General features: G+C 41.6%; 2 protein-coding genes across 2 annotated transcripts; one reads left to right on the forward strand and one right to left on the reverse strand.

The window, feature by feature from the left end:
- Positions 1-32,914: 32,914 nt before the first annotated feature.
- Positions 32,915-87,917, reverse strand: LOC126234692 (transcriptional adapter 3-B). The gene is made up of 2 exons (XM_049943432.1): positions 87,785-87,917; positions 32,915-35,163 (listed from the first exon to the last, which is right to left on the reverse strand). Exon 2 carries the CDS (start codon positions 35,043-35,045, stop codon positions 33,633-33,635), a length of 1,413 nt encoding a protein of 470 aa, XP_049799389.1. The 5' UTR covers positions 35,046-35,163; positions 87,785-87,917; the 3' UTR covers positions 32,915-33,632.
- LOC126235414 (proline-rich protein 2-like) lies at positions 84,843-95,377 on the forward strand. Its single transcript, XM_049944135.1, has 2 exons — positions 84,843-84,912; positions 94,746-95,377. The coding sequence occupies exons 1-2, from the start codon at positions 84,843-84,845 to the stop codon at positions 95,375-95,377; spliced, it is 702 nt and encodes a 233-aa protein (XP_049800092.1).
- Positions 95,378-144,179: the final 48,802 nt, after the last annotated feature.

The raw sequence follows: 144,179 nt of genomic DNA on the forward strand, positions 1-144,179 counted from the left end.
CTTTCTCCTCTGGCACTCTTGACAGTGCGACATATAGTGACAGACACTCCTAAATAAACCTGGCCAGAAAAATCTCTTGCAGATTCTATCGTATGTCTTAATAAGTCTGAAATGTCCAGCCTCAGGTGTGTCATGGAGTTTCTGTAGAACATTTAAGCGCTTGTTTTTCTTGCAAAGTAATCCATTAACTACCTTAAATTGTCCTTTCACATCCTGTGACCGATTTAAGGCAAGCATAATTTGAGATATCTTGGTGTCCTTCTCCTGCTCAGCAGAGAGATCCTGGAGTGCAGAGAGACGGTCACTATCTTCATCAAAGTCTTGATGGTCTTGCACAGGGTTTCTTGAGAGACAGTCGACATTTTGGTGTTTTCTTCCACTTTTGTACACTATGGTAATGTCATACTCTTGAAGACATAGTGCCCACCTGGCGAGCCGTCCTGTTGGATCCTTAAGAACTGTCAACCAACAAAGTGAATGATGGTCTGTAACAACTGTGAATGGCATTCCATAGAGATACTGTCGAAATTTGCACATGGCCCAGATCACAGCAAGACATTCTCTTTCTGTAGTTGAGTAGTTTCTCTTGGCTTTTGTAAGTGTCCTGTTTTCCATCCGAAATCTGCACGAGAACAGCACGGATCCCATACCCCCTGGCATCTGTGTGTAGTTCTGTAGGTGCTCTCTCATCATAGAGACCAAATACAGAATCAGTCGTCAGAACTTCTCACAGCACACCTAAAGAATCTTGTTGAGCACCACCCCAGATAAATTTAGCATGAGCTTTTAACAACTCTTGGAGTGGCCTGGCTTTCATACAAAAGTCTTTGCTACAATGACGGTAATAAGAACATAATCCAAGGAAGCTTCTCACATCTCTAATACTTTTAGGAATAGGAAATTCCGTTATAGATCTCATCTTTTCTGATTCTGGCCACACACCTTCGTTTGACACAAGGTGTCCAAGTATTTTGATTTCTTTTGCTCCAAAGAGACACTTTCTTGGATTAAGTTTCAGTCTGCCTTGTTGGAGACACTTAAGAACAGCCCTCAGTCTTTTTATATGTTCATCAAATGACTCTGAGAACACTATAATGTCATCTAAATAACAAAGACACATCTTCCACAACAGGTGCCTTAGAAGATTACCCATCATCCATTCAAAAGTTGTGGTGCATTACACAAACCAAACGGCATTACCTTAAACTCATACAGGCGATCAGGGGTGATGAATGCAATTTTCTCACGATCAGCCTCATCTACTTCAATTTGCCAGTATCCCGAGTACATGTCCATGGTTGAGAAAAACTTGGCCCCCTTCAGACAATCTAGTGTATCGTCAATTTGTGGAAGAGGGTAAACGTCCTTTTTATTTATCTTATTAAGCTTCCTGTAATCAACACAAAAGCATCAACTGCCATCCTTCTTCCTGACGAGGAGCACTGGTGACGACCATGGGCTCTGTGAAGGCTGAATGATGTCATTCATCATTTTCTCTAGCTCATCTTGAATTATTTGACGTTCTGTTGCTGACACACGGTATGCTCTCTGGCTTATTGGTTGATGGTCTCCAGTGCTAATTTGGTGCTTCACCATCGATTTATCTAATTTGCTCTTCACCTGTGAATTGAAGCATTCAGAGAACTCTTGAAGAATGGCAAGTAGCTTCTTCTGTTGTTCCTTAGTGAGATCTGGTGATAGTCGAGCTAGAAGATCTTGTCTCATAGTGGTAGCGCTAATTTCGCCCACAGACTCGGCATGGGAGGTTTCTATGACGCTCAGCTGTTCTTCAGTTAACAGCTCAGCATTTGCTTGGAAGGATCTGCAGTTCTTAGCGACAGTTAACTATCCACAATTCACCGAATCTGTTCTTAAACGAGACAACAGAGGCTGGGATGACCAAGTTATTCTTCAGTGGTATGCTTTTCTTACATTCCACTACAAGATCCAAGGGTTGACATGACATGTGACAGTTACCTTTCTAGGTGCTGACTGCAGAAATGATCACTTCATCCAGCACACAGAATCTCCACACACTCGGATGCAGATCTTCCTGATCACAGTATCTCATCTCGTTTAGCATAATCTTCAAGTGACCACAACCTATAAATGTCTGAAGAACTTTCAGAAAGTCCCAACAGAGAATGACGTCATGACTACACTCTTGTAAGACATGAATTCTAAGGGCTGTGTATGGCCACTTGTACCCACACGAATGGTACATCTTCCTGTAGGTTTTCCATATTTCCCATTAGCCACCTTCAGCGGAAATGTTTTGTTGTTGATGAATATGGTTTTCTACAACTGGCGACGGTACTTCTCCAAAATGACTGAATATGATGCTCCAGAGTCCACAAGAGCTAGGGCTGGTTGGCGATCCATGAGGATATCGACGTAGTTTCCTGCCATTTTTGTAGTGATCGACGGCGGAGGATTTTTCTCTCCAGCCGCCTCACCTCCAAGGAAGGTTTCATTGGCTAGGTGACTGGTTGGAGCTTCTAAACGGAGACCTCGATAGGCGTGTTGGGGAGAGTCCTCTCCAGCGGCTAGCTTGCGGCGATGGTGACCTACGTCGTCCTGCATCCACATCTTCTTGTTCACCTTCGTCGCCCCGGAGCTGGCATCAGCTAAGATCAGTCTGCTGTCTTCTGGCGTGGGTGTCATCAAATATCCTCCACCTTTCTTGACAATAGCGCACCACATGTCCCAGTCGTCCACAGTGGAAACATACTGGTTGGTTATCCTGGGTCCTATAGACATCAGTCTTCCTTGGTGACCAAACAGGTTCCTCAAGCGGCATTGTAGGAATGTAACTCCGCCTGGGTCTCGCCTTTTTCACCGTTTTAAAGGGAAATGAAGGACGAGAGATTAGGTTCAATGTCTGTTCCACTTCCTCCCTTATGACCTCTTGAATCATCTCAGTGTTTTGCTTGCCGTGCAATCCAAGTGCCTTCTGAACTTCGTCTCTCACTATCTGACGAAGAACACTTGTGAAATCAGTTGCTTCCTTCATCACAGACATCAATACGATGTTTGGAAGCCGTTCAGGCTTCTTGCATGTAATTCTTTTTTGATGCATTGTCTTAATATACTGGCACCATTTTATGAAGTTGTCTGTTGTCGAAACCTCATTCAGGAGTAGGGCTTGATACATGTCCTCAGCAACACCCTTCGTGAAATGTGCAGCCTTGTCTTCCTCCTTCATTCTAGGATCCATTATTTTACACAGCTCCAAGACATCTTGAATGTAGGATGCTGTAGTTTCTCCTGGGTGCTGTGCCCTGCACTTTAATTTATCTTCAGCCTTGCACTTCTGTCATTGTGTGTCACCAAAATATTTGCGCAGTTCTGCCTGGAATATTTCCCAGCTTTTGAACTTCTCCTCGTTGTTCTCATACCATTGCTTCGCAGTGCCCTCCAAGTAGGAAAATACGTTAGCCCAACGCACAGTGTCATCCCATTTGTTATATTTGGCTATGCACTCATATACCTTCAGCCACTTGTTTGGATCTTGGCCATCATCATCATCAGAGAACCCGGAAGGATGTCTCATGTGGTGGCACACAGTTGCTGTCCTCGTAACGTCATAACGTCTTCTTCTGTCTCCGATAGATTGCCATCTATTGAATATGGCTCGAACTCGGGTTTCTCGCCACATAAACGTCGGGGGCCACTGTGTCGTCGATAATGTGCACTATCACAAGTCCCAATAACCAATGCCTACGCCAGAATAATGTCATGTAGAAGAAGGTGTAATTAGATGAATGGCGAACAATAACTTCACTTGTTGTTGTTGTTGTTGTTGTTGTGGTGGTGGTGTTCAGTCCTGAGACTGCTACTTTATCCTGTGCAAGTTTCATCATCTCCCAGTACCTATTGCAACCTACATCCTTCTGAATCTGCTTAGTGTATTCATCTATTGGTCTCCCTCTACGATTTTTACCCTCCACACTGCCCTCCAATACTAAATTGGTGATCCCTTGATGCCTCAGAACAACTGATCCCTTCTTCTGATCAAGTTGTACCACAAACTCCTGTTCTTCCCAATTCTATTCAATACCTTCTCATTAGTTATGTGATCTACCAATCTAATCTTCAGCATTCTTCTGTAGCACAACATTTTGAAAGCTCCTATTCTCTTAACGAAGGTTGTTTCAGCACTTTCACAGACAAGAGCACAGAGCAAACTGCCTTCGGCCAGAACACATATAGTATATATACAGCTACGGAACATTCCAGTACCATGATTCATGACATTTGTGGATACTTCTAGAATGTACTCGAACTGAATATAGAAATTAAAATTGTACAGTCCAGGTGAGTTTCGAACTCACAACCCTCCATGCAACAGTTTAGTATCATAACCACTACACCACACTGCTGCTGAGCTTTTTCTGCGACAATATGAAAGAGCTGTTGTACATATGGTGAAGGTACTTCAATTTTTTTTTCCTTTAAGGAGATCAAAATTAGCTAGGATTGGCAAAGTTTAATGAGGATAAACTTTTAAAGGTTCTTTGTTGCAAGTTTATGTATTAATTATTCATTTCAAGATGGTCCTTTTTCATTTCAAGATGTAATTTTTTTTCATGTAATAAATTTGTCAATAAGGATTGATATGTATTAGTGTGGTTCTATACTCATATATTCAATGTAGTTTATACAATAAGTGTGATAATGTTTTGTTCTAACAGTATGTGATTATTTTATTGAAGGTAGGAACAGTCAGGAAGGCTAGAAATACGAATAGGCACCTCCCTTCCAAATAAAATCATCCATGGTTGCCATCCCATCATGTATACAGAATACAGGATATCAAATTAAACAGCTTTCAAGCACCTAATTTCTAAACTGTTATTTTATTTGGCTACCAGTTTTGGCAATTTACTACGCGATCTTCAGGCCCCCTGATGAGTGTAGGAAGATTCCAACCTCAGTTCCAGTCAAAATAGGGGTCAGCATTCAATACCAGTATCTGTACCTTTCTGCTTGATACAGCGATCACTTTAACCACAATCTGCCGACTCAGATGATCCTGTACCGAACAGCCAAATCCCACAACAATCTCTGTAAAGATGGACATACAGAGACTATACAACGTAGGTTCATGCAGAGTCTTGTTCCTGTCCTGTAATAGGTATGACTAAGCAATACTTCTCCATTCAACATAAAGTAATTCTTACAGAAATTCCAGACAGATAAAACAGTTGTGTATTTTCTCGGTGTATCAGTGGTGTACTAGTTTCAGGATATTCTTAGCGCAGCCTTCATAACATAAGTAATGATGGTAGTGATAATCATAATATTAATATAGTACATTTCAAGATTGCATGGAAGCATATAAATCTCCGTATTCACCCCACACAAAATTTTTGTATGTGTGCAATACTGAGTTTTCAAAGTGGTAATAGTGAATGTTTTTACTCAATGTGTTTACAGATAATGAGTGTGTTGGTTGACCAAATGTCTGTTGGTTGACTAACTGTCCAGTTAATTCCATTGTGTACACTGTTTTGATAAAATGTTTGTGAAATATTTCATTACAGGTGACTATAATTCATATGACATTCAATAAACTCTTCAGAACATGTAAATTCAACATTCTGACCAACTGTGAATCATCTAGGATTAATTCACAGATGATGAATGTGTTGGTTGACTAATTGTACAGTTGATTCCAATGTGTACACTGTTTTGGTAAAATGTGTGTGAAATATTTCATTACAGGTGACTAATTTTTATAACAATCAATAAACTTTTCAGAACATTTAAATTCAACATTTCTGACCAGCTATGAATCATCTAGGATTAACTAGAATGAATCTATGAATTTAGTTTCAACTGTGAAGATATAACTCCTTCAGCGACATGAATGTTTGATCTTGAGATCTGCTCCCACACATCTAAGTTTTTCTTTGAATGCATAAACATGCATCATTATTGTTCTGGCATAACCATAAGCAGTGGAATGAAGATGAAGAATGGAAAACCAGAGAAGCCGCTGAGAATATGTCATCCAATAGCCACTGACAAGGACCAAGCCATGCCAGGAGCGTCCCCTGCAAGAAGTAAATATAAGCGCTGCTCCTGCCAGCCTCAGTCACTCAGATTGGCTCCATGTACAGACAATAGCAGTATTAGTGACATGTGTCAACTTCCAGGAACATTACACATAGCCAAGGACTCTCAATTATACTGCATGTCACCCCTCACTTGCAACTACACTTGTAAATCTCAAAGTTACGTATTGTCAACCTGCTTTATAGAAAAAAACTACTAATATTATTTTGTTGAATTGTTGTATAGCATTCTGAAAATGCAGCATCCTTTAGAGGCCCCATAAGCAATTAGTGGGCAAGACCCAACAATTGACAACAAGGTGTTGCAAACGACCTCCATGCTGATGGCCACGGGCTTCTGTGGTTTTTTTTTTCTTTTTTTTCCTTTGCAGGGGCACACATTGCTTTAACAATTTCTTGTTGTTTTTGCTAATAAGTTTTTTCAGGTGGGTGTTGCCAAAATTTTCTTTGCTTTTTTTTTGTCTGTTTGTTACACAAATGGCCACATCACCTGTCCCTCCCCTTGCTCAGTCGCTGCAGCCGCAAGCGTTAGAAGTCATACAGCTAATGCAGATGTTTCAGTTCCAGACTTAACAAATCTCCACATTACTCAACACCATGCACCAGCTACTAGCCAATGCTGCGCACCCGCCAGAACAAGCACCACCTACTACAGCTACTATAACACCTTTTCAACAGTTTTGTGGACAAGGTGAGGAATGGCTGGAGCGGTTGCCCCAGTTTGAAGTGTATGTCATAGTACACAATGTTACAGGTACTATGAAACTTCCCTATCTACTATCCACGGTGAGAAGTGCAGTGTTCAGATTAATTCAAAAACTCTTTCCTAACACCACTCTGAGTGATCTTGTGTACGTACAACAATGTTATAGACTCACTAACAAGCTATTATGACCAACAAGCAAATGTGGTGGCAGCTACATATCAATTCTTGAATTGCAAAAAATGGTCAGAACAAACTTATCACAAGTGGGTAACAGATTTGCAGGGTATGACAAGGAAAGGCAAAATTCAGATGTGCTTGTGGGCTATATATTCAGATATTATGTTGCATGATGTGATTGTGTACAATGTACCTGGTGTCAAAATCAGAGAACAAATTTTGAAACAGTCCCATCCATCATTTCAGCAGGTAGTGCAAATACTAGACCAGTACAATTCCAATGCCTTGTCGGCTCATACATCTGAGCAGCCAGCTATTTGCTGGGTTGAGTCCCTTGTTTGTGATCACCCCATTCTGCACCGGTGGCTTGCGCTAGCCAAGCCGAGTAAACAACATCTGCCCACGCCATATAAGCAGTTTGCTAAACAGGCGGTTACACAGGCAAACAGAATTAAGTCTTGCCCTAGGTGCTATTCATGGTACAAACACCAAGACTTCCCCTCCCGACAAGCTCAGTGTTATGCTTGTGGTAGGAAAGGACATGTGCAATCCGTATGTCTGCATTAGAACAAATACAACAGTTCAGCCCATTCACAAAAACCTAGTCATCAAGCCCATATCATTAATGCGGTATATTCCAAGTCTGCAACTAACAAGTGTGCAGTTTTGTCGCTGATACGCTGGTCAAACAAACTTTTTGTTCATTTTCAGTTGGACATAGGTGCCTCTGTCACATTGCTGAATCATCACATTCATGAACTGTTACGTTCCCCACACCTGTCTAGAACTAGCATACAACTAACAGTTTATAATGGACAAGACATTCACATTCTTGGAACATGTACTTTGCTTGTCTTGTATCACTCGCATACATGAACAGTGACTTTTACAGTGCTACAATAACGCGAGTGTGAGAACAAATTTGGTCTTGATTCTTTTGACTTGTTTGGCTTGAATATTCAGGAGAATGTGTTGTCAGTCTCTGCATTCAATGCAAAAGACAGTGTAGCTAGTTTGCTAAAAGAATTCCTGGAACTCTTTTTCTGAAGGTTTAGGCAAAGCTAACAATTTTGTTGCATACATTACACCGAAAGACAATGCTCCATTGAAATTTTGTTGGGCCAGAACTGTTCCCATTGCATTATGGGACAAAGTCACTGCTGAACTTAAAAATTGCAAGATAACGGAGTTATTGCGTCCATATTGGCTAGTCAATGGGCAAGCCCATTCTTTCTGCTCCCCAAACCTTCAGGTCGCATTCACCGCTGGGTTGACTTGAAGTCTACAGACCTGGTGGGTAACAGGAAGAGAGGATATATTGAAGGGCAAGTTCCGATCTCCGGAGTTCTGATAGGTTGGTGTTAGTGGGAAGTATCCAGATAACCCGGATGGTGTAACACTGTGCCAAGATGTGCTGGCCGTGCACCAAGGCATGTTTAGCCACAGGGTGATCCTCATTACCAACAAACACTGTCTGCCTGTATCCATTCATGTGAATGGACAGTTTGTTGCTGGTCATTCCCACATAGAAAGCTTCACAGTGTAGGCAGGTCAGTTGGTAAATCACGTGGGTGCTTTCACACGTGGCTCTGCCTTTGATCGTGTACACCTTCCGGGTTACAGGACTGGAGTAGGTGGTGGTGGGAGGGTGCATGGGACAGGTTTTACACCAGGGGCTGTTACAAGGGTAGGAGCCAGAGGGTAGGGATAAGTGTGATGTCATAAAGTGAAAACCCAGTCAACTTCATCTCAGATCAACTAATTATCATTAACACAGTAGTTTGGCAATGTAACAGTTCAAATTCCTGCAGGCATATAACTTTGCAATAATATCGCATGATAGTATGGTAACCTCTGATGTGTGTGTAATCATACTCTTCATTTAACACTTTTCCATTCCACTATGTTACAACATTGTCATTAGATGTTACTACAAATAAATCATAAGATACCTCAAAGGCAATTAAAAGAAACAAAAATGAATAAAATGCAAAAGTTTTGTGCTGCTCCCTATGACATAACTACTTCGTGAAACAGAGCACAAGAACATCAGGAGGGGGAGCCAGAATATGTCTGTCATACATGCCTCCAAAATTCTAATAATTACTTACTATTATTTTGAATTTCTTATAGCTACCATTAACATACATGAGATTATTTACAAAACTGCATTTAGGCCCATAGATGCTGACTCATTCATTCCCTCTCATCCATTCCTGCCATCCATATAAGCTGCCTGCTGCTTTGTTTACAAATACTGAATGACGTGGCAGTTGTCATTGTCTTGTTGGTCTCCCACAGCATTGAGTGGCCTGTAGGACCCATTTACAAACATAGCTCTTCTGTAGCCGGAAATTCCATGTGTAGACATTCCACTCTTGCTCTTCAGCAATTGGGATTTACTCAGCACTCTTTCTGATAATCACTCATACATACTATTGGTTGACTATCATAGCTTTACCACAGGCTTTCAGTTTCAATGCACTAAATTCATATATTTACATAATATTCCTCTTGTGACTTCATATGCAACACATAGAAAAGGGTTTAACAAAACACACTGTAAATAACAAATGTAACTCATCTTCTTACATAAAATTTCCATATTAATTGTGATCTTGTACTAGATGGATGTTCTTGATTGAGCTTTCTTGCTTGTTCATTAACCTCATTTATCTGCAGTTTTTCACACATTGTTGTGGTATATGTTACAGCACCATTTGTGTCTAGTGAGCATTCTCTTCTGCTTTTCTTTCTCCTGTTTCATTTCATTCAGTCAACAAAAGAATTCTTGCACTTTCTGCTAATGCTCTATCTTTGCCTCTTTTCTGCATAAATATTCACTGCTAGATCCTCTAACAGGCTTTGAGCTTCTTGCTCTCTAGCCGCACCCTATCTCCCATCATATTGTTTGTCTAAAAGGCTCCATTCCTCCTAAAGTTTATTTTTACTAGTTAAATTTTCTGCTGCATCTGACTTATTTACTATAATGTTTTCTTCATCACATTGGTTCCCACTTTATAACACATTTACAAGGTCTTATTTCTTCTGGTAGGTAGGCTCAACCCACTAAACTTTCTATTAATACTGATCTCTCCATTGCAACCTCCTTTGCTTAAGCTTCCTTTTCCTCTTTACCCTCTTCTTAACATTCATCCATGTATTCCTCTTCTTCCTCTCTGATGAAATCTTTCATCATCCTCTACTACCCTTGCAGCTTCTGGTGCCTTCTTTTAACTCCTCCTATTGACATTCACATTTCGATGACAACAGATAAGAACTTCAATATCACTAACTTCTTCATTTCCATCTTTTGTAATATTCCTATCCCCTGCCTCTTTGACTACTCCCTCCTCTCTTCTTCTCTCTCTTCTCAGCTGAATTATTTTTCTCTGTCACTCTGCACACATATTTTGCAGTTGCAGATGATGTTGTACACATCGTTCCAGTTTCATTTCTCATTAATTCTGTTCTGCAGTCATTGCTTCCACTAGTTCATTGTAGTTCAGTGTCTGTACTAGACAGCCTGCTATCACTTGTCCTCTGTTTCTTGATCAGGTACCTGCCACCTGCTATGGATTTATAACAGACTGACAATCTAGATTCTTTCTTCAATTCTTGAATTGTAATCTTCTCAACTGAAAATTCTGCCAGTCACCACTTTGTTTCATTGAAAGTCAGTCTCTTTGTTGATGGAGTCTCCTGCATACTCAGTGTTGCCACTCACTGTATTCTACACTCTTCTCTGTATTATTGCTCATGTAATAAACAATTTCCCCTCCTCACCATTCAGTGTTAATTTCTATGTCTGCTTCCTGAATTATAATAACAGTTACATGGCCTTTGTGCCTACACCAAATAACTGGTCCTGGCCAGCAGGTCATATGCATTTGCACTTCCATTGCTCCCTTCCTGGATGGATCCTCATCAATCATTTCTTCCTTCCCTGCCTTGTGGTGTGTTATTGTTGCTCTGAGTCAATGCATTCATGTAATTCATGCTCTGGTCAAGTGTTGTATGATTGTTGAAGCGTGATTCTGCCCACTGTACTTTCTACATTGTATTCTCTTCATCATTCCATGTACTTGCTCCCATTACCTCCAGTACTGCCTTTGGCAATTGCTTTCATTTGAGGTTGTCATCCCCAGTTAGATTTGTACATCATAGTTTTCTACGAATTTTCTCACAGTACATGTATACACTTTCACTATCATACCTATCATCAAACTACATGACACATCTATTTTCTTTTCCTCATTCCATTCAACGTATTGGTAATTTCCTACTTATCTCATTCACAAATTCCTTGGGATATGCTGATTGCAACTTCTGAATTCTAAATTACTAAATTTAGCTTCCACAATACCACTCAAAGTTCTTGATTAGGCCCCCCACACATAACAATATTTCTCATCCCTTCTTGAACTGCTGATCCCTCTTATTTATTTTCTGTAAACCCATACAGCCTCAACATCAGTTTCAGTTGCATCTTGCTTTTCATCTACTTCCTTAACACATTCAGCTATCTTGTCTTCTACTTGCTCAGTGACGTGCAGCATCCCCTTCTCAATTGTGTTCTTTAACTGTTCTTTTACATCCTCAATTTTCTTGTTCACTTCTTGTCATAACTTTTTGAGTTCCTACTTCACTTCTAATTTCACTTTGGCAATGATTCCTTCTAACTTTGTTTGCTCTGTTTGCACCTTTTCTATGGTATTTTCTGTGGTATCTAGCTTTTCCAATGTACTGAGTATTTGACTGAGCACTAGGTTAGCACTTGCTTGCTGATGGACCTGCTTCTATTTTGGTACTTTTAGCAACTGGTTGAACCTTTGTTCTCTTGTTTCTATTGCCCCTTCCTACTTTCATACTGCATTACTTCATACAAACTGTTCAATGGTCTCATCAACAGTAGCCATATTGATGCCTCTCAATTTCACTCATCCACTAGAATTATACCTATGGAGGACATCACAACCATTCAGACGCTTCCTTGTCACAGAGCAGAAGAAATAAGCATTGAAACAGCCAGGATACTGCGCCAAGCAAATCCACCAGCTTGCAACCTGAAGAAAGAAGAGGTACAAGCCATTAAGAACCTTAACGCTGATGAGAGTACATTGGTACTGCCTGCCGATAAGGGAAATGCAACTGTTGTAATGAAGACTGAAGATTATGAGCAGAAGATCCGGAACCTATCAGATCCGACGACATACCAGACGCTGACTGCAGATCCCATGCCAGCATATCCCATGGAATACGAATAGGTTAATCGAGGCATCTTCTCTGCCGGCAGACATACAGAGGAACCTGCACAACACCTTCGCTGCATGGATTACCTAAGATCCATAAGAATAATGTTCCACTAAGACCAATTGTTAGCAATGCTGGCTCATCAATTTATAAACTGGCAAAACACTTGGCCTCTCTGCTCCAGCCACATGTGGGGAAGACTGACAAATACATAAAAGGACTCAGGACATTTAACTGAGAAGGTGCTGAAACTAAAACTTACACCAAACGACATCCTGGTCAGCTTTGATGTTTCTTTGGTTGCAAAAGTGCCACTCACTGACTGTCTGGAGCACATCAGTTCCATTTTCCCACAAGATATCACAAAGCTCTTTCAAGCACATCTCACCATGAGCTATTTGAAATGTAATGGAAACTTCTACAAATAGCTTGCACGTGCCGCATGGGTTGTCCTCTTAGTCCAGTGGCCAACTTCTTCAAGGAACATTTTGAAGCACAAGCTGGACTTTGCACCTTGTAAACCTAAGGTGTGGTACAGATATGTCAATGATACCTTTGTTATGTGGAGCCATGGTGAAGAACAGCTCAGTGACTTCGTAAGACACTTGAGCAGCCTCCATGCCAACATAAATTTACCATGGAAGTAGAAAAGGACATAAAACTACCATTTCTAGATGTGCTGGTCACAAGGGATGGTGAAAGGCTGGGACACAGCGTGTATCAAAAACCAGAACACATGGACCGATACCTGCACAAACTATCAAATCATCACCTGAGCCAGAAAAGAGGCATGACTAACACGCTCATAATGTGGGCAAGATGAATATGTGAGCTGCAGCACCTCAGATGCAAAATACAACACTTGGAAAGTGTTCTGAGGAGCAATGGGTACCTCACAAGTTATGTTACAAGTAAAGCAGGGTCGAACTCTCGGTGAAGTGACAAATCAGAAAAAGAAATGTTGGGTATGGCCTTTCTGCCATACATTCCCTGAGTGACAGACAGAATTGGCCTTATATTGCACAAACATGGCATAAAGACTATTTACAAAGCAACAAAGAAGATCAAAGAGTGTCTGATATCGGTAGAGGAGAAAAGGGATGCACTTGCAATATCAGGAATATACTGCATATCCTGCACAGGCAGAAAAGATTATGTTGGGATGACTGTACGATCAATCAACAACAAGATCATAGAATATAAGCGACATTGTAGGTTGGGGCAGGTGGAGAAATTGGCTGTGGCAGAGCATGTGCAGTATGAGACCGACCACACAGTAAAATTCGCCAACACGGAAGTTCTGGCTGTAGAAAAGAACTATCACACCTACTTGTTCTGAGAAGCTATAGAAATACACAAACATGAGAACAACTTCAACAAGAAAGAAGAAAGCCTCAAGGTAAATGGATCCTGGCTCCCCATGCTGCAGAGAATGACCATTGTAGGTAGCCAAGAGAACCGCACCAGAAATGACAGCAGAGAAGCCCTTGGATGTTGGCGCACCAGGTACATATAGTTTGCAGCCACGAGCTCAGCTCCAGTCCACCAACAGCAATGGAGGGTAAAACTTTGACAACAGCAGCCACTCATGCTGGCAAAACATCAGAAATATCATCAGATGAACATCAGCCAAAGAACCCGAGACAGAAGCCAACAGATAGTTTGTCAACAAGCGACCACGAAAGCCTTAAAAATTCTGTATTTCTCAAACATGATTTCTGGAATGATTTCATAGTGAACATGTGAACTGAATATGCCTGCTGGCAGATTAATGTAACAAAAGTTCAGATCAGTTATAAGAATTAAATGTCAATCATTATGTGTATTAGTGGCATCCAATGATCTGAATCCTAACTGGAGTTTGATTAATTGTAATAGTGATCAGTAGTTGAATGCAGTGAAAGTTAATTGTACCTCTGTATGTGGTCTCAACTCAGCATAGCTGTCAGCCAAACAAAATCTTCTGTTACACTTTGCACCAAGACCTAGTAACGTCAGGGTGTGACAACAAAAAGATGAAAGAAGATATTACTTAATGTATAAGCTGTGTGGGGAAAAAAATGAATATCATGTGACTGTTAAGTTCTAATGGCAAGGGAAAAATCATATCCTGCTGATACCACTGACATTCAGATTAATAACTTTACTTATTTCTTAAATAAAAGTGATCACTATCTCTGTCTCTCCAATTTGGCTCTTTTTTTATCTGTTGTCAGGATAATGAATCTGTTGTTACATGATATAAACAAAGATGAGAGTCGGCTTTGATGTCACTGCTGTATTCCAGGATGCATTGTCAAAGTTGGATAAAAAAAATCCATGAAACTTACAGATATTAGAAGGAAGATACTGTCATCAGGGGCTCCTGAGAAATTAATGTGGCAGGCTGGGAGTTGTTGAGCATCTCACAATAAATTTTCTTTCCTCTTGGATGTAGTTTAACTGCAGTATTTAAAAGCCAATAATTTATATGGACTAATATTCAAATAATTAACACACTTTGAAATATATTTAGTATTTTAAAATTTGTGATTTATAAAGCTCAACAAAATTAGATTTCAACGTTACGTTAAAAACATAGAATCCCCTGAGATTTTACAAAATTCCTCAAATTCCCTGCAGTTCCCCTGATATTCCACGTAATATGTACTTCTCCAAGAATTCCAGGTTTTCCAAAAGAATCACCACCCTGTTTTTGCTTGTCTAACCTGTGTCTCCATTGCCATGAAGAATGTATTCTAGATCCAATGTTCTGCTGACCTGCTGCAAAATGGTGGCAGCAATCTTGATAATTACTAAAATAATGACCAAACATGAAATAAAAATTTACAGTCGCCTAGACACATCGATCACTGGCACAACCCCCCAAAATAGTAAACTTTAACTGTTTTTCAGACTGGATATGGGACTGGATCTAATCGGCTAGCTGTCACATAATTATTCCACTCAAAACCAAAGGTGGAAGCTTGGCCCTCACACTTCTAAACACAGTTTTGTACAAAGTAAATGACAGTTCAGTGTAAGAATGAGCTCACTAAAATTTCCATTCATCAGTTACATGAAACAACAAATATCACACTTTCTTCTTGCCTTTTATGTCATGACATTGAGGCTCTATTGCTTGCTCAGTGTAAATTACAATGAAATAGTATTCTCCATACAGCTCCTTATTTCCACACTATTATAACAACTAGTTTTTTCGTAAACTAACAGACTGTTCTCAAAATTACAACACACTCACAACTTCCCATCTTACACAATGAAGTCCTGCCCTGAACCAACTCCTCCATCAACTGTCTCCTCCTCATTCATCAAACTTTTTCATAGATATCATTTTCTTCTACTGGGCCTAAGCCTCCAGAAATATGTACACAATATACACAGGTACATTGTGAATAACATTGCAATTCAAAATAATGACATCAATTTACATAACACTTTCTCATTACAGGTTAGCACACATAAATACGGTAACTGAAAGCAATTAAAAGAAAGAAAAATTGATCAAATATGTAAAGTTTTGTATTGCTCCATATGAGACATCGACATAGTGAAACACTGTCACAAGAATACCAAAAGGTGGGCCAAAACATGTCCATTAAGCATTCTGTGGTGCTACAGATCCTGCCTCGGCAATGCAGTGATATACAGCATGAAAGATTGGATGACTTAGCTGTTTTTGGTCTGGAAACACTGTCTGATATAGACATGCAGCATCGTGTCCACTAACAGTCATGCAGCTGTACAAAAAACATCACACCTACCTGCTCCTCAAATGAATATCCTGCCATGTTTGAATGGAGCACTTTCAACCAACTCACTAGCTATGGTAATTTACACAACAGACACGTTGAAGAAAGACAAATGATGCATGTAAACAAATCTCCCTGCAACACAATACCATCTAGGATACAATGATTTAAATGGGTGCATAGATAAGTGAAGTTGTTGGATTGTACCCGGAAAGTCTTTAAACATCAGCTTTCATTAATAACTCAAAAATGAAAGATTTTCAGACACAACAATGTAGGAAAAGACAGATTGCTACTTACTGTACAGAACACACGTTAAGCTGCAGAAAGACATAATTAAATGACACTTACATAAAGTTTTCGGCCACAGCCTTCATCAGTAAAACACACACACACACACAAAGCAAGCACACCTCATGCACATATGACCATCATCAACTCCAGCATCTCAGGCTGGAATGCAACCATCACGTGGGATGCAATCAGCAATCTGGAGGGGGATAGGGAAGGGGAAGGGAAAGTAGTGTATGGGTGAGGAGAGAGACAAACACTGTCTGGTGAAGTGTGCAATGATTAGAATGCCAACAGGTGAAGTGTCAGGAGGTTGTTGAGCAGGGGGGGTGAGGGGGAAAGAGGAAAAAAGGAGAGGAGCAGGTAAAGATGGGCAGATGCATTAGCAGAGGGCAATAAACAAATGGGGTGGGAGATGAAAATGGGGAGAAGATGATAGGACGTCTCCCCTGAATCCATTTACCTTCTTACCTCTATGATACCCCACATACCCACCTTCTATACATGCTCCCCAAAAATCACAAACCCAACAAGCCTGGACACCCAATTCTGGCTAGTTATTGTGCCCCTCCCCCTCTCCACCCCCCCCCCCCCCACCACCACCACCAACACTGAAAGAATTTTGGCCCTCACTGACCAACACCTCCAATGAATTGCCCATAATCTAGCCTCCCCCATCAAAAAGACACCAACCACTTCCTTCACTGACACTCTGCTATCCCCACCCCTTTACCTCCTGGATACCTACTCTCGTCGTCGTTGACACCACCTCCCTATACACCACATGCCCATGGTCTTACCACTGTTGAACACTACCTTTCCCAACGTGTTTCAGACTCCAAACCCCCTACCTCATTCATCATACACCTAACTTTATCCTAACCCACAACTACGTCTCCTTTGAAGGGGAGGTATATAAACAAATCCACAGCACATCCATGGGCACTCTCCTATGCCAATCTTTTTATAGCCCATTTAGAGGAGACCTTCCTAGCCTCACAAAACACCAAACCCATAGTCTGGGCTTTGATTACTATCATCATGCCCTGAAATGAGGGACAACCTACCCGAGATACTTCCCACCCTTTCTAAAGTGGTGTTCCGTTGCCGCCCCAACCTCCACAGCATCCTAGCCCATCCCTATGCCTCTCCCAGTCCCAACTCCTTGCCGCAACGATCATATCCCTGTGAAAAACACAGGTGCAAAACTTGCCCAATCCACCCACGCAACGCTTCCCACTCCAGTCCTGTCACAAGTTTATCCTACACATCCAGGGGCTGGACCACCTGTGAAAGCAGCCATGTCATTTAACAGGTCTGCTGCAATCATTGAATCATTGCACAGCTTTTAATATTGGTATGACTAACAACCAGCTGTCCACCAGGATGAATTGCCACCACCAAACTGTGGCCCCGAGCGAAGTAGATCACAACATCCAGCTGAACGTAATACACTTGATTTCAATGGCTGTCACTATCTGAGCACTCTGGATACTCCCGTCCACCACCAGATTTTCTGAACTGCACAGATAGGAGTTATCCTTAAAACACATTTTCTGCTCCCATAATATCCCGGACTCAACCTATGGTAACATACTGTCCCCACAAGCTCCACCCAGTAGTTTCCGCCCCGTTCTGTCATCTAACCCCTAGTCTCATCTCTCACCCTGTTTATTTGCCACCCTCTCCCAATGTATCCACCGTCTTTCCCCGCTCCTCTCCTTTTTTGTTCCTTTTTTCCCCCACCGCCCTGCTCCACAACCTCCTGACGCTGTGCCTGTTGGCACTCTAGTCCCGGCACCCTCCACCAGATAGTGTACATCTCTCTCCCACCTGTACAATGTTATCCCTTCCCCTTCCCCACCACCTCCAGATTGCTGCTTGCATCTGACGTGATAGTTTCATTAGCCCAAGATGCTGGAACTGGCGGTCATGTGTGCATGAAGTGTGCTTGCTTTGTGTGTGTGTGTGTGTGTGTGTGTGTGTGTGTGTGTGTGTGTGTGTGTGTGTGTGTGTGAGAGAGAGAGAGAGCGAGAGAGAGAGAGAGAGAGAGAGTGAATGGTGTATATTGATAAAGGCTGTGGGCAAAAGTTTTATGTAAGTGCCTTAATTGTGCCTGTCTGCAACTCAACATGTCTTCCTTACAGTGAGTAGCAATCAATCTTTTTCTACATTGTTGATATTCCTACACGGAGTTCCATTGTTGGATTTTGAGACATATGTTTATGTGAACTTTTTTCCTTGCTTTGATGACAGAAAAGTATGTTTGAAAAACACTGTAAACATATCACACCTAAACTAAAATTCAACAAATCCATCACCTTAAACATAGATTCTTTTGTGGGCTTGCACAATGGACAACCATGAATTTAATTTATGCCTATTTCTGTTCTTTGTGGATGTTACACATGCTTTTATTTCACCCAGAACATTTCACTTGTCATTGCTGTATGTTGATTATTGCTTCCCAGTTGGATGCAGTTGGTTTCTTGTGTCGGCACTTCATTAGTGTGACTGCAATTTTTCACCATCCATGTCTGTTTACATCCAGTAGCGCTGTGCACCTTTCACCAGCCAAGCCATGTCCTACCAAATATTCAAACACACCCCAAGTAAGGAACTGCTCAAACCTTTCCCCATGACTACTCAGTGATCAGACTCTCTGTCATTTGTGCCCAGATTTATTTTGGGATCAGGTGTCCCAGGGGTTCTGAGCAGTAAGTAGTGCAGTAGCAAAAGTAGTATAAGTAGAGTGCAATGGTTAGTGGCTGGAGAACATGTAGTAGTAGTAGTAGTAGTAGTAGTAGTAGTAGCATCATCATCATCATCATCATCATCATCAGTCACAAGCGTGCATTATCTGAACAGCATCTCCACACCATCATCGGCATGGAATTGTCACTGCACTAACTTTCCAAATCATCACCAGTATTGAAAGTTGAACAAAATGGAACAATTATCCATTTGATAATATACATTAAATGCCCTTGGTTCATTTGGGACCTCATATAACAATCCTGAAGTCTAAATCTAACAATATTCACTAACTTTGTTAACTTAATCCTTTACATCTGGTGATGCAGTTGAACTAGTCAAAACAATGGCTTTACACTTCTTGGTACTTCACCAGCTTGTCAAACTGAAAACTTTACTAGCTATTGGCCTTTATCAACTATGTTCACATGACAAACTTTTTGGTTTATGCACAATATATTACTCTATAAATTATTTATAACTATTTACCTACTTGTTTACTAATAAAAGTTACTTTTCTCTTCATTGTCAGTATCAAGAGCCCTAAAATGGCACATCATATGCACTCATTGTGTGTCAGCATAACTATTATTCCGAAAAGTGAAGTGGTAACCTCGTCACGGTGGCAGCACTGTAGTGTCTACTCCCAAGAAACAGGGTGGGGAGTTGGGGGGAAGGGGGGGGGGGGGAGGGAAGCAGAGTGGTGCCGGTATGCACTCTAGTATTCTTGGAAGCGGAGCGGTGTCATGTACTGCCTATCTTATCACCACATTTATAAGCAGCACAATTTGCAGTAGATGGAAACCTAATTTCAGACTCTGAGTCCAGTGTTCACTCTCATGTTTACATGTTAGGCCTGAATCTATTTTGCTAACCCGATAACATATTCCTTTCTGAATAACACTTGTCCAGCGTGATTGAATTACATAAATCTGCTGTTCTGTTTTAGTCAGCTCTGTCAAGTGAAATTATCAGTACCTCAGCTCCTTCATAGGTGTTTCTTTCTTTCTGGAAGAGATGTTTCAAAATCTTGTCCATTCGAGACTTATTACTCACCAGATTGTGTGTATTACGTAAATTAATTGCAAAGTGATCACTGGGTGAAGAGTATTCTAATCAAACATTTTGGTCATTTACAATGACTAGAAATATTCTAAGCAATGAGTAGTCGAAAAAAGTATCTCATGTATTCCTCTGCATTTGGAGTGTTTAAATTTATATGCTTGTCCAGAGCAGAGGTGTAGCATAAGGCTTTGAATATATTCATGACAACCAAAAGGTTGTGGTTTGAATCCCCGCAGATGCTTTGAAACTCTTAATTTTAAAACTTTACCTAACTTTGTTCACTATTTTTATTTAGTTAGTTGTATTTATTGAAGTTCTGATCCTCTGTCATGTCATTTCAATCATAATTTCACTGTTTCTGATTTGCCCACCACCTTATAGATAGTTTTAAAAAGTTGATCCTAGCCCAGCCCCACCCTCCCCTCCCTCACCTTGAGGGTCACCAAATATTTTGTCCCCAGCAAATGGTTATGGACGACAGCATGTGCCAGTAAGAGAAAGTGTGTGTAATAATTTAAAAATTAGCATGTTACAAACGACAATAAGGTTGTTACTGATTCATTTTGTTTTGTTAATTCAGGATATATTTCAGCATATGGGTAAACTGTTTCATCAAAGAAAGATGAAATGTGGTTCTCTTCAAATAAATAAGACTTCATGGTCATCACAATACTTAACCTCCCTCACTCCACACAAAACCACTTCCTACAAACAATCAACAGTTACTGTTGGCTATACGTTTGCGAACAGTGCATTGACATATTCCAACAACAGATTTTATTTTTTTGTGTTATTGCCAGTCAGTTCTATGGGATTTAGGTCTGGAGGGTATGGTAAAAGGAGGAGGATAACAAAACCATTTTGTATAGGCAGTAAACAGGAGAAGGCTGGTGCTCCTTAACTAATGTCGAAAGTTAGGCTTTCCATAAATCTGGCTCGTAATATACATTGTTTTTGGCCAGCCAGGATTGTATTCCACCTTTTAAAGAACTAGCAGGTGCTGGTTTATTCTCCCACTTACTGTGATCCAGGGCTCTGTCAAGAACAACAATATTTCTTGGAGGTAAGCCTGGCATAAGCTGGGACTCTGCATAGCTTTGAAAATTATTACAGTCTATTTCTGAGTGATACATATTTTGAGTTTTTGAGACATATGAGTATATGAAAAGTGAACTTGTTATTGAACCCTTGTCACCATTTGCATCCATAACAGTAAAACACTGACCAGCACTTACGTTCAACAACACTCCCCACACAGATTCACTTTGCCGATATTTATTTGCTCTGTAATGCGTATGAATCCATGATTCATTTACATAAACCACTAGCTGCTATATTTCTGACATTTCATTCTTCCGTAAAAACCTAATGAAGTATGCCATTTTTGCAACTATGTCTCTCATTAGCACATAATACCATGTTTGTTCTAGCACCTTTTACAACTAAATCCCACAGGCAACCCAAATTTTGCAAGTGTCTCCTTGCTAGACTTGAAGTTCAATTCTGTGCTGTGTGACAAAAGCTGTGTAGTTTTCACAAAGTTTTTATTTCTTTATGTTGTTCATAACAGCATAGAAATTTCTGCCCAACAATACATTTATCAAGATCATTAATGGAATACTGTCTGTGACCACCTCACTCCCCCTTCTTTGGTGTAGCAACTTCAATTCCACTCTGGTCAGCTTTGTGTCCCTCCTTCTGTAAACTGTAAGCTATCCTGTTAATTAACTGTAACATTCTGGCTGCACGTTCCATTGCATTCTCCAGCAGAACAATAAACACTCTTTCTTTCTCCTTGTCAACAAATTTAATCTTGTTAATTGCAAGCCGTTGCATCTCACCATGAAGACATTTTCTGCACTTGCCTCCAAATGCTTCCACTGCAAAGTTACAAAGTGCACTACTTTCATCACAGCACATCTGTACCTAGTCACTTGATCAGCCACATGAGCACTTCACCTGGCAGGGTAACAGTTATGGATGTTATAAGCAATAATAATTTCAAATATTAATAACTTTTTCAGTGTGTAAAATAAGGGAAAGGCAGCCACTCACTCATTGTGGACTGATGTGCTTAGAATAGAAACACGTAACAGAAAATAATACTCACAATAACTTTCAAGCTCTTGCTCTTTTTCTAGTAAAAGTAACATATTTACAAATACAATCAGACAGACATGTACACTCCTGCAGCCATGTTTCTCTGCCCCATACATCAGGTTGCTATAGTTGAGTAGTGACCTTTCCCTTACTTCATATTTTGATCTATTTCAGGAATTTCCATTATTGCTATAATTTCCTCAATAATAAATCTACATGTGTGGTTTACATTTCAGGGAGCTCACTCCACTGCCATGAATCAAGAGCTGTCTTTCAATTTTCCATAGCGTGTCTGTTAGCCATTTCTGTATTTAAAGTGAATTATACTATGTTTTATTTCATACACTCACTCAATGTACCCCCCCCCCCCCCACACACACACACAGACACACACACACACACCTTCCTCTTGAGATTTCCAAGCTGTCTGCTTCCTGTAACTTAACAGCCAGTCCCTTTTTGGTCACAGCTTGCTGCCAACTGTTCAGCTGCACTCCTTAGGGCTATGCCTGACTTGCCTGGCCCAATCACACCATGGCAACTTGCCAGCCACTAACCACCCAAGCAATACTAAGCACTCAAACAGGTCTTAGATCGCTAGCTGCTTGTAATATCACAACGTTCAAAAGGATTTTACTTGAAAATTATCAGAAGAGTTTTGAAACAGAAGATAACGTGCATTGAATCCATAAACTATCTTGCATAAAACCCAGCAGTTCATAGAAGATATAATTATAACCATTGCCAGTGACATATGCTTGGCAGCAGTGTGGAATGCTCTGAGTGGTGGCTCAAGCCTATTACGGGCAGTGGATTGCAATCTTGAGAGAGAATGTGTGGAGAAGTTTTTGATGGCTGATGAAGGGCTTCAGTTCATTTTTCCAATTCATCCAAGACATGTTTGTGCGATGGGCTCAGAATTGCATTACTGTTGAATGACCTTGTTGCAGGTCACAATGATGATGCAGGATGGTTGACAGGGCAGCAGGTATATAGTGGCAAGTGAACGGCTATCATAAAGTCATAGAACCATTGAGAAAACAATAGTCTTTTTATATTTCACAAGCAGTTGGAGTGAAGTCATGCTGTGGTCAGTGGGTGGCATCACACCTGGCTCTGGACAATAGTGTGCGCTTAACTCAGCACACATCCTCAGAAGATGGCCAGCTCACACTGAGTTGCCAGGCCAGATGGGCAGTAGTAATGATGACGCTGTGTCACCACCTTTAGCAAGTACAGTGTTGTGTCAGACTAAGGCAAGGGCAAGAACAAAGAAACATCATAAGCTGGTCATGCTGTTTTATGCAAATGCACATCTCAATCAACCAGTAGAACTAACACAAGCTCAAAGGCGATCAAAGACCCTAGTATGCAGACAAGTCTGTGGTAGTAGAGTGCCAGCATGCACAGCAGGTGGTGGCACAATAACAAGGCAGGCAAAGGTGTGAACCCCGGACACCTGGTTAGGTGCCCTGAAGTTGGAAGAAGTCAACCGGCAGATGATCCCCAGCCAGAAGGCACCAGTTCGACTCCCGACAGCATCAGGCCTAGATGCAGCTCATAGTTCCACAGCTAGCAGAGGTAGCGCCTAGCAGCAGCAGGCTGGACAAGATGAATCAGGTCAACAAATGTCACGGAATACCTCTCAGAGCTGGCTGCAGATGATAAACACTACATAGCCAAGGTGTGTGGCATTTATGAATGCTCAACCCCATCCTGTTTTGACAGGATATCATTTCTGATCACATAGTTCATAGAACCAGTGGAGCACCAGGCTCTGACATGGTGCAATCTAGATTACCACTATAACTGTCTGATCCCCACTGTAAGCTGTGCTGACAATATTCTGGACACCAGAAGCAGCAATTAGTATGAACAGTGTGACAAGGCTTGTTTAAGTACCAAGGAAGGGTCTTCCACCATGTCAGCATGGCCTCTCTGCAGCTGCTTGCATTAGAATGCAGTAACAGCTTTCTACTTGCTTGGACACAGATTACAGCCACCAAGTCAAAAAGCAGCTGTGCAATGTACCTCACCTTTTTGGAAGATCTGGTCCACCAGATCGCAGTACAACAGTAGTTCTGAAAATTACTTAACAACACATCTTACATTTTTGTCATTTATGCACACTCCATTCCAGTTTCTCTTATGCTAATCCAACCTGAATTATAACGGCCAATGGCTGGTATGTTAAATCATTACTTATTTGCTCAGGATGACCCTCTCAATCAATACTTGGTGTTCAGGGAGTTCAGGAGGGTAGGCAGTTTCCTACCATTAATAGATATAGGCTGCACAGATGAGAGTCAAAACCAAGATTGCACCCAAAGTTGACACACTTATTGTCATGATTTTGATGTGGTGGTTTCGACAGTACTGTTGTGTATGCTGAAGCATTTGCTCAACACTAATATGTCCTTTCTGTGCTGCTATTACCTCAATGAACTTTCCTTGCTTTTCACACATAGCCATTATGTGCATTGAATCATCATGTAACAAAGATAACAAACTAGTAAAATAATATTGTGAAACTCATTCATCCCATTTATCTGGTGGCTTCTTCATTTGCTGTTTTGGTATATCCCTCTATACTTTGTCTTTGCAACAAAGGTCTGCCCTATGTTCTCCCAGGAAGTCTAACCCTAAAATTATGCTGACCCATAAACCACATACGGAACTAACAATAATTGCTAATGCAGTTTCACATACTCCCCCTGCTTCAATATTAATCACAGGTTGAATTCTTAATGATCTTGTGATCATGTACGCAGCTTTACTTGATTTATCTGTCACCATGGTAAGCATCTCTCTCTCTCTTTTTTTTTTCTTTTTAAATAACTCAACATTCTTATCCCCATGACATGGAAAACAACAACATTCAGGATAACTCTCACTCAGTATCCTTACCTGCTTAGCAAAATAAAATTCATGAATCTCACAATCACTTGAAGTAAAATCACATTCCCTCTTATCTTGCCAAGGTTCTCTGCTTACATCATTACCTACAATCACCTGTTGTTCACCATTTATGATTGAATGTATGTGTACCCCCTCTTTATCCACAACATTTTGAACATAATGGATACCATCGACAGCCTTCAGTTAATCCTTCACAGTATATTAAGCAAAATTATCATCTGCACCTACACTCTGCACAATAAAAAAAATTTTGGTACATACACCATGTGTACATGTCCATCCATGAAAACACTTGTCACTGGCTCCACTAACTGCACACAACACACATCAGTTTCAAACAGGGTAGATATCCCTGTACTTAAATCAACAACATCCTTATTGCTATTCACACACTCATCCATCTCACTACAGCACATATTCAGTTCCTCTGGCACCATAGCTGATCCAGACTCTGAATTCTTAGAAGATATTAAAGCTGTATCATCATATTATTTTCAACACCTTCTACACACTTACCATTTTCTTCATGAACTAAATTTCCCTATCTCTTACAGCTCTCTAATGCTTTACGGATATAAAGTGATGAGTTTCTCTTTCAATAACAATAAATACATAACAAATGTTGTTGTTGGGGTCTTCAGTCCTGAGACTGGTTTGATGCAGCTCTCCATGCTACTCTATCCTGTGCAAGCTTCTTCATCTCCCAGTACCTACTGCAACCTACATCCTTCTGAATCTGCTTAGTGTATTCATCTCTTGGTCTCCCCCTACGATTTTTACCCTCCACGATGCCCTCCAATACTAAATTGGTGATCCCTTGATGCCTCAGAACATGTCCTACCAAATGATCCCTTCTTCTGGTCAAGTTGTGCCACAAACTCCTCTTCTCCCCAATCCTATTCAGTACCTCCTCATTAGTTATGTGATCTACCCATCTAATCCTCAGCATTTCGAAAGCTTCTATTCTCTTCTTGTCCAAACTATTTACCGTCCATGTTTCACTTCCATACATGGCTACACTCCACACAAATACTTTCAGAAACGACTTCCTGACACTTAAATCTATACTCGATGTTAACAAATTTCTCTTCTTCAGAAATGCTTTCCTTGCCATTGCCAGTCTACATTTTATATCCTCTCTACTTTGACCATCATCGGTTATTTTGCTCCCCAAATAGCAAAACTCCTTTACTACTTTAAGTGTCTCATTTCCTAATCTAATACCCTCAACATCACCCGACTTAATTCGACTACATTCCATTATCCTCGTTTTGCTTTTGTTGATGTTCATCTTATATCCTCCCTTCAAGACACCATCCATTCCGTTCAACTGCTCTTCCAAGTCCTTTGCTGTCTCTGACACAATTACAATGTCATCGGCGAACCCCAAAGTTTTTATTTCTTCTCCATGGATTTTAATACCTACTCCGAATTTTTTTTTTTGTTTCCTTTACTGCTTGCTCAATATACAGATTGAATAACATCGGGGAGAGGCTACAACCCTGTCTTACTCCCTTCCCAACCGCTGCTTCCCTTTCATGTCCCTCGACTCTTATAACTGCCATCTGGTTTCTGTACAAATTGTAAATAGCCTTTCGCTCCCTGTATTTTGCCCCTGCCACCTTTAGAATTTGAAAGAGAGTATTCCAGTCAACATTGTCAAAAGCTTTCTCTAAGTCTACAAATGCTAGAAACGTAGGTTTGCCTTTTCTTAATCTTTCTTCTAAGGTAAGTCGTAAGGTCGGTATTGCCTCACGTGTTCCAGTATTTCTACGGAATCCAAACTGATCTTCCCCGAGGCCGGCTTCTACTAGTTTTTCCATTCGTCTGTAAAGAATTCGTGTTAGTTTTTGCAGCTGTGGCTTATTAAACTGATAGTTCGGTAATTTTCACATCTGTAAACACCTGCTTTCTTTGGGATTGGAATTATTATATTCTTCTTGAAGTCTGAGGGTATTTCACCTGTTTCATACATCTTGCTCACCAGATGGTAGAGTTTTGTCAGGACTGGCTCTCCCAAGGCCGTCAGTAGTTCCAATGGAATGTTGTCTACTCTGGGGGCCTCGTTTCGACTCAGGCCTTTCAGTGCTCTGTCAAACTCTTCACGCAGTATCGTATCTCCCATTTCATCTTCATCTACATCCTCATTATCCAAAGATTTCCCGGTTGGACTGGTCACATGAGCCGTCTTCTTTGTTTGGGTGTGATTATTGCCCTACAAACCACCCAAAACACTGAGAGGATTAGTAAGTGATGTAGGATCCATAAACATTCATCGAGCCAAAAAGAGCCCCACTTGTTTCCTTAAGACTTATACAACAGCACTGCACCAGATGTCCTAGAGGTCATCAGTTAGTAACTGATTCATTTCAACAGCCATCCACCCATTGGTATATAGAACAAATTTAGGTTCAGGGTTTCTTTTTACAGGCATTTGTATCATTTTTGCAATCTGGGCAGTAAAGCCAAGATCCCCTTCCTGTGACACAGAAGATTCCGCCACCACACCGCACTGTGGGCAATGAAGCACATAAGGGATTACAGTACAGAGCACTAGCGGTGCTCACTGGCCCCTAACTCAGGAACCATGTCATCACCAAATCCACACCCAGCAAAAAGCTGAGTTCCCGGAGGTAGGTTACTCACCATTGTGCATGATCATAGAGAATGCAATGGGCATGACAAGCATTAACCCCTTACTGAAGTAGCACCGAATTAACTTGTGGCTAGAAGGATGTCAAAGATTTTACTTTCTATTTATATCATGACAAAAAAATGTTTTACTACTTTAATTTGGTGTACACTTCACAAATTATCACAGTGTCTTGTCTTCACTATTTCCACATTTTGTTGACTATACAAAATAAATTTTTCAATCTTTTGTTGAAGTAATATTTCTATATTAACATTAAAATTATATTAACACTAAAATTATGTAAAATTCCTTTCTTTAGTATCCATTTTTTAAGAAAAGGATCCCGCCTTCTTGAGCAAACAATTTTCAACAGTTTCACCCATACATATTTTAGTGAATTTTCAGCTTTTGGTACATCTGATATTTTAGTACAGTTCGGTCATCTGCAATTTTATGTTGTGTAATACAGTGCATGTTTGTGAGTATATTTTCACAGTCATAACAACACGGAAACCACAAAAATTGCAGATGAGAAACTGTGCCAAAATATTAGCTGTACTTCAGCTGTCAGACACATACATGATCAACAGTATACAGATAATAAATAACAGCAGTGATAGACCACATCTTTGGAACTACTGATGAATTAGGTTTTCAACAGATTTTCCATCATCTAATTTAATTCTGATATATGTAGATAGGTACAAGTTTATAATTGCACTGATTAAATAATTTGAACCTTTATAATTTTCTAATATTTTAACAAAAATCTTCCAACTCAATTATTTGCCTTTTCAAGATCTGAAAACAACATATACTGGAGACAAACAATTAATACAGAATTTTTTTCTTTTACCTATCCATGAACATCCCTTCCTAAATCCACATTATTCCTCTCCAAACACCTGCATCACTTTTTTTATAGCTTTTTACTTAAAACCAGCATATATTTTATTTGTAGTTGTTACTAGTGAGATTCATGATGATGTATTTCTGCAGGCCATTAGGTACTTAAGTTAGTCAAATTATGTCTTGGGGGCAACACAGATTCCAGAGATTATGTCAATGTCAATGTCTGTGACTAAAGAACACTGGTAGTGATGCTGATTTCATTAGATGATGGATGACTCATTTATTTCTCTGTTGCCTTTCAGCATTAAGCACTCATTTCCATGTACCACTGAGGAAGAAGCTGCTGCCCCAGTTCAAGTTGTTACACATTCTGATATCAATTGCTTCTTTTATGGCAGAATGCCCGTAGGTAGATGCATAGGATAATGCTTTTGTTTCATCAGACATAATCATATGTTAAGTGATGAGCTTCCATATGATCGGCTGATTTGTTGTTTCCATTTTCTACATAATATTTTGATTTTCTACATATTTTTCTTCAGGTACTGGAGTTTTCCTACTATGTGTATTTGCTGCCTGGACTCCAACAGAGAGATCACATAATCATATGCTTGTCCATGAGGCTGTACACAAAGAATAAATAATGACTCATGCTAATCTACTTGGCTTTCATAATTATGGAAATTACTACCAGATAACTTTAAATTTCACAGTTTACATTTCTTTAGTTTCTCTTGATAGTTTGCGGCTATTGCACTTCTCGCTCACATTCCATATAAGAAAACGAACCCCAACAAAAATGTTAGATATACCACAATTGATATTTTCATATTCTGCTTACTTTTTATCCATAACTTTGAATATTTTAGCAGACAGTGAATTTTTTAAACATTCATCATTTTTATGTGCATTTGTTTCTTATTGCTTTACGGAGATATAAACATAGACATAAAATGAGCAGTAGCATAGAACAGAGAGTGTTTGTCCTTTTGCTTTTTAATAAAATCCAATTTCTTCCTCACTGCAGTAATTTTATTGCATATTTTGTCTGGCAACTAGTGTCTCCATAAAAATTTGTGTTCCAAAAGGTGAACTATTTAAAACGTATATATTAACTACTTAATTTCTGAGTCATAATGTTCACATTTTTTTCTCGCTTCTCTGGTCACAGATGTGGACCCCAGTGGTTTTCCACCTGCATACTTCTCTATTCTTTGTGGTGCTCTTCTACTGTTTGTTCTAGCAAATGGTAGGAGGAATATCTATGATTGCTTACAACAAACAAGATGTAATTTTACGTATTTCAGCTGGTGTCAAACAACTGCTTGGATTACTGTACTAACACAGCTGCTACTAACATGAAGTCAGCAGAGTAAACACCAGCTCATAACTAAACTCATTATCCAGTGGGTACATACAATTTTTTTCCCATTTGGTTCTGTATAACGCTCAAAATTAAGTCAGACAATGTATCACTGGATATATGAACCAAGTTTCTTTACTGGTGACAGTCAGTAACTGCATTCCAGGTTTTTTTTCCATTCAAATATTTACTCAAGTGATTATGTTACTAAGAAAGGACAGTGGGCTTTAGTCCCCACTGTCAGCTTAACTATAAAAGTCAAAATATTTATTCATTCTCTATACACAATCTGTTTCAAATTATGATTTTTTCCCCCCTCTGGAAGATATGCGAGAGAACTCATCTTCAGATGTGTATGAAGCTTGGTAGTTTCTATGTCAACAATTGCAACTGGCAAAAATGTACCTTTAACAAGACAGCATTGTTGTATGGAAAATTTTACATCATCAATTTAGAGACCAATTTTCTTAAGACAACACTGATTATAATATAAAAACCATAGAGTAAACATAAACAACTCTACTGTGAAACTTTGAGAGAACTGTCGGATATCGGTAACTTGTTGCTACGATATTTCATCACAGTCTTCTGGCCATCTTCACATATATACTGGGTAAGGTACACTGTCCTCCACTAGAAATTAGCACCTGTGTAAGTCATTCCACAGACATTGTGGTGTCACCGCCAGACACCACACTTGCTAGGTGGTAGCCTTTAAATCGGCCGCGGTCCATTAGTATACGTCGGACCCGCGTGTCGCCACTGTCAGTGATTGCAGACCGAGCGCCACCACACGGCAGGTCTAGAGAGACTTCCTAGCACTCGCCCCAGTTGTACAGCCGACTTTGCTAGCAATGCTACACTGACAAATACGCTCTCATTTGCCGAGACGATAGTTAGCATAGCCTTCAGCTACATCATTTGCTACGACCTAGCAAGGCTCCATTACCAGTTCATATTGCTATTATAATTCGGTATCATCAAGAGCGATGTTCTACAATTATGGATTAAAGTTAAGTATTCCAGAAGCTATGTACTATTTTTGGCTACTATAATTCCTTGTCATTTTCCAGACCTCACGCCAGCCTGCGTGAGCTTAACGCGAACCTTTCGGCTTCCTCCAAACTCCGTGAATTGGCTCCTGCCAATTCACTACAGACATTACCTGAGTATATGTGGTTCTGCTCCAAGTCTTTGTACTGCTCCAACTGCTCCCAGTGATGTCAAATTAGCAGTATCAGATCGATCAGTTCAGTAAACTCACAGAAAGAAGTCAATTAGTCAGAGAACAAGGTTTCCAGATGACAGGGTACTTTGTGGAAACCAGTGCCGTGATTGATAGTCCTCAGACAGCTGTATTTCCACTGATTCCTTGAACAAATCCTGGAAGTTTGATGTACGGGCCACAATTATCATTTCATTATAATTAACCAAATAGCCAGTAGAAACACAGTGTTTGGCAACAACAGCTTTGTTAGTTTGGAAGAGATGCATATATTGCTGGTGCTCCACAAAGTGCTCCTGAACTGTACACATAATTTTCCTTATGTAAGATTTGACAGACTTGCTCTGAATCCTACAAAAGCCTATCTCATGAAGCAAGAAGTTCTCTTTGAAAGATACTAGAAATACAAAAACTTATGCTGCTGGGGGAAAAACTATATAAACCAATGTTTCTCCAGTGCTACACCTATTTCTGTCGAAGCATCCCCAACATATAGTGGGTAGCCTCAAAGGCCTCGTTCTTTTCCTTGGTCTGTGCTTAACACATCTGTAGCACAATCTGTATTTGAAAAGACAAATACACAATTTGATGATGTTCCAAATCTGCCTGGATGTTGTCTAATACAGCATGGCCTTGACGAATTAATGTACTGAGACTGCCCACTGTCTTTCCAGAATGTTGGAAACAAGTAGCCTGCAAATATACATCACCTTTGGCATGTCTATGGTAAATTTTACATTTTGACATTTAAGAAACACTGGACACTGTCCAAACCATGAAGCCAAACTATACACGTATAGTCAATACATTGTCATAATACTGTCAGTTTTAAAACAGCTGAATGTAGTGCACACTCTCAAATTCAGTCAGAAGATAGTTGGGCATCACAAGATACGAAGGACTGCTACTGTGATTCCATTAGATCCTTCACAAAAGTAGTCATTAAATGAAAAGTACACTGGGAAAAGAGTGGGCTGATATGTCAGTTGCAAACCTGTCGTCTACGAGCTGTAAAGAGTCCTCCAAAAGAACTTTTGTAAAAACTGAAGAAAGAAAAAAAAATGAAAACTGTTTTTCAGCCTCAGTGACTACAGTCTCCTGATTCAATCTGCTGATAACATCAGGAGAATTATTTGTGTGTTCCAAACATTCTTAAAATGCACATGAGTGAAGAGACCAAGTAGGAACAGAAATACGTGGTCTCAGTCTCTTAATGACCTCCTTTGGAAGAGAGCTCACAGTTGAAGGAGCCCAAGTTTTACTCACTGTGTGATTAGTCAGGACCTTATTGATCCTGTGGTCCACTGAATCACAACTGAACTCATTAATATAGTCATTCCATGGCATGAGCCACCAACAACACCACTTTTAAATTTTTCCAGTTTTCTCAATCAACAACATATTTACTGGAAATGCCCCCATTGCTTGATAATTTGAGATATTCTACACGATTCAGATACCACTGCACATGAAAACAATAGTGAAACCAAAGTTGTTCCCATAACTCAATTGGAGGCTGGTTTCTAGATTCATTGTCGGTAAGTTTGATAAAGATGCGAATATTACAGAAATACTTCATTAACTCAAATGGAAATCCCTGGAGAGAAGATGAAGTTCTATTCACAGAATACCAGTGAGAAAATTTAGAGAACTGGCATTGGACATTTCAGGAGAATTATCAACAAAAAACACACTGTAACAGACATACATTTACATATTTTTTTTATTTTTGTACATAAACTGAGAAATGGCAGGAAAAAACTGCAGTTAACACAATGCAGCTACCACAGCACAGTCACATGCAATCTCATACACATAAATGTGAGCTGCATTATCAAGTTTATAGCAAAGTGCAGAAATAGTGATGCAACTAATGAAAAAGATATCACAAGTAACTTTTAAATGTATTATCATTATCTATGTTCCATACAAATGTCTCAATGTTTCTTTACTCCATGAAGCAATGTATTAATTTTATATGCATCAAAAACTTTGACCTTTAATTATTGAAAAAATGAGAAAGTCGATTAGAGAAATGTTTCTCTGTAAATAGAATCTAAAAACCAATTCACGAAAATAGTAATGGCACAATGCTGTTTCCCACACACTAATATATTATCACATAGAAATATCTGGAGAGTGCTTAAAGCAAGTTCTATGGTATAAAAAAATTTGTCGAACTATAAAAGAGAAATTAAAAGATTTATGATGCCTTTTCAACGAATCTAGAAAATCATAAAGCACAAAATAACTCGAGATCATAACATTCACTGTATTACTAAAAGGTATAAATTAAGTTTTTGTTTATGAGCAATATTACATATTTTAATCACACAAACAGGCACACTTCGTACCAGAATTTTTTTCCAATACTGTTACACACTTCTGTAACTTTTTTATACTTCAAAACATCATTCTATAACTCAAATTAAGTCTATAACTCAAATTAAACCTATATCTCTACAGAGAGTCCAAGCTCATCAAAATTGCATCTCTATCTTTAAGAGCCTTCCATACTGCATCTTGTTCCTTTTTTGACAGTGGTTTCTTCTTCTGCTTTGCTGAAGTGACCTTGCGATACATCTCTAGAACTTCATTATCTGCTTGTTGCAATTTTCTTTTTAGATCCTGCCTAACCATTTCCTCATTTGCAAGTCTTAAAAGTCTCTTTAACTGTTGAACATTATGTGCATTTACTAACTTTAATTCTTCTTGACATCTTTTTAACTCTTGTAAAATTTCATCATCCTCTGGATCTGGACTTTCATCAAATTCAAATATGCCTTGTTCTTCAAGCTCTTTTCTAACAATTCTTTCAAAATTGGCTGCACCACTAACAGCAAAATTTCTAAAAAGACCTGAGCGAGGTGCTGCATTTTCCCCACTCCTGCATTTTTTTGGGTCAAAAGGTTCAGAAAGTGGCACCATAATATTCTCTTCCATCAATGCAGAAATGAGGCGCTGTGTTAGCGGCCCTGACGCAGGTGTTGAACCTGTTGTCCCATCACCAGGTTTTTCTGCCTTCTTTAGCAAGTTATTAACCTCTGCATTATTACCATTTGATTTACTTTTACTATCATTACTGGATGCCTCCTGCTCCTCCATTAAATCTTCTTGACTCCAGCGCAGGCTATAATGGCGTCCAAGTGGTGGAATTTTATAGTATTCACTATCATTTTCATGTTCTTGTATTAGTTCTTCAAGCAATTTAACATCTTCTGGAGTTATATCAGCACAATAGGGTTCAACAGATGCCCAAAATTTATTTGGTGTGTCATTTTTTGGAAGCACAATTTTAGGTGCCTCCATTTTGCTCAAGTCTTGTTGATCATGTTCAGGAAGAGGTAAGGGTGACTGGCTCAAAGTTGCACTGGGCACATGTTTTACCTTCGTGAATTTAATAGGAAGAGGAGCTTGTGCTACCTCACTCCTGATTTTACCAGGCATTTCTTTAAGCTTTTTCACTGGTCTATCTTGCAATTTGATCTTTTTCCCTGGTGAAAGAGGTGGTTTGTTAATCGAGAGCTTCCCTTTTTTATCCCTCTTTTCTTCGGCATTACTAAGGACTTGTATCTCTTCTCTCAACACCCTGCTTCGTACAACAACAGCTGAAAGTAATGCCTCCAGTTCAAGTTGTAGAGCGTCTAGATCATCCATACCAACTCCCTCTTCTTCTGTACGACTGAGTATAGCAGAATAACGTGGCAGAGTTCTGCTATTATCCATTGTTTTAAGGAGTGGGAATGATAATACTGGCTCTTTTGATGGTGACTCGGGTACTTCAACAGGTTTCATCTTCGTGCTGCTTTTACTGGAATCCTTAAGTTTACCACTACCCTTTTTGGGACTTTGTTTGCCCTTTGTAGATATCATTTTCTTCACTATATGTTATTAGTCTGTCCAAGGCGTAGATACACTTGCTTGCAGAAGCCACACACATTCAGCTGTTTCACTAAATATCTGTCAAAATCACCACACTACCACAGCACACCTGTAACAAGAAATACAAAGATTTCTTGAAAACCAATTTACCACACATATTTAAAACAGTCTGTTAATATGAAATAAAAATAGAAAAGCAATATTAAAACAGCTTCTTACCACTAAATAACTGGTCAAATAATCGATACCAATTTGATACCAATGACATTTAACATTACAACAAGAAAAAGTTTGCCACAGGCACACAGCCAGATCTTAGAAGACTTTACACGAAACATGTACCTCGCTGTCAGAACTAATCAGTAATTTCTGAGAAAAAATAAGACTTTCATTTAAATAAAGAAATACATTCACTTGTACACCACAGGATGTAGATAGGCTGACCTTCTTTCTAATTGATGAGCATCCTGTTTTTATTGAATAACAGTTTCCATGTTCAAATTACATTTACATACACATTCATTTTAATGCTCTTCTAAATAAGTGAAAAATGTTACAAACCAATAAAGTTTCAGCAGCATTATGTACCGCACCATGGAAAATAAATGAGAATTAACACATTAGTTGTTTGGTATAGACCGGTAACTCCCACACTTCAATTCCTTACATAATCAGAAATGAACTCCCTTATATAAAACAGCTTACAATGTCTGTTTACAAATTATGTTTAAAGTTTGCTGGAAGTTGCTAAACCTTCATTCAGTGATATATGTGGATACTCTCTGCAAAATTTGTTGAAAATGTAGTTAGTAATAAAGTAAATTAAAATATCATGCCTGATGCTGAAGTTTTACCACACAGACAGCTAAAATGTAGCAAGCTAGGAACTTTTTTCCTTTCATTATTTTTTGGGGTGTGCCAGTGAGAAAAAGTTTCTAAAATGGTGTGTAAAATTTGTTAGAAGTTGATAAGTGCTTTCATTCTCAAATGCTTGATGAATGCAGTCTGGTAATTTGTGTGCCGTGAATTACACTGTCTAAAGATATATACACAGTTTCTAACTTAAATACTTCTCTTACTGTGTGCACCGAAAGATTGTAGATCTTAATGAGTAGATTATGACACCATTTTAAATTTTTAAATTCAGTCAATAATTTTATAAAATATTAAAAACCAAATTTTTGTTGTTAGACAGGAAACCTGTAACTGGGACCAGATTACTATTTTAGCCATTCAGTAATATAGATTGTTACTATTTTACAGAGAAAAACTAAACTGTGGGCAGTTACACACTTTAATCTTGAATTTATGTGAATATGGATTTAAATAATCATATATAGTTGAATATGGCATTAAGCAGCATCTCAGGGCCTATGCAATGAGATCTTGTTTATTTAAATCTGCCAACTGGCTTGAGGATCGTAATTTTTCCATTGAGTAGTGATTTGCACACTAACAATTGCACATCTGGGACGGGAACAATGACAGCTGCAGCCAATGAGGAGTGAGGTAGCTGGGGAGGATCAAACTCACTAGAGAAAGGAGAACTAATATTGTCGATACCAAAGAACACAGCCACTTTCTTGGCAGATAAGGAAGAGTAAGGCTGTGGTTAAATTTTTACTTTTGAGTGCCATACAGCCACTTGTCTGCACGGTCGTGGGACTTCATAATATTTCACACGTGATGTTAAGTTGCGACTTTGAAAGTTTGTCCTTTCATTCGCTGATAGAATTTGAGGACTAAACCAATGAATGTTTACCTGAAGCATATTTGGTTTGTAGTAAATCTTTCATTCACTGGCTACAGTTATAGTTACAAAATGTAATTGACAGTTAGCAGCATATATCCTTTTTTCCCACAAGGTAAGTCTTTCCGCTCCCGGGATTGGAATGACTCCTTACCCTCTCACTTAAAGCCCACATCCTTTCATCTTTCCCTCTCCTTCCCTCTTTCCTGACGAAGCAACCGTTGGTTGCGAAAGCTAGAATTTTGTGTGTATGTTTGTGTTTCTTTGTGTGTGTGTGTCGACCTGCCAGCACTTTCATTTGGTAAGTCACATCATCTTTGTTATATATAATAGAGCGAAACATTCCACGTGGGAAAAATATATCTAAAAACAAAGATGATGTGACTTACCAAACGAAAGCGCTGGCAGGTCGATAGACACACAAACAAACACAAACACACACAAAATTCAAGCTTTCGCAACAAACTGTTGCCTCATCAGGAAAGAGGGAAGGAGAGGGAAAGACGAAAGGATGTGGGTTTTAAGGGAGAGGGTAAGGAGTCATTCCAATCCCAGGAGCGGAAAGACTTACCTTAGGGGGAAAAAAGGAAAAAAGGACAGGTATACACTCGCACGCACACGCACACGCACACACACACACACACACACACACACACACACACACACACACACACACATCCATCCGCACATACACAGACACAAGCAGACATTTGTAAAGGCAAAGAGTTTGGGCAGAGATGTCAGTCGGGCGGAAGTAAAGAGGCAAAGATGTTGTTGAAAGACAGGTGAGGTAAGAGCGGCGGCAAATTGAAATTAGCGGAGATTGAGGCCTGGCAGATAACGAGAAGAGAGGATATACTGAAGGGCAAGTTCCCATCTCCGGAGTTCGGATAGGTTTGTGTTAGTGGGAAGTATCCAAATAACCCGGACGGTGTAACACTGTGCCAGGATGTGCTGGCCGTGCACCAAGGCATGTTTAGCCACAGGGTGATCCTCATTGCCAACAAACACTGTCTGCCTGTGTCCATTCATGCGAATGGACAATTTGTTGCTGGTCATTCCTACATAGAAAGCTTCACAGTGTAGGCAGGTCAGTTGGTAAATCACGTAGGTGCTTTCACACGTGGCTCTGCCTTTGATCGTGTACACCTTCCAGGTTACAGGACTGGAGTAGGTGGTGGTGGGAGGGTGCATGGGACAGGTTTTACATTGGGGGCGGTTACAGGGTAGGAGCCAGAGGGTAGGGAAGGTGGTTTGGGGATTTCATAGGGATGAACTAAGAGGTTACGCAGGTTAGGTGGAGGGCGGAAAGACACTCTTGGTGGAGTGGGGAGGATTTCATGAAGGATGGATCTCATTTCAGGGCAGGATTTGAGGAAGTCGTATCCCTGCTGGAGAGCCACATTCAGAGACTGATCCAGTCCCGGAAAGTATCCTGTCACAAGTGGGGCACTTTTGGGGTTCTTCTGTGCGAGGTTCTGGGTTTGAGAAGATGAGGAAGTGGCTCTGGTTAATTGCTTCTGTACCAGGTCGGGAGGGTAGTTGCGGGATGCGAAAGCTGTTTTCAGGTTGTTGGTTTAATGGTTCAGGGATTCCGGACTGGAGCAGATTCGTTTGCCACGAAGACCTAGGCTGTAGGGAAGGGACCGTTTGATGTGGAATGGGTGGCAGCTGTCATAATGGAGGTACTGTTGCTTGTTGGTGGGTTTGATGTGGACGGACGTGTGAAGCTGGCCATTGGACAGGTGGAGGTCAATGTCAAGGAAAGTGGCATGGGATTTTGAGTAGGACCAGGTGAATCTGATGGAACCAAAGGAGTTGAGGTTGGAGAGGAAATTCTGGACTTCTTCTTCACTGTGATTCCAGATCATGAAGATGTCATCAATAAATCTGTACCAAACCTTGGGTTGGCAGGCCTGGGTAACCAAGAAGGCTTCCTCTAAGGACCCATGAATAGGTTGGCGTACGAGGGGGCCATCCTGGTGCCCATGGCTGTTCCCTTTAATTGTTGGTATGTCTGGCCTTCGAAAGTGAAGAAGTTGTGGGTCAGGATGAAGCTGGCTAAGGTAATGAGGAAAGAGGTTTTTGGTAGGGTGGCAGGTGATCGGCGTAAAAGGAAGTGCTCCATCGCAGCGAGGCCCTGGACGTGCGGAATATTTGTGTATAAGGAAGTGACATCAATAGTTACAAGGATGGTTTCTGAGGGTAACAGACTGGGTAACGATTCCAGGCGTTCGAGAAAGTGGTTGGTGTCTTTGATGAAGGATGGGAGACTGCATGTGATGGGTTGAAGGTGTTGATCTACGTAGGCAGAGATACGTTCTGTGGGGGCTTGGTAGCCAGCTACAATGGGATGGCCAGGATGATTGGGTTTGTGAATTTTAGGAAGAAGGTAGGAGGTAGGGGTGCGGGGTGTAGGTGGGGTCAGGAGGTTGATGGAGTCAGGTGAAAGGTTTTGTAGGGGGCCTAAGGTTCTGAGGATTCCTTGAAGCTCCGCCTGGACACCAGGAATGGGATTACCTTGGCAAACTTTGTATGTAGTGTTATCTGAAAGCTGACGCAGTCCATCAGCCACATACTCCCGACGATCAAGTACCACGGTTGTGGAACCCTTGTCCACCGGAATAATGACGATGGATTGGTCAGCCTTCAGATCACGGATAGCCTGGGCTTCAGCAGTGGTGATGTTTGGAGTAGAATTAAGGTTTTTTAAGAAGGATTGAGAGGCAAGGCTGGAAGTCAGAAATTCCTGGAAAGTTTGGAGAGGGTGATTTTGAGGAAGAGGAGGTGGGTCCCGCTGTGACGGAGGACGGAACTGTTCCAGGCAGGGTTCAATTTGGATGGTGTCTTGGGTAGTTGGACCATTAGGAGTAGGATTAGGATCATTTTTCTTCGTGGCAAAGTGATATTTCCAGCAGAGAGTACGGGTGTAGGACAGTAAATCTTTGACAAGGGCTGTTTGGTTGAATCTGGGAGTGGGGCTGAAGGTGAGGCCTTTGGATAGGACAGAAGTTTCGGATTGGGAGAGAGGTTTGGAGGAAAGGTTAACTACTGAATTAGGGTGTTGTGGTTCCGGATTGTGTTGATTGGAATTTTGAGGTTTTGGGGGGAGTGGAGCTGGAAGTGGGAGATTGAGTAGATGGGAGAGACTGGGTCTGTGTGCAATGAGAGGAGGTTGAGGTTTGCTGGAAAGGTTGTGAAGGGTGAGTGAGTTGCCTTTCCGGAGGTGGGAAACCAGGAGATTGGATAGTTTTTTGAGGTGGAGGGTGGCATGCTGTTCTAATTTGTGATTGGCCTGTAGGAGGATGCTCTGAACAGCCGGTGTGGATGTGGGAGAGGAAAGATTGAGGACTTTTATTAAGGATAGGAGTTGACGGGTGTGTTCATTGGCTGAGTTGATGTGTAGGTGAAGGATTAGGTGGGTGAGGGCAATGGATTGTTCAGTTTGGAACTGGTATAGGGACTGATGGAAAGAAGGATTACAGCCAGAGATGGGAACTTTAAGTGTGAGGCCTTTGGGGGTAATGCCAAATGTCAGACAAGCCTGGGAAAATAAAATATGGGAGTGTAATCTGGCTATCTGGCTAAGGCGAAGGCATGTTTGTGGAGGGAATGTAAATAAAACTTAATGGGGTCGTTGTGGGGATGTTGTGAGGGTGACATGGTATTAGAAGGTGGAAAGTGTAACATGAGGCTGAAATGAAAATGAAAATAAAAATATATGGCGAGAGATAAGGTGAACTAGAAAGCAACTGGAGATCTGATGTGAAAAAAGGCGAAAAGGTGTTGGTTATAGCTGGGCTATGTTGATCCTGTGGTGAACTTGGGTTGGTAGACAACGATGTGCACAAAGGTTATGTGGTTGTGTTGCCGCCAAAACATGTTAAAGGGTGGAGCAATTCGGGAAAATTTAGAAAAAACTGCGTATATGTGTGGATGGATATGTGTGTGTGTGCGAGTGTATACCTGTCATGGAAAAAGAACAACTGAGCAAATTTTATATTTTTTGGAAGAAATAATGGTGATTATTGCAGGTATGTATCTTTTGAGACACAGTGTTCAAAAAGTCCTTTATTTATGCAGCACAGTTTTATTCCCCCCCCCCAATTCAGTTTCAGCCCCCTGTATCTCAACTACAAATCCAGATGTGACAAAAACTTGCAGGTTTTTTTAAAACAATTTATGGGAGAGGGTTACTAAAGGAATTCTTCATAAACTAACATACAAAAATTGATCAAAATCTAAAATTGCTGAGTGGGGACCATCTCTATAACTAGACCATCCTATTTTAAGTCCTTTTCAATTTTTCCCTGCAGCTTTCTCCTTTAGTAGAGTAGCTGTTACTGATGCAGATAGAGGAACACTGTTTGTTACATATTGTTTTCTTCTGTGGTGCTACTGTGGTTTGTTGATAGCTTTTGCATTAATCATCAATTTTTTTTTTGATGTAGCGGGTGTAATAACAGTATTTACATACAACCCCTGTATAGGTTTCTGGCTGGTTGGTTGATTTGGGGAAGGGGACCAAACAGCAAGGCCATCAGTCCCATCCGATTAGGAAAGGATACGGAAGGAAGTGAGCTGTGCCCTTTGAAAGAAACCATAATGGCATTTGCCTGAAGCGATTTAGGGAAATCACAAAAAACCTAGGCTTTTCTGCATTCCTCAATACACCCATTAACTTGGGTTGGCATCTCCAAACCTGATGCACAAGACAGCATTTCTACTGGATATCTTTGTGGAACATGTTTTTCTTGGGTCATCATATGGCAACCATTTCATTACCTTTGACTCTCAAACCTTTTATCATTTAGAAACACTGGCAACTCCTGTTTAACATGTAGTGTCTTATAATAACTAACACACACTTTTGCACAAGCTTGAAGCATTTGAAACCACAAGCACCAATGCCACCTCATCTATATGGTCTACCAAAGACACACAAGGAGTGTGCATCATTAAGACACACAGTTCTGACCAAGCAAGGTGTGCAGTGGTTAGCACACTGGGCTCGCATTCGGGAGGATGACGGTTCAATCCCGCGTTCGGCCATCCTGGTTTAGGTTTTCAGTGATTTTCCTAAATCGCTCCAGGCAAATGCCGGGATGGTTCCTTTGAAAGGGCACGGCCGACTTCCTTCCCCGTACTTCCCTAATCCAATGAGACCGATGACCTCGCTGTTTGGTCTCTTCCCCCCCCCCCCCCCCCCCGAACCCAACCCAACACACAGTTCTGCTACTGACTCACTGACATATGCACTGTCCAAACACTTCAATCACCACATCAAAAACTGTCAATATATTGAATAATGAAACTGGATCCAGGCAATACCTTGTTGTGTTTTGATTTTTCACTGTACATCAGAGTTACTTCCAACAAACACTGTCTTTGCTGAGGTACTGTTTTAAACATATGTTAAGCTTGTTCTGTCCCTGCCTGACAACGATGTACTTCCTTCAAATTGGGAACTACAATGAGCAAGTTGATGGGATTCCAACTAGTTCATATCTGTCACCTGTTGTGGAGAACTTCTACAGGGAAGAATTTGAAGAAATCACATTAAAGATAGCACAATGACCATCACAGCATTTCTATAGATGCTTTGATGATACATTTGTGGTATGCCAAGAGCAACCCTGGTCACACGGTCCTCAACCTGCCTGCAACAAGCTGCTATCATCCACAACAATATGATGATCGGCTGGGTCTTACCATGAGACAGAGGTGTTCTTAGGCATACTAAACACTGTTGTACATTTGAATTTGAGTGAATGTTTAACTGTGAAAAAAATCTGTTCCCAATGAATTAAGCAAAATCTGACCAAAGCTCAAAAGCAGGCATATAACAGCTGGTGCATGGAAATGCTAAATAGTTCCACTGATAAAATGCCAAGTCCTTATACAACCTTATACAACATAAATAACAGGAGATAAAAGTTGTATATATTTGTATGAACTGAAATTAAAGCAGCAGTTAACTGTTCAGGTGTGCCGGGACTAACTGAAACAAAGAAAACTGGTTTGTTCACAAATCACTTCTTTGAAAATGATAGATGACTCATACCTTTGGTTACACTAGGCAGGCTGTGACCACTGTTTTAGGTAATTAGAGAATAATTAATACTGAATGGTGTACCACAAATCGTTCACTACAAGACATAGAAGAAACCAGAGGGAAAAAATCCAGAAACATCACACCATTCCTCATCGTGATGATGTTTGCTGCCACTCAGGACATCAAACAACTGATTACCTGACAGAAAAAAACCCTCAAATTAATATCTCACTGCCTACATCCATCTTACTTACTGCCTAAAAACTTATTCTGTTCCTTTATGACTGCAAAAAATGTGTGAACAGTGATCTTCATCACATCAAGAAGGTGTTGAATCCTTCTAAAACTGCAATGTTCTAGTACCAACTTGAAGGTGGAAAAAATGTTTCCTGAACTAGTTTGAATACTTGCAAAAGTATGTAAGATTTTAAGGCAAATATTTTGAGTAGCAATAAAAGGATTAGTACCAAAAAGAAGTTTTCTTTCACTGTTTTTGTAAAAATTTTATGGCGCCCTTCACATATCTGTAGTCTATTGTATTCCTTGCCATTATTGTAAGTGTCAGATTTCGAAGACACGGCATTGTGTGTTCATCCATTATTGCAAACGTATCAGTTGGTTGGGTGGGTGGTGGGGTTAAGGGGCTAAACAACAATGTCAAGTGTCTCATGTTACAGTCCATCTGGAATTAGTGACATAAGCCACAAATTTAACAGAACTGAAATAGGATGGTAAAATTGCATCACTGAAAGCAATACTGATGCCATAGATGAGAAATAATTTAAACAGACTTTAAAGCGTATATGTCATGCCAGTCTGTATGTCAGAGTGCAGACAAAGGTTTCCCCAGGGATCATCTGCAGCAGTGAGAGGCACCTCTACCATATCTGACCCCACCAACCCTATGAAGGGGTATGACAGCGACTGAGGTTTTCTTTCCACCCAAGTGGAGAGATCTGTAACAAAAGTGGTAAGGGTAAAAACATAATGAACATTAGTAGGACTGACAAAAGTAAGAGAAATAGTAAGTCAAGTGACTCCAGGGAGATGGAAATAGAAACCATTCTCTCAGAAGAAGCACGCAAAACTTGTTCAACTGTCTTTTTTTCATCAGCTAGTATCAAGGACACAGAATCGTTAAGGCATTGTCTTCATCAGAGTGCTATATGAAAGGGGCAATCCTAGAGTAGTAAAATAGGGTGCACAAGAAAAAGGTCTAAGTGTATCAAATATTAATTAAAATTACAGTAAAAGAGGTATGAACAGAGTAGCTGGCAGAGGAGACAGGGTTTAAAGAGCCCAGGCCCAACATGCATGCAGCGGGCGGCACTCCAAACACAATCACCCCACTACCATGCCAAAAGCAGTTTAAAGCGTTAGATCTGAGAATAAAAGCCACTTTCTTGGGGGCAACAAAGAACATCTTCAACTGACAATACATTGTCCACCAATATTAGAAGCAAAGAGTCTGAAAGACCACATCTGGAAAGAAGAGCCAAATCAAGGGGGTATACCACAAGAATCTGAGCTGCCATCAGTAGTAGGTGGCTCATTATGAAAGATGCAACTATGGGGAAGTGTGGGCGAGGAAGCAGAAAAAGTTCAGCTTCTGCCTGCCTTTAGTTGATGAATATGGGGCAGCTGTATCCATTTTTTATCACAGAGCGTCCTGAAAATCGGCACTGCAAAACCAAATGTCCAAGTGATGTCAACCAGGACGAAAGTAACACTCGACATGGAGCCCTGAAGGATGCCATACTCTCTTAATGGTGGGGAGCCGAGTGATCTGTGAGCTCTAAACTGAAGTGAACAATGGGACAAAAACTGATGAATAAAAATCTGTGGTGAGCCTCAACAGACCTAGTCATGGAGGGTAAGTAAAATTTGATGGTGTCAGATGATGGTGTTTGCCTTATGTAGGTCAAAGAAACAGCAATGAGGTATTGGCATTTCAAAAAGATCTGTCGGGTTGCTGATTCCAACTCCTGCAAATGGTCGACTGTGGCTCATCATCCCAGAATCCATTCTTGATAAGGGAACAAAAGACAGCACAATTCGAGAATCCAGAATAATCATCGAACTACAAGTGGCAAAGCACATTGGTGAGGCTAATCGGTCAGTAGCTGTCGATGGGTGTGGGGATTTTGCCTGGTTCAAGGACTGATATGGTGATACTATCTCCACCACGAAGGAAAAACACCTTCTAGCCCAAAATAATTGAAAACCCTGAGTAGATGGAGTCTGAGTCACATTAAGATTTTGGATCATCTTATTATGAACCAAATCAGGGCTTGGTGCTGTATTGTGTGATGTGTTGACACCCTGAAGTAGTTCAGAGACAGTGAAATGTTCATAATATAACAGTTCAGGAGAGTGGGATGGATAAAGGTTCACAAGAAGCAGGTGTACCATTCCGAACATCCCTTCTTGCTGCATTAAACCAGGCAGCAAGCCTTTGAACGGAGCAGTTTAAAAGCAAGGAAAGAGGTCTGTGAAGGATGTCACTTCAAATACTGTAAAGCCCATCAACAGTCACGAATAGTTATTGCACTATCTTTAGTCCACTATGGTAGTGGATGCAGGTGGACGGTGCCCACAGAAAGAGGGATTGCAGTTCCAGTGGCATAGGTGACTGCATATGAGACCACCCACAACCTTGTCAATGCAAACTGAAAGAGCAGGCCCAAAGGTGACAGACATGGTACACAACTACAAGCTAGCACTTCGGAGAGCCCAACACGGCAACTGGCCCCATTAGGTGGTGACAAGGAAGTGACAGGATCATCAGAATGTGGATACTGTCACAACGTGTATTGTGCAGTAGCCACTGTATCGAAGCTATGAGACTGGAGGCAAAAGATTGTATTGTCAACATGGGAAAAGATGCCATTGGCAACAGTTGAAGAGGGTTAGTCAATCACAAGTCCCCTAGCAGATGACTTGGTACTCCCAACATGGCTGTTGTGCATCGAAATCCCCAAGTAGGAGAAAAGCAGGCAGAGCTGTCAAATTAAAGTGACTATCACAAGATAAGATGTGCCTTGCTAGATGTAAATAAATCGTAAAAACAGTGATTGCATGGGTCGTTCACATTTGCACTTCTATTGCTTCCATTGTGGTACAGAGTGAAATCCCCTCACTAATGACGTATGCGCGAACCAATCAGAGTCCTTAAGGTGCTCTCTCGGGACCAGCACTGTTTCAATAAAATGCACAATAAAGTGATAATAAATCCACTACAATTCCACTGATCTGCCATGTTAAGGATGTCCTGTTTAGGTGTGAAGGGGCCAATGGTACTGGTCATGTCCCATGATCAGTTTTGCTGTTAGAGGACTGAGATGCTTGCTAGGACTTATCAGTAATGGGGGGTAGGAACTCAAGAGAAGATGGCAGCCCTTGGGCCCATAGTCACTGACTCCTTCAGCCACTGGTTGTTTATGCTTTGTTGGTCTGTAGATTTCTAGAGAGAGGATTCTCTAAAGGGAAACCCATCACCGTAGACACTGGCAGAGGATTGGTTGGTTGGTTGGCTGGTTTGGGGTATAAAGGGACCAAACTATAGGGTCATCAGTCCCTTTTTCATGATGCAAACAAGGCTCAAGGTAAAACAACACCCAAAGTACATTTGGGAAATTAAAGGGGGAAAAGGAACGGGGAACCACACCTTTTTAAAAAAAAAATGAATGGAACGAACAAAAACGGGGAAAACATACACTACAAAAAAAGTAGAAGAAGCTATTAAAACCAAAGAGCAGATGGTCTGGGCTGACTAATCACAAGAATAAAAGAGGATGAGCCAGCCACTCTGCAGCACACTAAGATGTCCACCCCAAAAAGACAAGACAAGATGAACACACGTAGGGAAAGGATGAACACCAAGACAAACAAGTGCAAAGAAAGGGTGACAGAGAGTTAAAATGGAGGGAGGGTAGAGGCCTCGAATAGAAGGCCAAATGCCCACCCTTAGATGGTACAATAAAAAAAAACCCTCACAAATAAAACATAAAACTAAATCTGCTGTTGAGACATTGTCGTCCAACACCAAAGATAGGGTGCTGCGAAGGTTGAAAGTCCGCCGCAGAGTGGCTAAAACTGGGCAGTCCAGCACGATGTCAACGACAGTCATATGGTAGCCACAGTGACACTGAGGTGGGCCCTCGCGATGGAGGAGGTAACCATGTATTAACAATGTATGGCCAATGCGGAGCCAGCAAAGCACAACAGATTCCCTGCGAGTGGCTTGCATGGATGACCGCCACACAGTCATCGTCTCCTTGATAGTGCGAAGTTTAGTTGGTGTACTCAGGGTGCGACCATTCAGTATTCCAGTTCCCAAAAACTTTGCGGCGAAAGACTGCCATTGCAATGGGAATTCGCCATCACTCCAGATGTGGTTTAAGATGGCAAGGAGGCGGTGGTGGGAATCCGGTGACAGATATTTGAGCATTTGTGAATGGATGCGGTCTGGGCTAGGGGATGTGTCAGGACAGTCGGCAAGGGCACTGAGAAATTCCCACTGACTGAAGGAAGCATTATAAGGCTCAGGGTGGAGTGGAGCGAAAGATAGGTGTTGTCATTCTACCCTCTGTTTGAAGAGACGAAAGGGGGGGTGTGGTAATTTTGAGACCCAGAAATGCGAGCATAATGCTCAGCAAGTAGCTCTATGATTACGTCTGGACTGGCCAACACAGCTCCATTTGTGGAAATTCCAGGTACACCTGCAGGGTTCTGATAGCTGTAAAGTCGGAGGAGTGTGGTCCAAACATGGAAGGGGAAGTTCATCTTCCAATGGTGGACACATAGCGTTCCCAACATTCCTGCTTCCTTCCGGGCACAGAGCTGTTTGAATACAATAAGGTTCTCCAGGGAGGGGTGGCACTTATGATATTGGAGGCCCACCTACGGTCCCTAATGGCCGCAGCTATTTCCAGCAACAAGCAAGGGACTGACTTCCGCCGGGGGTAACCGGAGGAACAATGAATTGCTGATTCAACAGTGGCAACAATGGTATTAGTGATGACATGGATCACTTCATAGATGGTGGCATGCAACGGATACTCAATGATGTTTAAGTGTCCCAGTCAGCCTTGGGAAGAACCCACCTGGGCAAGTGCCGAGAGAAGGGACACTGGGGTAGGGATAGGAAGAGTGGAAAGTGGTCACTACCACACAAGTTGTCATGTGCTCTCCAGTGGACAGATGGGAGAAGGCCAGGATGCAAATTGAGAGATCAATGGCCGAATATGTGCCATTTGCCACACTGAAATGTGTGGGGGCACCTGTATTTAGGAGACAAAGGTCCAGTTGGGTTAGTAGGTTCTCAATATCTTTGCCACAGCCAGTAAGCTTGGCTCCACCCCACAAAGGGTTATGGGCGTTAAAATTACCCAGAAGGAGAAAAGGTGGGGGGAGTTGCAAAATGAGTGCAGACAAAACATGGGGTGGCGCTTCACCATCTGGAGGGAAGTAAATGTTACAGATGGTAATTTCCTGCGTTGTCCTCACCCTGACAGCCACAGCTTCTAAAGGTGTTTGAAGGGGCACAGGTTTACTACAGACAGAGGTAAGGATGAAGATGCATATTCCACCTGACAGTCTGTCATAGGCAGGATGGTTTTTGCAGTACCCCCGATAGCCATGAAGGACAGGGGCCCGCAATATGGGAAACCAGGTCTCCTGAAGGATAATGCAAAAATCAAGATGTACTGCTTAGAAGTTGACATAACTCAGCCAGGTGGGAGAAAAAACTGCTGAAGTTCCACTGGAGAATGGCACTTTCTGTCATCTGTGGTGGCATGGAGTGACCAAGGAGTCAAACTAGGCCTCATCATCACCTGTCGCCACTGGTTGAGTGTTGGCATCCAGTATCATTGCATCAGAGGCGTCGGCAAGATCTATGTCCTCAGGGGACGGCAGAATCTCCACCTCATCCTCGGACACAGATCCATGGAGGAGTGCTGGTGCGACTGGAGGCTCCCATTTCTTAGCAGACTTCTTTCAGCCAATGGCTGGTGTCCGCTGGACAACTGGGGGGGGGGGGGTTGGGGGGGGGGGGCGGGGGGCGGGGGACCATGGAAGGTAGAGTCTCAAGGCCCCCTTCTGGTTGAGAGGAGCCGGAGGAGACCGTTGCTTCGCCAGTTGGGGGGAAGGGGACCAATGTCCCCAGAATTTGGGGGGGCGGGGGGGGGGGGGGGGGGCGATGCTCCCAAAGTAGAAGCCCACTGGAGTAACCTTAGATGATGGGTGTAACAGCGTCATCGATTGCAATGCCATCATAGCGGCAGCATAAGAAGATAGCAAGGGAACAGGGTCTAGTCTTTCATATTTGAGTTTAGCCTCACGGTAAGACAGCCTGTCCAGGGCCTTGTACTCCATAATTTTCTGCTCTTTTTGGAGTACCGGGTAGTCCGGTGAGCAGCGGGAACAATGCTCTCCACAGTTCACGCATGTGGGAAGAGGTGCACATGGAGAATTCAGATGCAGCAAATGTCCACAGTCTCTACATGTGGTGCTGGAATTGCACCGTGACAACATGTGCACGAATTTCCAGCACTTAAAGCACTGCATAGGGGGAGGGACATAGGGTTTCACGCCACATCGGTACACCATCACCTTGACCTTTTCAGGTAATGAATCACCCTCAAAGGCCAAGATGGTTGATTGGTTGGTTTAAAAGTGGCGGGAAAGGACCAAATTAAGAGGTCATCGGTCCCTTGTTCCTAATAAAACAATGCCACTGGTGTTACAATAAAACAGATGAGACATATAACACAAAACGGAAAGAAAGGAAAAACCACAAGAACGAAGGAAGGGCAAGGAATACTAAAAGGAACAAAAGAGGACAAGAAAACAGAGAGACTCTAGAAACAGAAGAGAGTAAAACAAGAAAGCACATTACAGTGGCTGGTCAATGTCAAAATACCCAGACTTGTCAACAGTGGTCGACAAGAGGTTCATGTACTTACACCACTTATTGCCTGAACCGCCCATTTATGAGCTAAAAATATCCTTTTAGAATGGGAAGAGTTACCCCAAAATACACTCCTGGAAATTGAAATAAGAACACCGTGAATTCATTGTCCCAGGAAGGGGAAACTTTATTGACACATTCCTGGGGTCAGATACATCACATGATCACACTGACAGAACCACAGGCACATAGACACAGGCAACAGAGCATGCACAATGTCGGCACTAGTACAGTGTATATCCACCTTTCGCAACAATGCAGACTGCTATTCTCCCATGGAGACGATCTTAGAGATGCTGGATGTAGTCCTGTGGAACGGCTTGCCATGCCATTTCCACCTGGCGCCTCAGTTGGACCAGCGTTCGTGCTGGATGTGCAGACCGCGTGAGACGACGCTTCATCCAGTCCCAAACATGCTCAATGGGGGACAGATCCGGAGATCTTGCTGGCCAGGGTAGTTGACTTACACCTTCTAGAGCACGTTGGGTGGCACGGGATACATGTGGACGTGCATTGTCCTGTTGGAACAGCAAGTTCCCTTGCCGGTCTAGGAATGGTAGAACGATGGGTTCGATGACAGTTTGGATGTACCGTGCACTATTCAGTGTCCCCTCGACGATCACCAGTGGTGTACGGCCAGTGTAGGAGATCGCTCCCCACACCATGATGCCGGGTGTTGGCCCTGTGTGCCTCGGTCGTATGCAGTCCTGATTGTGGCGCTCACCTGCACGGCGCCAAACACGCATACGACCATCATTGGCACCAAGGCAGAAGCGACTCTCATCGCTGAAGACGACACGTCTCCATTCGTCCCTCCATTCACGCCTGTCGCGACACCACTGGAGGCGGGCTGCACGATGTTGGGGCGTGAGCGGAAGACGGCCTAACGGTGTGCGGGACCGTAGCCCAGCTTCATGGAGACGGTTGCGAATGGTCCTCGCCGATACCCCAGGAGCAACAGTGTCCCTAATTTGCTGGGAAGTGGCGGTGCGGTCCCCTACAGCACTGCGTAGGATCCTACGGTCTTGGCGTGCATCCGTGCGTCGCTGCGGTCCGGTCCCAGGTCGACGGGCACGTGCACCTTCCGCCGACCACTGGCGACAACATCGATGTACTGTGGAGACCTCACGCCCCACGTGTTGAGCAATTAGGCGGTACGTCCACCCGGCCTCCCGCATGCCCACTATACGCCCTCGCTCAAAGTCCGTCAACTGCACATACGGTTCACGTCCACGCTGTCGCGGCATGCTACCAGTGTTAAAGACTGCGATGGAGCTCCGTATGCCACGGCAAACTGGCTGACACTGACGGCGGCGGTGCACAAATGCTGCGCAGCTAGCGCCATTCGACGGCCAACACCGCGGTTCCTGGTGTGTCCGCTGTGCCGTGCGTGTGATCATTGCTTGTACAGCCCTCTCGCAGTGTCCAGAGCAAGTATGGTGGGTCTGACACACCGGTGTCAATGTGTTCTTTTTTCCATTTCCAGGAGTGTATAATACCATGTGACATAAGCGAGTGAAATTACGCAAAGTAGACTAATTTTCATGTCGAACAATCACTCACTTCAGATACCGTTCGAATAGTAAAATGGCAGCATTAAGTCTTTGAACAAGATCCTGAATGTGGGCTTTCCATGACAGTTTACTATCTATCTCAACACCTAGAAATTTGAACTCTTCAGTTTCACCAATCATATGCCCATTCTGTGATATTAAAACATCAGATTTTGTTGAATTGTGTGTTAGAAACTGTAAAAACTGAGTCTTACTGTGATTTAGCTTTAGTTTATTTTCTACAAACCGTGAACGTAGGTCATGAACTGCACTATTTGAAACAGAGCCAATGTTGCACACAACATCCTTTACTACCAAGCTAGTGTCATCAGCAACACAAATATTTTGGAGTTACTCATAACACTAGAGGGCATATCATTTATATAAATAAGGAACAGGAGTGGCCACAACACTGATCCCTGGGGCAACCCCCACTTGACCATACGCCACTCAGACCCCACATCACAGCCATTCTCAACATTATGAATAATGACCTTTTGTTGTCCATTGTTAACGAAAGTGGTGAACTAATTGTGAGCTACTCCCCGTATTCCGTGATGGTCCAACTTCTGGAGCAATATTTTGTGATCAACACAATCAAATGCCTTAGTTAAATAAAAAAAAAAATACGCCTTGCGTTTGAAACCTTTTGTTTAACCCACGCAGTACCTCACAGAGAAAAGAGAATATAGCATTTTCAGTTGTTAAACAACTTCTAAAGCTGAACTCTACATTTGATAGCAAATTGTGTGATATAAAATGATCAATTATCCTTACATACATAGCCTTTCCAATAACTTTAGCAAACACTGATGGCATAGAAATAAGTCTAAAATTATCTACATTATCCATTTTTCCCTTTTTATAAAGCAGCTTCACTACTGAGTACTTTAATGGTTCAGTAAACTAACCATTCCTAAACGAAAAATAATAAATATGGCTAAATACAGGGCTAACATGTGCAGCACAGTACTTTAATATTCTGCTAGGCACTCCATCATAACTATGAGAGTCCTTAGTCTTCAGTGATTTAATTACTGACTCAATCTCCTCCTCGTCTGTATCACAGAGGAGTAATTCAGACATCAATCTCGGAAAGGCATTTTCCAAGAAAGTTATATTATTCCCTGCAGAAACTAAATTTTTATTTAATTTACCAGAAATGTACGTAACTAATGAGGAGGTATTGAATAGGATTGGGGAGAAGAGAAGTTTGTGGCTCAACTTGACTAGAAGAAGGGATCGGTTGGTAGGACATGTTCTGAGGCATCAAGGGATCACAAATTTAGCATTGGAGGGCAGCGTGGAGGGTAAAAATCGTAGAGGGAGACCAAGAGATCAATACACTAAGCAGATTCAGAAGGATGTAAGTTGCAGTAGGTACTGGGAGACGAAGCAGCTTGCACAGGATAGAGTAGCATGGAGAGCTGCATCAAACCAGTCTCAGGACTGAGGACCACAACAACAACAACAACACCAGAAATGTTCAGAAATGATTGTTAGTAACAGAAATATTTTTATTATGAACTGACTTTATATCGTTGACCTTGTGCTGCTAACCAGACACTTCCTTCACAACTGACCATATGGTTTTAATTTTATCCTGTGAATTAGCTATTCTATTTGCATACCACATACTCTTTGCCTCCCTAATAACATTTTAAGCACCTTACAATACTGTTTGTAATGGGCTACTGTAGCTTGATTGTGACTACTTCTAACATTTTGATATAATTCCTGCTTTGTTTTACATGATATCCTTATTCCACTAGTTAGCCATCTGGGCTGCTTATTACTGCTAGTATCCCATTTAGAAAGTTCTAATGAAAGCAACTCTCAAATAGTTTGAGAAATGTGTTAAGGAAAGCATTATATTTACCATCTATGTCATCGGCACTATAAACATCTTGCCACTCTTGTTCTTTGACAAGGTTTAAAAAACTCTCTATTACTGTTGGATTATCTTTCCTACATAGTTTGTAATTACATTTGACATTTGTTTGGGTACAAAAGCCTTTTAGTGTTAAAATTTGTGCATCATGGTCTGGAAGGCCATTCACTCTTTTACTAACAGAATGGACATCTAGTAATGAAGAATAAATAAAAATATTGTCTATGTCTGTGCTACAGTTCCCCTGTATCCTACTTGGAAAAAACACAATCTGCATCAGATCATATGAATTTAGAAGATCTACCAACATCTTTTTTCTTGCACCATCATATACAAAATTTATATTGAAGTCACCACATATAAATAATTTCTGTTACTTCCTACAAAGCGAATCAAGAACTCTCTCTAGCTTGAGCAGAAATGCTCTGAAGTCAGAGTTAGGAGACCAATAAACAACAACAATTAGAAGTTTAGTTTCACTAAATTCAACTGTCCCTGCACAAAATTGAAATATCTGTTCAGCGCAGTGCCGTGATACATCTACGGACTCAAATGAAATACTGTTTTTTTACGTACATAGCCACTCCACTCTGCAAGGAACTCCTTGAAAAACAGCCAGCTAATCTGTATCCTGGTAAAGGAAGCCTCTGAATTGTCAAATTATTTAAGTGGTGCTGTGACAGACCAATAATTTCAGAGTCAATATCTATAAGCAGTTCACCTTTATCTCTAATATCTCTTATATTTTGATGAAATATGGTAATTCCTTCTCTACCTGGAAACATGACATCATCTGAAGGTGTAATGCATATCGAAAAGACAGATTAAATGCCATAGGAGGGGAGTGGTCATTGCAATGGATGAAAATAATATTTGTTATATACTTTTGAACACAGTTTTCCGAATACTGTCTTGAGCAGCTAGTTTGACAACCCACACACAGTGGAAATATTTTTGACCTTATAGCTTCAAACAGGCATGATCTTATTGGCAGTTAGAGGGACTTCCTTTAAGCAGATATACTTATCAGCTGACTTCAGTCTAAAAAAAAAGGTGCAGCTCTAACACAAACTGCTACAGGAATTTTTCCATGAGTGACCCCTCCACCAACCACTACAATGTCACCTACGCACAGTCACAATGTTAACTGGAATACTCTCTTTGAAATTCTAATGGTAGCTGGGGTATAATACAGGAAGCAAAAGACTCCTTACAACTTGTACAGAAATCAGATGGCAGTTATAAGTGTCAAGCGGCACGAAAAGGAAGTGGCAGTTGAGAAAGGAGTATGACAGGATTGTAGACTACCCCTAAAGTTATTCCATTGTACACTGAACAAACAGTAAATGAATTCAAAGAAAAATTTGGAATAGGAATTAAAGTTCAAAGGGAAGAAATTGAAACTTTGAAGTCTGCCGATGACACTGTAATTCTGCCGGAGACAACGAAGTACTTGGAAAAGTAGTTGCATGGAATGGGCAGCATCCTGAAAGGAGAACATAATATGAACATCAACAAAAACCAAACAAGAATAATGGAATGCAGTGGAATTAAATCAGGCGATCCAGTAGGAATTAGATTAGGAAACGAGACACTAAAAATAGTGGATGAGTTTTGTTATTTGGGCAACAAAGAAACTGATGATGCTGATGTAGAGAGGGCATAAAAAGTAGACTGGCAATTGCAAGAATGGTGTTCCCAAAGAAGAGAAATTTATTAACACTGAATATTGATTTAAGTTTTGGGAAACCATTTCTGGAGGTATCGGTATGGAGCGTAGCCATGTATCAAAGTGAAAGAGAAGGATGTTGAAGATTAAGTGGCTAGATTATACAACTAATGAGGAGGTACAGAACAGATATGGGGAGAAAAGAAATTCGTGGCACAACTTGACTAAAAGAAGGTTGATAGGGCACATTCTGAGACAACAAGGAATCACCAGTTCAGAACTGGAGGGAAGTGTGTGGGAGGAAGGGGGAGGGGGGGGGCTGGTAAAAATTTTAGTGGCAGACCAAGAGATGAATATGGAAGCAGATTCAGAAGGATGTAGGTTGTTGAAGTTATTCGGAGATGACAGGCCTGCACAGGATACAGTAGCATGGAAGCTGCATCAAAGCAGTCTTTGGATTCAAGACCACAATATCCCTTCCTACATTATGCTGCTATTGCCAAGTGAGATGGCAGAATGGTCAAGCCACTCAAATTTCATTTAGTGGATCAAGATTCAGACCCATATTCAGCCACCAAGATTTAAATATTCCCTAGATTCCTTCAACTAAGTTGCCTACTGGGATGGTTCCTTTTCTTTATCTGAGCTTGCGCTCTGCCTGTAATGGTTCATTGTCAAAGAAACGATAATCCCTATTGTACTCTTTTCCAAGACACTAATCAATTCCTCCACAATTCTACATTATTTCCACAGTTCCTGACCTCATATCACCAGACACTTTCACGCTCAATAGCATGTTCCTGTATATAAATACCATTCCTGACCATGGTCTTGCCGTTGAGGAAAACCACCTTTCACCATATTGTTCTGATACCAAAAACTTCACCTGCTACACTCCTTTTGGTCAATGACAATCTGACTGATAATTATTTTGCTTTTAAAGACAAAATCTACAAAACTTGTAATTATCATGGCTATTTTCGTGACGTGGGTACTTTAATGTAATCCCCAGTACAACAGTGGTAGTTGTACGTTTTGCGCATCAGTCTTTTTACAGAAGGATGAATTTGTATTAGCTTCAACCTGTTGTCATTCATCCGTTCTTTTTTGCATCGAGAGTGCATCAATCTCTGATTTCTCAGCAATTTTCAAATTTTGTTATCAAACCACAGTGCATCTTTTCCATCCTTAATCCATTTACTCATCACACACTTCTACACGGTACAATTTACAATCTGTTTCAACTTTACCCATAATTCTTTCACATCTATCATATTACAACTGAATAATTGCCATTCATTTTCTAAGTAGGATGCTAACAACTGCCTGTCTACTCTTTCTGGCAAAAATTCTCACCTAGTCTTCTTGATGGATTTACTGACTTTAGTAACCATCATTGGTATGATGATATTGTGATCACTAATTCTTGTCTCTACATTAACACTGCCAATAAGATCATGCCTGTTTGAAGCTATAAGGTCAAAAATATTTCCACTGTGTGTGGGTTGTCAAACTAGCTGCTCAAGACAGTATTCGGAAAACTGTGTTCAAAAGTACATCACAAACATTATTTTTGTCCATTGCAATGAACACTCCCTTCCTATGGCATTTAATCTGTCTTTTCGATATGGATTACATGATTTGATAAATAGTTCAGAGTTTTCTATGTCAGATTTCAGTCATCTCTAGGTACTGAGAACAAACTTAGCGCAACAACTTTCCTGGAAGGTTGTAAATTTAGAAACTGTATTATAAATACTTCTAGAATTTGCTGTTCAAATTTTGACAGTAAAAGTGTCATTACTTTGTATGTGGTCTGATTTCACTCTCCACATACTGACTGGTGAACATTTATCAGTGGATGTTCAACTACTGCCTAACTTAAAAATATCTTGTGCACTCCACACATACTCTGTTACCTGAGTAGCTGTGTCCCTTGTGTAGTGCACCCCCTGACCTATCAAGAGGAGTCCTACAATTCTCTGGCCCTTAACGCAGGTCCATAAATCCGCAGCCAAGACCATCACAGAATCGACAACGCCTTTAGTTGAGACACTTCATTCAGCTCCAAATCAAAGGACTCTAACCAATTCTGGGAATGGTGCTGTAAATTGTCAGCTCTGTTTCCACCCCTCACATGAGGCCAGCAGTCTTCACCACTTCCACCAGCCACCGGTATGAACTGAAAATGGCCCCAGTACCCATGCCACATGAATATCTTTCTGGCCCTGGAACGCTTTTTCCCTAAAGTGCTCCACAACATGCCTAGCATTGGAGCTACCAATAATTAGCAAACCCTAACCCCGTGTGCGTGCTCAGATCCTGCTGAAGAAGTAGCTATTTGTCCATTCACAGGGTGAATGGGCAAGGTCAGACGGCCAGCCTGCCTCCACATTACCTCTCCATCTCAAGCAACACAAACGTATTATCACCCACCACTCAACCTGCAGTGAGGACGGATCCACCATGCTGGGTACACTGCAAGGTGACTTCACAGCACGACCCACGACCCATGGGTGAAACAAGCGATACCCGAGGTGTTGGGTTGGGTTGTTTTGGGGAAGGAGACCAGACAGCGAGGTCATCGGTCTCATCAGATTAGGGAAGGATGGGGAAGGAAGTCGGCCGTGCCCTTTGAGAGGAACCATCCCGGCATTTGCCTGGAGCGATTTAGGGAAATCACGGAAAACCTAAATCAGGATGGCCGGACGCGGGATTGAACAGTCGTCCTCCCGAATGCGAGTCCAGTGTCTAACCACTGCGCTACCTCGCTCAGTATACCCGAGGTGTCCCATGTGACATTCCAGATTTTCCATCACTGCTACACCCCAAGGCAGCAACCTAAGACAGCTGACAGTGGCCAAAAGCGTCTTCAGATCTTTGTGAGCTGCGACCAGCTCCTTCTGCATCCACATACAGCATGCACACATCTTATCCATCCTAGTACAACTTATCTACAAAAGCACACACAGAAAGTTAAATATATAACCTGCTACCTTCTTGACTCAACACCAATAGAGATTGATGCCTTACTGATATGTATATCTGGCTGTTCAAAAGAAATTATACTATGCTACAGACTGCGCATATCTATACTTTCCTGTTACTTGAATGTGAGAGTGCTCCTCTTAAATTAAAAAAAAATAAAATAAAATAAAAAAATAAAAACACTCTAGGAATTTAAGATTTAAACTATGAAAAAGAAAGGAAGAAACACACACAGAACAAGCTAAAAATTAACATATTGCTCTGCTGGTCTGTCACAGACAGCAATTGGTAAGTGCAGGAGTTGATTTCCCCTCTCAGATATCCCCATAAAAATTTCTGCCCATATCAAGCATACTAACTAACCTGCATTTAAACAGTCTCCTATACTACTTTGACACCTGTATAAGTTAACTTTGCCAGAGCCTGCACAGAGCTGCTATCCAGCTCAAATGACCCCTGTGCCATTTTTTTCTGTGGCAACAACAAACCTGCTGCCACTGTCAGCCAACAACCTAATAATTCCAACACATCCTTCATCAGGACTTTGACTATTTCTTCTCACACTATGCCCTGAATTGAGAGCTATCCCCATCACTCACAGTAATATTATCTCACCCACTGGACCTACAACCTACACTGTTATTTGAAGCCATTCCTAATGTTATCACTGCATCCAATCTTGCACTTCACTAGCTGTTTCCTTACATTTGATGCAAATGGAAGAACTGTTCCATACATCAACCCACCTTCGCCTATTGCAATCATACACAGGTATTTCCTGTGCTAAACAGGTAAGGCCATGTGTGACAAGTTGCCACAGTGTTGAGTACAGCAACTGTGCAGGTACCCACTCAAGTGGACATTAGCTGCTGCTAACTTTAAGCTCTACCATCCAGTCAATGTACATGATGCAGACAACACCAATAACAAAAAGCTCCTTCAGTACTCATGCCACTTGGATTCCCCTATGAATTAAGCAATTGGGTATTGTCCCTCCAGCATAACCACTGTTCTCACAATCTCTTGTAGCCCCACTAGATGTATCAATAGAAGACACAGAACTATCAACAAGTGTCATTTCGGAGAGTACTACTGCCAGCTAGGAAAACACAGCATCTCCGGCCGACCAACCGATCGAGTGAGACCAGCTAGTTGGCCAATTTAAGCCTGAGCGGCCATGAACTCACTCTCTTTCTCAGATGACACCATCTTCTGATCTAATCAATGCTTCCCTAGATGCCACCACTATATTGAGTGAATCTACTAAATAATGAAGCAGACTGCTCTTAATATTGAGAAAGTCAACTCCACCTGCATGGCGATTGCTAGAGGCACCACTGCTTTGAAATACTTCAGGCAAGTGAACTAACTATTGTGGTGGTTTCCAACACTACCTATCAGTTTCACCACACCTTGTGTTATACATGGCAACTGGCACATGCTGCCCCTGTCAGATACTTTTGCCTTACTTTTGAAATACACTTCCACCAACATACACATAGCAGCATTCTGTTTAACAATTTCTGCAACATCAGATACCTGATTCTGAAAGCTGTGCTTTGTGGATTGCCAGCCTTCAAGGTTTGAGCAGAAATTGTATATGTGGACAATCTGATACTGACTGACTGATTTGAAATTTGGTAATCTATCTGGCACCCCATAAGGATGTGCAAATGCAGGCTTTACGAAAATCTCTAAAGTTTTGTGCACTGGACACGCTTTCAAAATCTCAAAAGTGGCACACCAGATATTTTCTTAGATTTTGAAATTTCTGCTATGGCTCCAGCAAACACAGACTCAGTGCATCAGATTTCTGGTGGGACAGTAATGTGATATATATGTTTCACCCAGCAGCAGCCCATTAGCCCCATACTACTCTGCACCCTGTTGTTCTGAGATGCTGGTTGCAGCAGTTTTTGTTGTTCTGCAGATATCTAGACTGTTTTTTCATTGCATGCTCACTATGAATATCCACTTTACAAAGAAAATGCTGCCAATGACTTCGTACAGGATGTACTTCAGATGTGTGTCGAAATGTGGCAGGTATCAGATGATGCCGTCCACCAATTCAGATTAATAGTATTACTTGCAGTGATTATGTAGTATCACCTGGAAAGACAGGCAGTTCCACACTGATTTGAAGGTAGTACCAGTGATGTTTCTCTTTATTACTGGCATGTCTGTCTCGATAACAAATCAATACACATATTTTAGGACTGCTGTTCTGTCACTGGACAATGTGCTTTCAAAATTACGGGCTTATGAACTTCATTAAGATTCAACTGGCAGGCCAAGTGTGTCTTTCAGTCAAATACAACAAAACTAACTGACAAATTCGGCATTGCCTGGGTAGCCATTTTGTCAATTTTCTATTAGAAACCAAAGCAAAAAATGAACTGCTTTTGTAGTGAAGTATCAAAAACATCTCACTTCCATACACTCGTGAAAATACCTTTGAAACTGTGAAACAATCAAACAAAGAAATATGCATAATGTTTAAATGTATAAGTGCAGTATACAAATTAAGCAACATTATCCCAGATAATGTCCATATCCAGGGCACAGCTGCATCACGTGTCTATAACATGAATTTGTAAATGTCTCTATGGCAACACTCTTCATAGCTGTAAGTCATTCGTGATCCGCACTTGAAAAATGTCAAAAGCACTGCCAGCTGTCAGGAATTTCCTTAATTTACTCAACTGTACAAGTTTCTTAGTAGTTAGTACAGAATAAATGTATTGAAACTTCATGCACAATGTGGCAATTTTTCAGGCATCTCAGTTCACTCACTCACTCACTCACACACACACACACACACACACACACACACACACACACACACTTTTGGAATGTTCCGCACATGGGTTTTCTATTCAAACATTCTGTGTATTCTATTCAACGTTCAGTGCCATTTCAAACGATAGACACTACCCGATCTAATTTGCACTATGAAGGTGGGTTTAGGGAAGGTTTTGAACTTTCATGCTCACACAGTTTTGAAACCTCTGTCAGGCTTGCAATTCTTTAAAGCATATCAAACTCCGCTAATGCTCACAGGACTTAAGCTAGAATTAGACAGACTGAAAAGCAACAACTTCTTCCATCTATTTCTTTCAGCCAATGGGCCTGTCCTTTGGTGGTAACACAAAAGCCACGTGGCTCCTTCTGCTTGCGTGGCAATTTTAAACTTATAGTCAATGTACAACCAGAAGCAGCTTCATATATGTTCCCATGCCGTGACAGACCCTTTTTTACATTCTCAGGGGATAACAACCTGCTTCCAAACTGATCTCAGAGAAACTTGTTTTCTGCTTCTGTTAGACCAGCCCAAAAAATGTTGATGTTGAACACCCCTTTGGCCTCTGTCAGTACAATAGATTACAATTCTGAGTTGCTAGTACACAAGCCATATTTCAAAGAGTTTTGGAACACGTCATTACATGTATCCCCTGCTGTGGAAACCACCTGGATAGCATTTGGATAATGAGATGTGCTAACAAAGAAAATGTCGTAATCTGAGTCTCGTTTTCACAGTGACCACAGAGGCTTCAAAAATATAATATTTCACAATATTACTTTTTCCATCCTTTTGTTGCATACCTTGACTATGTTCTCAGTAAAAAGAACCTTTGACACATGCAAGAGTACATTTCCACTATATGTAAAACGACAATCCCCAAGTCAATAACAGGTCGACAAGTGTTTTTTGAGAAGTTTAATTACTGTTTCCATTTTATCCCATGGACAGTTTAGATTGACTATCCATTGACTGTTACACTGAAAGAGGTCCCCTTTCACTGATCAGGTACTTCCACTTGTCAGAAGGCTTCTCAAACCTTGAAATCCTTCAATCCTGTGGCCTGTTTCATGATGTAGCAGCCTTACTTCATCACTAACTCTGGCTACTGATGGCTCAGCACATGGAATAGGAGCTGTCCTGTCTCATAAACAAATGGTATGGAAAAACTTAAAATGTTTGTGACCATAACATTAAACCAGCCCAGGAACATTACTCCTTAATTGCAAAAGACATGTTGGCTATCATTTTTCACATGGCCAGAAGTTCCATTTAATTACAGATCATAAGCTATTATCATCACTGTTCCGGCTCCAAGACCAGGCTCCCAGAATGCACTCACTACCTGTTGCCTATACCAGTGGGTCTTGTATTTATGAAATTATCAGCACTCTATGACTCCGCCACTTCTGTTTCCAAGCCAGGATGAGAAAGTTGGAAGGATAGAGGAGTAACACCTCCTTAAAAAACCTTGGGTCACCTGGTGCAGGTGATAGTACTTGTATGGGGACCTAGGCAGGGTAACAGTGAAGAGCCCAATAGCAGTAAAGGCAGAGATTAAAGTTATTGGTGTAGCAGAGCTGGCAAAAGGGCACCTGCTTAGTGAGGCTAGCAGTAGGAACCAGCTACCTTGTAGGAAGAGGAGGGATCCTCAAAGGCTAAGAAACCACCTCTGACAGAAAAGGCAGCCACTCAACAGGCTGTGAAGGGGCAGCCCCAGTGGTGGTAGTGGGCAGAGATGACTTCCTGGGTGTATAATATGCATGTAGACATGAAAATGTCGAGCACATGTGAAAACCAGATAACCTCTATGACAACGACCAAGCACGAGACACAGACCACTCTAATAATGGCTACTTGATATGTGCTGAGTATTTTCAAAGCAGGGGCATTCAGGAACAAGATCAAATGATAAAGTACTAAACAGGAATAGTAGCACTGCAGGAGATAGGTCGAGGGAAACCTGTTGGTTGGATTCTGGTGACTATACAACATTTTACAGCAGTAGTAGTACAGCCAGTCTTGGAACCAGCTTTCTAGTACAATGGGAATGGGTCAATCCATTTAAAATCACCCAATATGAATAAAATTGGTTGCTCAACATTTTTGATTTTCTTGATTTTTTTATCATGAGTTCCCCATAGGCAGGCATTCACAAAACACTGTTTTAAAAATTTTTATAAGTCATATTTTTTTTCTGGCAGCAATTTTTACAATGGCGGTTGGGCAAATTTTAGTGGGAATCAACGTTTGCGGAAAGTTTAATTGCCATGTTATTTTCAAAGATATCAGAATAATTCAAAACCAATGTGCACAGCACGAAATGAACTTCGGGCATAATTTTTTTAAATTTTTCTATCATGCAAGAGAGTTACTCAAACTCTTTCTGTAAAGACTCTGAAAAAATTTATCAATCTTCACCTTTTAAGGCCTTCAATTTTCATGAAGGAAGAGAGACTCACTAATAATATGTTATCTCTGTGTTGTGTACTTACATAACTACCTGCAGTAAAAGTTGCAGTCCTGAGAATGCACTCCTGTTTTTTCTAGAGCTTTTCAAAACTGGCCAAAACCCTTCTAACATCAATTTTTGCAGGTCAATATCTAAAAAGGGACTGAATGAAAACAAGTGAAAAATTTACAGAATGTTCTTTATTCTCATGGGAAAATCTCACAAAAAAATTATGACTGAGACTCAACTACATTGAGAGTAATAGAGCAGCAAATTTCAGTAAAAACGCTACCCCTCTACATGCTCGTGCAGTGCCAAGTTAGCAAACAAGGTCTTGAAATTATTGCAGTTGACATTGGTCAAATGATGTTTAAATCATTACATACAATAAATGATCAAATATTTCTGTTTTTAAATAACAATGGGCAGAGATAACAATTGCTAAGAATTTTAATTCTTAAAATTAACGGTACATTTGTTGTACTACACTTGCGTACAGTATACACATAATATTGTTTCTCCATGTATACAGATTTAAAACTTCAATTGTAACTACTTGCCAGCTGCAGTTTTCATTAGGGAGTTAAACAAACACGAAATTTCATTGCATAGTTTATCAGTTATGTTGTGTGTTCTACCACACACTGTTGTGAGTTCCAGTGGAGTCAGCTTTCGTACTATTTTATTTGCAGGCATCCAAGCAGTGTCATTTTTGGAAAGTTGAAAGGCAGTTCTTGGACCAGAAGGGTGAAAGAAATGCACTAAACCATCATTGTTATCTTCACTTTTCTCTTCAATTTTTCCAAGCCACCACTTCTCATCATACATACAAACAAAAAAATCGTTATTTGTGAAAGATGATACATTTGTAAAAAGTATTGAAGTTTGATGATCATCAAAGTTGGAGCCTTTGGAAGTAACAAAACATCTTATTTGATTGTCACTTATGGCAATATATCTATGATAGCTTCTTGTTCCTTTCAATGGTAAACAACAATAAAATCTCTCAGTCAACTTTGTTCAATTTTAGTTGAAGAAACAAATATATATCTAATTCCAGTAATATTCTGTTGACAGTATTTGAACAAATCGTGTGGAGTCAGGATCTGTTTTGTGTAAGGTCTTTGAAGGGAAGCTCGTGTAACTTCTCTTTTTGTTGTTCCGCCTATCTTATCACAAGAATTCTTTCCATGTGATGAGGCAAAGAAATTCCACTCTGCTGGTAAACTAAAATCATTTTTGTGTTGGCAGATATTAATGAAGTTTTTCTTATTTTTGTACTGGCTGCTTGCGCCATCACTAAAGTAGATTATCTTTTCAACATTACGTATGATATTCTTAATTTCTCTAATGAGGTGATGTTGAAATGGTGGTATTATGTTCTAGGTGGTCACTAATTACACAAATAGATTTACAACACACGTTGTCTTCTTTTTTAAAGTAGATGACAAACGGATGCAGTGTCGCTTGTGCATTAGTCCAGTGAAAACTTTGAATTTCATCCTGTACTGTAAATGTATAGTTTTCTGCAAAATCACCAATCACTAAACAGTGGGTTTCTTTCAGGTTTTCTTTCGTTTCCTTAAAATATTGAGCTTGAGCTTTTGAGATAAAGTGATGGGATTTTAAAAGCACCAGCTTATCAACAAGAGACTGTAAAAATTCCTCACTGGGCATTACCTGTGTAATAAGCTCAACTTTACCAGTTTGTACCCATTGTTTGAAAACTACTTCATCAGGCAAGACGTCAAGTTCATTTTTTAAGATATCAAGTACGGTATCTGGTCCAGGACATCCTGCACATATGTCAAGCATACATTTTTCATTATCAATATCACATACCATGAAAGCTATCAGGTCTTTATAATTTGCATTAAGCTTTGCTCCTTCCATCATAAGCTTTGTGTTTTGATGATGCTTGCAAACGCATACAGTATGAGTTCCTGATTAACCCGGAAGAACACACCACTTTGGTCGTAGAACACAAAATGTAGAGTGGCCAATTTTGTTATCTGGGTATTTTTGTTTATAGAGGCTGTAGAGCTCATTCAGCGAGAGAAGAATTAACCTTTTCTGCTTCTGCACCTTAACATTGTCAATCACAGTTGAAACACATTCCATTTTACCAGGACACATGCGACTATTGTCATCATCCTCATAAAATCCTTTAAAACTATTAATAACAACTTCACTTATTTTGTTGGAACCTTGTCTTTTCGAAAGATGTGGTAAGATACCTTGATCCATAACTAGCTGCCTAGTTAACTTCACCATGTATTCAGATGCACCAAATTCCTCGATTATTTTTTTCTTTGACCATGATCTTGGCAAGAGGCTAATTATCTTAATTTTGTCATCTTTATTGGAAACTTTGAATTTTTCTTTCATTTTGGTAATAAGTATATCATACTCACTTTGTATATTTTTTGTACTATTGCCATTCTGAGCATCTAAGTCATTATGGAAAGATTCTCCCAATTTTCGCTTGACAGCACTTGTAATTTTATCAGGTTTTCTTTGTAAAGCTGATAGTCGCTGGTCTTTGTTGAGCTTTGTTATTTTACATAAAGGAGATAATTCCAAAGTTTCACAGATTGATTCTACTTGATGCAAAGGATCATCCTCAACCAATTCAAAAGGCCCAGGAAGAAATTCAGGATCATTCCCAACACTAATTGCCACTTTTTCAGCTGGTTTATTTACAAATACTCTTGATGCGCACGTTGGGCATAGAGCTTGTCCAGGAATTAGGTTAATATCCACTTTTTTTTTTTTTTTTTTTTTTTTTAGGTGTTCAACTAGTAATTTATGCAAACCATTTTTAACTGGCTTTTTGTGAGTACCAAATGGGTCACAACACTTTTTACCAAAAATCTGATTGTACTTGTCTACATATTTATCTTTGTGGTAATAACAAATATTAGAAACTTCTTTCGAAATTCTTAATTTTAACAAACACTGTTCTTCAGCTGGCAAGTCACCCACTCTTATTAATTCTTGATGCACTTCCTTCTTGTAGTGTTGTTTATGGCACTGTTCACTTATTAGTTCGCCCACAAAACAACTCATTTCAATACTTGAAAAATCTACTATTCTTGAAAACAGCTGAAGATGGGAGACTTCAGATCTACACTTACAAAACTCTTATTCACTTGTTTATTGTATTGGGTCCTGCAAAGAAAGTAATATGAAAAGTAACTCCAATGGAATTCACAAAGTGCCTGGTAGAACACACAACATAACTGATAAAAAATGCAATGAAATTTCGTGTTTGTTTAACTCCCTAATGAAAATTGCAGCTGGCAAGTAGTTACAACTGAAGTTTTAAATCTGTATACATGGAGAAACATTAGTATGTGTATACTGTACGCAAGTGTAGTACAACAAATGTACCGTTAATTTTAAGAATTAAAATTCTTAGCAATTGTTATCTCTGCCCATTGTTATTTAAAAACAGAAATATTTGATCATTTATTGTATGTAATGATTTAAACATCATTTGACCAATGTCAACTGCAATAATTTCAAGACCTTGTTTGCTAACTTGGCACTGCACGAGCATGTAGAGGGGTAGCGTTTTTACTGAAATTTGCTGCTCTATTACTCTCAATGTAGTTGAGTCTCAGACATAATTTTTTTGTGAGATTTTCCCATGAGAATAAAGAACATTCTGTAAATTTTTCACTTGTTTTCATTCAGTCCCTTTTTAGATATTGACCTGCAAAAATTGACGTTAGAAGGGTTTTGGCCAGTTTTGAAAAGCTCTAGAAAAAACAGGAGTGCATTCTCAGGACTGCAACTTTTACTGCAGGTAGTTATGTAAGTACACAACACAGAGATAACATATTATTAGTGAGTCTCTCTTCCTTCATGAAAATTGAAGGCCTTAAAAGGTGAAGATTGATAAATTTTTTCAGAGTCTTTACAGAAAGAGTTTGAGTAACTCTCTTGCATGATAGAAAAATTTAAAAAAATTATGCCCGAAGTTCATTTCATGCTGTGCACATTGGTTTTGAATTATTCTGATATCTTTGAAAATAACATGGCAATTAAACTTTCCGCAAACGTTGATTCCCACTAAAATTTGCCCAACCGCCATTGTAAAAATTGCTGCCAGAAAAAAAATACGACTTATAAAAATTTTTAAAACAGTGTTTTGTGAATGCCTGTCTATAGGAAACTCATGATAAAAAAATCAAGAAAATCAAAAATGTTGAGCAACATAGCCTGGGTGATTTGAAATGGGTTGACCCGAATACAAGTCAGCAATACACACCTTTGGAGCAATAAATAGTGGGGTATGCACACTGAGAATAAAATTTGAAATTCTTCACTATTACACTGGTTTCCACTCGTACTCCAATAGAGCAAACAAATGATAAGGCTAAAGACTCCTTTTATAATCAACTTGAAGGCATGTATGATGCTGCAGCTAAAAATGATGTGAAAGTGATTCTAGGAGATATGAATGCCAAAGTGAGGAGGAAAACTGTGTTTAGACTAAATATGAGGAAGTACAATCTACATGAAGTGTAATGACAACAGATTGAGACTGGTTGATTTTGTCATGAGCAAAAACCTCAACATAAGCAGCACCATATCACCACAAAAGAACACCCATACAGAGATGTGGAAATCCCTAGGTGGGGACACAGTCTTCCAAATATATCAAGTGACTATCCAAAGAAAACACGGATAAGACATTAAGGACATCAATAACAATCTATAACCACGTAGAAAGGAATGAAGGGAATAATAAGTATAATAAGAATTTTATCACTAAATTAAACAGCATAGTGATTCAACTCTGGACATATTTAGTTTTGTGTGTGTGTGTGTGTGTGTGTGTGTGTGTGTGTGTGTGTGTGTGTGTATCTGATGGGCACCCAACGTTGAACTCATCAGCACCCTTATGACAACAAATGAATGTGGAGATGAACTTAAAAGTGTTGAATGCGCATGCACTCGAAATGACCACACAGCCACTCTGCATCACTTGCACTAAAACCAATTAGGAGGGAAAAGAGCTAATCAAGGAATTAAAACACAGAGAAAACAAAACACAGAAGAACTAAAAGAAAATCACAAGGAAATGTGACTGGCTGACCACTTACAAAAAATTAGAGTGAGACAGCCATCCTTTGACACATTAAGAACATCTCCCTAAAATCTTGTTAAAAAGTTGGACAATTCACATAACTTTCGAACCGTAACCACATTCGTTTGATCATTACATAAAATAGACGGCAGATCTGCCAGCAAATATGCCACAGTTCGCTGGTGGCAAATAAAATGCGGTCCAATAAAATGTGGTGCATTGTGATCTGCACACCTCAAGCACCACACATTGGTGGGTCCTCTAGCCAGGACATAGGGCTGTAGCCTATGCAAAGATGAGTAAGAAGGACCTCGTCCCGCCAACGTGACTGGAAGGTAGTACTCCACGGCCGAGTTGTGGGCTTGATGGCACACAGCTTGTTATCCATCACTGCCAGCCACTCATCTTCCCATCGATACATGACTTTGTACCTCAATAGCGAGGTGATAGCATGCAGGGGGATAGCACACCGAAGTACCAGAGGATCGCAACACACCTCCTTGGCTGCTCAATCTGCCCTTTCATTCCCGCAACTTCAATGTACCCAGGTACCCAGCAGAACTACACCTCTTTACCCAGTCATTGTAGTTGTAGAAGGGCATCCTGGATATTCTGGGTTACTGTATCTGCTGGTTACAAACGTTGCAGAGAGTAAAGGGCACTCAGACAATCTGAGCACACAAGAAATCTAACACCAGGAGAATGTCTCGTATGATCCAGTGCTCGGAAGATCGCATATAATTCTGCATCGAACACAGTAAATTCTGGAGGAAAATGACAGAGCAACCAACAGAGACCTCTGCTTAGACCCATCTGTAAAAACAACTACACAAGCTCGTGGTACTCAGATAAAATATCAGAGAATATTGCATTAAAAACAGAAACAGGAGCACTATCTCTCCTGTACTGCACCAAATCTAAAATCACTCTGCAACAGAGCGGCAGATGGTTAAAGCCCTGGATTTGAGGTTGTACTGGCTCCACACTGAGTGACTCCAGCACACGCTGCACGCGAATCCAAAATATCATTGTGGCTCATGGACAGTTGGAAAAAAAGGTGATACAGAGGTGGACGAGCAACAGTATGGTATGCAGGTGAAGTTGGAGCTGCAAGGAGCTTAAACGCCTGACGCAAGTTGAGGAGCTGGTGCCGGATGGTAAGTGGCGGTTCCCCCACCTCAGCACAGATGCTAGGTATGGGACTGGTCCGATAAGCACCCGTAGCCACCCGAATCCCCTCATGATGGACAGCATCAACGACCCACAAGTAAAAAGGCCTTGCTGACCCATACACCGTGCAACCATAATCCAGCCGCAACTGCACAAGCACCTGATAAAACTAAAGGAGACACGCCCTGTCCACTCCCCAAGACCTGTGGCTAACACACTTGTTGCTGTTCAGTGCCTTCAGGGTTCTGGCTTTCATGTCTCACAGGCGTGGTAACCATGACAATTGGGAATAAAAAATGAGGCCCAGAAACCACACTGTATATCTAAAATGTAGGATGGTGTCTCCCATATTCAAGACAAGCAAATTAAAAAGATGACGAGAACAGTTAAAATGAACACACACACACACACACACACACACACACACACACACACACACACACACACACTTATCTGCAGAAAACTGGAAACCCATCTTTGCTGCCCACTCCCCTAACCTCTGCACTGTAAGTTGCAACTGACAGCACATCGTTGCAACACTGGAGGAGCAACAAAAAACAGCAAAATTGTTTACAAATAAGGAGCACTGTACAGGACTCCTTACCATAGATGTGGTATTGTTGATGGCTATGGCAAAGAGGGTAACACTTAAAACATTGCCCTGAGGAACACCATATCCTCCTCCTCAAGTCGATCAGGCAGTGTGTCACCAACTTGGTTCCTAAAAAACTGCCAAGACAGCAAAGACCGTATGAAGATGGATAGGTGGCCTCGAAAGCCCCACTGATACAGTTATGCAAGAATACAGTGTCTCCAAGTAGTATTGTATGCCCTACTTATATCGAAGAATATGCCGATGCAGTGATGTTTACGGAGGGAATCCTGCTGAACAGCCACCTCTAGGAGGGTCAGATTGTCGACAGTGGACCGAAATCTTCGGAATCCACACAGAGTGGCTAAGGAGTTGCCTGGTCTCTAAAAAAATGGACCAGACAATGGTTAACCATTCGCTCCAGAGTCTTTCCTACACAGCTCATTAAGGCGATACTCTGATAACTACTGGGGCATGTGTAGTCCTTCTACTGGGGCATGTGTGGTACTTTCCTCCACAAGTTTGGAAAGTTGCCTGTCTGCCGTATTAGATTAAAACTTTCGAGGCAGATTTCCTTTGATTCCACTGGAAAATGTCGAAGCAAGCAGTACCGGATTTGGTCATGACCGGGTGCAGTGTCACAGATCTCAGTCAGTGCCGATTCAAGCTCCCACATGGAGAGAAGGAGAGTTGAAGGCCACAGAACTGTTGGACCTGAAGTCCAATTTTTCCCTCTCAACAGTTGCACAATAGCGACGAAACTGCAGATCCTGGTTTTCATTGGCTGTAGTTTGTGCAAAATGTTCAGCCAATGTCTGAGGAATGTCTCTGGGTGTTGTTTGGACGCACCCCTGTTTCAGCACTGCTGTTTTTGGTAAACGGCTGCGTTTTCTGGAAATCCTCCCGATGGCTTCCCATATTTTTATACAAGAAGTGGAACGATTGGCCTCGCAACTCGAAGTTCCTAAGGTTGTCTGCTGTCGGTTGGCATTTAAAATGTCAAAGAGCAGCACGCCTTTCCCGGATCACGGAATGGCACTCATCTGTCCACCAAAGTAATGGTCACCTCCTAAGGTGACCTGAGGATGGAGGTCAGTGGCACGATGAATCACTCGTGTGATGTAATCCACCCATCCTTGGATGCTGTCGCAGTGTTCGAACACAGCCACCTAGCTGAAATGGGTTCAGTTAGCCCTGCTGACCATCCATTTAGGGGGCTTAACTTCAGGTGGTGAGCCATTTAGCAGGTGAAGGCGGATTGGGAAGTGGTCACTGGACTGAAGGTCATTAATGACCTCCCACTGAATAGAGTCAGTGAGGGTGGGAGAACAGAAAGAGAGGTCAATGGCTGAGAATGACACAGTAGCAATAGAGAAATGTGAGATTACTCCTGTTGAGGATGCACAGCTCGTGAGATGTCATCAGGCCCTCCAAGACCCAACCCCGAGGGCAAGTATTGGTCAAGCCCCGCAGGACATGATGGGCACTGAAGTCTCCCAGGAGGAGGAATGGTCGCGGGAGTTGTGTGACAAGATCTGTGAGAGCCTCAGAGTCTAGTGCATCTTACGGAGGTAAATACAGTGGAACTGTTGTTGGTCTTTCCAGGTGCAGCAGCCTGGATTGCTTTATACTTACCCTTTTTCCCTTGACATGTACACGTGCAAGTACAGGAGCTTGTGGGAGCTACAGGCATGCTAGGCATCGTCTGTGTCTAAGTGTCCGCCTTAATTAGTTGGTTTGTTTGTTTAAAAGACACTGGGAAGGGACCAAACTGCTAGGTCATCGGTCCTTGTTCCAAATAAAACAATGCCACAAAGGTGACAATAAAACACACGAGACTGACAACACAAAACGGAGAGAGAGGAAAAACCACAAGAACAATGGAAGGGCAACAAACACTTAAATGGACAAAAGGGGAGATGAAAACCACAGAAACGCAAGAAACAGGAAAATAGATTAAAACAACAAAACTGATTACCATGGCTGGCGGACCATGAGAATAAAAAGGAGAATCCAGCCACCCTGCAACACATTAAAACCTCCACCCTAGGGTGGAGGAGATGGAGAGACAAAGGACATGCACAAAAACTTAGATCAAATGATAAAACATACCCTCATGAATAAATGTAAATCTAAATCAGCCAATGAAGTGTTGTCAGATATAATTAGAGGAAACGAGTCCAGTAACCGAAGATTTTGTCACAGGGCAGTCAAAGTGGGACAGTGCACCAGAATATGGGCACTGTCAACCGCGTGCCGCATCGACACGGAGGTAGGTCTTCACGGTGCAGGAGGTAGCCGTGGGTCGCCCAAGCGTGGCCAATGCGGAGCCGGCAGAGAACCACAGAGTCCCTGCGAGAGGCCCGCATGGAGGACTGCCACACATTCATAGCCTCCTTAACAGCAAGCAGTTTGTTGTCATTCCATCTCCCAAAGGCGAAAAACCTGGCAGTGTAAAAACGAATGCAGATCAGTTATTGGAATGCCAATCTCCATAAGCGGTTTCCGCATAGCCTGTTTGGCCAGCCTGTCAGCAAATTCGTTGCCTGGGATTTCGACGTGTCCTGGGGTCCACACAAACACTACTGAACAACCAGACCATTCCAGGGCATAGATGGACTCTTGGATGGTCACTACCAATGGATGACGAGGGTAGCACTGGTCGACAGCTTGTAGGCTGCTCAAGGAGTCAGTACACGGAAGAAACAACTCCCCAGGGCATGAACAGATGTGCTTAAGAGCAGGAGATATGGCCACCAGCTCTACACCACAGCCATCGGGCAAGAAATGTTGTTCAAAATGCCCTCCATGGACACACGCGAAGCCAACGTGTTCCATCAGCCACTAAGCCGTCAATGTAAACCACTTCATGGCTCGGTACATGTCAATTTGGGCCATGTGAAAGGTCCAGGCGAAGTCGCGGCCTAGGTGTACACCATGGAGGTGTACACGAATGGACCTGGTATATAGGTGGTAAAGGGAAGGATCCCATTTCAGACAGAAGAAATTGGACGTGAGCTGCAATTGTATGCCCTGACCTGGGCCGCCGACGCGGGAGATGAACCGCCGTGGGTGGGAAAAGGAGACAGTAATTCAGATATGCAGGAGAACTACGAATGTGTGCAACATAACTGGCAAGCAGTTACACATGCCTAACATGCAATGGAGGGACTCCAGCCACCACCAGGATGCTAGTCACCGGACTCGTCCTAAAAGCACCTGTCGCTAGTCAAACGCCACAGTGGTGCACTGGGTCGAGTAAATGCAATGCTGAGGACGCCGCTTAACCATAAACCAGACTCCCATAGTCAAGGTGGGATTCAACAAGGGCTCTGTAGAGGTGCAGCAGTGTAGAGAGATCTGCACCCCAGTTGGTGGTGCTCAGGCAGCGGAGGGCATTGAGGTGCTGCCACCACTCCCGCTTAAGCTGACGAATGTGAGGAAGCCAAGTCAACCGGGTGTTGAAAACCAGTCCTAAAAATCGATATGTCTCTACTACAGTGAGGGGATTGCCAGTAAGGCAAAGTTCTGGTTGATGAATGGTACAATGCCGACAGAAGTGCATGACACATGACTTTGGAGCCGAAAACTGGAAGTCGTGGGCTAGAGCTTATGATTGCACCTTGTGGATGGGTCCCTGTAAGTGCCGCTCAGCAACGCCAGTACTAGTGGAGCAGTACGAAATGCAGAAGTCGTCTGCATACACAGAAGGTGAGACGGACGTCCCTATGGCTGCTGCTAGACCATTAATGGCCACTACACAGAGCCCTGCGGGACCCCATTCTCCTGGACATGGGAGGCACCAACTTCGACACGGAAAGTACGAAGCGACAGGAAATTCTGGATAAAAATTGGGAGTGGGCCTCGGAGACTCCACTCATATAAAGTGGCAAGGATATGATGTCACCAGGTGGTGTCGTATGCTTTTCATAAATCAAAAAAGACAGCAATAAGGTGTTGACATATGGAAAAGGCTGCTCGGATGGCAGACTCAAGGGAGTGGCAGTGGTTGAGCGACCCAGGCGGAAACCGTCTTGGCACAGAGCCAGTAGGCCATATAAGTCCAGGACCCAATCCAACCGCTGACACACCGTACATTCCAGCAGCTTACAAAGAATGTTGGTGAGGCTGATGGGCCGATAGCTATCCACATCAAGCGGGTTTTTGCTGGGTTTAAGCACTGGCATGATGGTGCTCTCCCGTCAGTGCGATGGAAAGACACCATTGCACCAGATCCGGTTGAAGATCACAAGGAGATGTCGCTTGTAGTCAGACGAGAGATGTTTAATCATCTGACTGTGGTTCCAATCCGGCCCACGAGCTGTGTCGGGGCAATGTGCAAGGGCACTGAGGAGGTCCCACTCTGTGAAAGGGGCATTATAGGGTTCACTGTGGCGTGTAGTGAACGAGAGGACTTTCGCTTCCATCCACCGTTTGAGAGTGCGAAAGGCTGGGAGGTTATCCTCCAATGCAGAGGCGTGAGCATAGTGCTCAGCAAAGTGTTCGGCAATTGCATTTGCGGCGGTAGATAACATGCCATTCATGTTAACTCCATGAACACCTGCTGGGGTCTGGTACCCAAAAACTCATTTGATCTTCACCCAGACTTGGCACCCAATGATCGAGACGTATCTCTCCCAACACTCCTGTTTCCATCGTTTGATAAGCTGGCGAACGCAGGCACAGAGCCATTTAAAGGCTATGAGGTGCTCCAGGGAATGGTGCCGCTTATGCCGCTGTAGAGCTCGCTGACACTACTTAATTGCCTCAGCGGCTTCCGGCGCCCCTCAAGGGACTGTCTTTTGCAGGGGACACCCTGAAGAGTTAAGGGATCATGTTTTTCCGCAGAGAAACGATCGTTGTAGTTACCTGCTCAACCACCACATCGATTTTACCATGTGGGGGAGATCCAATGGTGACAGCAGAGGTGAAGGCTTCCCAGTCTGCCTTGTTTAAAGCCCATCTGAGCAGGCATCAGTGGGCCTGACACCGCAACAGTGACAGGAAGATGGGAAAGTGGTCACTACCACACAGTCGTCATGTGCTCTCCAGTGGACAGATGGGAGAAGGCCAGGATTGCAAACCAAGAGATCAATGGCCGAATATGTGCCAAGTGCCCCACTGAAATGTGTGGGGGCACCTGTATTTAAGAGCCAGAGGTCAAGCTGTGACAGTAAATTTTCGACATCTCTGCCTCGGCCAGTAAGCACGGTGCCACCCCCCAAGTAGGAAAGGTTTAGGGAGTTGATGAATCAGTGCAGCCAATTCATTCAGGCGTACTGCACCATATGGAGGAATATACACATTGCAGACAGTTATTTCCTGCATCATCCTTATCCTGACAGCCACAACTTCAAAGAGGGGTTTGAAGCGGCACAGGTTCACTGCATACTGAGTTCAGGACATAGACACTCTATTATAGTCACTATTATAGCTGCGGAGGACAGGGGTCCGCATTGCTGGGAACTACATTTCCCAAATGGTAATGCAGAAAGCAGGTGTAAAGCTTAAGAGTTACCGTAGCTCAGCCAGGTGGTGGAAAAAACTGCCGCAATTCGACCGGAGGATGACGTTATCTTGACGCTGGAAAGGCATGAAGCGCACAAGCATGCCCGTTATGCCTCAAGGTCACCTGCTGCCACAGATTCAGTTTTTGTAGCCATTTCTATGGTGGATGAGGAATCAGTGAGATCCAGGTCCACAGGGGACACTAAAATCTCCACCGCATCCTCAGATGCAGAATTGATAGGGAGTGGTGGTGGTCCTGTTTCTTAGCAGACTTCTTCTTAGTTTGCTTGCTCTCTCACTTCTCTTTAGCGGCTTGCTGGAAAGATTTCTCCAAAGCAGCTTCAGGCACAGAGGAAGGCCATGAAGCTCTTCGTCCAGCAGCTTATGGCTCCATGAGCCACTGACAAGTGTCCGCTGTGGCATTAGTGAATACCTTGGGAAAGAGGGCCCCATGGGACCCCTTCTGCACAAGAGGAGCAGGAGGAGGCTGTTGCTTCTCTGGCGGGGGGTGGGGGGGGCGGTCGGGGTGGTGGTTTGATGTCCCCTGTGTTTGAGGGGTCCTTGCTCCCGAAGTAGGTGCTTTGGGAGCAGCGGAGGAAGATGCCCACCATGGGGGCAGATGTATTCTAGTGGCCCAGAGGGCCCACTGTTTGTGGCACAGAGTAAGGAACCACTGGCACTTAGGATGGTGATAGTGACGTAGCTGCAGCATAGGTCGACATCAACCGCATGGGGTGTAATCTTTCAAATTTACATTTAGCCTCTTGGTAAGGCAAGCAGTCCAGGCTCTTGTGCTCCATGATTTTCCACTCCTTTTGGAATACTGGGCAGTCTGGCGAGCAGGGGGAGTGGTGCTTTCCACAGTTGATGCAAGTAGGAGGAGGCCCACATGGAGTATCTGGGTGCAGTGCACATCCGCAGTCTCGACATGTGGCACTGGAAGTGCAGCAGGAAGATATGTGACCGAACTTCCAACACTTAAAGCACCGCATAGGGGGAGGGACATATGGTTTAACATCACAGCGGTAAACCATCACCTTGACCTTTTCAGGCAATGAAACACCCTCAAAGGCCAAGATGAAGGCACCGGTAGCAACCCTGTTGTCTTGTGAGTCCCCTGTAAATGCGCTGGATGAAATGAACACCCCACCATTCTAAATGGGCGTGGAAATTCTCGTCAGACTGCAAGAGGAGATCGCAATGGAAAATGATCCCCTGGACCATGTTGAGGCTTTTATGGGGACTGACAGAAACAGTAATATCACCCAGGAATGTCACAGGCAAGCAACGCTCAGGATTGGGCTGGGGATGCTGTCTGAATCAAGACTGCGCTGTTTCGCATCTTGGACAGCACTGTCACTTCTCCAAACTTATCCTCAAGGTGTTCAACGAAAAACTGAGGCTTCATAGGTAGAAAGGAAGCCCTAACAGTTCTGCTAAAGACTAAAATCCTAGGTGAATGTGGCTCTCACCATTCTGTAGCCCTACGTTCCTCCTATAGTGTAGCGAGGGAGGGAAACGATTTAGGGTCACACCTGTCAGCATTGTATTCGATCTTGCCCTTCTTAGAGACTGCTGGTGTTGTACGGTCACCAGCAAGAGATGACTTAGTCCACTTCATTGCAGGTCATCCACCCTGAGGCCACCCACTCTGATCAGGGGCTCTCCTAACAGGTGCCACCCAGCTACAGCAAAGGTCAACTGGCATGATGGCCATTGCTGGGAGTCCTGATGCCCCAGAAAGACAGGCATCTACTCCTTGGCGTACGAGGTGAGTTTACAGCTCAGGCATCAGCAGTGTGATCCCTGTGTTGTCAGGGGGCTACCACCAAAAGGGGACATGATGGCCCCACCACAACGGACTGGCTAGCATGCTGGATATTGGGCGCAGAGAAATCCAATATTGTCATGGGGGCGATAGAGGACAATGGAAGAAGATAACATACCCTGGAAAGTGTCCTCGCCCAAAATGTTGAATCGCAGATGGAGATGCAAAGCCATGTCAAGAGATTCAGGAGATCGAATCCAAGGGCACTATGGATAACTCATGCACCACGTAAGGCATCCTTCTCCTTATGGCCCGCACTTCTGTAGAATTTTGAAAGTGGCAGGTCGAACCATACAATGGGAACTGAACTCATAGGGCCGAAAAGTGAGAGACTCCTTTTAATCGCCTCTTACGACAGGCAGGAATACCTCGGTCCTATTCTAACCCCCGGACCCACAGGGGGGCATCGGCCTTGGGAATAGGTTTCTGCACCATGGAAGAATAGAGGTGGCAAAGACAAGGCGTTTTGTCACCTTATATTCTTTCTTGGCTTCAGCATAGTGAATCTGCTTGATCACTTTTATCTACTGTATTTTGCCTTCTTCAGCAAAAACAGGGCAGTCTCAGCTCCAGACTGGCTGGTAACCAGAGCAATTGATGCAGATCGCCAGAGATGAGCAGTCAGCCCCAGTGTCACGAGTGGCCTTTCCGCAGTTCCCGCAGATTGCTTCACCTCCATAACTTATAATTGTATGGCCAAAATACTGGCATTTATAGCACCACATAGGGTTTGGAATGTAAGACCGAACATTGGGTCGAAGGAACCCCGCCATAAGATGTTCAGGCAGTGTCGGAGAATTGAATGTGACAAAGAAAGTGCAGTCTTTACAGTTGCTCCATTATTCTTGCGCGTTCGTTGCTCCACATCGACTATTCCCTGAGATGCTCATTCTTGCTTGAGTTCTATGTCCATGTCCATGATATCCGGCATGTGATAATGCCCTTACTGGAGCTGAGAGAGGTGTGCATATCAACAATGATATCATAGTCACCCAGTTTCTTAAGGTCTACCTGCTTTGACCAGTTAGTTTCAACCAACAATCCGCCATTACGCAATCATTCCATAGATTTTAATGTTCCAGCTAGGCCTTTTGAACCCTTATGGACATAAAAGGAGGACACTTTCAAATGTCCCCCACTTGTTATTCATGACTCCATGAGCCTTGTTACTGCAGTCCAAAGTATTATTATCAGGAGGACCAGCCTCTCTCATTCTTTTGGATGAGTGGGTGTGAATCCGACCAGGTGGTACACCCTTCTTGCTAGGAGGAGAAGATGATGATTTCGAGGCTTCCACCTCAGTCCCACGAGCAGCTAGGGAAATAAGGGTCACTGAGACAGAGCCCCACAAGCCTCAGTAAGCCTTACACAACTGACGTGCAGCAGGTTCCCCAGAGGTTGCCCACTAACAGCTGTTCCACCTCAACAGCCAGGCATCCCAACAGTGCGCAGGTTTATCCCGTCCTCACAATCCAGGCAGTCAAGCCAAGATCCCCATTTCCTGAGACACAAAACGTTCCACCGCCACGCCGCGCTGTGGTCACTGAAGCATGCTCAGAGCTTACGGTGATGGGGCCTGGGTGACACTTACCAGTCCCCAGCTCAGGAACCCTGTGGTCACCAACCCATACCCAGCAAATCAATGCTCAGCCCCTGAGGGCTTTGATGTGGTATTGCTATTTTACTATCATTCCACTCAATGAAGGGTTGCAAGATTTTTCCTCCCAATATTGGAGAACTGTTTAAATATTGCCTCAAACCACACATGTCAATGGGCTATGGGGAGCCTCGTAAGCAAAGTAATAGCAAATTTCTTTATGGAAAAATTCAAAAAGCAAGCACTGAAACTGGAAACAAGAAACCGAATATTTGGTTCCGGTACATAGATGCTACATTTATTGTGTGGAGGTATGGCAGAGAGGAACTAGCTCATTTGCACAAGCATCTCAATGGGATTAATCTGAAGATTCACTTTAGCACAGAGGAGGAGGTAGGCGGAAGACTGAATTTTCTTGATGTGCTGGTTTTCAAGAAACCAGATGGTAGCTTACACTACACAGTTTATCAAAAATCCGCGCACACAGACAGGTACTTACACCAGGATTTGAATCACCACACACAACAAAAGTAACGCATTATAAAAACGTTGGTGGTAGAGCAAAGAAAATTTGTGAACCAGAGTTGCTTGATGCAGAAACATCTCACCAATGCACTGCTCATGAATGATTATTCGTCCATGATTTTTTTTAAATTTTTTTTCTTTTGGGGGGGGGGGGGGGGGCAGCAGAAACAACTTAGGTCATAAGTGCCCATGTCATACCCTTAGAAAACCAATATGTGAAAGAAATTAAAAGCAACTATACACTAAGCCCAACCAACGGAAGGAAAGACAGCTAAAACCAAAGGCAAAGATCAACAAAATATGCTGTAGAGAAGCAGAGGTCTCTAACCAAAGATTAAATGTTTTACGCCATATTCCTACAATGGAGAAAAAGTAAAACCCAATCGATAGACCATGTACCATTAGCTAAAACAGCCTAAAACTAAGATGGAGAACATAAACTGACATATAAGCAGTTAAAATAAAAGCATTGGGTCAGGAAATGGTGAAACACCAAAGGTTGATGACAATGAGCACAAGTGGTGAGGGATCACCACTTAACCAATAGCTATGGCTAAAAAGACAGTGCCCAATACACAACCAACATAAAATTATCTCATCACAGCGAGAGGGCCAATCAGAGGTCAGCCAAGTAGCTGGGAGTGTTTTAATTCCCCAGAGCTTGTTCCAATGATGGGAATACCTGTGTGATGCCAAAGTGACACCACGTGGTGACAGATGGCAACACAGAGATCATCGGAAGGAATGGAGAAGTACTAGCGGGCCGAGGCAGGAGGACTGCATCCTTGACAGCTGACAGCAGTGTCAGGAGGTTCGTTTCCCATCAGACCAACATGACGAGGAACCCACACTAACATCATGATGACTCTCTCAACAGCGAGCAAGTGGAAGGTTTCTTGGACCTGATGCACTAAGGGACGGACTGTGTACAGCATACTGAGGCTCTGAAGGACACTGAGAAAATTGGAGCATATGCCACCGTTAAAAAGTCACGTTGCTGCATGTACTGGGTGGTTTCATAGAGGATAAAGAGCTCTGCTGTAAAAATCTAGCAGTGTTCTGGAAGTACATACTGAAAATGGTCAGTGCCAATGAGGAAGGCATAGTCAACAGTTGGTATTAGAGTTATCAGCAGACACGAAGGAGCTACCACTAAGTTGCGTGCTAAGGTTGAGAAACACAACAAAAGATCGAATCTGGAGTATTGTCCTTGGAAAGCCTATGAAATCCAAGATGAACATGGGCTGCTGCACAAAGTCAATGCAGTTCAAGTTTCACATCCCTCGGGAATGTGGCAGGTAGCACGAAGTTAAGCTGCTGGAGCAGCAGCCGAAAGCAAACTCCGGGAGGTAACAGAGAAGAAGTGTGGGCCCCATGCTGGCAGTCAAGAGTGTCATTGAAAAAGGGGCAAGGCTGGATGGCCAGGCATGGAAGACAAATGGCATCCATATCCACTGAGGAGGACATCACACCGGTAGGACAGTGGTAGAGTTCAGCAGTTTCTGCATAGAGACTCTCAATAGGGCTAGTGTAAAAGGCGTCATTGGCCAAACGTATTCCACAATGGGGGATTATCCTAAGATGGCGTAAGGTGGTCGGACGTTCAGATGAACAAACAAAACACCCATAGTCTAGCTTCAAACAGACCAGGATCAGTATAAACAAAGGAGGGTGGTCCGATCCATTCCCTAGGAAGTACTGCTTAGGGCACATAGGACATTGAGGGATCAGGTACAGTGTGCAGCCAGGCAAGGCACGTGGGAGGACCAAGAAAGTTTCCTATCAAGCATGAGCCCCAGGAATTCTGTAAGTTCAGTAAACGGAAGAGCAAAAGCCCCAAGATGCATAGATGGTGGAATAACCCACCACGTCAATAGAAATTATACAAACGGTTTTGTCAATGGAAAAGTGAAAGCCATTGTCAAAGCTCAACTACTGACTGATTGAGTGAGGAGGGTTGTAGGACTAAATGGCAGGGTCATCACCCTGTGATTCAAAAATTACGTACCAAAGACAGAGGCGTCCCCTTAAAGTGGGCGCATTCAGTCAGAGGGACCCATGACCACTCCCTCATGCAAAGTTCGCTCTTTTATTCCTCTGTTTTTCCAGGTTTTAGATTTTGCCTGCCTTTTATGCCTTTAGCGTGTGTGTTTTTAGATAGATTCCTTCCTTTATAGTTTGAACCCTCTGACTGAGGGTTGGGCTTAGTGTATAGTTGCTTTTAATTTCTTTCAAGTATTGGTTTTCTAAGTTTATGACATGGGCGCTTATGGGTCCAAGATCCAGAAAACTTGAAGAGAGGCCACACCACAACTACCCTGCCCCTGATCCAGGAGGAAAGTAAAATATTATAAATGAAAATAAAAACTACTTTCATGAAGGAAACTGAGTACCAGTCCAACCATCCATGAATTGTCTGCTAATATCAAAGGCTATCCTTAGTACATAGGGACAAAAGAAGGGGACATTCCACCAATAATGCTCCAAGATTAAAGACAATCGAGACATCGCTGAAGACACCACTCAAGGAGACAAGCCCATGAAGAACTGCAACAGATTGCAAAGTCGTTGACGAAAAGTGAGCCACAGATGCTTGATGGGAGCCAGAGGCCTAGCGGGAGACAGGCCATAACAGGGTTACAGGCTACGGCAAAGGGAATGACACTTACAATGGAGCATTAAGGTACCCTAATATCCCAGATAAAAGTGTCCAACAAAGCTGAATCCAAATGTACCTTGAAAACTCTGTCTTTTAAAAATTCCTGAAGGAAAAGTGGCAGGCGGACTAAGAAGCCCCAGGTGTATAGAGTACACAGGATACCAGTCCTCTCCAGCAGGTGTCTTAGGCTTCCTCCAAATCAAAAAACAAAACCACAGTCTGGTATTTCTGCAGAAAAAAGGTTCATGACATGGGTTGACAAAGTGATGAGACTGCCAACTGTAGAACACTGTGAATGAAATCCTAATTCTGCAGGCGTAAGTAGATTACGGGACTCGAGCCACCATACCTGCTGGCCATGAGTCATATATTCCATCACTTTGTGAACACAGCTGGTGAGTGAAATGGAGCAGTAGCTGGAAGGAAGGTGTTTGTCCTTGCCGGGCTTAGGTACGGGTATGACAAAGTCTTCACACCAGCGCCTGCGAAATGTGTCACCTGCCCAAATGCGATTGTACGTATGAAGGAGAAAGTGCTTGCTCACAAGAGTAAGGTGCTGCAACATCTGAATGTGAACTTCATCCATCCCTGGGACAGAAGATCCGGATGAAGTGGGAGCATGATCTAGCTCCGCATAGTAAAGGTGGCATTTTAGCATTCCTGATTCTGAGAGGAAATGATATCACGACAGGGTGATAGTGAGGGGAGATCAAAATCTCAGCAAAATAGAGGCCCAAAGCATTGGAGATAGCAATGGCGCCCACAATGACATAATCTGCTATGGTCAGGGTGGAAATTGGGCAGTGGACCTTGGTCCAAGACAGTTGTCAGAGGTTGGCCCAAATGAAGGAAAAGGGAGTGGAACTGTTAAAAGAACTAGTAAATGAAATCCAGATAGCTTTTTTGCTACCCTGAAGAATGCAACAACACTACACACAAACTGTTTATAAGGAATGCAGTTCTCCAATGTAGGATGATGGTGAAAAATGTGGAGAGCCCATCTCTGTGCGCAAACTGCGTCGCGCCACACCTCTGACCACCATGGGACCAGGACTTGGCATGGTAAAGGTGAAATGCGAAGATGGAATGTTCTGCGGGATAATATCTGTAAGATATTCTACCTGGTCATCACAACTGGGGAAATGTTGTTCATCAAAGGATGCCAGGGAGCAATAAAGCCTCCAGATGGCCTTTGAAAGCTGCCAATTTGGTTTACATATAAGTGAGGTAGGAATCAGCAAATGGGCAGCACATGGGAAATGATCTCTCAAGTACATGTCTGGGAGAACGGACCACTCGAGACAAAGGGCAAGCTGGGCAGTGTAGAACAAGTGGTCCAAATGGGAATAGGTGTGTGTAGAGTCTAGAAGGAACATGGGTGTTCCACTGTTAAGGCAGATTAGGTTGAGCTGACTGAGAATGTCAGCCAAGAGGGCACCTCTTGGGCAAGTTCGCTAAGAGCCCAAAATGGGAGGGTGTGCATTAAGGTCACGGAGAGGGGGAGTTGTCCAATAAGCTGGAGGAAGTCAGCCCTGGTGATACCGAATGATGGAGGGATGTAGATGGTACAAAGAGAAAAGATGAAATGGGGAAGGAAACTGCAGACTGTAACAGCTTCCAGCCAGGTGTTCAGTGAGATGGTTTGACCACGAATGTCATCCTGGATGAGCAGCATGACTCCTCCATGGGTCGGAACACCGTCCTTAGTGGGAAAGGTCAACGTTCACCAAAAAAGAACTGCAAGATATCAAAGCGGTCACGAGGATGCAATTTTGCTTCCTGAAGGCAGAAAACAAGTGGGCACTGTGATTCCCAGAACAGCCTTAATTCGCCCTTATTGGATTTAACATGAGATTTCCATTGGGGAAAGGGGAGGAGAGAAAAAATGAAGGGTTGTCACCTCAGCGGCTGCTGAGTGCCAGCTTCCAAAGATTAACTACTACAGAGTGCAGAGGCTGGAGGATCTGCTCCATAAGATCTAGAGAGGGGTTGGCATTCTCCTCAGGTCGGCTAGCACATTCCAGGGCAGAGAAATGGTTGGCAGTGCGCACCAGCGAGATGCAGTTCGGCCGGGTAAGAGTATCATGCAGTGAAACCATGGGAGAGCGTCTTCGAATCAGCAAAGAAAAGACTGTTGCCTTTGTTTGGTTTCTTTGAGCCTTTGCATTTGGCAGATGAAGATGAAGGTGTTTGTTGGCTGGCCGGACGTAAGTCTTCACAGGGGTATTCCTTCTGTCCTTACGGACTACGTGGTGGCACACCTTAGTGTTGAACATTGGTGTTTCAAAATTGTTTATTAGTGATTTTAGAGATTCATTGGACTGGTTGAGACCTATCTGCTAAAACTTGTTTTGGAATTGTATGTATGGTGATTTGTTAATAATTTTAATGTCAGCTACAGACTTGCTTCTGGCTTTAGAATTATTATTTCTATGTTATGTTCATTGTTAAAGATTTAAACATGGTTTTCGATTCTTATTAATTATTTGATATGACTATGAAGTTTACCAGCAGCTTCTTGTATGTCATAATGGGTGATGATATGGTGACAACTACTTACCTTTTGCAAATGTATGGCTTGATTCTACACATGTGAAATGCCATGTCTGTGCTAAAGTTACAAAAGTAATGAAAGTTACTGTATCACTGAAGAGTGGTAAGTTTATTTGGCGTAATCAGCATGGCCATGTTTGGAGATCCATTTGAAGAGGTTCCCGGTTTGAGAGAAATGAGTGACATTAATGTTTTGTGTGAGTGTGTGTGTGTCAGAGAGAGAGAGAGAGAGAGAGAGAGAGAGAGAGAGAGAGAGAGAGAGAGAGGAGGGGGGGGGGGAGGTGGAGCACATGCATACTTGTTCGTTACTAGTATATCAAAGTTGATGGTAATGTAATTTTTTCATGAATTTTTGAGTTGAGTTATTAGTCACTGGTAATAATGATTGAAATTGATGGGTATCATGGGGACTGTGCAAGCTATTTTGGTTAGGCTATGTTTTCAATAAACCTACATATAGAGCTTTGGCTTATTGGTATTGTAAACTTCATTTCAGCTATGCAGGCCACATGAAATTTCCCATACCAACTTTTTGCAGACTCATTTGTGTTTTAGTATCACAGATTTCACTTTCTGTATTTGTTAAGGTTTTTGAATTTTTGAGAATAGACTTTTAAATAAGTATTTGTTTGAAATGTCTTTAATATAACAAATGTCATACTTAGTCAGCCACCACCCAAAATCCAATTCCTGCAGTTGTCCCATTGGTTTTACATATGTTTTACAATTACATGTATCTTGGACTAGTTTTGTCTGTTTGCACCTTTAATGTGATATCATGGTCATCGTTTTGTGCAAGGGCAACATGGTGATGTCCACCAGCTTGATGACATCATGGGTCGAAACTGACTTATTTTGGTAGTTCCCAAATACCTTACACTCTACCCTAGATCTGTGACTTTGCTAGAAATCAGTCAGTCACCACAATTATCATTTAAAAATGTGCAAAGCAGAATGACAATATCACAGTCATCAACAAAGCCGCCATCTCCATTAGGTTTAGTACACAATGCACTCTAAGCCACCACCCACAGTAAATAAACAACATAATGTTAAAGAACACAACTGAAATATATAAACAAAACTATGGTAAACACTTCAGACATCACACTTGAAAGAGTATAACACTGCCTCATACTCCTGTTGTAGACTAGACCCAAAATCTTGTACTACTATCATTGCTCTTGTTAGCCATGGCCAAATGGCAAGGATGCTATTCAATCCCACAGACTACATAAATGTATTAATTTAAAACTACATACACATGGTGACAAACATATAAACAGAAACAGAGTTGCTAGTTTTAATATTCAAGCTATTTCAAAGCAGAAAGTGATTCACTAGTGTTTGTGTAAAATGGCCAGGACAGGTACTTGGTTCAAGGGTATGGAGAAATCCCAATGCACACAGAATTATGGTTGGCAACACTGGAACACAATCCTCCTTACAAATGTGGGCTAGGTTATGGAACTGCACCATGGCTTGTCACTTATTACACAAGTCTTATGACTGCAGATCAAATGATTTACATGTATTGCAGCACAAAGGAACACATCACAATGGTATACTGGTTTTGACAGGTGAAAAGGCATTTTCACAATCACAAACATGATTGGCCACACGGGCAGTGGGCTCTGTTACTTTATCATGAATGGTTCTACACAATGAGGCTAAACATTTCGAGGATGAAGCAAACGAAAGAAGCAGGAACTAGTGAAGCAGATGATTATTGGTTGCGGGAAACAGAATACGTCAGGAAGGAAGGACGGCAAAGAAAGAACAAAATTCAAGAAGATTGCAAGACCTTGTGGGTCATCAAGTGACACTACCAGAACCTCAAATCCCTGTTGGAGAGAAGTTTTGTAAAGCAAACGAAAGAAGCAGGAACTAGTGAAGCAGATGATTATTGGTTGCGGGAAACAGAATACGTCAGGAAGGAAGGACGGCAAAGAAAGAACAAAATTCAAGAAGATTGCAAGACCTTGTGGGTCATCAAGTGACACTACCAGAACCTCAAATCCCTGTTGGAGAGAAGTTTTGTAAAATTTACATCACTCACGAACTCACAGGTTAAAGTAGTGGATCAAAGCATGTGTCCAATTGCCCAAGAGACAGCTCAGTCGGAAGGTAGGTTATAGATACCAAATAAATCGGTCAGGTCTCACCAAACAGAGCACCTCAGTTTTAGTCAGGCCAACTTATGAGATGCACCTAAATTTTACCAAAACTTAAGGAGAATTTTTTTTTTTTTTTTATCTGGCCAATTACGATTATAAACGCAGTTTCTAACAGTTACTTCATTTTGTTGATATAGGACCCACCTCTTGACTTGTTCCACATCTTGAATGTTCTGAGTTATATTGGCGTACACACAGCACAATAACCGAGCTAAGCAATAAACGGACCAAAAGTAATTTGTGCCCGAAATGAGTGGATCCAATGTAGTACCCCAAATGACTTACACTAATGAAACCAATAACATCCATTTGAAGATTATCTCAAGTCCAGGTGAGGGGCAACACTCTGTATGTGAAGGGCTCATTAGTGCTTGCAGTATATCCTGTTCAGTAGTATGCTCACTCAATGTTTCTCTATTACCCGTCAGGGCGGTAAACAGTTTTTAGTTGTTTACAAAACAAAACTAAAAGTCAAACGCTTAGATCAGAAAAGGACAAGCAAACATATATTACGGAAATGAGTTCCCAAATATTCGTAGAAAGATGTCGCAATGACATTTTACGCAATACAAATGAAACAAACATTGAGTATATACACTGATTGACGTAGAAGACTAGAGTCGAAAGTTACAAGATGTTAACAACATGCTACGCGCGCAATATGCTCTGTAATGCGCATATCGGAATCATCTGGTACAGATTTTCCAAGCAAGAATGATGATACACCTTAAGCAACTTAAATTCTGTTTAGTTTAATGATCAGAGGGTGTCACTTGTTTGTGCTTCAAATTGTCAAATTCTGATTTGGACACCCTTACGAATAAGACAAGACGTGAATTAAACGAGCAATTTACCATTCTAAATGGCACATATCGCATACCACAATACTTACAAGACTGTATCACACAATATGTCACTGAAGCGCGAACATAAACATTACATTTTTCCCTCCTCAACCATAGTGCTCTCACTTTGTGTTTATGAATTAGTCACAGATGTTAAGTACTGTGGAACTACATCCTTGGATACCAACGATTCGCATTTTCCTGTCGTTGCAGTATTGCTGATATTTTGCGTTGCAACTTCACCTGTGTAATGACTGATTTAAATGCTGTTTGGTTCCAACAAAATGTTCAAATCATTAGCGGGCCTTATGCAAAAGAGATCTGATGGTAAATGCTGTTTTCGGTTTTTATTGCTCTGCATAGTGCTACGCTTCTATCTTGGCTAACCTGCAAGATCTCGTATTCAATTGAATGTGAGACGCGGGCTATTCGAAGAGTTGGGGCCATAGTACAGTATAATGTAAATTATGAAACGGCGGTTTTGCCCGTTTAAGATGCCAGGTTTTACATATTGATAAAATAAAATTCTAAAATACAAACAAGAAAGATGTGCGCTTTTAAACTAGGTTTTAAGTGACCGCAGTAATTGTGTTTAAAAGTAAGTAAATAATTTTAGAGTACAAACCTCTAACTGAGCAACGGTGTGTACAATGGAATGAAGCGTCCTAGCGAATTAAAACTGTGTGCAGGATCGGGAATCAAACCGGTAATCTTTCTTTCCATGGCAACCGAACGAACTATCCAGGCCCAAGAATTTTGTAATATTTAGTAGGGGAAGAATGACTCCTTAAATGCCTCTGTGTATGCTGTAATTGGTTTAATCAGTCGTCATTGTCCATATTGGAGCGATAAATACAGGACTGCAGTATATGCCTAGACTCCACACTTAATACTGGTTGTCGAAACTTAGAAAGTAGGATTCCACAAGACAGTTGATGCGTATCACCAAGCATCTACCAGTTCAACGTTTTCAGCATTTCAGTGATGCACTTCTTTAAGCCAAACAAATCTAACTATTCATAGTGCCCTTCTTTGTGTACGTTCAATATGTTCTGTTCTCTTTGACATGGGCTCCACACATTCGAACAGTATTCTAGAATGGTTCGCATGACTGTTTTGTAAGTGATCTGCATTTATAGACTGACTGTATTTTTCCAGTAACCTACAAATGAACCAAATTTGCCTGCAGCTTTACCTACAACTGAGTGTATGTTTAGAATGTTTATTATCAGCCAGCCACTCAGTACATTTTGATACAATTGGCCTTGTCAGCATGTAAGGTACAGCTTTATGAGTAAATAAAAATACAATAATTAGTGTACAATGGCAGACACTAGTTCACTTATTAGCATGTATGTGTAGCTACTGGAATACTTTTTTTATACACACACAGTTCATGAACTATAAATTGGCATCTTGCCATTGGGGGTTGCGGGGAGAGAGGATATGGTTTGCTGTGGGGAGAGGTGGGGTGCATGGCAGGGTAACAAGTAACAAGCATTACCTAATGTACTGTAAGTAAGCAGTGCAGGAAACATAAACCTGTGTTTTGAGCTTCCACAAGTTCCGGATAACTTGCTTCCTTTTCCAAACTGGAGTAGAAGGTAACACTCACAATGCGCCAGCACCGCCGCCAGCACTCATTTTTTAAAATAAAAAAATAATAATAAAAAAAACGCAATGAAAATAATGCAACAAAACATAGACAGTGACAGCACTTCTCAGCAATAAAGCAGACGACAATGCAGTCAACATCAGCTAATAGTACACTGCACAGTTGGCTATGAAGATCTGCAAATAAGTACAGCATGAAGTCTCCAGACTGCTGCCATCTGCTAACAATCACAACCAGGATTCCATGTGCCGGCTTATAGTTTCCACATAGTATAAACACTTAATTACAATTGTATATCAATTATGTACATTTACATTTTATCTGCAGTTACAGTTTACAGTTACTTATGGCTACTTGAGATGCATAATTCTAATTGTGTGATTGTTACATACAATTTTACTGAAAAGTACAGTTACTAAAAGCACAATTCTTGAACAGCACTCTCCATGGCTTCATCAACTGTGTAAAGTTCTCATTCACTTAGCAAAGTTTCTTAAACATCTTTAAAATTCTGTAAGGGAGTCAAGGGAGCTGTTTTTGAAAATTGTTGAAGAACTTCAGTCTCGTATGTGTATGGCTACTGTGTGTGTGTGAGAAAGCCTTGAGTATGATAAATCTATCATGTGGCTATTTTTGTTTATATTTTCTTTGGCATAAATTAGAGAATCGTAGATGTTATATCCTAGCCAGTAATGCCAACCGAGCCCGCTGCCAAAAAGTTTGGCAGCATCAAAGTCCGGACGCCGTCCGCATAAGCAGCGCCAGCGATACAGGAAATCGCCGCAAGTCTGCGCGCGCCACCGCTGGCTTCTGGCTTCTTAAGCGCTGGAGTCGCGAGCGCTAACACAGTTCTGGATTCGCCGCTCAGTTGTATACTCGCCACCGAATTGTGTACTTGCTAGTCAGTTGTGTGTTCATCGCAGCAGAGTTGTTGTTTGTCGTCAGCCGACGCTGACCTAGCCGCTCCGACTCGGACTAGACAGATTTCTGTAGACCATGTTCACCACTGTGTTCTGTATCGTCGTTAATAAAGATAAGTACCGACTTTCATTTAATCCGAGTGTCTGGGTTTTCATCTTTCTGTTCACTGTTCCAGCGGACCGGTCGGCCCGCTATTAAAAGTGTGGCGGTGACTTCGTAGGCCGTTTCTACAGCGAAGTGTTGTCGCTACGAAGGCCGCCACAAAACTGGCGACGAGGACTTCCGAACTCGTGTGCAGGGCTGGTTCAACTTGTTTCTTGAGATAGAATTTTGGGGGCTGGTTTAATTTGTGTTCACTACGTCTGCCGACTTACAACAGTTGATCTTGTTACAGAGTCAGCAAATACAAAGTCTGGTGGAATCAATCGCCAAACAAGCGGCTAATCCACCACCACACAAGGAACAAGCACAGGCAGCACCGCCTTTTCGTGCTTTTGAGGCATCACGAGAAGAATGGCAAGAATATTTCGCGCAGTTGCAGGCGCACATGTCAGTCTACAAAATCACAGGTAATGAGCGGCAGCTTTATTTAATTTCCACTGCAGGCGTAGAAGTCTATAGACTACTTTGTAAGTTGTTCCCGGAATCCAAGCCAGAAGCTTTAGACTATGACGTTGTTGTTAACAAGCTTGCTGAGTATTTCGAGTCGCGAGTTCATGTGGCAGCAGCCAGATTCAAGTTCTTCAGATTAAAGAAACTGCCACATCAATCTAATAAACAGTGGTTAACAGATTTACGGGGCCTCACCCGTCAGTGCCGATTTAATTGTGTGTGTGGAGCTTCCTACAGTGATGTCATGTTAGGAGACGCTATTACTCAAAACATTGCAGATTCTCGTGCTGCTATCTTAAAGTTGCCTGACCCGTCATTAGAGACTGTGATGAACATTATTGAAGCCCAAGATACTTTTGACTATGCTGAGTGTGAGTTAGATCAGCCATGTATTTCTCAAATTGCCTGTGCTAAGCAAGTTATGTCACGCCCGCGGCCCCACCGGCAGAGTCAGACTGTAAACACTAGCCGGCCGCGTCATGTTAAACACATTCGTCAGCCGCGTGTGCAAAATGATAGACTTAAGTCTTGCCCTAAGTGTGTTCTTGCTCATCCTCGTGAACGTTGCCCGTTACGAAACGCGGTTTGTCACTTCTGTCAAAGGAAAGGACACATCCAGACTGTTTGTTTGCGTAAACGCAAGAACAATTCTAGTGCTGCCCAGCCCATGGATATTCATGTTCTTCAAAGTCAGCCCGCCCAGAAGGTCGCGTTTAAAGACTCTTCCACGGTTCGTGTGGGTAATAAACTTGTTCGCAATAAGCCACCCACCCAGCCCTCTGCTAGGCGACCCAAGCGTAATTCAAACGCTGTAAAAAGTGATGTACAGACTGCAAGTGAAGCGGGAGTTGTTGTTCCACCCGCCCAACCCACGAGTTGTCGTAAGCAGCGAACACGCGCTAAACGCGCTGATTTTGTGTCTTCCGCCTCCGCTGCACCGATCCAGAGACAGTGTAATAAACTATTTGGGAAGCTACGCATCCAGGATAAGACCTTCAATTTTCAATTAGACACTGGTGCGTCTGTGACTCTCATAAATAGTGCTACGTATGCGGCTATCGGCCGCCCTAAACTTTCAGCGGCAAAACATTCTTTGGCTACTTATAGTGGAGAATAAATTCCTGTGTTAGGTGTATGTAGCGTGCCAGCCACATTCCGTGGCAATACAAAAACAGTTTCATTCACAGTGCTCCGCGCTACATACAGTGTAAACATTTTCGGATTAAACTGTTTTGACTTGTTTGGCCTGTCTATCCAAGACAATGTGTTGCAACTTAATTCTGTTGTTGTTCCTCAAGACAGCATAACCGATTTGTGTAACCGATACAGTGACATATTTAAAGACGAACTCGGTTGTGCTGCGAACTTTGCCGCTCATATTACGTTAAAAGATAATGCTCAGCCTCGATTTTTTCGTGCTCGTCCAGTGCCTCACGCCCTCCGGGCACCTGTAGAAGATGAACTTCGTCGTTGGCAAAACAACGGTGTTATTCAGCCCGTTTCAGCGAGCCAGTGGGCTTCTCCCTTAGTTATTATAAAGAAACCGTCTGGCAAGTTACGTTTGTGTGCTGATTTTAAGTCGACAGTTAATCCTCAGACTGTCATTGATTCTTTTCCTTTACCTAGACCGGACGAGCTGATGGATAAGTTAGGGGAAGCTCGTTTCTTTTCCAAAATTGACCTCCGTGAAGCATATTTGCAATTGCCCCTCGACGAGCAATCACAACAGTATTTTGTCATAAACACGTCGTTGGGGTTGTTCCGTTTTCTGCGTTTGCCTTTTGGTTGTGCGTCAGCTCCAGCTGTTTTTCAGCGTTTTTTGTCCCAACTTTTGGCTAATGTGCCATCGTGTTGCAACTATTTAGACGATATTGTTGTGTCCGGTCGGACGCCTGCTGAACATTTCCGTAATTTGGAGTGTTTGTTTACAGTGTTGTCTCAAGCAGGCCTACGTTGCAACATCGATAAATGTTCATTTTTCCTTACGGAGTTGGAGTATCTGGGACATGTTATTAATGCTCAAGGCATTCATCCCTCCCAGTCACATTTAGCAGCTATTCGTGATTTGCCCGCCCCTCGCAATCTGCATGAATTGCAAGCAGTTCTTGGCAAATTGACATATTATATTAGGTTTATACCTAATGCATCACAGATTGCTGCACCGTTGCATCGTCTCCGCCGTAAGAATGTTCCGTTTGTGTGGTCAGCTGATTGCCAATCAGCCTTTCAGCAGCTCAAAGAGGCTTTATTGAATGATCGTTGTCTGGTCCATTACGACCCTAACAAGCCTCTGGTGTTAGCTTGTGATGCTTCTTCTTTCGGTCTCGGTGCTGTGTTGTCTCACCGAGTCGGTAACACCGAACGTCCTATTGCGTTCGCATCTAAATTGCTAAACAAAGCTCAGTGTAATTATAGCCAATTGGACAAGGAAGCGTTGGCTATTGTGTTCGGTGTCACAAAATTCCATCACTACCTCTATGGTAGACCATTCTATTTAGTCACAGATCACAAGCCCCTGACGTCACTGTTTCATCCGTCTAAACCAGTTCCTCAGCGGACAACTCAGAGACTACAACGTTGGGCTCTTTTGTTATCACAATACCAGTATGAGATACTGTATCGCCCTACAGCTCAGCATGCAAACGCTGACGCGCTTTCTCGATTGCCGATTGCTGCGGATGATGTCTTCGATTCCTCTGACGACTCTTGCCATCAGATTGACGCCGATGAGCATCAATCCCTCCGGGATTTTCCGATTGATTATCGTCAGGTGGCACGTGAGACAGCTACGGATCCTCATCTGAGTTTACTATTACGTTTTGTTCAACGTGGTTGGCCGTCCAAGGCAAAGGACATATCGGATCCTGTGGTTCGTCGCTATTATCCGCAACGTCATCTGTTGTCTGTTTCGCACGGAGTTTTGCTGTTACGCACCGAGAATGACCAGCTTCGTGTAGTGGTTCCCCAAGTGCTCCACTCCAAGGTCCTCGACTTGTTGCATCAAGGTCATTGGGGAGTGGTCCGCACCAAGCAGCTTGCCCGCCGTCATTGTACATGGATCGGTATTGATAAGCAGATTACGCAGATGTCTACAGATTGTTCGACGTGTGCCGAACACCAAGCTGCTCCGCCTCAACGCTATTTTGAGTGGGCACGCCCTGCCGGTCCCTGGCAGCGAGTACATATTGATTTCGCTGGTCCATATTGGCATTCTCGTTGGCTCATCGTGATAGATGCATTTAGTAATTTTCCGTTTGTTGTGCCCATGCAGTCTACAACGTCTGCACAAACTATACAGGCGTTGACTTCAATTTTTTGTATTGAGGGTCTTCCAGAAGTTTTAGTGTCTGACAATGGTCCACAATTTACCTCTGCTGAATTTGAAGGTTTTTGTTCTGCTAATGGCATTCGCCATGTTCTTACTCCGCCGTTCCACCCTCAATCGAATGGTGCAGCGGAACGTTTTGTACGCACATTCAAGGATCATATGGACCGCCTTCGTGCTACGCACTCTCGTCAGCAGGTCCTCATCACGTTCCTGTCGTCGTACCGGACCACGCCACGCGACGGCCCTTCGCCTGCGGAGCTTCTCCACGGCCGTCGTCATCGCACCCTACTACGGTTGTTGCACCCCCCGGATCGACCCGCCGCTTCTGAGCATCGCACGCGTTTTCAGCGCAACGACGCCGTTTTTTTCAGAGTTTATCACGGTCGCCGTCGTTGGGAACGTGGTACCGTGATAAGTGTCCAGGGTCGCGGTTTTTATACTGTTCAAGGTGCTACTGGGGTGCACAGGAGGCATCAGAACCAGTTGCGCCGCGCTGGCCGCCCGGATTCTGCCGCTCGTTCTTTGTCCACAGATTTGGTCCGCGGCGGGTTCCAGCCGCGCCTTCCGACTTCGCTGCCGCCCCCAGGGCAGCAGCAGCAGCCGTCGCCGCTACCACGCCGACAGCCCGTCCCATTGATGCCTCCCGCGCAGCTTCATACGGGAGCGCCCCGGGTGGTCGCTCCGGCGCCTGCGGTCCCTCTTCAGTCGCCACCGCCTTCGGAGCTGATGGACGTCGACCCCTCAGCCGGGCCGCCTTCCCAAGCGGTGGCTGTGCAGCCTGTACTGCAGCCGCTTTCCTTGGGCACCCCCAAGGAGTCTGACACCGCAGCGCCTTGTCCGGCGCTCACTCAGCAGCCGTCGACGCAGCGTCAGGAGACGCTGCCTCTCTTCGTGGGTCCCGACGCCCCGTCGCGTCCAGTACCAGAAGCTGCGCCCGTGGTCACAGGCGTGCACCCTGACCTCGGTTTTCAGTTGGTGTTTCCCGAGGCCCCGCGCAGCCAATGCTGGGGTGCGGACCGGGGACTGCCACCGACAAGTCTCCGCCCCGGTCTCTTCTGCTACGTCTGCGGCCAGACCCCTCCCCCGCCGTCGACGCTCGCCACGTCATTATTCCACGACGGTGCGGCGATTTGGGGGGGAGGAGTGTTATATCCTAGCCAGTAATGCCAACCGAGCCCGCTGCCAAAAAGGTTGGCAGCATCAAAGTCCGGACGCCGTCCGCATAAGCAGCGCCAGCGATACAGGAAATCGCCGCAAGTCTGCGCGCGCCACCGCTGGCTTCTGGCTTCTTAAGCGCTGGATTCGCGAGCGCTAACACAGTTCTGGATTCGCCGCTCAGTTGTATACTCGCCACCGAATTGTGTACTTGCTAGTCAGTTGTGTGTTCATCGCAGCAGAGTTGTTGTTTGTCGTCAGCCGACGCTGACCTAGCCGCTCCGACTCGGACTAGACAGATTTCTGTAGACCATGTTCACCACTGTGTTCTGTATCGTCGTTAATAAAGATAAGTACCGACTTTCATTTAATCCGAGTGTCTGGGTTTTCATCTTTCTGTTCACTGTTCCAGCGGACCGGTCGGCCCGCTAATAAAAGTGTGGCGGTGACTTCGTAGGCCGTTTCTACAGCGAAGTGTTGTCGCTACGAAGGCTGCCACAAAAGTAGATGTAAAGGCTGGGGACTGCCACAATATTAAGTGATCTGAACTGACTTCTGCAAGTCTCTCTGGGAGGCAAACTCTGATTGCATCTAACGGCTTTCTTCTGCCACTGAAAAATGTAGGTCGACTCTGGTGTACCAAGTGCAGAAGTATGAAACCGAAATTTCCCTATAGATGGTGCAGGTGTACAAGTGTGAAGCCGGAATTTCCATATAGATGGTGTTAGTTATCAGTGTAGGTCCCGCGAGACCACGTCTGCAGTGCCATCTGCTTCCTGTAATGTCTGACAATTAATGTTAACACATAGTAACCCAAGCTCCATACATCGGTATCCATAAACCCGGAAACATGTGCTTCGAACCCATTTGAGGGGGAGGACTCGTGATGGGCGGGTGCTGTGCTGCCGGCTATAGCAAGCAAAAGTCGTCATGTGCATTGTGTATACACAACACAGCTAAACTGTTGTGTGCGAAAACTCATGCTTTGTGTGTGCGTGGCAAATTTATTGTGTGAAGACCTGGGCGTGGTCACTTTGTGTCGCAGTTGCTGCCGGTCTACTGGCAGCACGGTGGCCATGGAAGTCAGGCTGGTTTTGTTTTGAGCTGTCTGATCTGCCACCACCGTGTCCCAGTCAGAAACTGTCACAGGGCACCCTCCCTGCTCCTCCAAGAGTAGGTAAATTCCTATATCAGGGCCCGTGGTGCTACCTGGATACCCCTGCATTTTCTATGCTAGGGCTGGCGCTCTTCAGGGAAACCTAAAGGTGCCAGCGAATGAACAACCAGAGCCCCTTGACAGTGCCGGACTGACTTCGGAAACCGCTATCGCAAACACATTGGGTAAATCCAAAGCCCCAGTCTGCTGTGGCGTCCAGTCTCTGGGCTCCCGCAGCCATCCCTTCACAAACATCACTAAAGCTAAAACATGTAAACAAACAGACACAGACGTGATGCCAGCGACAAAGCATCCGGCTCCTAGTCGGCTCGCTTCGGAGTGTTCCACTACTGGAGATGACATGGAGCTCGGTGAGGAGACTGTAGTCGCCAATATCACCACTTCCAAACCCTTGCCCCAATTTCATCCCCAGAAAAGGATGAAATTATGGCAAAGAGGGATCAACCCTCAACATCAGGGTCCCAGCCAAAACAGAAGAGGGAAAAGATACCCTCCCATTATTGCCACAATCCAAAATGGCACCACGAAAATAATGAAAGAAATTATGCTGATGTTAAAAGGTGTCAACACCTCATGTAGGGGCACATCGGTAAAATTTCAGGCCTCCACACCTCCTGATTATAGCACGATAAAAGATTATTTCCAGATGAACAACATTCCCCATTACACTTATCCGACAACAGAGTGAGACACATTCAAGGAGGTGATTAAAGAGCTCCCTCATGACACTGACACAGCAGAAATCAAGGCAGACCTCATCTTCTGCAAATTTAAAGTCATAGAGGTCAAATAAGATACGCACGCCTCTGACCCGGCAAAACCAGCTGAAGGTCGCAAAAAGCGCGCATCCTCCCTGCCCAGCAGAACCACGAACTACACTCCTGGAAATTGAAATAAGAACACCGTGAATTCATTGTCCCAGGAAGGGGAAACTTTATTGACACATTCCTGGAGTCAGATACATCACATGATCACACTGACAGAACCACAGGCACATAGACACAGGCAACAGAGCATGCACAATGTCGGCACTAGTACAGTGTATATCCACCTTTCGCAGCAATGCAGGCTGCTATTCTCCCATGGAGACGATCGTAGAGATGCTGGATGTAGTCCTGTGGAACGGCTTGCCATGCCATTTCCACCTGGCGCCTCAGTTGGACCAGCATTCGTGCTGGACGTGCAGACCGCGTGAGACGACGCTTCATCCAGTCCCAAACATGCTCAATGGGGGACAGATCCGGAGATCTTGCTGGCCAGGGTAGTTGACTTACACCTTCTAGAGCACGTTGGGTGGCACGGGATACATGCGGACGTGCATTGTCCTGTTGGAACAGCAAGTTCCCTTGCCGGTCTAGGAATGGTAGAACGATGGGTTCGATGACGGTTTGGATGTACCGTGCACTATTCAGTGTCCCCTCGACGATCACCAGTGGTGTACGGCCAGTGTAGGAGATCGCTCCCCACACCATGATGCCGGGTGTTGGCCCTGTGTGCCTCGGTCGTATGCAGTCCTGATTGTGGCGCTCACCTGCACGGCGCCAAACACGCATACGACCATCATTGGCACAAAGGCAGAAGCGACTCTCATCGCTGAAGACGACACGTCTCCATTCGTCCCTCCATTCACGCCTGTCGCGACACCACTGGAGGCGGGCTGCACGATGTTGGGGCGTGAGCAGAAGACGGCCTAACGGTGTGCGGGACCGTAGCCCAGCTTCATGGAGACGGTTGCGAATGGTCCTCGCCGATACCCCAGGAGCAACAGTGTCCCTAATTTGCTGGGAAGTGGCGGTGCGGTCCCCTACGGCACTGCGTAGGATCCTACGGTCTTGGCGTGCATCCGTGCGTCGCTGCGGTCCAGTCCCAGGTCGACGGGCACGTGCACCTTCCGCCGACCACTGGCGACAACATCGATGTACTGTGGAGACCTCACGCCCCACGTGTTGAGCAATTAGGCGGTACGTCCACCCGGCCTCCCGCATGCCCACTATACGCCCTCGCTCAAAGTCCGTCAACTGCACATACGGTTCACGTCCACGCTGTCGCGGCATGCTACCAGTGTTAAAGACTGCAATGGAGCTCCGTATGCCACGGCAAACTGGCTGACACTGACGGCGGCGGTGCACAAATGCTGCGCAGCTAGCGCCATTCGACGGCCAACACCGCGGTTCCTGGTGTGTCCGCTGTGCCGTGCGTGTGATCATTGCTTGTACAGCCCTCTCGCAGTGTCCGGAGCAAGTATGGTGGGTCTGACACACCGGTGTCAATGTGTTCTTTTTTCCATTTCCAGGAGTGTATATGCGATCAAACACCTGTTGCACTGTGGCATAACCATTGAAAAATATCGGCAGTCTGAAGGCCCTGTATAGTGCCACCAGTGCCAGCAGCTTTTTCACACTGCTGAAAACCGCAACCACGCTCCGAAGTGCGCCGGCCCCCACCTCAGCTAGGCATGTACCAAGAAACGGGACACTCTGGCAAAATGTGCTCTCTGTGGTGACGGCCATCCAGCGAACTACAGCTGCTGCCCTACTAGACTGAAGCTGATGGCAAGCTGTTCCCCGCGGTCATCCATGCAAACTACTACTGCAGCCGAGACAATGGCCGCAAGCTCTACACCCACAGACACAGCCGCAGGTAAGAGCTCTCCTGATGTCAAAAGCCACAGACCAAATGTGCCCAGGCCTGATTTCCATCCTGCGCTTCCCCCACCATGTGCCCCGATGCCGCTGCCGCCTGGCTGCCTCCTGCCCCACCACCTCAGCCCTCCCCTCCCCAGGACACTGAGCATGCTACCACACAGCACTCAACTGGCAACGTTTCCCAATGAGCTGAGAGACCTGTGGCAACTGTTTTCAGGATTCAGTCTCATTACCCTGTTTAACACATTTAAGGACATCTTGGCAAATCTCTGAGCTGTGCCTGATGCCCTATTAAAATTTATGATTATTGCCGAAGGAGCAGTGACATTGATGACATGCCTCGATGGATCCCTTTAGGTCCAGAATAATAAAAATAGCAACATGGAACGCCAACGGTGTTAAAACCAGGAAAACTGTTTTAGAAGACTTTCTAGACCACAGGCCATTGATATTATGTGTCTGACAAAAACACATCTGAAGCCTAACGACCGATTCCCTGTCAGAAATTACGCCATCCACCAGTACGACCATTGGACTGCCCAGGCAGCAGGACAGCGGGATTGGTTAAGGGCAGAAGGTGCTTCCGCTCCTTGGAACCCATGCAGACTCATAGTAACGAGGCTGCTGGTGTATAAATAAAAACTGGCTAAAACCTTTGGCAAATTATTTTGACCTACCATCGCCCCCCCCCCCTTTCCCTCCAGCACTTCACGTATCTCTGTACAAGATCTTCAGGCTCTATGTGGGGCTGGCAATCGTGTATTGGTGGAAGGGGACCTAAATTTGAAACATAGACCCTGGGGCTGTTGTTCTGAGAATGCAAGTTGCAGGACTTTGCGGGGGTTCGTCGAGGGACATGCCACCCTTAGTGTCATCGCCCCAGATGAGCCCACACACATTCCTGGAAACACGGACAGAAATTCTGATATCTTAGATAATTTTGTCACGAAAAAGTTTGATCTCGATGTGGTGGCCACAGTGCACTACAAGCTGAACTCTGACCACAGTCCTGTCATGCTGGATCTAGTCAGTGTTGAAGACAACGCCAGGAGGATGGCAAACACACACATGATCACAAACTGGGACAGATATACCCACTTGGTGGAAGAGCATATGGAAGAAATTCCCCCGCTTCAGATGGAAGGAGACATGGACAAAGTCCCGACCGCATCCGCACCCCACTCCTAAAACACCTTCCCCCTCCCGCCATATCCTACCTAGCAAGCATTTATAATGCTTTCTTGAAACTCACATCCTTCCCCTCAGCATGTAAAACTGCAAAGGTCATCACCCTACCCAAATCCAATAAAAACTGCTCCTTCCTGAAAGCTATAGGCCCATTTCTCTCCTAACTGGCCTGAGTAAAATCCTAGAATTAATAATCATTTCACCCCTCTGTCAGTTTATGACTGAAAGCAATATCCTTGTGCCTGAACAGTTTGGATTTCATGCTGAGCATTCCACTATCCAACAATCCCTTCACTTGGTCGAACACATTTGTCTGGCCAATAAAAGGAGAGAAGCAACAGGAGCAGTGTCCCTGGACACAGAAAAAGCATTTCAACACATTTGGCACGATGGTCTAACCTACAAACTAGATCAGGTAGGTTGCCCAGTTCACATAATCTGGATCATCGAGTCCTTCCTTACAGGATGTCAGTTCTTCGTAAGGAACAGAGACAAGTCCAGCCAGACACGATGGATTGCAGCAGGAGTCCCACAAGGTTCGTTGTAGGTCCTGTCATTTATACCATATTTACGAGTGATATCCCTAGGCAGACTGGTGGAGATTGCTCTCTATGCAGATGACACCACCATATACAGAAGCAGTCACAGCCTCCTCCTTATACACCACCACCTCCAACAACATCTCGATAAGATAATGCAGTGGTGCAACCGGTGGAAAATAAAGATCAATCCTGCCAAATGTCAGGCGATCTACTTCACCCCTAAAATCAGGCCCCCTGATCATGAACTCACCATTGGTGGCAGAGAGTTAACTTGGAGAAATTCAGTTATTTACCTGGACCTCAAAATAGATCGACGCCTAACATAGAACAGGCATCTCACCACCACAGCGAAAAAAGGCTGCACCCTCTTCTGCAGGTTATATCCTCTGCTGAAAGGCGATGGAATAACCATTCAGTGCAAACTCCTCCTCTGGTGCCAGCTCATACTTTGAGTCATCCTTTATGGCTCGGAGATATGGTCTATGGCATCAGACACAGCACTATCCTGACTACAAAGTCTCCAGAACAAAGTTTTCTGTGTCATCTCAGGTGCTGGTAGATACGTCCCCAACACACATATAAAAGACTTCATAGGCCAAACCACCATTTACACATTTACTGAAGACAAGTCCACAAAATTGTACAAAACAACACAAACTTCACCCCATTTTCTCATTCAAAGTTTAGGAAATGAACCACCAGAAACTTCTCACAAACACCCTTAATTAACCCTTACACATCTCTTTAGGGGCGAATAACTCATACATAAAAACCAAACACAAGCCTACACACAGAAAACATGTGTACAACACCAACGCCTCAACTTCATGCAAACCCCTAGCACATTCTGCAGTCAGATGGGCACAGCTCAGTGGTACTTCATACGCAACCAAAACGACCATAGCCTCATCACCTCAAACTACGATTTGCGGACAGCTTTGGTTTTTTGTTATCATTTGAAGAAAACTGCTGCAGAATCACTTCGAATGCTTGAAAAAGTGGTGATTTTGATGTGAGAAATGATGAAAGTGGGAAACCACAGAAAAAGTTCGAATACAATGAATTGCAGTCCTTTGTGGATGCAGATGATACTCAAACTCAATAGGAACGTGTGGAACAATTGAATGTGATGCAGAAAGCCGTTTCTCTTCAGTGGGAAGATGGGTTGCGCATGAACTGAATGAAAGACATCTTGTGAAATGCTGCTCATCAGATACAAAAGAAAGTCATTTCTCCATTGAATAGTGCCATGTGATGAAAAATGGATATATTTTCAGAATCCTAAGCATTGTAAATTGTGGGTGAATCCAGGCAAACCATTGACATCCACTGCAAGACCAGATCTCTTTAGAAAGAAGACAATGATCTGTGTTTGGTGGGATCAGATGGGTGTCACCTATTGGGGGAGGGTGAGCCTAGTGTGGACATTTTTTATGTTCATGCTTTATCCAAAAACCATTTCAGGCAACTTTTTAAATTCAGTATCTTTGTGAGTGAGTGTGTGAATTGTGAATTTGAATGCCTAAGGGACCAAAATGCTGAGGTCATCAGTCCCTAGCCTTACACACTAAAAAAATGGTTCAAATGGCTCTGAGCACTATGGGACTCAACGACTGAGGTCATTAGTCCCCTAGAACTTAGAACTAGTTAAACCTAACTAACCTAAGGACATCACAAACATCCATGCCTGAGGCAGGATTCGAACCTGCGACCGTAGCGGTCTTGCGGTTCCAGACTGCAGCGCCTTTAACCGCACGGCCACTTCGGCCGGCCCTTACACACTACTTAAACTAATGTAAACTATATTATGCTAAGAAAACACACACCCATGCCCGATGAGGACTCGAACCTCCGGCGGGAGGGGCTGCACAAACCATGACATAGCACCTCGAACTGCACGGCCACTCCGTGTGGCTCAGTATCTTTGGATTCACCAGTTTTCACACTACTAGAATCATTAAAGAAATTCTTTGTATCTTCAAAATTTTGACTACCAGCTAAAAAAAAAAAGATGTCTGCAATCTGCCCACATTTGCCTCGTGCTGAGGCATATGTGGTCATTGATTGAAATAGCATGGGGTAAAAGTGGACAGCATGTTTTTGATATAAATAAAGCCAAGTTTCCCAAAAAAAGTTTTATTTATTCTTGATAAATGTGAAACATCAATATTAACCTAAAGAATTTTTTTGCTATTTTTAACAAATATTGTACTTTCCAAAATTAACATTAAACTGCAGCATCCTCCCATGCCTTTGTGTCCCAGTTGTTTTTGAAGAAAAGAAGAGACAAATAATATCAGATCTCTCCACTATTGACTCATCTGGGACAAAAGGGAATACAAATCCAGATCCTTTTTTCCACAGACAGGAAACATACACTTTCTCTTTCCCAACAGTATTCACAGCTTGCCCAATATAATATTTAAAGTCTTCTTGGTGGTAAAATGAACCAAAACAAAATCACCAGACCTCACTTCTTCATCATCTGTCAACATTTGTAAGGTTTGGGCTTCATTGTCGCCTCTTTCACAACATCCCTCATCCTCAGATTCCATCACTGTGGATGAAAGGATTTCCATTTCACTGTCTGTATCATCACTGATTTTATTTTTGCAGAGATCTTCAGGTCCTTCTTGCTCTGGAACAAATTCTTCTTTAAAGCTGATCTCATTTTACCCACCACTGCTGCGTCCAATTCATCTTTGATTGGAGTACTAGTGTAAACTTCAGATTTCTTTTGCCTCGATTTTCCTTCTCACCTTGTGGCTTTTGAGAAAGGTTGACAGCCTTCAGGAGTTGGAATTTCAGTTAGGACTGCACCTGAAGTGGAAGGTGAAGTATCACACAAACTTGCAGGTTCCACAGGGGAAGGTGTGTCAGAACTTGATGTAGAGGCTCCTGGCTGCTCAGTTATTTCCGATGGCCTAAAATCATCTTCAGTGAATGCCAACTGATTAAGTGATCACAATCCAGGCACCTTGAAACCAAAAGCGATATTTTTTTGGATAAATGAAAGTAGAAATGCTATCCACAAAACATAGAGATCTCTGAAATAGTGACTGGACAACCAGAATGCATTCTCATCTAGTCAGCCATTGCTGTTCTTAGATATCCCTTAAATGGCCCAGACACACTAATATCTAGTGGCTGCATCCTGTGGGAACAATGTGATAGGAATGTCAGCAGAGTGATTCCACCATCTCAGCTCACATTGATAACATCAGTGCTAATGTGACTTGCATGATTGTCCAGAAGTATGAGTAGGCAATTGTCTTTCAGACAGCTCATCTGCTTAGCTACATGCTTCAAAACTTTGAGGAACAATTCGGTAGTCATGTATCCAGATTTGTTGGTGAATCCAATACTACCATCTGGCACAACATCGAGAAATTTGTCTTTCATATAGACTCATGGAAAAATGAACACTGGCAGTATGGCCATCCCTGAGGCTGAACAGAAAGCACACATGGTGACATTTTCCCCTCTCTCTTGTCATGCTACCATTCCCACTTGCTTCTTGCTATACTCTCCAATAACTTTAAGAGGCTGCAACCAAGTTCATTATTCTGTATGTTGTGAACTTAAATTTATCCAATATACTCAAAAAATCGTCAAAGAAAAGGTTAACATTTACTTTGTTAAATGCTGCATCCCTTGTGAAGCCCATATTTTCAGGTTTATGAAGAAATAGCTTCTGTTGCCTATGTAAAAATTCATACAACCAGTCCTTTCCTGTAATATGCCTTACGTCCCAACTCCTAGGGTAATTTCTTTTTGGAAGTTTTTTAACATAAATATATGTCAGTTCATGTGCTTGGTTGTATCTCAGTCCATAATGTAAATCTGATGCCTTCATGAAGTATTGAGCTAATAATTTATCTTGAGGATCTGTAAAAACCTTGCAAACTCTGTATTTTGACTCTGGATTTCTTCATCTGAATTTCCTGAATCACTTGTATCACACTTATCTCAAAAAAGTATATAATGAAGTCAGCCACAAAGTACGGAATAGAAAAGGATTTTTGCAGTTACACAACTGTATCTGTTATTTGTCTAAGACAGTTGGTTTACAAAGAACAATAGAATTGTTATATGGTGCCATAGTTCAATTCAATTTATTAGCGTCCTTGTAGTACATCATCAAAATGATATAGGACTTGTCAATAAACATTAAAATTTAAAATACATATACATAAAAATTTGTAATTGAATTTACTTGTCACTTAGACATTACAATTGTAATAGAACTTTTAGAACATTAACATAAAAATATACAAGTAGGATAAAAAAAAAAAAGTTAGTGATTCTCACATCAAAGATTATTTACATTCTTACATTAACAGTTTCACACTTTCATAGAAACAGCAAGTATTTAAATGTGAGCAATTACACATATTTATTATGTCAGGGAAATATTAACTGCACTTTTATTGTCAACGATTCACAAACTCTTCAATACTGTAAAAACTATTGCTCAATAACATGTTTTTTAATTCTCTTTTAAATATGTACAGTTTTGGTATTATTTTTAGTTCTTTGGGGAGAGCACTGTAGAGGATTTTGGGTTGGTATAGTACACTTTTGTGATACATAGCTGTTTTATGAATTTATCAGTGGAAATCATTCCTATTCCTTGTTTCGTAGTTGTGAAATTCTCTGTTTAATGTAGAAAATTCCTCATGTTCTTTTAAGAAACATATGCTTTCATATATGTATAAAGATGGTAGTGTCATGATTTTTAATTCTTTGAAAGCTTGCCTACAAGAGTCTCTATATCCTATACCTTTTATTATTCTGACTGCCTTCTTTTGTAGTCTAAATGAGTGTTTTGTTAGACTGATGTTCCCCCAAAACTGTACGCCGTATCTTAATAAACTGTGCATGAATGAGAAATAAACACATAACACTGTTTTAATATTACATGAGCTTTTAAGCATTCTAAGTATATAACATGTTTGACTTAATTTTTTGTTCAATGATATTACATGCTTTTCCCATCTTAAGTGTTCATCAAACCATACTCCCAAGAATTTAGTGTATGATGCTTGTTCAATCTTACACTTACCCAGTTCTACTATAAGGTTAGTTTTTATTTTATTTGTAATATGTCTGAAGTTGATCCACGTTGTTTTTTTTTGGCATTCATAATGAGTCTGTTTTCATTAAACCATCTGTCTGCTTTGTCTGTTGCTAATGTGACTTTTTCCTGTAAGTCAGCTTCACTATTTGCTTTAACAAACAAACTTGTATCATCAGCAAACAGTACTGCCTCTGCTTCAGATAGTTGACTTGGTAGGTCATTGATAAATATTAAAAACAGTAATGGCCCCAATACAGATCCCTGGGGTACTCCATACAAAACTCTCTCGAATCTTGATGAATATGTCCTATCTGCCTGGCTTATCTCCACCTTCTGATACCTGTCTGACAGATATGATTCAAACCATTTGTGGGCAACTCCACATATCCCATAGGCATATAACTTTCTAAGCAGTAACTTATGGTTGATGACATCAAAGGCCTTTGATAAGTCTAAAAACAATCCACAATTTAATTCCTTTCTGTTTATGGAATTTAGAACAAGTTGCAAAAAATTGAAGATAGCTGTTTCAGTTGATTTATTTTTACGGAAACCATTTTGCGCATTAACCAATATTCTATTCTTAATAAGAAATTTGTATAGTCTATGATACATTATCCTTTCTACTATTTTTGAGAAACCTGACAACATTGATAATGGTCAAAAGTTACTAACATTATATTTATCACCATTGTTGTAAAGTGGCTTTATAGTAGACATTTTAAGTTTTGATGGGAACACCCCTGTCTTAAAAGATTCATTTATAATTTCAGTGAGATGCGAGGCTATGTTTCTTGCACTTTGCTTAATGACTTTGTCAGGAATCCCATCAAACCCACATGACATTTTATTTTTTAACTTATTTATAGCATTTAGTACCTCTGAATCAGTTACTGGATAAAGGAACATTGTCATGTCATTCATGGGGATTTTTACCTTGCTATTGGAATTGCATTTAGTTTTAATTAAATTTATGGCTATATTTGTGAAATGTTCATTAAATATGTTGGCAATCTGAAGTGGATCCTTAACAGTTTTACCCCCACTTTTAATGACAAAGCTGTTATCTTTTCTTTTGTGTCTACCCATATTTTTATTTATTACCTCCCAAGTTGACTTCATTTTGTTGTTACCTTTCTCAATATAGGTATCATTATCAAGCTTCTTAGCTGCAATTATTACTTTCTTGTACAGGCTTCTATAACATTTCACATGTGCTTTCAGTACTACATTCTTCCTGGCTGATTTATTTAACTTTCTGAGAGTGTCTGATGACTTTCTAATCCCTTTTGTAACCCATGTTTTGGTGTTATGTTTAGTTTTGACTCTTTTTATAGGAAAGGCAACATCGAAGCAGTGTTTGTAGCTTTCAAGGAATGAGTCAAACTTTCTGTTGACACCACCACTTGATTCACTACCCCAGTTGTTATTTTCCAGAATGTAATTAAAAATTCTTATGCTGTCATCATTTATAAATCTCCTTTCTCTGTAATTGTTATTGATAACAGGGTCCTTGTAAGATGTGACATTTAAACTCAATTTGATACCCTTGTGATCCGAGAAACCAGTGTCAATTACTTCAGTGTTATATTCACACTTGTCCTTGTTTATAAATACTTGATCTATTATAGTTTCAGACATATTTCCGCATCTGGTAACTTCATTTACAGTTGCCATCATATTATGACACAAAAACAGATTGCACAGTTGCTGTTGTTTACTACAATCATTCTTAAAGTTAACATTAAAATCACCAAGAACAATTACATTATGTTTAAGTTCATTGAGCAGTCCCTCAAGGTTTTCCATAAAAATGGCAAAGTTGCCCAGTGGTGATCAGTACAAACACACAATAGTAATTTTTAATTTGGTTAGCTCACATATACTGTATTCAAAATCTTTTTCTATGCATTTTAGTTTACATTTAATTTCTTTTGATTCTACCCCTGTCCTAACATAAATACATGTCCCACCCCCTTTATGGTCGATTCTACAAAATTTGCTAATCATTTCAAAATTTGGAATAATTATGCTAGACGCTTGCATTTCTTTTACCCAGTGCTCACTTATGCACAGTATGTTAATGTCTTTTAGATAGTCAGTTAATAGACTTCTATTTCAGCTTATTTACTTTCTAGCCCTTGCACATTTTGGTATACAACTGTTAAAGTTTCATGTAGTGGATTTGCTGCACTATTTACCTTTGTACTTTCTTGTTGCTGACCACTGTAAAGATTCTGCCTTTTCTTCTTCTTCAAATTGCGAAGGTCCCATAAAAAATAGTCACTACGCACAGCAGCTCTTCTTATCCTGAGGCTCTTCCTTTGAGATATCTGCAGAGCAGCTGATGAGTTTCTGGATCTAATTGAATGGTTCTTGGCTGTTGGTGTGGTTGCAGTCCTAGTTACAAGTGAGCATGAAGCACTGAGTGTGTCGAATGTGCTGACAGCTTCATCCTTGGAGGTTTCAGGTGCACATGAGTTTACACTAGGTTTGTAGGCTTTCTCATCTGAAGAAATTGTTTCCTCTTCAACTCTGCTGGATGTTCCTGACATTTCTGCTGGTACCCCATATTCTACCACTCCTTCAGATACTGGTACCGGTATGTTAGGTATCTCTCTCATCTTAGACGTTTCCTTGCAAATTTCCATTTGCTCAGTTACTGCTATGGTGAGGATACCAGGCAGTTTGTGTTGATCATTGAAATTATTTATTGTTTTCATAATTTGAGCACAGACATACAGTTGTCCTGCTCTATTTAGGAGATCTCCACTGTTTATGAAATGATGTTTTCTGAAATCTAGCTGGACAAATGTTGAATTTGGGTAGCACTTTGTTATTTTGTGAAGCAGTCTGTTAGTTTTTTTTATTTCTTTGTTAACACGAGATTTCTTTAAAAAAATCGTATGGAATGCTGGTTACCATCACATGTACATTTTTGAGCTTTTCGAGCGTCTCTCTTAGCGCTCGTCTTGCTGATAATACATCATTGCAGCGGACGTCTACTCCGCCCCCTAGGATTAGAACACAATCATTTTTCTTTATCTTGATACTCAGATTTTCGCAGTTGTTGACGATCTCTTTTAGTGGAGCATCAGGTTTTATTACGCTAGTAACACTGCATCCTGAGTTATATAGGGTTTCTGCCAGTCTTTTTCCGAGACTGTCGGCAAGTATATGTACAGTAAAAGCATTATTTGTTGTGCTCAAGTCTTCCGAAGTTTTGCAGTCTATTATACGATCTTCTTTCTTATCACAGTCTCTATGTATTATATTATTAACAGATTTTAACGTTTTGAGCACATTATGGGCTGAGTTGTTAAGTTTTCGCTCGAGGTTTCTGTTAACAGTTGCTTGTATGTTAGGTGTAACGAACTTTTCGGAGGCTTGTTTACTTTCAGTTCTCACGACACTTACTGCTTCCACTCTCTCTCCGCAAGATTTTATCTCGTCACATATTTCCCGAGCATTGTATCTGTTTTGTACAGCGATCTTTTTAGTTGCTTTTAGTTCGTATTTTTTAAAATTTTCGCTCGTTTTTGGAAGAATAGATGTGCTGTAGATTTCGGAGTTTGTGTTAAGTGATGATACTCCATTCAATTCACATTCATGAAGCTTTGCTTTTAGGACTTTTATTGTTTTTCTTAGCACTTTGCAATTCATACAACACACTTTGTAACACATTAATTTCACGTCCGGTAGCGTAAATGACTAACATGGCGTTAAATCCGTTACAACTTCCCTGATCACATTCACATGAAAACACAGTTTTTGCATTAATGAATCTCACACACGCAAAATGTATCCATACTTGTGATTCTAAGCAAAGTCTGAAACCATTTTGCACATTTGAATTACAGATTACACACATGATTACTTTAGAATTACTGTTTTCTTGAGAGAAACTATCACACAACGCTGTTACTGACGCCATCTTTAGGCTGGAAACTCAACTGGACATGTCTGAATGCTTTCAGCAGCACATTTCTTGGCTGTGGTGATCTGTTTCTGTAGCATAGACTTCTTTAATCCAAATTTCTCTGCAGTTCGTTGAATACTCCCTTTTTTGAACAAAACTTCTTTTACCGCTTTCTGAACTTTTTCTTCATCAATATTAGCCCTGTCAGTTTTCTGAATCTATGTCCTCACCATCTACAATATAATACTTTACTAAAATTGTTTATAAATGTAAAATTTTGAAACTAAAAGTTGGCCTCTGTTCTAAATCAGGACTGGGGTAACAGTGGACACCGTTCACACTTGCCCCTCTTCAAATGTCTACACTTTCCCCATGGAGCCATTTTGGATATGAAATCAATTTGTAGCAAATGTATTGTATTTAGATGAAACATTACACAAACAAAAGTTAGGGAAATCTTTATAAGCCACAACAGCTAATATGTTCAGTACTAACCTTTCGGAGTAGTCGTCAAATGTGTTTATGACAAAAAATCAAATGGAAAGGACAGAAATCAAATTTTCACTTCTCTTGCTTGCAACAATAACCAGAATGGCACCAAATTTTGTTTGATTGTTTACTAAATCCTACAGAAATACCCACACGAACATACAAAATTCCAAAGATTATTTCACTGAAATAATTCTGTGTCCACTCTTACCCCACATCCACACTAGTCCCACTCTCCCCTATGAGCTGCTAAAACCTGGTGAAACCATTAATACTGATCACTAACAACAGCAAATGATCAATTTAAATCAAGCATTTTGTGAAAAACAACCAGAATATGGAAGAAGGCCCCATCACACACAGCAAAACGGGTCAGGGAAATGATCAAGGCATTCAGTTGGGAAATACTAGGGCATGCAGTTTATTCTCCAGACTTGGGTCTGTCCAATAATCATCTATTTGCATCAGTTGGACATAATGTCGCTGAACAACAATAAGTATGAAAATGGCTTGCTGACTGGTTCGCTTCAAAATAAGAACTTTTTTTTTTTTTTTTTTAAGTGGTATTCATAGCCTGCCAGAGAGGTGGGATGGCCATACTGTTAATGTTCATTTTTCCATGAGTCCATATGAAACACAAATTTCTGGATGGTGGGCCAAATGGTAGTATTGGATTCGCCAACCAATCTGGATACATGACAACCGAATTGTTTCTCAAAGTTTCGAAGCATGTAGCTAAGCAGATGAGCTTGAAGGACAATCACCTACTCATACTTCTCCACCATGGAGATTATTTTGAATAAGATATTGTTTATCAGTTTCAGACAACAGATGTGTAATTACTGCAACCAAAGTCTGGTTTCATACTTCTACACCTGATATTTCTCACACAACAGTATTCCGTATTGCAGATGTGACTGGAAGAATGCAGTGTAAAAATAGTTCTTACTGACATTTTTTTCTTAATGTATGTAACAAAAATAGTACTCTTGCTAGTTTGCTGCTTAAGTACTTGATGTGTCCATCCTAAGACAGTCTTTTATCAACCACAAGTCCAAGTAATTTCCCATTCTTATTCTCAGGTTTCATTGCTCTGAGATAGAAATGTAGTTCTTCTATTTTTGTCTTGTTAATGGACCTCTGATAGCGATTAGTCATCTTGATTATTTCTCTGTTGTTATTTTAAACACTTTTTATGTTTCTACTGGTTATTATCAGTGTGACATCATCAGTTTACAGCACATTTTCAAATGGTATATGACTTGAGAAATCATTTATATAAACAATGAAGAGAAGGGGTGTATGAATTGACCCCTATGGTACTACACATTTTATTTTCAACAACCATGTTGCCTGATTATTTGTATATACTTGCTGTAGCCTTCCAGTTGGATAGGGTCTAAATATACCTAATGATTTATCTTTAATGCCATAGTGAGCTAATTATATTAATATAGCCTCATGTGATATCAAGTTTAAGGCTTTGCTCCAGTCTGTAAGTGTAAAACACATAGCTGATATTTTTCCAACACCACCATATACAATATCTAACAGATTTTCTACTCTCCTACTGTTTACAGATCTAATCTAATGACAAACTGTTTTGCATTCAATAACCTCATATTTTCAAAATAATCATATATTTGTTTATGTGTACAGCTTTATGTTATTTTTGATAAAGTGGAACAACTGAGATTGGCCTGTAGTTAGTAGGGAAGTGTCTTTCTCCTTTCTTAATCACCTGTAGTGTAACCATGATTTTAAGAACTTCACGTAAAATACCATCTGCCCATGTGCCACAATTCTGTTGAATTGGCATTATTTTTCTTTATGACAAAGTTACCCATTCCACAAAAGACCTCTGGTTTAGAATTTTGAAACCTGTTAATTGCTTTGCTAATATTGTGGTAGCAATTTTAGAGTTTCAGAACATGAGAATATAGTTGTATTTTTTGCTTGAGGTAGACGTACCTCAGTGACAGCTGTTGTTGCAGCTTGAACGATGGAAGCCTGTGCAGTTTACAATTACAAAGTATTCATTTAATACACCAGTGTCCATGGGAATTGTATTGCCTTTTTTACTTTCTGTATATGTTCATTATCCCCTGTTAGTCATATCTGGTATGGGTCCCATACCCTTGAGCAATATTCTAGGATGGGTCACATGAGTGATTTGTAAGCAATCTCCTTTGTAGACTGATTCCACTTCCCCGGTATTCTACCAATAGACTGAAGTTTACCACCTGTTTTACTCACACCTGGGCCTGTGTGATCATTCCATTTCATATCCCTACAGACTGTTAAACTCAGGTATTTGTATGAATTGGCCAATTCCAACAGCGATTCATTGACATTATAGTCATAAGATAGTAAGTTTTTTTTTTTTTTTTGTGAAATGCACAATTTTACATTTCTGAACATTTAAAGCAAGTTGCAAATCTTTGCACCGTTATGAAATCTTATAAAGATCTGACTGAAATGCATCTTCTTTCAGACAGTATTTCATTATAGATAACTGCATCATCTGCAAAAAGTCTGATGTTACCATTAATATTGTCTGCAACATCATTAATATACAACATGGATAGCAAGGGTCCCCAACATACTTACCTGGGGTACACCTGAAGTTACTTTTACATCTGATGCTAATGCTGCATCCAAGATAACATGCTGTGTCCTCCCTATCGAAAAGTCCTCAATCCAGTCACACAATCCACTTGATACCCCATATGACTATACTTTTGACTATAAACACGTTGGTGTGGTACTGAGTCAAATGCTTTTCTGGAATTAAGAAATATTGTATCTGCATGACTGCCTTGATCAAAAGCTTCCAGTATGAAATGTGAGGAAAGTGCAAGTTGGGTTTCCCATGATCGATGTTTTCAGAATCCATGCTGGAGGTCATTCTGTTCAAGATAACTTAATATTTTTGAGCTTAGAATATGTTCTAAGGTTCTACAACAAATTGATGTCAAGGATATTGAACGGTAGTTTTGTGGATCACAACTACTACCCTTCCTGTAGATGGATGTGAGGTATGCTCTTTTCCAAGAACTGGACATTCAATACAGAATCAGACAGGGACTCCATTGGGCCCTGGAGCACTGTTCAATTTAAACAATTTCAAATGTCTCTCAACACCACTGACACTAATACTTATTTCATATATCTTTTCAGTGGTACAAGGTCAATTCACCTGGGTTTTCCTGTCTAAAGGTACATTTAAAAACATAGTTAAGCATTTCAGTTTTTGCTTTTCTACTTTCAGTTTCAGTTCCTGTCTCATTCGATAGGGACTGGATGCTACCTTTGGTACCAAAAACAGGCTTTACATACAATCAGAATTTCTTTGGGTTCTGTGAATGATTATTTGACAATATTCTGTTGCAGCTCTCACTGAAGGCATCATACATTGCTCTGTTGACAGCCAAATGTGTTTCATTCAGCATCTCTATCTATTACCCAACACTTTGTTTTATATACACACACTTCTACTTGGTTTAGTTACACTTTGTGCTTTGGAAATCAATGTTGCCATGGCCATGTCATGATCACTGATACCAATTTTGATGTGGACATCCTCAAAGAGATCAGGTCTGTTCATTGCCATTAGATCCAGTATGTTTCCATCACGAGTGGGATTCCTAACTATCCGTTCTAGGTAGTTTTCGGTGAAGGTACTTAGTACAGTTTCACATAATGTCTTATCACCCCCACCACTAACAAATTTGTAATTCTCCCAATTTATTGTTGGCTGATTAAAGTCTCCACCAGTGATTACTGTATGATTGGGGAACGTACATGCAAGTGAACTGAGGTTTTCTTTAATATTCTTGGTTACATCAGGAAGGGAGCCTGGTGAGCGATAGAAGGATCCAGTCATCATTTTATGCCTGTCCCTGACACTAAATATTGTTCAAACTATCTCACATGCAGCTTCAGTTTCTATCTTTGTGGATTTGAGTTCCTTGTCTACTGCAACAAGTTACTACCTCCATTTCCCAGGTCCCCAAAAATCTCACTGCTATCAATTTCAGGTTTCAACCAGCTTTCTGTACCAAGTATTATCTGGGTTTTACTGCTTTTCATGAGCACTTCAAACGCTGGCACTTTGTTCTGAATGGTTCAGCAATTTACCATTAGGATTTTAATACTCCCACCTGTGGGAGGCATTTCTTTCGATCTCACACAATACTTCTGGTTTCCTAAAGCTACCATTATCTGTATTTTATGAACAGTTACCTAATCTAAAAACCTTTGTGTGCACCCCATACACAGTCAACTACCTGAGTAGCAGCCTCTGATGTGTAGTGCACACCTGACCCTTTTAGAGGAACCCACAGTTCTCAACCCTACTCCACAAGTCCAGGAAATCACAGCCTAGCTTGTCACAAAACCTTTGAAGTCTCTGATTCAGTGCTTCCACTCGACGCAGAACCAATGGGCCATGATCAGTTCTGCGGACAATGCTGCAAATTGTGAGCTTCATTGAAACTCCATTTGCAAGGTTGGTCTTCTCAACCATCTCTGCCAGTTGCTGTAATGACCCAAGTATGACTTCAGAGCCCAGATGACAGGCATCATTTGTTCCAACGTGTACCACAATCTACACTTGGTTGCATCCTGCTCCCCCAATGGCTGCTGGAACAGGCCCCAGGCACATACACAGAGTGCACCTGGTGTCCTTTCCTGTCCCTTGCTGCCATTTCCCCAAGGGGTACCACCATTTGCCAAACATTTGAATTGCTAATTATTAATAGGCCACTATCCTTTTGCACTTCCCTCCTCTTGACACTGGACAAAACAGGTTTCCCCAAAATATGTGAAGTGACTCCCACTGGCTCAGTTTCTGTTTCAGTGAGAGAGAGCACCTCAAACTTGTTGGTTAAGGGGATTGGTACAACACCTTGAGTCCTCCCTGGTCCAATCGACCCTGTACTGGATGCCTAGATCTATTATTGACACACCACACACAGTCAAGTGGATGAGTAATGACAGATTCTGTACTTTCTGTGGAGGGAACAGGACCCACAGGAGAGGATGGTACTTGAGGTACATCTGGTATCGGTATCACAGTTACAAGACTCTCGGGTAGTCTTTGAACACACCAATTTACAGCAGTTACCAATCATTTGACAGAAACAGGATGACTTCCAGCTGCTTACAAATGTCAGCCAATTCATCCTTTGTTCAAGAACTGCATTCACAGTGGGGCTGCATTTTGGCTGGTACAATTTATTACAAGACAGTGAAAAAATAACTTTAAATCAAGCCCCCTGATTATCTTTTAAACTGTTGAGCCAAAAAGTTGCTAATTCCCTATAAGAATTTTGTGATCTACATTTAGTGTTATTAATATTTTTCATATAGATGTTGAACAGTTGCCATTTAGTATGTGTTGTACAATATCTACAAACAAAGTAGTGCATCCATCAATAGTTCTTTCAGTGGGCAATTTAGGGGACCAGTCTACTGATTTTAGTACCTTCATAATATTTATTCTTATTTAGCATTCTGTACTTTACAAAACTTTTGGTACACAAAAAGTGACTGTCTTATTTTTAGACATGATCAGATATTCGTTATTCAACCACACCACCTTCTACATCATCTCTATGCTCACTGGTTGATTTGGTTTGATTTGATTTATTTCGTGTTCCATAGGTCCAACTGTGTTGGATACACAAGGACGTGGAACGAGTCAGTTTATTACATATACAATCTGATAATCTTATAGCATATACAGAAATTTCAGTACATAATTATATAAAAATTTATACAGTAAATTCTTTGGGCAGCAATACAGAAAAAGAAAATACATATTTTCTTAGAATCATTAAAACACTACAGAAAACAGATACAGAGCACACACAGATACAGAGCTCAGGTTAAATAAAATTCTTAGTGGCATAATGTCAACTTGTATTATATAATATTAAAATATTACAATTTATTTAGTTAAAAATTCATCTAGACTGTAAAAAGCTTTTTCTAGCAGAAATATTTTTAGTGCTTCCTTAAACTCACTCTTGTTATGAATCTTTGTCTTTATTTCGGGAGGAAGAGCATTTAAGAGTTTTGCTCCAGTGTAGTGGACACCCTTTCATGCCAAGCTCAAATTTCTGAGTTCACTGTGTATGTCATTCTTCCTCCGTGTGTTATGCTCATGATAATTACTGTTTGGTTTAAATTTATCTATATTTTTACAAACAAAACACATGAGAGAAAAAATATATTGGCATGTAGTTGTGTATATTTTAAGATTACGAAAACTATTTCTACAACAGTCTCTTGGGCGCAATCCACATATAATTCTTAAAGCTCGCTCCTGTGCAATGAACACTTTCCTTGCTAATGGCTGGTTGCCCCAAAAAATAATTCCGTACTCAATGAGAGAATGAAAATAGCCATAGTATGCCACTTTTGCAGTGTTAGGTTCAACACATGTAGTGACAACCCGTAAAGCATAGGTAGCAGAGCTAAGCCTCTTACTGAGATCAATAATATGTGAAGATCAGTTCATTTTCTTGTCAATGTGCACTCCAAGAAATTTTGTTGTTTCCATTCTAACTATTGGTTGATTACCACATGTCACACTTATCTCTCTCTCTTTTTCTGTTTTTGTACAGAATTGAATAAAGCTGATCTTACTGGAATTTAATGAGAGACCATTCACCTTGAACCAATTAACCATATCTGAGAGTATGTGATTAATGAGCTCCTCAAGATTGTTGTCTGTTCTACTGCTCATAAAAATTGTGGTATCATCAGCAAATAATGTAAATTTACACGGCAGTCTTGTACATGATGGTAGATCATTTATAAAAATCAGGAATAATAGTGGCCCAAGAATTGAGCTCTGGGGCACTCCACCTGTAATGGAACTCCATTCAGAATCCGAGGAAGTGTCACATACTCCACCCGAGCTATTCAACACAACTTTTTGTTTTCTGTCTTGGAGGTACGACTGTAGCCAATTGCCTGCAGCACCACTTATTCCTACTAATTTTGCTTTTTGCAAGAGAATCTGGTGATGAACACAGTCAAACACTTTGGATAAATCACAGAAGACACCAAGTGCTAGCATTTTTTCATTAAGGGTTTCTAGGACTTCATTTGCAAGTGCCTAGACTGCGTCTTCTGTTGAACGGCCCTTTTGAAAGCCAAATTGGCTCTTGATGAGAACTCCATTCTTCATGAGATGATCAGTAATTCTTACATGTATTAGCTTTTCTAGAATTTTGGAGAAAGCTGTCAGCAAAGAGATAGGTCGATAGTTAGTTATTTCAGCTTTATCGCCCTTTTTGTACAGGGGCTGCACAATGGCATACTTAAGTCTACTGGGAACAACACCTTTCTGAAGGGAAGCATTGAAAATATGACAGAGAATGTCCCTTATCCACACACAAGAGTATTTCAATAAATTACTAGATATATTATCAACCCCTGCAGAATTCGTACTTTTTAGAGACATGATGATTTTTTGAATTTCTTCTACAGTGACAGGATTAAGGTGCATTTCTGAAATTGTGTTTGAATATATGGCTTGACAAAGAGTTACAGCTTCATCAACATCGGGGTTGCAACCAATCGTTGAGTTACTGATAGGAAGTGTTTATTAAAAATCTCAGCCACCGTTTTGGGGTTATCTACTAGGATACCTTCATATCTGATATTATTTATATCTTCTTTACTTGTTGTATCTCTTCCTGTTTCTTTTTACAATGCTCCAAATTGTTTTTATTTTATTATTAGAATTATCTATTTTCTTCTCATAATAAAGGGCTTTTGATTTCCGTATTAGTTTCTTCAAAATTTTACAGTATATTCTATAGTGTTCCCATTTTTCTACATCTTTACAGAATCTTATTGTAGCATAAGTTTCCCTTTTGGTTTTACATGACTGTTTTATACCTTTTGTAATCCAAGGCTTGCTTACAGAATTGGAAGCACTGTTTCTGACCCATTTCTTGGGAAATATTTCTTCAAAAAGAGCACAGAATTCATTTATAAAACAGTTAAATTTAGTATCAACATCATCATGGCTATATACTAAAGACCAATCCATTTGCTGCAACCTGTGGTTGAAAGTTCCTTTCGTCTCTTCATTAATTACTCTTATGAATTTCCATCAAGGAAATTCTTTTTTGAACAGATTAATGTCATAAATAGTGAGAATTTGTCCATCATGATTTGAAAGCCCACTTATAACCTGCCTGACAATATAAATCTGATGTCTATTTACATCTAAAAAAATGTTGTCTATCATAGTTTGGCCCTCGGATGTAATTCTTGTTGGGAAGTTTAGTACTGATGTCAGATTGTGTAAGGTCATCACAATCTCAAAGTCTATTTTATTCTTATTTTCTGTCAAAAAGTTTATATTCAAATCACCTAAAACTACAATATCCTTCGTTTTTGAAAGTAACCCTGACAGAAGGAGTTCCACTGAATGCAGAAAAGTTTTTATGTCACCTGAAGGAGCCCTGTAGACAGCCAACACTATTATTGGCTAGAATTTAGTTGTTATTTCTGTGGCACATGCCTCAAATTGTTGTTCCACACAATATTTCTTGATATCTATAGCTTTGTATGCTACACTATCCTTAACATAAATTGCTACTCCACCTTTATCTTTACTTTCCCTACAGTAGTATGTTACTAAAGTATAACTTACTATAGATGGCAAGGCACATTTATCAGTAACATGGTGCTCAGTTAAGCACAAAATCTGTCCTTTTCACTAATGTTAATAAAGAGTTGATCTGTTTTGTTTAAGAGGCCCCTTACATTTTGATGAAAGAAAGAGATGCCTTCCTCTTGCTTTTTCATTCTATTAGTGCTGTTACCTGACTGAGAATCCATTGGAGTCTGCCTTGAGACAGGAGAGAGGAGACACCTGACACTACCTACTGTTGTCCCTTCTTTTTCTTCAGGCCCACACATAAAAAATCGTTGAGATGAGAAGGAGGCTCAGCATTTCTTCTGTCCAACAGCCTTCTATTTGTTGTTGATGGTGGTGCTGTTTGTGACACTTCAAATGTTGGTTCTACCACTACTGCTGTGTTTCCTTGTGAACTTGGAGTCTTCTCGTTTTTGTTATTTTCGTCTAAAATAATACTTGGCTGATGAGGAACAGTAGTTCTTTTGTTGTTGAAAGCGATGTCCACTGTTCTTTCTGTTAAAATTTGGTCTTTTTTTACATGTTTTGCTGCTGATGATGATGTTTCTAATGAATTTTTTTGAAGCGTTTTCGTTATGTAGTCAGGCGATGGCGATGCAATTACCGTTTTGGTTTTGAATTTATTTTGGTGGTTTTTTATTACCCTGGTTATCAGGCTTGTCAGATATTCTTTCCCCAAGCCATTCAGGTGAAGTCTGTGTTGCGTGTGGAATCTACGTCCAATACTGCTTATATCAACGCATTTCACGTTTTTAAAATGTCTGCAGATTTTTGCAAACTGACTGTTGGCACTTTCTATTTCCCTGTTAACACAAGACCACCTTACAAATTCATAGCGATGCGGAATATTGACAAGTATTACGTTAGTGTGAGTGAGGTTCCTCAGACACTGTTTAAGATCGCTCGTTGCACTCGCTGTTTCATTTTTGTAGACATCGTTTGCACCTCCCATAAGTACAACGAAGTCTTTATCATGCAGATTTTTTGCCTCTGCGGATTCGGTCATTTTTTTAATTTCGCTAAGTGGGGCTCCCGGTTTCACTATACCAAACGGAAATGTTTTAGTTGTTTCTTTTAGTTTACTCGGAAGTCCACGACCATGGCTGTCTGAAAACACAAACAGTTTCCTGTTATTGGAGTTCACAATTTGCGAATCATTTTGTATTGTTTTACTACACACTTCGACACAATTTTTGGTCGGCACATTTATATTGACCTCCTTCACAGTTCCCAGAATGAGATTTTCACTCTGCAGCGGAGTGTGCACTGATATGAAACTTCCTGGCAGATTAAAACTGTGTGCCCGACGGAGACTCGAACTCGGGACCTTTGCCTTTCGCAGGCAAGTGCTCTACCAACAGAGCTACCGAAGCACGACTCACGCTCGGTACTCACAGCTTTACTTCTGCCAGTACCTCGTCTCCTACCTTCCAAACTTTACAGAAGCTCTCCTGCGAACCTTGCAGAACTAGCACTCCTGAAAGAAAGGATATTGCGGAGACATGGCTTAGCCCCAGCCTGGGGGATGTTTCCAGAATGAGATTTTCACTCTGCAGCGGAGTGTGCGCTGATATGAAACTTCCTGGCAGATTAAAACTGTGTGCCCGACCGAGACTCGAACTCGGGACCTTTGCCTTTCGCGGGCACTTCTTTTTTATGGCAAAATTTAAGTTTTTCTGAAAGGACACTTGCTTAACTTTTACTGTAGCCGCCATCTTAAGACTGAGACAATTATGTTGTCTAAGCATGTTCCTATCCTTGTGGGTTGTTCATTGATGCAGTAGAGATTAAGTGACTTTATTGTATTTATTATATTCTTATTTTTTCCTGTATTTTTATGTTAATGTTACCAGATATGAAAAGTTTGAGATGTATGTATCTTGAAACTAATATTATTAGCTTACTAAGGTTATCCATGAAAGTTTTCTTCATCAGTTTCTGGTGGATGATAGAGTTATACAATTACAACTTTTTTATGTGTGCGGCGCCACTGCTGCTGCTTCAAATACACCTTCTAGACACACACATTTAGCATCTATTATAAAGTACTTCATATGTAGACTGTCTCTAACATACACTGAGACCCCACCAGGCACAATGTTTGTTCTGCAATAACATGTGATCGGTATCTAAATGGGACACACAATTCTATAGGTAAACTATTTAACCAGTGCTCATTAATATAGAGTAAGCCACAGTTAGTTTGATCATGCCAGTACTGTGATTCATTAAGTTTGTCCTGAATAATTGCACATAAATGTGAAGTACAATTGTCTCATTTTTGGTGCATTGATGTACATTCCCTTCATTGTATTTTCTAGTTTTTGTTTGTGTGTCTTTATGAATTACATGATCATTCCACTTCATTACCCCTCAAATTGATAACCCAAATATTTGAAGGGGTCTGTCTATTTCCACTGTGATTCAATGATATTGCGGTCATTCATTTTGCAAAGTGCATAATTTTACATTTTTGAACAATTAAAGCAAGTTTCCCATCTTTGCACCAGTTTGAAATCTTATCAACAGCTGACTTAGCACACATGCAGCTTTTTTCATATCGGATTTAATTACTGATTTCAAGTTCCTCGGCATTTCTGTGAAAAGACAAAATTATAAAACAATGAGTTGGGAATATCTACCAGCTCAAAAGAAAATTAAAAATCTAATACCTCATTATGCACTATTTCTACAAATTTTCTTAATAAATCTATCTGCAATGAAGGATTGGAAAGTTCTCTTAGCTTCATGGGCAATAGCAGTGCTCATGGTAAACCTGCATGACAAGTGGCAATGTAATGTAAATAGGACTCATTATCTGTAAATATAGGTAACTATCCATATTTTCTTTGGAAAATACTATTGTAACTAAGTAAATATTAAGCTACCTGGACCAGTAATAGATAAACAGTAGCTGTTTAGTATCACTGATGAAAGTACCAGCCTTTTTCAAAGTAGCAGCATTTTGGTATAACCTGTACACTATGATGACAAAAGTCATGGGATACTGACAAGGGAAAGTCCCCATTGCAGTCCCCTCAGATTTAGTGACACAATGGCCCACTGGACAACCTGTCAAAAACTGAACACAGATCAAGCATGAAAACAGGAAGATGGTAAACTCAACAGTGAAAATAAAGTGAAATAGAAACAGTGAACAGTCCAAGCACAAAAACTGCAACAGAGAGCAGTGTGGAAGAAGTGTGGTGTGATGGTGGATTGCAAAGTGTTATTGAAATGCTTGTTCTCTTTCTGTAGTCATGGTGGTTGTCATACTATGCATTGGTTATAGACTATGAGTCCTGTGGTAAGAATACATTACTGTCACAAGTAAATGGGAGGAGTAGTGAAAACAGACAAGATACCACATAGATGTCTCACACAAAAGAAAACAACAAATAAATGGGTGTGAACTATGCTACAACAAAGGAAATCATGCATCAAAATTTCCAAAATGGAATGCATCTTCAAAAACTGTAAAAACGTATGTTTTAAGAGACCCAGTGATTATGAACTTGTTGTGTCCATTTCTCACACCTCAGTGACAAACTACGATTTCATCATTTCCTTGGGCGTGAACACATTCACATTCATACGAACGCCTACATCGGGCAAGGAGACATATCTCACACACACACACACCAGGTGTACAGATTGGTGCATTGATAGGAGATTCCTATCATGTGACATGCATAAGGTGACTAATGCTATGTATGACACACCAGACTTGTTTTCTGGTGGTGAATTTGGCTGACTTGTCACCTTTTTATCAGAAGTTTGTAGTTCCCATTCAAAATCCACTTCCTTTTGGCTGCTAATAGAGTAGTTGTGCAAAATCAACTGGACACTTCCTTACACCTCGCTGCCTTGAACAGATGTTACACCACAACACAGACATAAATTTGAATACAGTGGGTAAGAAAAAATAATGGGCATGTATATGTATGTATGTATGTAAGGTATTCTGCCTTACAGCAGGTCTTTTCATGGGTTAAGCCTCTTCCACTTATGTCTGTCCATAGCCAGTCTTTTCGTTTCTGAATTTTGCCTCCTTTGATATTGTCCAGCATTTGATATCTTCTTTTTCCTCTTCCCCTTTTTCCCTCCACCATTCCTTCTATTTCTTCCTTCAATAAACAGTCCCTCCTCAAACAATGTCCAATCCAGTTCTGTTTTCTCTTTCTGATGACTTTCAGCATGTTTCTTTCTTCTCCAATTCTTCTTAATAGTTCTTCAATCCTTACTTGGTCTTCCCATTTCACTTTTTCCATTCTTCTCCATATCCACATCTCTGGTCCCTCCAATGTTCTTTCATCTTCCTTCCTCAATGTCCAAGTCTCCGCACCATGTAGTGCAATGCTCCAGATGTAACATTTGGCAAGTCTTTTCCTCAGATCTTTGTTTAGTGGTCCACAAAGTAATTTCTGTTTCCTGTTTTCTGTTTGGATCCTTCTTTTGCCATTGCAATTCTTTTCCTAATTTCTGTTGAGCAATACATATAATCCATTATTACACTTCCCAAGTAACTGAAGTTATTCACTTGCTCCATTTCCTCTCCCCCTATTTTCATATGGCATTTTCTCCCCTTTCCTCCAATTACTATGCTTTTCATTTTCTTCTTGTTAATCTTCATTCCATATTCTTCTAATTCTCTGTTTAGATTATCTAACATTTGTTTCATCTCTCTTGCACTCTCTGCCATTACAACCATGTCGTCTGCAAATCTTATATACTCCACTATCCGACCCCCTATACAAACTCCTCTCCTTCTATCAAAACTTTCACTAACAATTTCCTCCAGATATATATTGAACAGTGTTGGTGATAAACAACAACCTTGTCTTACACCTCTTCCCAGTTCAATTTCTTCACTCATCTCACCTCCTATTCTTACTCTTGCTCTCTCCTTCAAATGTTGTTGTTGTTCTGGTCTTCGTCTCGGATATTCTTAACACTTGTCTAGTAGTTGAAGTAACTGAGGACAGAGTGAACAGTTGTTGTTGTTGTTTGTGGTCTTCAGTCGTGAGACTGGTTTGATGCAGCTCTCCATGCTACTCTATCCCTTGGAAGCTTTTTCATCTCCCAGTACCTACTGCAACCTACATCCTTTTGAATCTGTTTAGTGTATTTATTTCTTGGTCTCCCTCTATGATTTTTACCCTCAACGCTGCCCTCCAATACTAAATTGGTGATCCCTTGATGCCCCAGAATATGCCCTACCAACCGATCCCTTCTTCTAGTCAAGTTGTGCCACAAATTTCTCTTCTCTCCAATTCTACTCAATACTTCCTCATTAGTAATGTGATCTACCCATCTTATCTTCAGCAGCACCACATTTCGAAAGCTTCTATTCTCTTCTTGTCTATACTATTTATTGTCCACTTTTCACTTCCATACATGGCTACACTCCATACAAATACTTTCAGAAACCACTTCCTGACACTTAAATCTGTACTCAATATTAACAAATTTCTCTTCTTCAGAAACACTTTCCTTGCCATTGCCAGTCTACATTTTATATCCTCTCTACTTCGACCATCATCAGTTATTTTGCTCCCCAAATACCAAAACTCATTTACTACTTTAAGCGTCTTGTTTCCTAATCTAATTCCCGCTGATTCACCCGATTTAATTCGACTACATTCCATTATCCTCGTTTTGCTTTTGTTGATGTTCACCTTATATCCTCCTTTCAAGACACTGCCCATTCCGTTCAGCTGCTCTTCCAGACCTTTTGCTGTCTCTGACAGAATTACAGTGTCATCGGCGAACCTCAAAATTTTTATTTCTTCTCCATGGATTTTAATTCCAACTCTGAATTTTTCTCTTGTTTCCTTTACTGCTTGCTCAATATACAGATTGAATAACGTCAGGGATAGGCTACAACCCTGTCACACTCCCTTCCCAACCACTGCTTTCCTTTCATGCCCCTTGACTCTTATAACTGCCATCTGGTTTCTGTACAAATTTTAAATAGCCTTTTGCTCTCTGTATTTTACCCCTGCCACCTTCAGAATTTGAAAGAGAGTATTCTAGTCAACATTGTCGAATGCTTTCTCTAAGTCTACAAATGCTAGAAATGTAGGTTTGCCTTTCCTTAATCTGGTTGGCTACCGAAGCACGACTCACGCCTGGTACTCACAACTTTACTTCTGCCAGTATCTCGTCTCCTACCTGGCAGAAGTTAAGCTGTGAGTACCGGGTGTGAGTTGTGCTTCGGTAGCTCAGATGGTAGAGCACTTGCCCGCGAAAGGCAAAGGTCACGAGTTCGAGTCTCGGTCGGGCACACAGTTTTAATCTGCCAGGAAGTTTCATATCAGCGCACACTCCGCTGCAGAGTGAAAATCTCATTCTGGAAACATCCCCCAGGCTGTGGCTAAGCCATGTCTCTGCTATATCCTTTCTTTCAGGAGGGCTAGTTCTGCAAGGTTCGCAGGAGAGCTTCTGTAAAGTTTGGAAGGTAGGAGATGAGATACTGGCAGAAGTAAAGCTGTGAGTACCAGGCATGAGTCGTGCTTCGGTAGCTCAGATGGTAGAGCACTTGCCCGCGAAAGGCAAAGGTCCCGAGTTCAAGTCTCGGTCAGGCACACAGTTTTAATCTGCCAGGAAGTTTCATCTCCATAATACTTGCATGTTTTTCAAACCTATAGGTATAAAATCTATACTCTGATTAAAATTACTTTGTGGTTGACACACTCCAGTGGAGGGAAGCAGTGTTGCAGCCAAGCAGCAAGCCATGCTACACAAGGTTCTGCACATCCCAAGAGAACCAGTGACACTGTGAGCAAGTTGCACTTGAGAAAGAAACAACATTGGAACATGGTTGGACCCTGACACTTGACTTGCCGAAATGTTAGTCACAATGTAATTTTAATCAGAGTCTAGCAACCTGCCTCTGGATTGCTTTAATGTCTTCCTTGAATCTGACCTGGTGCAGATCCCAAACAATCAAACAACACTCAAGAATAGGTCACACTAGTGTCCTATACGCACTCTCCTTTACAGATGACAAACACTTTCCTGAAATTCTCCCAATAAACTGAAGCTGGCCATCCACCTCCCCTACTACAATTCTTACATGCTTGTTCCAGTTCATATCGCATTGCAACTTTATGCCCAGATATTTAAACAATGTGACTGTGTCAAGCAGCACACTACTAATGCTGTATTTGAACATTGTGGATTTACTTTTGCTATTTATCTGCATTAAATTACATTTTTCTACTTTTAGAGCTAGCTGTCATTCATCACACCTACTAGAAATCTTGTCTAAGCTACCATGTATCCTCCTACAGTCATTCAACAATGACACCTTCCTCTACACCACAGCACCATCAGCAAACGGCTGCAGATTGGTGTCCACCCTGTCCACCAGATCATTTATGTATATAGAAAGTAATACCAGTCCTGTCACACTTCTCTTGGCCACTCCTGATCATATCCTTGTCTCTGATGAGCCCTTGCCATCAAGTATAATATGTTTGTTTCTATTCCTTAAAAATATTCAAGCCACACTCATACCCATATGCTTGTACCTTTGTTAACAGTCTTTTGTGTAGCACCGAATTAAATGTTTTCTGGAAATCTAGGAATATGGTACCTGCCTGTTGCCCTTCATCCATAGTTCACAATACATGTGAGAAAAAGGCAAGTTGAGTTTCGCATTCAGTGATACTTTCTCAAATCATGCTGAATCATGGACAGAAGTTTTTCCATCTCAAGGTGATTTATTATACAGACAATATTGTGAAAAGTGTAGTTGCTACTCACCATATAGCAGAGATGCTGAGTCACAGATTAGCACAACGAAAAGATTGTCAAACAAAGCTTTCAGCTGAACAGACCTTCATCAGAATTAGACAACATACACATACACTAACACAAATGTGGCTCCACACACATGACCACAGTCTCTGGCTGCCAATACCAGACCAGTTATGTTTATTTATATTTCTTATCATCATCTAAGACAGGGCCGGCCAAACGCTGCACAGTGTGCAGATGTGCGGAAGCGCTGCACATGTGCGCACGTGTGCGACAGCAAGCGACAGCGACATCTGTTATTAGACATGTGTCCTAAATGAACGGCGGCGGCTCCACTTCCCTGTTTATGTGGTACAAGCAAGAGTGCAACATACCCAGTCTTGTTTACCCCTGGTAACCATAACCTTAACAGAGAAGTACTGAGAAATGGCAGGTACTGTGAAAAAGCAAAGCACGGGAGCTCTATGTTCTCAGTGGTTTAAAAATGACTGGGAACTGCAATTCTTTTTTGTAGCCGTTGGTGAAAACTCACAGTGTTTGCTATGCTGCCGAATAATAGGCGGCCAGCTTAAGTTTTCAATTGAAAGACACTACAATACAAATCACAAAGACGAGTGTAGTGTACTCAAGAGTGAAGAACAGCAAGCAAAATTAAATGTCCTTAAGGGGCTCCGGAACGCCCTATACTTGCAATGTTAAAATAACGCTTATAAATTACATATTTCCTCACAAAGTATTTGAGGTAGGAAGTTGAACTTTTTACAGATTATTTATTGGAATATGGGCTACAACTTAACACAGGGATTTTACAAAATTTTAGTTCAGTTATTAAAGATGATTTTTTTTCAATTGTAATGAAAATTCACAACATTTTTTTGCAATTTTTTATTTATATATTCAAAAATATACAGTTTTTTGGAAAAAGGCTGTGTTAAATTATGCAGAAGGTACTGTGTAACATTTACTGAAAGTTTGAAACAAATATGTTTGGAAGATCCTTAGAAAACATGTAATTAGTATGAGAAAATAAAAGTTTTGGGAATCGAGCGACAAAGATTGGATTAACTTTTTAGTGCATTCCAGGTCCATAGGATGGATTATCTTCATCCTCTGCAAACTCCTCCTCCAGCTTCCTCTTGTTCCTCCTCCTGTTTGCTCTTGCTTGTATTTCTAGACTCTTTAGAGCCCTGTCTGCAGCCCGAAGGTGTTTCTTGTCTAAAGCAAGCATCGCTCGTACCATGTTAGAACCTATCTTCATTCCCATATTTCTAAATACCTTGCACCTTACAATGTTGCCATCATTGAAAGTCGCAAGAGCATCATACACACCAAAGTGAAGTGTTTCTATTCCAACAAATACAGTCTTGGGGATTCTCGACCATATAACACTATTTACACTTTCATTGGGGTTTTGAGTTTTTCCGTGAATACACTTTTTCAACAGTTCAGGTGCTGCAAAGTCTCTGAAAATAGGTTTTATCACCTCCATTATTGCATGAGGCAGACTATGCTTATGAGTGTACACTTCACCAGTTAGCAATCCTTTGTTATATTTACACCAACTGTCTTCTTCTTTGGGACACAAGCTATGTTGGGGATTTTCATCGTCTTTATTGTTTACAGTAATAACACATACCTTTGGCTTTCCAACATTTCTCCTTTTCTTAAAAGCCTTCAGAGGATTTCTAATAACTTTACTTTTACTCATTATTATACTTCAACAAAACAGAGACTCAAGAAACAGAATTAATTACGAATATTTTCGAGATAACGACAGAGTAAATAAACATGAAACAATCGACAATCACACCAGCAATATATATTGAACCACCACAGCTTAGCCACAACACATACTTTATCTCACATCACTAAAATGTACCTGATGAACACGGACGTTAATAATAACACCATTTGACAGCAGTTTAACAGCGCCACAGTGGGTCACGCCCATGTAGAACACATTTCAAAAAAAATTTTAAAATAGTCGTAGTCTTCGGAATTGAATAAATTATATATCTATTAAAAGGTAATAGTCTGCAGATTCAGAAAACGCAAAAAAGTAAAAATTGAACTTTTCATGATTTTGAGCCTTTCCGGAGCCCCTTAAGAAAATGGATGAGACACATCAACTCGATTATCATTTCTCATGACCAGTGATAAACGTGTTTGGATTTATTCCTTTCATAATTAAAAATTATTGTTTACTAACTGTGCCTTAGTGCTTCATTCTGCTCCATGTTACATTATTATCAGGAAAGTTGATCATTAAACCGATTGTTCCAATGTATACTTACATTTACGGGTTTTTTTCATGTGTGAAGGGCTGCGCTCAGCTGAAGTCGATAAAACGTAACATTCATCTAATTGTTGGTTATTATGCAGATTTCAGACGAAGCTGATGAAAGATGTAGCAATAATGGTATTGAAATAATAGGTGATCATCGAGAGGTCTGCGGTTATCATTCAGTTCAGAGGTCCGTGAGACAAATTATGTGGGTGTAACTGAGGGCACCGAGAATTAGTTATAGTAAACCTTGCATTAGTTTAATGTTATTTGAAATCATGAATAAGGTTCGTTGGAAGTCGCTAAGTGCTCTCTTTCTTAAATACTAGATCAAAAACATTACTCATATTTACGTGCCGTCAGTCAAGCTGCCTTAATAAAAACCCACGGTTGTTAACTGTATTACTTGTCTTACTGGGTTAAAGTGTTAACATAAAAGTAGATGTCTCAATGAGTAGACTGTGACAGTATTTTAAATGTTTAATACGCGAAATACCTTCCCATGGTTGGCTTGCAAGCTGTGGAAAGAGCACTAGAATGCGCTGGTACAGAGTATCCCAGCAAGTGGACAAAGCGACATCTGTGGGTAGAAACATGCACTACATGAACGCTGATGGCTGCGGCGTGCATGCTATGACCCGGAAGTTGCACATGTGCAGGAGCACCGCATGCGTGCAGAATTTTTGGACGGCCCTGATCTAAGATATCCTCAGTTTTCTTTTCCATTCTTCTTTATGTTAATTTTTTCAGCAACTTATATGCATGCACTCTTAAGCTGATTGTACTATATAGTTTTCTCAATTTTTCACCCTTGACGTCTTTGGGATTGTGTGGATTATATTTTCCTGAAAGTTGAGTCATTAGTCTCCAGTCTCATACATTCTACACACTAACTTGAATAGTCATTTGGTTGTCACATCCCCCAGTTATTTCAGAAAGTCGAAAGGAATGTCGTCTATGCCTTTTGCCTTATTTGTTTGCAAGTCTTCTAAAGCTCTGTTGTAAAATTAGATCACTTAAGTCATCTTTATAGATTCCCACTTCTTCTTTTATGTCATCATCAGAGAGTTCCTCTGACTTAAAGAGGTCTTCTAGGTATTCTTTACACCTATCTACCCTCTCCTCTGTGTTTAACTGTGGAGTTTTATTGCATTCTCAGCATTGACTCTTTTGTTTTCAGTTTTACCAAAAGTTGTTTTGTCTTTTGTATATGCCACTTCTTTCCATCTGATGACCATTTCTGTTTCTATTTCTTCACATTTTTCCTGCAGCCATTTCACTTTTGCTACCCTGCACATCATGTTTATTTCATTCCTAAGTGACTTGTATTGCTGAATTCCTGTCTTCTCCCGAGCAGTTTTGCACCTTTTCTTTCACTGACCAGTTGAAGTATTTCTTCTGTTAGCCAAGGGTTCTTCCCAGTTGCCTTCCTGGCACCTGTATTTGTCTGTCCAACTTCTGTGACTGCCCTTTTTAGAAATGTTCATTTCTCTTCAACATATGATTGCAGTATCTTCAGCCTAAGAGAACTTCATACATACATCACTATTCCCCATTATTCAGTATCCCCCTTCTTTCCACATTGATCCTTCCAAACGAGTCTCTTATACATCAGCCTACTCTTCTTCATTACTGAATTGTGGTCTGAGTCTCTACCCACTTTTGTTTAAGCCTTACACTCCAATACCTGCAGTTGAAGTTTAGTGCAGAACCGTATTAGTCTTTCTCATCTCTCATTCCTATTAACGAGTGCATATTCTCCTGTAGCTGTGTCTTCTATTTCTTACCAAGCAAGATGGTGCAGTGGTTAGCACTCTGGACCCACATTCAGGAGGATGGATGGTATAAATCCATGTCTGGCCATACAGATTTAGTTTGCCATTACTTTGCTAAATCACTATAGGCAAATGCCAAGATGGTTTCTTTGAAAGGGCTTGGCTGACTTCATCCCTATCCTTGAAGCAGTCCAAGCTTGTGCTCCATCTCTAATGACCTCAATGTCGAAAGGACATTAAACTCTTATCTTCTTTCCTTCCTTCTATTCCTTCCCTTACCATCACAGTTCAGTCACCCAGGATCATTAGATTTTCATTGCCCTTTATGTAATGAATTACACATTCATCAAATACTTTCTCTGTCTCTTCATCTTCTGCTTGCGATGTTGGCATGTATACTTGAACTTGCTGCCAGTTCTGATGAGAATAATCCTATCACTAAATTGTTCAAGGTGACTAACTCCCTGCCCTACCTTCCTTCTTATAATGAATCTTACTTCAGTTATAGCATTTTCTGCTGCTATTGATATTACCCTGTATTCATCTGGAAGAAATCCCGTCTTCTTTCCATTTCACTTCACTGATCTTCACAATATCTATATTGAATCTCTGTATTTCTCTTTTCAGATTTGCCAGCTTTCTCACAACATTGAAACTATTGACTTTTCATGCTCTGACTCGTAAAATATTACTCTTTCATTGAAACAATGGAAAACCCAGGATGGAATGTAATGTTTATTCAGTCCTTTTCTCAAGACCACATCCCTTCTAGACAGTTGAATTGGGAATAATCTGGAGTCTTCTGTGAATGGAGAGAGCATCATACCATTTCAGTTGCAGTCCCCATGTTCTGTGGATGCACATTAAGTGTCTTTAATACAGTGGTTACCACTGCCTTCTGCATCCCCATGCCATTGATCATTGCTGATTCTTCTGCCTTTTAGGGGCAGTTTCCCACTCCAGGACAAGAGGGTGACCCTGAGCCTCTTTCTGGTCCTCCCACCTCTTTGAGCCATTGGCAGAACAAGGGTGACTACTTATGCTGGAAGTCTTGAGCTGCCATTGTTGATGGATTTCACTCAAAATTTAAACAATGGATGTGATCAGACCCCAGGACATTTTGATTATCAGGCAAAGATGCTACCCAAAGTCCACTATGAATTTGCATAGAGTTTTCAGTGCTAACAGACAAACAACACTGCATGAGATAACTGCAGAAATCAATGCAGGATCTATGGCGAATGTATCTCTTAGAACAATGTGGCAAAATTTGGTGTTAATGGGATATGGCAGCAGGTGTCTGATGCCAGTGCCTTTACTAATAGCATAACATCAACTGCAGCCCATCCCCTGGGGTTGTGACCATATTGGTTGGACCCCAGATGATTGGAAAACCATGGCCTGGTCAGATGAGTCCCAATTTTAGTTGGTGTGAGCTGATGGTAGTGTTGGAGTGTGGTACAGACCCCGCAAAGTCATGGACCCAAGTTGTCGAGAAGGCACTGTGCAAGCTGTTAGTGGCTTTATAATGGTGTGGGCTGTGTTTACAAGGAGTGGACTGGATCCTCTTGTCCAACTGAAAGAATCATTGACTGGAGATGGTTCTGTTCGGCTACTTTGAGACCACTTGCAGCCATTTGTGGATGTCATTTTCACAAACAATGATGAAATTTTTATGGATGATCTTTCACCATGTAACCAGGCCACAACTGTTCATGGTTGGTTTGAAGAACATTCTGGACAATTCAAGTGAATGATTTTGCCATCCAATCTCATTGAACATTTATGGGGCATAATTGAGCAGTCAGTTTATGTACAAAATCCTGCACCAACAGCACTATCACAGTTGCAAATGTCTGTAGGGCAGCATGGCTCAGTATTTCTGCAGGGGACTTCCAACAACTTGTTAAGTCCATGCCATGTTGAATTGCTGTACTACACCAGCAAAATGGAGGTCCAACATAATATTAGGAGGTATGACATTTGTCATTTCAGTTTATATTCACTGTTAACGTTTTTTTTTTCTTTCTTTCTCTTTTTTTCAGAGAAGCATCGTTCATATTGGAGGTCTGCATTTTTCATCCTCTCATCTTTGGCCTTCATCAGTTATTATACCCAAATAACAACTTTTAGTCTCATTTCCTAATGTAATTCCCTCAGCAGAGCCTTTTCGATTTCATTTCATAATTTTTTTCTTGATATTATATTTTCTTTACCATAGAAAAATTGCCCAACAGCCATATGTTTTCAGAACTTATTTTATTTAGATGACCAGTTTCAGCATCTCATTAATGCAATCTTCAGGCCCCTATGCACTATGTACAGACAGATACATCAATACTTGCATTACTGGAGCCATCAATATCTAGATTCTCTGAATTTGTTTTTGAAGTGTTTTCTTTGTTGTCAATAAATCTGCTTGTCTGTTGTGGAGTTCATAGGACCCTAAAGATGACATTAATGAGATGGCAGAACTAGTTGTCTAAATAAAATAAATTCTGAAACATACAGGTGTTTTGTGATTTTTCAGTGGTTAATATGTCGCCAGCCACTGTCCCATATCCACAATGGATCAACAGATTATACAATCTGTTCAACTAATCTTCCAAGTTCATGGCCATCTCTGATGAAATTTACAGAATCACCGGCAAACCTCAAAGTTTTTGTTTCTTTGTTTCTTCTTCCTCAACTTTAATTCACCTCCAAGTGTTCCTCGATTTCCTTTACTGCCTGGTCACTGTACACATTAAATAAGATGTGCACTACACATCAGAGGTTACTACCAAGATAGCTGACCGTGGATGGGGTCCACACATGGTTTTTAGATTAGAAGACTCTCCATCCAGCAACAGCTGTAGGAGACCCAGAAGTATAAGTGTAAGGTGTTGCCCCCCCTCCTTCTCCCTTCCTACCAGTTAATTGCCAAAGCATTCGCAACAAAATGCTAGAGTTTGAAGTGCTCATGAAAAGCAGTGGTACCCACATAATACTAGGTACAAAAATCTGGTTGAAACCTGAAACGGATAGCATTGAGAGTTTTGGGAAAAATTTAAATTTATATCAAAAGGATAGGCTTATAGGAAATGGAGGTAATGTATTTGCTGCAGTAAACAAGAAACTCAAATCCACTGAGATAGAAACTGAAGCTGCATGTGAGATTGTTTGTGCAAGTCTCAGTACTGGTGTGGGCATAAAATGGTAATTGGAACCTTCTATCACCCACCAGACAACCCCCCCAACCCCCCCCCCCCACGCCCCCCCCACCCCCACCCCCCTGATGTAATATCTTCTCTTGCTGACAGTACGAGTAATGTAATGGATGATGATAAACAGAAGGCCGATATTTTAAACCTAGCTTTCAAAAACACGTTTACGGTAGAGGACTGCAGCACCATTGCCCCTTCCAATTATCGAACAAACGCAAGGATGGCTGACATAGTGTTTAGTGTATCTGGGATTGTAAAACAGTTAAGATCCTTAGATGCCAGGAAGGCATCTGGCCCAGACAGTATCGCCATAAGATTATACAGAGTGATTCAAAAAGAATACCACAACTTTAGGAATTTAAAACTCTGCAACGACAAAAGGCAGAGCTAAGCACTATCTGTTGGCGAATTAAGGGAGCTATAAAGTTTCATTTAGTTGTACATTTGTTTGCTTGAGGCGCTGTTGACTAGGCATCAGCGTCAGTTGATGCTAAGATGGCGACCGCTCAACAGAAAGCTTTTTGTGTTATTGAGTACGGCAGAAGTGAATCGACGACAGTTGTTCAGCGTGCATTTCGAACGAAGTATGGTGTTAAACCTCCTGATAGGTGGTGTATTAAACGTTGGTATAAACAGTTTACAGAGAATGGGTGTTTGTGCAAAGGGAAAAGTTCTGGACGGCCGAGAACGAGTGATGAAAATGTAGCACGCATCCAGCAAGCATTTGTTCGCAGCCCAGGAAAATCGACTCGCAGAGCTAGCAGAGAGCTGCAAATTCCACAATCAACTGTATGGAGAGTCCTACGAAAAAGGTTAGTTATGAAACCTGAACGTCAACTACCCGAGGCGATGGATCGGCCGCCAGGCAGCCCATGACAGAGCACTTCATCACTGGCCTCCAAGAAGCCCTGATCTTACCCCCTGCGATTTTTTCTTATGGGGGTATGTTCAGGATATGGTGTTTCGGCCTCCTCTCCCAGCCACCATTGATGATTTGAAACGAGAAATAACAGCAGCTATCCAAACTGTTACGCCTGATATGCTACAGAGAGTGGGGAACGAGTTGGAGTATCGGGTTGATATTGCTCGTGTGTCTGGAGGGGGCCATATTGAACATCTCTGAACTTGTTTTTGAGTGAAAAAAAACCTTTTTAAATACTCTTTGTAATGATGTATAACAGAAGGTTATATTATGTTTCTTTCATTAAATACACATTTTTAAAGTTGTGGTATTCTTTTTGAATCACCCTGTATGTTGACAATACTACGAATATAGCACCATTCTTATCTTCTATCAGAGATCATTGGAACAGTGGGAAGTTCCACGGGACTGGAAGAAGGCCCAGGTCATGGTAATCTATAAAAAGGGTAGAAAATCAGATGCACATAATTACCGGCCAATTTCACTGACATTGATTTGTTGTTGAATCATGGAACATGTTTTGGGTTCAGACATAATGACCTTTCTAGACTCTGAGAAGCTCATCTGCAGAAACCAGCACGGTTTTAGAAAACAGCAGTGATGCAAGACACAGCTGGCCCTCTTTGTGCATGATATACAACAGGCTCTAGATACCGGCTCCCAGGTTGATGCCATATTTCTCGACTTTCGAAAGGTGTTCGACTCAGTTTGCACTGTCGCTTGCTCCAAAAAGTGTGTGCTTACACTCTCTCTGATGACATATGTGGTTGGATAGAAACTTTTCTAACAGACAGAGAGCAGTATGTCATCCTGAATGGGGTGACTTCAACAGAAACAAGCGTAACTTCAGGTGTGCCCTAGGGCAGCGTAATAGGTCCGGTGCTTTTTACAATTTACATAAAGGATCTGGTTGATGGTATTGACAGTGGCATTAGACTGTTTGCTGATGATGCTGTAGTCTACAGGAAAGTATTATCACATGAAAGTTGTGAACAAATCAGTGAGGATTTGCAGAAAATAAATGCGTGGTGTAATGACTGGCAGTTAGCTCTCAATATTAGTAAGTGTAACCAACTGCATATAACAAGGCGAAAATCCCATTAATGTATGAGTACAAAATAAATGCCCAGTCTTTGGAAGTGGTAACATCCATCTAGTATCTGGGTGTGACTATTCGAAATGATCTCAAATGGAATGATCAGATTACACAAGTAATGGGCAAGGTGAACTCTAGATTGCAGTTTATTGGTAGAATCCTGAAGCGATGCAGTCCTTCAACAAAGGAAATTGCTTACAATATGTTAGTTTGTCCAGTCTTAGAGTATTGTTCACCTGTATGGGACCCTTACCAGTTGGATCTGATTCACGAGAGTGAGAAGTTCCAAAGAAGAGTGGCTAGATTCATGACTGGTACATTTAGATGGGATGATGGTATCCACATTAGCGTGTTGTGCTGTGGGCTTGTATTGATGGGTATAACTGTAGGAGCAGCGGAAGAGTGCCCAACACAGGAGCCATTGTACCATCCACTTAGAAGCCAAGAATGTGGCCCAAAGAGCATGATCAGTGGTTTGTGTCTGTAATAAGGGTAAACTTGGCCCCAAATAGGTGAACATGGAACTTCTTAATGGCAAAGATGATTGCCACAGAAGTCTGCAGATCCTCTAAGTTATGGAGGCAGGGTAGAGAGTCAATGGCAGAAACATTGTGGCCAGTGGACTGGATCCCTTCATTATTGAGCAAGTGTCCAAGTTATACCACTTGCTCCTGAAAAATCTGGCACTTTTGTAAGCAGCACTTGAGCCTTGCACCATGCAGTGCAATAAAGGGGGTATGAAGGTTGTGCAGGTAGTCCTGATGTGTAGTGCCTGTGACAATGAAGTCATCGAGATAGTTTGTACAAGTGTGAATGGACATGGTTAACTATTCCACGCATCTCTGGAAGGTTGCCAGAGCAGAAGAGAGGCACAAGGGCAAATGTTTGTATTTGTATTATCCAAAGTGGGTGTCGATGAACATAATGTGTTGAAATTCCTCATCCACTGACACCTGAAAATATGCTTTGGCCAGATTGATCTTAGAAAAATATTCATCTCCAACAAAATTTGTGAGGAGGTCCCCTGGACATGGTATGGGGTATGTTTCCACTTGTGCCTGGGGATTGACTGTTGATTTAAGCCTCCACATAGCTGGAGAGAGCCATTGGTTTCCTTTGCCACTACTAGAGGTGTGGCCCAAGCACTACTTTTAACAAGTTCAGTGGCTCCAGATTCATGGAGGTAATTGAGTTCTTGCTTAAGAGCCACAGAAATAGGCCACATTTGGCATAAATGGGCCATTGCATCTCGACATAAGGAGATACGAGCCAGGAAATCTGCGGCGCACTCCAGGGCAAGCTCAAATAGAGGCACGGAGATGGTACTGAAGTCATTGAGGTCCTGGAAGGGAACTATGTTGGAAATGACCTGAATCTCTCAGTGATGGAGAATCCATACAGGGAGAAGGCATCCAACCAAAAATGTTGCCACCTGAGTGACTAACGACAACAAAAATATTTATCAGTCATACGACATTTTATATGCCATGTTGACTGTGAATTGACATTTGGGCAGATAAAACTGTCACCATGCACAGCCAACATATGGTAGGGTGGGGAAAGTCAGGGGAACCAAGACAAGCATAAGTGTGAAGGTTAATCAAAGAAATGGTGTCAACCTGACAATAGACATCCTAGCTTGCAATTGTGAGGTCAATAAACAACTTAGTGGCAGAAGCATCATCCTGAGGAACAACTGCCTGAAGTTCATGCCTTGTCCCTTGATGCATGTGGGAGCAGCATCCGACTCTCTCAACAGTTGATGACACATGAGAAGTGATCACAGCCTGGATGACTGGGAACCTTGAACGTGTAGGAGATCCAACAGAAATTGAATTTCCTGATGGAGCAGTTCAGTCTGTTGTTGAAATTGATGTTGGAACTGCTGTTGCAACTGCTGCTACAGGAGCATCTGTTGCTATTACTGCTCCATGAGTTGCATGAGCTTTGTTTCCATGGGCCCTGCTAACCTTTTACCTCATCACCATCTGCAGTGACCGGAAATCAGACAAGACCTAGAAGGACTTAACACCAATCTAACAGGCCAACTGGTCAAGGGCACTACTCATGCCACTCGCACTTGGAGGCTCTTAACTACATGATGCTTGCTGATGCCATCTACTCATAGCAATGACACAATCAATTGTGCTTTAGTATAGAGAGTCTCATTTTTGTTGCTACTGTACGATCTGGACTCTATATCTTGCTGCATTGTTTGTTATGAGTCTTTGTATGCTTGGAGAAATACAAGCTAAGTAAATGTTCTGTTTACTGTGATAACTTATTTGCTGATCGTTTCTTCTCCTGGTCAGCTTTCCTATGGAAGACAGTTACCACGCTACTCTACAGCCCATCTCTGCTTACCACTGTGAAAAAAGTCATACACAACAGGAAAGACTCAGCAAGTTATTTGGATGGACAGTCATTGTCAGATGTAGAAGCAACTTCAGGTATGTGCCAAGGAGGTGTGTTGGGACCCTTGCCGTTCATGTTGTATATTAATGGTATGGCAGACAATATTAATAGTACTCTCAGACTTTTTGCGGGTGATGACAAACTATCAGAAAGAAAATCTATAAATATTCAGTCAGACCTTGATAACATTTCAAAGTGGTACAAAGATTGGCAACTTGCTTTAAATGTTCAGAAATGTAAAATTGTGCACTTCACAAAATGAAGAAACATGGTATCCTATGACTGCAATATCAGTGAGTCACAGCTGGAATTGGCCAGCTCATACAAATACAGTACTTGGGTGTAACACTTTGTAGGGATACGAAATGGAATGATCACATAGGCTCACTCATGGGTAAAGTAGGTGGTACACTGCTGTTTATGGGTAGAATATTGGGAAAATGCAGTCTGTCTACAAAGGAGACTGTTTATGAATCACTCGTGTGACCCATTCTAGAATATTGTTAAAGTGTGTGCGACCCATACCTAATAGGATTAGAAGATATTGAACATACACAGAGAAGGGCAGCATGAATGGCCAAAGGCTTGTCTGATCCATGGGAGACTGTCACAGAGTTGCTGAAGAAACCGAACTGGCAGATTCTTGAAGACAGACAACCTATCCCAAGAAAGCCTACAAACAAAGTTTAAAAATTGAGTTTAATCAACAACTCTTAGAATAGACTAAAAACCCATACATATCACTCACATAGGGATTGTGAAGACATGATTAAATTAATTACAACACACACAGATGCATTTAAACATTCGTACTTCCCATGCTCCATTTGTGAATGGAATGGAAAGAAACCCTAATAACTGGTACAGTGGGATGTACCCTATGTCATGCACTTCACAGAGGTTTGCAGAGTATAGCAGTTGATGTAGATGTAGAAATAACATGTAGGATAAATGACAATCCTGTCTCACTCCCTTCTCAACTGCTGCTTCCTTTTTTTGTCCATCAGTACTTGTAACTATAGTCTGCTTTCTGTACAAGTTGTAGATAACCTTTGCTCACTGTATTTTATCTCTGCAACCTTTAAACTTTCTAAGAGATATTATTTTGTTTAGCATAGTTAAATGCTTTCTCTAACTCTATAAATGCTATGAATGTAGGTTTACCTCTCTTCAGTTTAACTTCTAAGATACAGCCGGCCGCTGTGGCCAAGCAGCTCTAGGTGCTTCAGTCCAGAACCACGCTGTTACTACGGTCTCAGGTTCGATTCCTGCCTTGGGCATGGATGTGTGTGATGCCCTTAGGTTAGTTAGGTTTAAGTAGTTCTAAGTCTAGGGGACTGATGACCTCAGATGTTAAGTCCCATGGTGCTTGGAGTCATTTGAATTTCTAAGATACAACTGTGTATGCCTGGCATAGTTAACCATGTCTATTCACACTTGTACAAACTATCTCGATGACTTCATTGTCACAGGCACTACACGTCAGAACTACCTGCACAACCTTCATACCCCCTTTATTGCACTGCATGGTGCAAGGCTCAAGTGCTGCTTACAAAACTGCGAGTTTTTTCAGGAGCAAGTGGTATAACTTGGACACTTGCTCAACAAAGAAGGGATCCAGTCCACTGGCCACAATGTTTCTGCCATTGACTCTGTACCCCACCCCCATAACTTAGAGGATCTGCAGCCTTTTTTTGGGAAAGGTGAATTTTTATTCTAAGTTCCTTCCCCTGGCACCCCACATTATGTATCTGCTCAACAAGCTGCAAAAGAACCATGTTCAGTACAGATGGCCAGCTGCCTGTGAGCATGCTTTCACATGGTTGAAGTATCTTCCGCACGCAGCACCCTGCCTTATGCCCTTTTCACTGTCACATCCACTGGCTTTGGCTGCTGATGCTCCTCCCTATGCCAATGTTACAGTGCTGCTCATAGGAACAATGATGGTACTGGGGAACCGAGTGCCTATGCAGCCAAGATGCTGACACTCACTCAAAAGAATTATTTGCAGATCGAAAAAGAATCATTGACATTCATCTTTGCCATTAAGAAGTTCCATGTTTACCTACTTGGGACCAAGTTTACCCTTATTACAGACACAAACCACTGGTCATGCTCTTTAGGCCCCATTCGCGGCTTCTACAGTGGATGGTACGATGGCTCCTGTGTTGGGCACTCTCCCTCAGCTCCTACAATTATACCCATCTATACAAGCCCATAGCACAACACGCTAATGTGGATGCCATCATCCCATCTACCCTGTGCCCTCAGGCTTTGTAACTCCTCTGTCATGGACATTGCAGATGAAAGCCTTACCACAGTGACATGCATTCTGTCTGAGACTAAGCAAAGACGTGCAGCTGTTCTGGTTGTTCTCTGAACCAGGCTGTTCCTCCACTGTCTTTCAACCCCTGACCAAACGCTGTCACCCCTGGAACTGCATCTACCTAGAATTTGTTTGCCTCTTTGTGGGCTCTATGTGGCTCATTGCCATGGACGGTTGTTCTAACTACCCATATGTGGTCAGCATGGCATCCACTGCCACTGATGCCAAATTCTAGTCATACAAAGGCTTCCCTGCACCATCGTGGTTCACAGTGGGCCCTAATTCATAGTTCCTTACCTCCAGTGGCATCAAACCCCTGTTTAGTTCACCATTTCACCCATCCTCCAATGGTGAAGCAGAGCATATGGTGCAGATGTTTGGACAACAAATGTTGAAAGTAGTGGGCATTTCCACTGTGGGACAGTTACGGTTAATTGCATTTGCTTTGTTTCATGCACACAGTGTTTCTGAGCAAGTACAGGACCACCCCTATCCACAACCACAGCCCAGCAGAGCTTGATGGCAACCATGTACTCTCCTCCATCTCCTGGCCCCACAGCCCGCAGATCCCTGGACCCCGTGCACCAGGCTCTTCACACTGGGCTCAGCTGTGTGGGCACATTCATATGGGACAGAACCCTTGTGGATGATGGACATGGTGGTTGCCATCCATGGGCACCACCTTATGACAGTAGACACACTGAGGGTTTGGAGCACCAGCATACCAACCAGCTCCATCCACACCTGTTAACCATGTTATCACCATAAATTCAAGCCAACACGGAACATCCATGCCTGTCACTCCCACATGCAAGCTATTCCTATCTGGAAAGCCGCTAAATTGATTTCAGGTTGTATACTCGCCCTCTGGTCGTTAAGTAGCAACAAGCTGACTTCATTATAGTTGACATAATTGTCTTGAGAGATTCAGCAACTGATGCTTAAGATAATTCTCATTTGTTGTTCCATCTAAGTTGCACATTTTTAATTATGTTACACATTTTGATCACTTTGGATCATCTTCACATCCAAAACAAAGTAAACAAAATATGTACCCTCTAATATTTTACAGTAAGCAGAAAATACAAGAACTGTACATAAACATAGAATTTTCCTAGGTAGTTGTCTCAGCAACCTGTCTTGTCCACTCAAAACGGCAAATCCGAGTACTGTGTTTATCAGGTGCTGTCAGTATTTTAAATAGGTATATGTTGGGGGAAAGGGGGGGGGGGATGGAGTGGGGCAGATTTGGGAAGGGAAAAGGAAGCAGGAAGATGGTGGTGGGAATGTCATGAGGTTAACAAGAGAGGTTGCGCTAAAATTATAGAACATATAATTATGTAAAAATTCTCATTGAAACACTAATAGAGCAGAGCAATGGGTGTGTAAAATATTTCAATATGAATGGCATGAAATAGTCAAATGTAAAAAGCCTTATGTTAAGATACCAGAAGGAATGTGTAAGACTGTAAAAGGAAATAAAGTATTAGATTATAAAACTAAAATAACATAGCCAAAACTGAATTAGTATCTGAAGATATTCAAAGTATGAACCTTTGGGAGTATAAAGTCATAAGTTCTTACTCTGAAAGTATAAAAATAAAATTGTTTAAAATTTTTTTTGTTAAAATATTAAAAGTATAGGCCTCAAACAATTTTAAAAACATTGAAAGTATACACACAAATAAAAAATATAAAACAATAATTTATAAATGTGAAAATATGTGCTACAACTAAAGTTATAGGGAACAAGGTGTGACAGTAATCGTTAACTGCATTTGCATCTGCTCAATGATGTTGTACAGTGCACAGTTTTGCAGTATGTATGGTAGCCAGTCTGCACACTGGCCTCCTGCTAGGACGGCGTGCAAGCGGATGTCCTGCCATGTCTCTTCTCGGTGAGTGGGGCTGCCAATCACATGTGTCCTGCAGTGAGGTGGATGGTTGGGCAAGGCTTTCAAAGTTTCTAACAATGCAAATTTAATAAAATCATTCTGCCGACAGAATGTGTTGCCAGGCTCTTGCAGATGATGTGCAAAAATCTCAATTTCTTCCGACATCGTCAGGAGGTGTCCGGTAGGTTCATTTTGCAGCACTTCCAAATACATATCAACAGTTCCAACAGCATGCTACAATGTTAGAAGATGCTTACCAAATGCTATTTTATTACTATGAATTGATGCATGCTCTTTGAAGCATATTTTTGGATAGTTTCCACAGTTTAGTTTATACGTACCTGCTGCCTTGGATTTCAAGGCTTTTCTATTCACATGGTGCCTCAGTCCAAATCAAATAATGTCATTAGTTTTAAACTCTACATGCAAATTGGTATTATGAAATTGTCAAGCAGTAACTTCTGAAATCCATCCTTTATAACTCATGAGCATGTTGTACATGCAGCACCACAGGCTTTCTTGTCTTCCTGTTTACATGTTAGCATGCTGCCATTGATATTATGCTGTCATTGTCTTTCAACTTTCTGTACTAACTTAGTTACTGTTGAGATTGGATAACCATTGGTCGCTGCAGCTTGCTTTATAATAGCAATTTCTTTATTTCTTCATTCCTCTCATGCTCATTTAGTGGCAGTTTTAATAACCCATTAATCACAGATCAAAAATGTGATATCTTGATCCTTTCAGGGTGCAAAGACTTAGAGTTAGTAACAGTGTCTGCAGAAGTTGGTTTTCTGTACACACTAAAACAGTTTGTCCCATCTCTCTTGCAACGACAGTCTTGAGATAGTTGATGGCTCCTTTATTTTTGTGCTCAACTGTAAACGTAATTTTTGAGTGAATGGCACCTATTCTCTGCACTATGTCTTTAACATCACTTTGACCGCCTTCAACCAACAAGAAAAATACACTGGTGTCCAAAACTGAAACAACAAACCACTATTTTTCCCATCTTGTGTCTAATTCCTGATATAATCATACAAATTGTCAACAGACGTCCGTACAATTGTGTTCTACCAGAAAGTGACATTCTGTCAATGGACAACCATGCCAACAATGTCGTCAGAGCACCTATCACATGAGGTAGTATGTGCCGGGTAGTCCCACATCCACAATCACTGTTAGATTCCTTTCATACTATTTTCCTCGATTTATTGTTGTTTACGTCATACATTTGCACCTCTAAATTTACTGTGGTGTTTATAAATATATCTGGGAGGAGACTGAGCAGTGGAATATGTTATATTGACATATAAACAAGAACAACTTGTCATACAACATTTTCAAACACAATTTTATATGTAATTCTTATCATACAGTTTACTATGATTAGATTAGATTT

The sequence above is a fragment of the Schistocerca nitens genome, chromosome 2 (assembly GCF_023898315.1).
Source record: "Schistocerca nitens isolate TAMUIC-IGC-003100 chromosome 2, iqSchNite1.1, whole genome shotgun sequence".
Lineage (NCBI taxonomy): Eukaryota > Metazoa > Arthropoda > Insecta > Orthoptera > Acrididae > Schistocerca > Schistocerca nitens.

Excerpts from the sequence above, each read along its gene's own strand:
- LOC126234692 (XM_049943432.1), bottom strand. The coding sequence starts at position 35,045 with ATGATATCTACAAAGGGCAAACAAAGTCCCAAAAAGGGTAGTGGTAAA.
- LOC126235414 (XM_049944135.1), top strand. The coding sequence starts at position 84,843 with ATGGCCATGTTTGGAGATCCATTTGAAGAGGTTCCCGGTTTGAGAGAA. Across the intron at positions 84,913-94,745 it reads GAGTGACATTAATGTTTTGT|ATTTGGTCCGCGGCGGGTTC; the intron begins GTGAGTGTGTGT and ends CTTTGTCCACAG.